At 37.5% G+C, this 144,179-nt stretch overlaps 1 protein-coding gene across 1 annotated transcript; it reads left to right on the plus strand.

The window, feature by feature from the left end:
• Nucleotides 1-23,077: 23,077 nt before the first annotated feature.
• LOC149828525 (uncharacterized) lies at nucleotides 23,078-97,973 on the plus strand. The gene is made up of 2 exons (XM_090017070.1): nucleotides 23,078-23,182; nucleotides 97,449-97,973. Exons 1-2 carry the CDS (start codon nucleotides 23,078-23,080, stop codon nucleotides 97,971-97,973), a joined length of 630 nt encoding a protein of 209 aa, XP_089873196.1.
• The last annotated feature ends 46,206 nt before the right edge of the window (nucleotides 97,974-144,179 follow it).

The following is a 144,179-nucleotide window of genomic DNA, read 5'->3' on the forward strand; positions in this document are numbered from 1 at the left end:
AATCTTTAAAAGGTAAAGATAAAAGATAAAAGAAAACAATTGGTTCAATCAAAACCAAAGGGAAGCCCGAGTCGGAACTCGAAACCTCAAAAAAAAAGATAAAAGGAAGACCCGAGTCGGAACCCGAATCTTTAAAAAGAAAAGATAAAAGATAAAAGAAAACAATTGGTTCAATCAAAACCAAAGGGAAGCCCGAGTCGGAACTCGAAACCTCAAACGAAAAGATAAGAGGAAGACTCGAATCGGAACCCAAATCTTTAAAAGGGAAAGATAAAAAGAAAATTAGGATTTGATGAGAATGGAAGATGATTCAGGTTTATCCCTCAACCTGAAAGGGAATGAAGGAATAAAATTGATAAATTTAACAAAATTTAATAAAGGGTTGATAAAGAATTAAAAGGATTGATAACAAATGAAAAAGAATTAATAAAATTGATAAAGAATCAGAAATAGAGAATTGACAAAGATTGACAAAGAATGGCGAAGCTTGGTACAAAAAAATTAAAGATATGGAAGATGATGAAAGACTTCAGGATTATCCCTGTTCCTGAAGGAAGAAGGACCTCGCGAGACGAGGTTCAGGTTTATCCCTTAACCTGAGAGGGAAATTCAGGTTTATCCCTTAACCAGAGTAGAAAAAAAAAAATTATGAAAACGGGGAAGAATTTAAAGGAATTTATTTTGAACATGAATTTTCACAGGTAGCATTGGTGCTCCTATGAGGGGTCTCAGGATTATCCCTTATCCTGAATGGGAAAAGAAGAAGGAAAAAAAGGAATATCTCATGGGAAAGAGGCATCAGGTTTATCCCTTAACCTGAAAGGGTAAGGTTTTGAAATAAGAATTTGACAAGAAGAATTAATAAAAAAAATGAATGAATAAAATAAAATTTGATAAAGATGAATAAAAATTGGTAAGACTGACAAACAAATAATAAAAAGAAAGAGTTGATTGAGAAGAAAAGAATTTTGTTTGATCCTGCCTGCATGTGGGATCTTTTAAGAAGTAGGAGAAGAATACAAGGAAATCATTTTTGAAAAGAGGATTAGCTGCGAGAGCTTGATTTTTGAAGGAGGATCGTTCACGAGGGATCATCATGAAGGTTAATTTTTGAAGCAATGATTTTAAAACCAATTTTTAGAAAATATGACCAACGCGGTGGTTGATCTTTGAATGTAATGATTCGAAACCAATTTTTAGAAAATATGATCAACACGAGGGTTGATCTCTGAATGCAATGTTTAGAAACCAATCTTTGAAGATAAAACCAACACAAGGGTTGACCTTTGAACACAAATGACTTGAAACCCATTTTGGAAGATAAGACCAACACAAGGGTTGATCTTTGGATATAAATGTTTCAGAATTAATCTTGGAAGATAAGACCAACACAAGGGTTAACCTTTTAATGCGATGGTTCAAAAACTTATTTTTGAAAACATGATCAACTCGAGGGTTGATTTTTCAATGCAATGGTTCAAAAACCTATTTTTGTTAATATGATCAACACGAGGGTTGATTTTTGACAAAGGTTTGACCAAAGAATATTTGAACTCTTTGGTCATCATAATGAAGACTTTCAAAATTTCATGATTTTTTGGGAAAAAACTTCGTAGGTAATATCATTTCTCTCATGAATGATGTCAGGATTTTGTCCCGCATTGTGGAAAAGGACAGGATCTTAATGGCAAAAGAATATTTTGAAGTGTAAATGCAATTTTTAACAAAAGCTGCCCCAATATGGCGAAAGAAGTAAGAATTGAACACAAGGTATGAAGGAAATTGATATTTCATTTATAAGTAACTACTGAAAACAAAAACTTGACTATTTACAAGCATGCGACCAAAAAGATCACAAAAGACTAGGGCTGACTTGCCCCTACAAGACGATGGGAAAAAGCAAAAGCAAGAAAGCGAGAAAACTTTGATATCATCAGTTCTTTGAGTGATCTGGGAAAGGCTTGGTCAGGACGGCGGGCTGCTCTTCTTCTTCGTCCTCTATCAGAAGATTTTTATCAATGCAGTTCTGGATGATGTTCTTTAGGACGAAGCAGTGCTCGGTGTCGTGCCCCACTGCCCGGTGGAACTTGCAGAACTTGTCCTTCCATTTTCCCAGGGAGACCGGAGGATCAGCGACTCTCGGGAGTTTAATCATATCTTTGCTCAACATATACTCCAGAATTTGCTCAAGGGACTGTTCAAGAGCAGAGAATTGGCGGTCATAACCCCAACCTTCACGTTTTATCTTTTCCTTCTGCTTGGTCTGAACTGGTTTGTCATTCTGCTTGAAGGGTTCCTTTTGCTGACCCATCTGCTTGGTCTTGTTATCTTTGCTGCCACTGCCCCCAGAATTAGCCGAGAATGTATAATTCACCTTCTTTTTGAGGTCTTGGCCGCCCTTGACGAGAGTGATGCCCTCATAATTTCCATTGTCCATTCCCATTTCGAGCCACTCAGCTCGTTCGATAAGCTCTATGAATGATTTTGATGGGTAAGTGGAGGTGAGGCTTCTAAGAGGCTGAGAAAAATTGTTCAGGATAACTTGGAGTGCGTGCTCCTCTGAAATGGGGGTTCTCATTTTGTTGCAGGTATCTCTCTACCTCCGAATGAAGTCTACGGCCTTTTCCTTATCCCCTTGTTTCAGGTTATACAGGTGATTGAGGGTCGGAAGTGCCTCAGTGTTGAACATGAATCTTTCCACGAACAGATTAACAACTTTATCAAAATTTTGCAGCTCGACGGGGTTGATATGCTCCGCATACCATTTAGCTGCTACGCCTTCTAGACTGCGAGGAAAGCACAAGAAAAGGGCCCGATTGTCTTCACTGAATTTGGCACATTCGGCAAAGAACATCGCAAGATGGGCCTTTGGGTTGCCGGACCCATCGAATTTAATAAATTTTCGGGGGAGGTCTTCCAAGCTGCTGTCCCCATCTAGACCAAGGTAGAAGTCCTGTCTGGTATATACCCTCTTTCCCTTATCTCGGATCTGTAGGTCTTTGACCATCTTCGTCAATACTTGAACTGAGTCTTCCGCCGGGACTCCATCTTTAGGCTTGTTGACTGATTCAGGTTCCTCTGCCCCCTTTTTGACTTGTCGCAGATGTTTCGGGACGAACACAAACTGTTCCTCCTCGAAATCCTCATCTTCTGACTCTGTACCTTTAGAGGTGCTGTCTTGCTGAACCTTCTTCTTGCCGATCTTGATATGCTTCTTCACTGGCTTCTTTTTGACCTTGTTTTTAGAGGATGTTTTCTTCGAACCTGCCCCAGCTTGTTCGGACATCATTTTTGCCATCATCTTTTTAAAGATTTTATACATCGCCGGGTCGACGTCATCCTCATCTGAATCATGTTTTCGGGACAATCTGGAAGAGTTCATCTCTTCCCCTTCGCTGTTATCGCACTGCTGAGCTGCCCTTCTTTCTGCTCTTGTTTGAACCATGATGTTTTCTGCCGAATAAATGAAAGGTTCAGATCAAAGAAATTTTGAAAGGAAAAAAAAGATAATGAAGGAGAATTTCTTGATAAAAAGGATTTTATATGAAGAAGATGGAATATACGAGGAAGAGTATTTCTGAAGATGGCAAGACTTTGAATATTTTTGAAAATTGCAGGCAGGATCAAAAGAATGTAAATAAATCAGAAGAAGAATACGCCTGGACTTTTGAAAGATAAGGGGAAGAATTTAAAAGAATGTCCAGGTTTTAAGAAATTTATGAAAGAATAAAGAAATAAGAAATATACCATCCTGGATTTTAAGAAAATAAAATAAAAAAAAATTTATGAAATAAATATCCAGGGCTTTGAAAGATAAGAATTTTCAAGATAATATCTATAAAAGAATCAATTTATACAAGCAATGATGCACAAAATAGCATTCCCTAGAAGCTGACTCTAAATATAAATTTTGAAAAGGCTCGTAGGACCTTAATCCTAACTCTAAAGTTTAGATCATCTGATTCCAATCAAGGTATGCTGATATACCCAAGCCGAAGCTCAAAGTACGTGGCATAAGAATTATTTCTCTGGTTCTAAGGTAAAGGCTTCCCAACATCCTTGAGCACCTACCGATATACCTCGGACTATGACCCTTAGGTACGTGGTAGGGGGCGCGAACCCAAATAAGTGGCCCAATTGTGAGGCTCTCTCCCGAACTATGGTTCAGTGAGACAGCCCAGCAACGTGAAGACCGGGACAATATAGGTAAGGAGGTTTTTCAAAATATGTTCAACATGCAAAAAAATCAGAAGACTCTAATGCAAGTCCTAAAGAGATAGATTAAAATGAAGAGAAGCATACACTTGCATACATTATTTTTCATTCATTCCCTAGAATTGAGGAGAGTTGTATTTTCAGACCTAAGTCTAATGTGAGCATGGAATAATCTCCTCGATATGGTCCTACCAAACCATACTTAGATCCTATATGCAATGATGTCAGCTTAGGACAAAATCGAGGCTCCTAAGGTTTGCATGGAAATGAAGCTGACATATATAGAATAAAAACTTAGATAATGTCAAAGCAAAAGAAAAGGCATTAAATTTGATCGGACGAAGACGAGTCCCATCTCGGTCGCCAAACCTGTGATCATCGCAAAATTTTTCCTCTCTCGTGGTTTCTCTCTCTTCATCCTCTTTTCCTTTTCTAACCTCTATTCTCCTCCTTTTGAAGGGAGAAGAATAAAAGAAAGAAAAGAAAGAGAGAAAAGAAGAGAGAAAGAAGAAGAGAAGAGGAACTATTTTGCGCGGTCTCACTTGACCTTGATTTGAAAAGATTTAAAAGATTACTCGCCTCCGTTTTTGAAATATTTGTGGGAAAACTGGGAGACGGGATCCGCTCGTCGGTACGAGGTTCGACCGTTCCTGGCACCTTTACCAGGGGTAATCAAACCAAGGATCGAATCTATGCCTTTTGCTTTGCTTAAATATAATCTAAGGATTTATTCTAACTCTAAATGCACAAAGAATCATGCTTGTGCAATGCAGGGGTGTATGCTCTTTTTGAAAATTGATTTAGAAATTTCCAAGTATTTCTGAGATAAACTTGATAAGGGAGTGAAGAAATGATTGAATCTAGCTTAGAACTTGAGATAGATTAGAGAAGTTCTAAGTCTTTGAAGTAATTTAGAGTTTGGAAGAATAAATGAGAGAGAATGACTTGAAGCTTTGAAAGGAAAAGGGAATTAAGTTTCAAAGTCAGAAATGGACTTTTGAATTTTGAACTTGGATTTAGGAAAGGAAATGAATACTTGAGATGGAATTGAATTTGGATTTTTAAGTTTGGAATGGATCTGAGATAATCAAATGGTATTTAAGAATAGAAATGGATTTATGGAGTTTTGGATGAGATCTGAAAATGGAATTGGATTTGAAATCTAGAATTGGGAATGGAATTGGATCTAAAGATGGATTTAAAATCTGAAATCTGAGATCCGATATAAAATTGATTCTGGATCCTAAGATAGATTTGGATCTGAAGTCTGAGATCCAAATGTAGAATTGGGTTCTGGATCCTAAGATGGATTTGGGTCTGAAGTCTGAGATCCAAGGTGAAATAGGATTCTGGATCCTATAAGGAAATTGGATCTGAAGTCTGAGATCCAAAAGTGGAATTGGATTCTAGATCCTAAAATGGAATTGGATCTGAAGTCTGAGATCCAAATATGAGTGTTGAATCCTGGATCCTAAAATGAATTTGGACTTTGTTAATTTCAGAAGATGAATCAAGGACTTCTAGATTAAAAAAACGAAATTTAGAATATAAATGGATTTCAAAGTCAAATTAGACCTTGAATTTTGGAGTTTGAATTTTGAAATTTAGAAAATAAAGGGGATCTCAAAGTTAAATTGAACTTTGGATTTGATTTGGTGTTTTGAATATAAATTGAATTTCAAAGTCAATTTGGACTTTGAATTTGAAGTTAGAATTTGAATTTTGGATATAGGTTGATTCTAAGGTTTTCAAAGTCAAATGGGACCTTGAAGTTGAATTGAATAGAGTTGAATTTGAATTTATGAATAGGATTTGATCTGAGAAATGAAGGAAAGAATCACTTGGATTTATGAAAAAGAATTTTAAAATATGATGCAATTCTATCTAAATGATGAATGCATTTAACTTTTTGAAATTGGAATTTGAAAAGCTATTCCATTCCTTAAATGAATTAAAATAAGATTGAAGATATAATACATCCTTGACTATGGTCATTGAATGTATTATATAGTAATCTATATTTAAATTCAGATGAAGAATGAAACACATTTGGTGCTTTTATAGAATTTAAAATGAAATTAACTCTCAATATACCCTGACTATGGTCATTGGTATATGTTTTGAGTCAATTTTAAGTTAAATTCTAATAAAAGAAGAAAATATTTAAGGAAGATATGATGAATTTTGAAAACGGATCCAGTGTGGATCCAGTGTTATTTCGTAAAAGATAAAAATCCTAAGTTTTGTCCACACCCTGACTATGGCCATTGATGTGGATCATCAACTTAGGATTGATTTACCTCTTACGAAATGGTGCACGTGTTATTCGTGTTTCACCATTTGTGAAATTTTAGAAAGACAAAGGAGAAAATATGAGAACAAGTAATTTATAATGTTCGTTCATTCTGATTTAATACAGAAAATGTAAAGAGTTTCATTATATCTAGCTTGTAAAATATCGAAATTAAATGTAATACTATGGAATCTCTATTTTAGAGTGAAAGAATAAAACCTTCCATGTATTTTCTACCAAACAGGGTTAGCACAAAATAACAGGCGAATATGGGAAGATATAGCAAAGATCATATTTGAATTTGGAATGCGAATGATGAAATGAGCCTATATATGCCTTATGCTAATGCATCATGCTTGATGAGACAATACATTGAAATGCATATTTAATATACTACACCAATGAGGAAATGGATATTGAAACGGTTATATGATATATTGAACTTAGTGAGAGAGAGTGTATGTATATGACAATGTTTAAAATGTATTAAGTAAATGCTGAAGGCTAAAACCCATGTTAAGAATCGATGTGAGGGTATGCTACAAAATATTGAAACCGCCACTACATATATTTGGCAGGAAACATTAAGAAAATACAGTAAAACACTTACCATGGAAAGCATCAATTAATGAGAATGGCAAGCGCTGAGCATCACTACTCAACAATAAGAAGAAACAAGGTAAAACTCATATACAAATAAACAATTTAACTTGATTGTAAGACTCGGATGTAAAACTCAAATATAAAGCATGCAACTACAACATGCTACCTAACATACTCAGTCACTGCTAATTATACCCATACTGATACAAACTATGCTAATCTGTAGCTAGTACTGATATGTGCATAAACAGTGCTAACTAACACACTCTATTAGCTCTCAATACCCAACATTTACACTGATTCATTCATTGCTTAAAGGCTAACCTACACTAACAATTGATGCATATACTAACTATCAACAACCTATACTAACTTACATAGAGATGTTATTACACTCAATACTAACACTAGTGTAAAGAATTACAGAGAACCAATGCTAAGCAGCTAATATACTAACTACAAACTAAGTCAAACAACTAACAATTATTAACAGTTAAGCTAAACAATTTAGAAATTAAAAGAATAACTAAGAATCATAAACTGAAATAATGAAATATAAAGAAAACAAGAATATGAAATCTCAATCAGGAAATGAGCGGATATGAGATCAGAAAATGAGTATGCCATTATGATATGAATATAACAAGATGGTGAAATGGTGTACTGATGTGCAAAATACACAAGAAATGTGCATGTCGAGATAACCATGAAGGTATGTGAGTGCTGGAGAGAAGGCGATAATGCTGAAGGGTACACAGTGTTGGGTTTATACATTGCTGGACCTACACAGGTTTAGCAAAATGTAACAGGCACAAGCGCTGTACATTTTGTGCAGGGGTAACGATGTGGAGTGGGAAGGGAAAAATAAAACATGGTTGTACTGGGGAGTTGAGTACATTAATGGGAAGCTATGAGGATGCTGGTGGCTGGGATGTACTGTTACAACAGGTAAGGAGGTGCTACTAAGTGTGGAAATGCATTGTAACAACACAAAACAAAAAGAAGAAGAAAAGCTGACCTGCACTCCCAGGCTTCACGCTATCAGATTTTTTTATGTGCAGCTATCCTCTGCACTCTTATGACAATTGCCCTGAGAATCCATACGATCCACTACTTCTTCTTCAATTACTTGTCAAAATTCTACCAAACTTTACTTATACAGATAACATCCAGAAGTCGCACCCCCTATCAATAGGAGACTGGTTACACCTTTTACACAATAAAGGAAAATATCAATTCAGTGTAAATCAGCAGATTTTAACAGTATCATGACACAAATTCTTGAATTCACCTACTCAAATCTATTGTTTTACCCAGATTTCATAACTCATATTTATTTGCCCCACTCGATCACCGAAAAATGGGGTTGCAAGAATTGATGCACCAAATTGATTTAACTCCAGCATTGAGTATCTGATGTTAGCATGAATACTTGATGCTAGGTTCTAAACGAAAAAGGGGAAGTTACAGATGTTAAGGAAATATGTAATAATACGAGAATGAACAAGCGAATCAGCAGATGCAATGATATATTACAAATAAACAAAATGTTATTGAGCCAAGGAAATCGGTGAATGGGATTTAATCAAAAGCATTCTTAACATTATCCACTTGAATAAAAAAAAAAGAATGATCTAGACAACTAGATTTAACGAAAGGAGACTAACGAATGAACTAAATAAAGGGATGGAGGTGTTAATATTAAGAACATGGAATATACAAGATAAGAAAGAAATATCATAGCAACATATACTGAATGAAACCCGAACATATCGTCACTATACAGACAATTCCAAAATATATAAGAGATAAAACAAATTCTGCCCAACTTCAGCTGAGATAAAATTAATTTGTAAGGCTGTGGGATGCGATCTTACTCTCTGGACTGGGCAGGGCCTTCATGTTCAGATCTTATTAAGAAAACGTAGTGAAGGATCACCTTCAATTTTATAATATACTCCATTGGGACAGTCGTTGGCAGTCACCGCGACAGAGAGCATGAATGTTATAGCCATGGTGGTTATGGTGGCATAGAACCACAGTAGGTATGTGAATTGTTCTGACCTGGATGTCAAGGCTAAAGGGAACAGGGGACTAAAATTTTAAAATAGGAAACTAAGAACATGACAGCAAGTATAAATAAAATACAGGTAAAGATGCAATTAACAAGAACATAACGAGAAGTTAATCCAACATCAGGAATGTAACAGAGCCTTAATCAAATAATCGAAATGTTAATACAGAGTGAAAGACGCTGACACCAACAATCACATTGAAATTATATACAGGCTATAAACCTAAGATAATGAAACGTTGAATCCATGGGATGGTTTTATGAAGCCAAAGTGGATAGGAGCACTGATTTTCAGTGGGACATCTTTTAGTGGAATGTACCAGGCTTTGCTGCAGATCACACGATGACCTCATAATAAGACCGATATCAACTTCAGTCCCACTATGAGTTTATTGGGGAACCTTCGTAGCAGACAAACAAGAACATAACACCTTGATATATCCTTCACAGGACATAGCGAAGCCCCAGAAGGGTCAGGTGTCATAAAAAAAAATGTGCATATAGAAAGAATGGAATCAATCATCAAGGAAAACATGTCTACCGCCGATCTATATCATGATACGATCGCCGGCGATGCTCAGACCCAAAGACACGTCTAGATCAAATTACCTCAACAGATTGATGTGTCAAATGAAACAAGGAATCCGATAGAAATCAGAATAAATATGTGAAATGGATAAAAAAAAAAGGGAGGAAAACAAAAATGTGTTGGAATGGGACATTCCATTGATTTTGCACGATACAGGTGGATCGGTGTTTGCTATATGCAAAACCGACACCACAATGGTGCTCTAATGGTGTGATTTAAACTGAAGATACTAAAAAAAAGAAAGAAAAAAAAAACAACGGAAGGAAAAGGGGAATATTTATCGTGCCTTATAGAAATTCTGAAAGAGAGGGGGATGGGGGAAGAGTTTTCTCTTCATAAGCTTTAGGAGGGTAGATCTTCCTGTAGCAACTCCGAAAAGAACATATTCGTTTGGTTGTGCTGGAAATCGTAGATTGACGAAAGTTGAGATGAGAAAGGATCCCTTGCTATCACAGGATCGGATTTCTGCGATGCTGCTGAAGCTCTGGAACTGGAAGGCACTTGGAGATGAGGGGCTTCAAATGTAGGATCGACCTTCCTTCATTGGTGGGGAAGAGAACCCAAAAGAAAGGAAATAGGCAGAATCGGGAGAAGAAAGAACCGAGATGCATGAAGAATAGAAGGGTGCTGGGGTGAAGACGGGTGCCTTGAGGAGAGACCTGCGTGGTCTTTTTAAAGGGAGGGAAGGAAGGATCGAGAGGTTCGTTTGTTGAAGATGAGCGGCTGGAGGAGGAGGGTGCCGTTAGGCATCGATGGCGAAGGATGGTCGCACATGGAGGTTTTTTTGCCATCGAGCGTTTGGGCGAGAGAGGGAGATGAAGGAATGGAGAGAGGGCGGCTGAGGGTTTCGGCCTTCTTTTCCTTACAAAAAACCCTAAAGAGCGATTTTGTAGAGGACCCCCCTCTGATTTTTGGGTATTTACAAAGAGGGGGCTGCCGAGGCTTTTAGCAAAAAAATTTGATTTTTTCAAGAGATTGAACCCATTCGTTTTCCTTGAAATTTTTCCATTTTTTTGGTTTTTGTTTTATTTTTCTATTTTTTTGTATAAAAATCCTAAGATTTACGAGAAATAAAGATTTTAAAACTGATTTTTTGTATTTTTTGCAAAAATATTTACAAAAGAGAGTTTTCTGAGAATTCGGGTTTTTATTTTTGAAATTTTTTCTCAAAGAGGTGATCGGATCCGATTTGGATCAAAGTTGGGTCAGAGATAAGACTTTGGGTCCGAATTCTAATGAATCCAAGGGATGAATGAAATTTTTTGGTTAAAAATTCACTCGATTATTCAGAGGACGGAGGTCAGGGGCAAAAAGGTCATTTTTGGATTTTGGAAAATTTGGGGTGTTCACAGATGCCCCTCTTTGCTGCTAAGCCGGTTGCGAGCCGAGCTTAGCGGCAAAGAAGACACGCCAAATTTTCTTTCAAAATGCCCCAGTCAAATGGTCTGAACTGGGTATGGAATGCTTTATTTATTTTTTTTTCCAGGTTTTGTACCTTATTCTAAAAGGGTTTTTGGGAAGAGAACGAAATCCTCGAAAATGAAAATAATTTGGACAGAAGAAAATGAGGAAATCGTGATGGGACTTTGGGATAAAGATCCCGAAATAAAATGAGAGATTTTTAAAGAAGTTTCAAGGTTGAGACAAAGATAAGGATTTTTTTTTTTTTGAAAAGACAGAGGCTTAGCCCTTAACCTGGATGGGACGCTTTTGAAAAATACTTCGTGGGACGAGGTTTTTAGGTATAATCTTTATTTGAATGGATATACAAAGCATGGATTCCTTGATGAGGAATATCATGATGGGACTGAGAGAAATACCTCACCTGAACGAGGCAACTCTTGTTTAAAGAATATACAAACAACGTTAGGTTGTATCAAAATGGATATTGAGCATTTATCTTATTTTTGGGATAACCAGAAAATTTTGCCAACAAGATGAAATTGCAATTGATTCAAAATCCTTGAAAATGTGCACGTATGTGCGAGAGATATTCCCTCTTTTCACCTAGAGTATTTCTTCCAAAATGAGGTTAACTCTTTGGAATCTAGAGTTAGATTCAAATTTTAAAGCTGTTGAGTTTCTTCAAGGAAGTTATCCATTTCCTTGATATGAGTAGAGAAGAAATATTCTTAATTTCATAAAAGCAAGCAGTGAGAAGACATTGATGAAATGATTTCGCATAAGAAAAGATGATTCCTGGCAACTTTGGCGGTTTGACATATCCTGAGGCTTTTCCCCTAATGATCTTTTAGCACTCTTTTGAGGACATTGAGCTTTCTTGGGTTTCAGGGGAAGTTTATTGCATCATCCTTCATTTTGGAGATGCCCTGGCTTTTCTCGCTTTTTCAGGGAAAGGTACGTCACAAGCTCCTTCATCTTGGAGATGCTTCGATCTTTCTTTCTTTCAGGGATTATATATGATATTGGCTCAAAAGGGTCTTTAGATGATAGCTGGAATCAAATATCCTTTAGGGTTTGTCGGTAGGTTCATCACGTATGCCTTCATCTCGACAGTGATCCGAACTTTCCCTGGAAGGATCTATCACAAACTCCGTCATCTTGGAGATGTTTCAAATCTTCTTTGGCCCCGGGGATCTACTCGCTTAATTTCGCCTTCATCTTGACGACAATTGAGAGGTCCCTTTTGCGGATATTTGATTGAAGCTTAAATGAATGAATGAGAAGGTATGGATTGAGTGGATTCTTTTTAATGCCCAGGATATCTCCACTGCCTGATCGCCAGAAAGTCATCTTAAAACATGTGTCATAGCTATGATCAACATCGATTCGCTTCTAGCTTTTCAACATCATTGAATATTTCTTTTGCTAATCATACCAAGGATCTTTCTCGCATCCTCTTGGTTGACCAACAGAGAGAAGATTTGAATTTTCACTCATTTTCGCAAAAAGCTTCACCCTTTTGAAAAGAATACTAGAGGTAATATGAGGTGATTCTTTTTGGTGCAGTAAAATATTGGAATCAAGACATATTTTAGCAGATTGGCAAAGTTTTCGAGAATCCTTTATGAAATAATCACTCAATATAGATTTTGATAGGACCTCGGGCTGAACATTTTTTATTTTTGGCAATCTTGATCAGTAGAACTGGTCTTTATGAGACTAACTAAAAAAATGAGGTTAGATAAAGAATTATGGTAAAGAATCTTGTGAAAGAATTGGTAAAGAAATTTTTGGTAAAAAGACTTTGGTAAGGACCAGTGCTAAACTTGGAATTTTGAAGGATTTTGATAAAGGAAGATTTTGGTAAAAAAAAACTTTGGTAAAGGATTTTGGTAGAAAGACTTTGGTAAGGTCCAGTGCTAAACTGGAGTAATATTGGAATTTTTGATGGACTGATGGAGATTTGAAGGACCAGCGTAAAAACTGGAATTTTGAAGGACCAATTTGTGAAATTTGGAATTTTGAAGGACCAATGTAAACATTGGAATTTTGGAAGGACCAATTCGTGAGAATTGGAATTTGGAAGGACCAATGAAAACATTGGAATTTTGGAAGGACCAATTCATGGATTTGGAATTTGGAAGGACCAATGAAAACATTGGAATTTGATTGAAGGACCAATTGGAATTCGAAGGACCAGCGTGAAACTGGAATTTTGAAGGACCAATTTGTGAAAATTGGTATTTTGGAAGGACCAAATGTAAACATTGAAATTTTGGAAGGACCAATTCATGGAATTGGAATTTGATTGAAGGACCAATTGGAATTTGAAGGACCAGCGTGAAACTGGAATTTTGAAGGACCAATTTGTGAAAATTGGTATTTTGGAAGGACCAATGTAAACATTGGAATTTTGGAAGGACCAATTCATGGAATTGGAATTTGATTGAAGGACCAATTGGAATTTGAAGGACCAGCGTGAAACTGGAATTTTGAAGGACCAATTTGTGAAAATTGGTATTTTGGAAGGATTTTGATGAAGGACCAGTGTTAGACTGGATTTGGAAGGACCAATGTGAGAATTGGGTTTTACGAAGGATTTTTGTGATGAAGGACCAGTGCTAGACTGGATTTGGAAGGACCATTATAGAAGGTTGCGCTGCTTCTATGAATGGTTTCAGGATTATCCCTTATCCTGAGCAGGAATGAAGGGATTTTAAAGAGAATAAAACTCAATTTGGATATTCAAGGAGAAGGAATATATAAAAGGGGAAAACCCGAGTCGGAACCCAGATTTTCAAGATAAAAGATGAAAGAGAAAATTGAGTTTCGAAAACTTAAATTTCTAAAGAAACAATTGTTTTCCAATGCGAGGATTGGATTCAAAAAGAAGTCCGAGTCGAAACTCGAAACTTCGAATGAAAAAATAATAGAAGAAAGGCCCGAATTGAATCTCAGTTTTCTAAAGAAATGATGGATTTCCAATGCGAGGATTGGATTCAAAAGGAAGTCCGAGTCGGAACTCGAAACTTCGAATGAAAGATAATAGAAGAAAAGCCCGAATTGAAATTCGGTTTTCTAAAGAAATGAGGGATTTCCAATGCGAGGATCGGATTCAAAAGGAAGTCCGAGTCGGAACTCGGAACTTCAAAAGGAAAGATGAAAGGGAAGACTCGAGTCGGAACCCGAATTTTTAAAAGGAAAGGATAAAAGATAAAAGGAAACGATTGGTTCAATCAGAACCAAAGGGAAGCCCGAGTTGAAACTCGAAACCTCAAAAGAAAAGATAAAGGGAAGACCCGAGTCGGAACCTGAATCTTTTAAAAAGACAAAAGATAAAAGAAAACAATCGGTTCAATCAGAACCAAAGGGGAGCCCGAGTCGGAACTCGAAACCTCAAAAGAAAAGATAAAAGGAAGACCCGAGTCGGAACCCGAATCTTTAAAAGGTAAAGATAAAAGATAAAAGATAAAAGAAAACAATTGGTTCAATCAAAACCAAAGGGAAGCCCGAGTCAGAACTCGAAACCTCAAAAGAAAAGATAAAAGGAAGACCCGAGTCGGAACCCGAATCTTCAAAAGGTAAAGATAAAAGATAAAAGAAAACAATTGGTTCAATCAAAACCAAAGGGAAGCCCGAGTCGGAACTCGAAACCTCAAAAGAAAAGATAAAAGGAAGACCTGAGTCGGAACCCGAATCTTCAAAAGGTAAAGATAAAAGATAAAAGAAAACAATTGGTTCAATCAAAACCAAAGGGAAGCCCGAGTCGGAACTCGAAACCTCAAAAGAAAAGATAAAAGGAAGACCCGAGTCGGAACCCGAATCTTCAAAAGGTAAAGATAAAAGATAAAAGAAAACAATTGGTTCAATCAAAACCAAAGGGAAGCCCAAGTCGGAACTCGAAACCTCAAAAGAAAAGATAAAAGAAAGACCCGAGTCGGAAGCCGAATCTTTAAAAGGTAAAGATAAAAGATAAAAGAAAACAATTGGTTCAATCAAAACCAAAGGGAAGCCCGAGTCGGAACTCGAAACCTCAAAAAAAAAGATAAAAGGAAGACCCGAGTCGGAACCCAAATCTTTAAAAAGAAAAGATAAAAGATAAAAGAAAACAATTGGTTCAATCAAAACCAAAGGGAAGCCCGAGTCGGAACTCGAAACCTCAAACGAAAAGATAAGAGGAAGACTCGAATCGGAACCCAAATCTTTAAAAGGGAAAGATAAAAAGAAAATTAGGATTTGATGAGAATGGAAGATGATTCAGGTTTATCCCTCAACCTGAAAGGGAATGAAGGAATAAAATTGATAAATTTAACAAAATTTAATAAAGGGTTGATAAAGAATTAAAAGGATTGATAACAAATGAAAAAGAATTAATAAAATTGATAAAGAATCAGAAATAGAGAATTGACAAAGATTGACAAAGAATGGCGAAGCTTGGTACAAAAAAATTAAAGATATGGAAGATGATGAAAGACTTCAGGATTATCCCTGTTCCTGAAGGAAGAAGGACCTCGCGAGACGAGGTTCAGGTTTATCCCTTAACCTGAGAGGGAAATTCAGGTTTATCCCTTAACCAGAGTAGAAAAAAAAAAATTATGAAAACGGGGAAGAATTTAAAGGAATTTATTTTGAACATGAATTTTCACAGGTAGCATTGGTGCTCCTATGAGGGGTCTCAGGATTATCCCTTATCCTGAATGGGAAAAGAAGAAGGAAAAAAAGGAATATCTCATGGGAAAGAGGCATCGGGTTTATCCCTTAACCTGAAAGGGTAAGGTTTTGAAATAAGAATTTGACAAGAAGAATTAATAAAAAAAATGAATGAATAAAATAAAATTTGATAAAGATGAATAAAAATTGGTAAGACTGACAAACAAATAATAAAAAGAAAGAGTTGATTGAGAAGAAAAGAATTTTGTTTGATCCTGCCTGCATGTGGGATCTTTTAAGAAGTAGGAGAAGAATACAAGGAAATCATTTTTGAAAAGAGGATTAGCTGCGAGAGCTTGATTTTTGAAGGAGGATCGTTCACGAGGGATCATCATGAAGGTTAATTTTTGAAGCAATGATTTTAAAACCAATTTTTAGAAAATATGACCAACGCGGTGGTTGATCTTTGAATGTAATGATTCGAAACCAATTTTTAGAAAATATGATCAACACGAGGGTTGATCTCTGAATGCAATGTTTAGAAACCAATCTTTGAAGATAAAACCAACACAAGGGTTGACCTTTGAACACAAATGACTTGAAACCCATTTTGGAAGATAAGACCAACACAAGGGTTGATCTTTGGATATAAATGTTTCAGAATTAATCTTGGAAGATAAGACCAACACAAGGGTTAACCTTTTAATGCGATGGTTCAAAAACTTATTTTTGAAAACATGATCAACTCGAGGGTTGATTTTTCAATGCAATGGTTCAAAAACCTATTTTTGTTAATATGATCAACACGAGGGTTGATTTTTGACAAAGGTTTGACCAAAGAATATTTGAACTCTTTGGTCATCATAATGAAGACTTTCAAAATTTCATGATTTTTTGGGAAAAAACTTCGTAGGTAATATCATTTCTCTCATGAATGATGTCAGGATTTTGTCCCGCATTGTGGAAAAGGACAGGATCTTAATGGCAAAAGAATATTTTGAAGTGTAAATGCAATTTTTAACAAAAGCTGCCCCAATATGGCGAAAGAAGTAAGAATTGAACACAAGGTATGAAGGAAATTGATATTTCATTTATAAGTAACTACTGAAAACAAAAACTTGACTATTTACAAGCATGCGACCAAAAAGATCACAAAAGACTAGGGCTGACTTGCCCCTACAAGACGATGGGAAAAAGCAAAAGCAAGAAAGCAAGAAAACTTTGATATCATTAGTTCTTTGAGTGATCTGGGAAAGGCTTGGTCAGGACGGCGGGCTGCTCTTCTTCTTCGTCCTCTATCAGAAGATTTTTATCAATGCAGTTCTGGATGATGTTCTTTAGGACGAAGCAGTGCTCGGTGTCGTGCCCCACTGCCCGGTGGAACTTGCAGAACTTGTCCTTCCATTTTCCCAGGGAGACCGGAGGATCAGCGACTCTCGGGAGTTTAATCATATCTTTGCTCAACATATACTCCAGAATTTGCTCAAGGGACTGTTCAAGAGCAGAGAATTGGCGGTCATAACCCCAACCTTCACGTTTTATCTTTTCCTTCTGCTTGGTCTGAACTGGTTTGTCATTCTGCTTGAAGGGTTCCTTTTGCTGACCCATCTGCTTGGTCTTGTTATCTTTGCTGCCACTGCCCCCAGAATTAGCCGAGAATGTATAATTCACCTTCTTTTTGAGGTCTTGGCCGCCCTTGACGAGAGTGATGCCCTCATAATTTCCATTGTCTATTCCCATTTCGAGCCACTCAGCTCGTTCGATAAGCTCTATGAATGATTTTGATGGGTAAGTGGAGATGAGGCTTCTAAGAGGCTGAGAAAAATTGTTCAGGATAACTTGGAGTGCGTGCTCCTCTGAAATGGGGGTTCTAATTTTGTTGCAGGTATCTCTCCACCTCCGAATGAAGTCTACGGCCTTTTCCTTATCCCCTTGTTTCAGGTTATACAGGTGATTGAGGGTCGGAAGTGCCTCAGTGTTGAACATGAATCTTTCCACGAACAGATTAACAACTTTATCAAAATTTTGCAGCTCGACGGGGTTGATATGCTCCGCATACCATTTAGCTGCTACGCCTTCTAGACTGCGAGGAAAGCACAACAAAAGGGCCCGATTGTCTTCACTGAATTTGGCACATTCGGCAAAGAACATCGCGAGATGGGCCTTTGGGTTGCCGGACCCATCGAATTTAATAAATTTTCGGGGGAGGTCTTCCAAGCTGCTGTCCCCATCTAGACCAAGGTAGAAGTCCTGTCTGGTATATACCCTCTTTCCCTTATCTCGGATCTGTAGGTCTTTGACCATCTTCGTCAATACTTGAACTGAGTCTTCCGCCGGGACTCCATCTTTAGGCTTGTTGACTGATTCAGGTTCCTCTGCCCCCTTTTTGACTTGTCGCAGATGTTTCGGGACAAACACAAACTGTTTCTCCTCGAAATCCTCATCTTCTGACTCTGTACCTTTAGAGGTGCTGTCTTGCTGAACCTTCTTCTTGCCGATCCTGATATGCTTCTTCACTGGCTTCTTTTTGACCTTGTTTTTAGAGGATGTTTTCTTCGAACCTGCCCCAGCTTGTTCGGACATCATTTTTGCCATCATCTTTTTAAAGATTTTATACATCGCCGGGTCGACGTCATCCTCATCTGAATCATGTTTTCGGGACAATCTGGAAGAGTTCATCTCTTCCCCTTCGCTGTTATCGCACTGCTGAGCTGCCCTTCTTTCTGCTCTTGTTTGAACCATGATGTTTTCTGCCGAATAAATGAAAGGTTCAGATCAAAGAAATTTTGAAAGGAAAAAAAAGATAATGAAGGAGAATTTCTTGATAAAAAGGATTTTATATGAAGAAGATGGAATATACGAGGAAGAGTATTTCTGAAGATGGCAAGACTTTGAATATTTTTGAAAATTGCAGGCAGGATCAAAAGAATGTAAATAAATCAGAAGAAGAATACGCCTGGACTTTTGAAAGATAAGGGGAAGAATTTAAAAGAATGTCCAGGTTTTAAGAAATTTATGAAAGAATAAAGAAATAAGAAATATACCATCCTGGATTTTAAGAAAATAAAATAAAAAAAAATTTATGAAATAAATATCCAGGGCTTTGAAAGATAAGAATTTTCAAGATAATATCTATAAAAGAATCAATTTATACAAGCAATGATGCACAAAATAGCATTCCCTAGAAGCTGACTCTAAATATAAATTTTGAAAAGGCTCGTAGGACCTTAATCCTAACTCTAAAGTTTAGATCATCTGATTCCAATCAAGGTATGCTGATATACCCAAGCCGAAGCTCAAAGTACGTGGCATAAGAATTATTTCTCTGGTTCTAAGGTAAAGGCTTCCCAACATCCTTGAGCACCTACCGATATACCTCGGACTATGACCCTTAGGTACGTGGTAGGGGGCGCGAACCCAAATAAGTGGCCCAATTGTGAGGCTCTCTCCCGAACTATGGTTCAGTGAGACAGCCCAGCAACGTGAAGACCGGGACAATATAGGTAAGGAGGTTTTTCAAAATATGTTCAACATGCAAAAAAATCAGAAGACTCTAATGCAAGTCCTAAAGAGATAGATTAAAATGAAGAGAAGCATACACTTGCATACATTATTTTTCATTCATTCCCTAGAATTGAGGAGAGTTGTATTTTCAGACCTAAGTCTAATGTGAGCATGGAATAATCTCCTCGATATGGTCCTACCAAACCATACTTAGATCCTATATGCAATGATGTCAGCTTAGGACAAAATCGAGGCTCCTAAGGTTTGCATGGAAATGAAGCTGACATATATAGAATAAAAACTTAGATAATGTCAAAGCAAAAGAAAAGGCATTAAATTTGATCGGACGAAGACGAGTCCCATCTCGGTCGCCAAACCTGTGATCATCGCAAAATTTTTCCTCTCTCGTGGTTTCTCTCTCTTCATCCTCTTTTCCTTTTCTAACCTCTATTCTCCTCCTTTTGAAGGGAGAAGAATAAAAGAAAGAAAAGAAAGAGAGAAAAGAAGAGAGAAAGAAGAAGAGAAGAGGAACTATTTTGCGCGGTCTCACTTGACCTTGATTTGAAAAGATTTAAAAGATTACTCGCCTCCGTTTTTGAAATATTTGTGGGAAAACTGGGAGACGGGATCCGCTCGTCGGTACGAGGTTCGACCGTTCCTGGCACCTTTACCAGGGGTAATCAAACCAAGGATCGAATCTATGCCTTTTGCTTTGCTTAAATATAATCTAAGGATTTATTCTAACTCTAAATGCACAAAGAATCATGCTTGTGCAATGCAGGGGTGTATGCTCTTTTTGAAAATTGATTTAGAAATTTCCAAGTATTTCTGAGATAAACTTGATAAGGGAGTGAAGAAATGATTGAATCTAGCTTAGAACTTGAGATAGATTAGAGAAGTTCTAAGTCTTTGAAGTAATTTAGAGTTTGGAAGAATAAATGAGAGAGAATGACTTGAAGCTTTGAAAGGAAAAGGGAATTAAGTTTCAAAGTCAGAAATGGACTTTTGAATTTTGAACTTGGATTTAGGAAAGGAAATGAATACTTGAGATGGAATTGAATTTGGATTTTTAAGTTTGGAATGGATCTGAGATAATCAAATGGTATTTAAGAATAGAAATGGATTTATGGAGTTTTGGATGAGATCTGAAAATGGAATTGGATTTGAAATCTAGAATTGGGAATGGAATTGGATCTAAAGATGGATTTAAAATCTGAAATCTGAGATCCGATATAAAATTGATTCTGGATCCTAAGATAGATTTGGATCTGAAGTCTGAGATCCAAATGTAGAATTGGGTTCTGGATCCTAAGATGGATTTGGGTCTGAAGTCTGAGATCCAAGGTGAAATAGGATTCTGGATCCTATAAGGAAATTGGATCTGAAGTCTGAGATCCAAAAGTGGAATTGGATTCTAGATCCTAAAATGGAATTGGATCTGAAGTCTGAGATCCAAATATGAGTGTTGAATCCTGGATCCTAAAATGAATTTGGACTTTGTTAATTTCAGAAGATGAATCAAGGACTTCTAGATTAAAAAAACGAAATTTAGAATATAAATGGATTTCAAAGTCAAATTAGACCTTGAATTTTGGAGTTTGAATTTTGAAATTTAGAAAATAAAGGGGATCTCAAAGTTAAATTGAACTTTGGATTTGATTTGGTGTTTTGAATATAAATTGAATTTCAAAGTCAATTTGGACTTTGAATTTGAAGTTAGAATTTGAATTTTGGATATAGGTTGATTCTAAGGTTTTCAAAGTCAAATGGGACCTTGAAGTTGAATTGAATAGAGTTGAATTTGAATTTATGAATAGGATTTGATCTGAGAAATGAAGGAAAGAATCACTTGGATTTATGAAAAAGAATTTTAAAATATGATGCAATTCTATCTAAATGATGAATGCATTTAACTTTTTGAAATTGGAATTTGAAAAGCTATTCCATTCCTTAAATGAATTAAAATAAGATTGAAGATATAATACATCCTTGACTATGGTCATTGAATGTATTATATAGTAATCTATATTTAAATTCAGATGAAGAATGAAACACATTTGGTGCTTTTATAGAATTTAAAATGAAATTAACTCTCAATATACCCTGACTATGGTCATTGGTATATGTTTTGAGTCAATTTTAAGTTAAATTCTAATAAAAGAAGAAAATATTTAAGGAAGATATGATGAATTTTGAAAATGGATCCAGTGTGGATCCAGTGTTATTTCGTAAAAGATAAAAATCCTAAGTTTTGTCCACACCCTGACTATGGCCATTGATGTGGATCATCAACTTAGGATTGATTTACCTCTTACGAAATGGTGCACGTGTTATTCGTGTTTCACCATTTGTGAAATTTTAGAAAGACAGGAGAAAATATGAGAACAAGTAATTTATAATGTTCATTCATTCTGATTTAATACAGAAAATGTAAAGAGTTTCATTATATCTAGCTTGTAAAATATCGGAATTAAATGTAATACTATGGAATCTCTATTTTAGAGTGAAAGAATAAAACCTTCCATGTATTTTCTACCAAACAGGGTTAGCACAAAATAACAGGCGAATATGGGAAGATATAGCAAAGATCATATTTGAATTTGGAATGCGAATGATGAAATGAGCCTATATATGCCTTATGCTAATGCATCATGCTTGATGAGACAATACATTGAAATGCATATTTAATATACTACACCAATGGGGAAATGGATATTGAAACGGTTATATGATATATTGAACTTAGTGAGAGAGAGTGTATGTATATGACAATGTTTAAAATGTATTAAGTAAATGCTGAAGGCTAAAACCCATGTTAAGAATCGATGTGAGGGTATGCTACAAAATATTGAAACCGCCACTACATATATTTGGCAGGAGACATTAAGAAAATACAGTAAAACACTTACCATGGAAAGCATCAATTAATGAGAATGGCAAGCGCTGAGCATCACTACTCAACAATAAGAAGAAACAAGGTAAAACTCATATACAAATAAACAATTTAACTTGATTGTAAGACTCGGATGTAAAACTCAAATATAAAGCATGCAACTACAACATGCTACCTAACATACTCAGTCACTGCTAATTATACCCATACTGATACAAACTATGCTAATCTGTAGCTAGTACTGATATGTGCATAAACAGTGCTAACTAACACACTCTATTAGCTCTCAATACCCAACATTTACACTGATTCATTCATTGCTTAAAGGCTAACCTACACTAACAATTGATGCATATACTAACTATCAACAACCTATACTAACTTATATAGAGATGTTATTACACTCAATACTAACACTAGTGTAAAGAATTACAGAGAACCAATGCTAAGCAGCTAATATACTAACTACAAACTAAGTCAAACAACTAACAATTATTAACAGTTAAGCTAAACAATTTAGAAATTAAAAGAATAACTAAGAATCATAAACTGAAATAATGAAATATAAAGAAAACAAGAATATGAAATCTCAATCAGGAAATGAGCGGATATGAGATCAGAAAATGAGTATGCCATTATGATATGAATATAACAAGATGGTGAAATGGTGTACTGATGTGCAAAATACACAAGAAATGTGCATGTCGAGATAACCATGAAGGTATGTGAGTGCTGGAGAGAAGGCGATAATGCTGAAGGGTACACAGTGTTGGGTTTATACATTGCTGGACCTACACAGGTTTAGCAAAATGTAACAGGCACAGGCGCTGTACATTTTGTGCAGGGGTAACGATGTGGAGTGGGAAGGGAAAAATAAAACATGGTTGTACTGGGGAGTTGAGTGCAGTAATGGGAAGCTATGAGGATGCTGGTGGCTGGGATGTACTGTTACAACAGGTAAGGAGGTGCTACTAAGTGTTGAAATGCATTGTAACAACACAAAAAAAAAGAAAAAGAAAAGCTGACCTGCACTCCCAGGCTTCACGCTATCAGATTTTTTTTATGTGCAGCTATCCTCTGCACTCTTATGACAATTGCCCTGAGAATCCATACGATCCACTACTTCTTCTTCAATTACTTGTCAAAATTCTACCAAACTTTAGTTATACAGATAACATCCAGAAGTCGCACCCCCTATCAATAGGAGACTGGTTACACCTTTTACACAATAAAGGAAAATATCAATTCAGTGTAAATCAGCAGATTTTAACAGTATCATGACACAAATTCTTGAATTCACCCACTCAAATCTACTGTTTTACCCAGATTTCATAACTCATATTTATTTGCCCCACTCGATCACCGAAAAATGGGGTTGCAAGAATTGATGCACCAAATTGATTTAACTCCAGCATTGAGTATCTGATGTTAGCATGAATACTTGATGCTAGGGTTATAAACGAAAAAGGGGAAGTTACAGATGTTAAGGAAATATGTAATAATACGAGAATGAACAAGCGAATCAATAGATGCAATGATATATTACAAATAAACAAAATGTTATTGAGCCAAGGAAATCGGTGAATGAGATTTAATCAAAAGCATTCTTAACATTATCCACTTGAATCAAAAAAAAAAAAGAATGATCTAGACAACTAGATTTAACGAAAGGAGACTAACGAATGAACTAAATAAAGGGATGGAGGTGTTAATATTAAGAACATGGAATATACAAGATAAGAAAGAAATATCATAGCAACATATACTGAATGAAACCCGAACATATCGTCACTATACAGACAATTCCAAAATATATAAGAGATAAAACAAATTCTGCCCAACTTCAGCTGAGATAAAATTAATTTGTAAGGCTGTGGGATGCTGTAAGACCCGCAATTTTTCAGAAAATATCTTAATAAAATTCATGAGGCATTTACCGGTAAAAATAACATTTTTTCTCAGAATGCGAAATAAATCAATTCCTGCGAGCCAGTTATACTTAGGATATTCGTCGAATCGCGAATATATGCCCAAACACTCTGGAAGCCATAACTTCCTACCTGAACGAAATCAAAGGATTCCTGCGAGCCAACTTTCTTAGTTACGTCAATACAAAGGGAATGGCGTACTCAGAATTTTTTAGAAAAAAATCGCCAAAAACCCGAAATTCTTGCGGGACCCACGAAAATATTGGTGGGACCCACAGGAATATTCCTTAGAAAATATCTGGTGGGACCCACAAAAATATCCCATGGAATATCCAAGTGGGCCCCACACCAAGGAACCTCTTGGCATTAAAAAGAAGCCAAGGGCAAATGGGTAAAGGGGAAACTTGGGGCCCAAGTTTCATTTCCTATAAATAAAGGCCCTCCCCTTTAGAAAAAATCGTCCCCCCCTTTCTAGCCTCCTCTTTCTCTCTCCTACTTCCTAAAACCTCCCCTACCTAGCCCAGTAGGTCTGAGCCTACCTGACTTGGCCTGAGCCTGGCTGATCTGGTCTTAGCCTGCCTGACCTGGTCCTAACCCACTTGACCTAGGTCTGAACCTACTTGACTAAGTCCAAACCCAGTTGACTTGACTTGAACCTAGTTGGGTTTAAAGTCAAAGTCAAAGTCCTTTTTGGTCCTGATTCCGGTTTGGGTTTCTGAACCCAGACTTAGCCTACTTGAGCTGAGTTCGAACCTGCTGAACCCAGTTGACTTGGATCGAACCCTGTTTGGTTCAAACCACTTAGGTTGAGTAGCTTGACCTACTCTACCTCTTTCTCAACTAAGTCAGCTTCATCTGACTTAGTCTGACCTCTCGAAGGAAGGCTCGAAGCCAAAGAAGCAACCCGGAGCCGTTTCTTCCGCGATTTAAAGTAAGTTCGCTTCGTTGATCCATCTCTCTCAAGTATTTGATTGTTTGTATATAGCATATACTTTCTGAAGTAGTATCTTGCTTTAGTTCTTGATTGAGCCCTCTAGGACGCTTCGGTGTTCACGCGCTCGCCTCGTAACTATCGTCGGATATATATGTTCGAATACGCAATATATGCGTTCTTCAAAATAGTATCTCACCCTAGTTCTTGGTTGAGCCCTCTAGGACACTTCGGTGTTCACTCGCTTGCCTCGTAACTATCGTTGGATACAGATCTAGGTGTATATCTGTTGATACTGTCGACGCGTCTTATATCGCACAGGCCATGTAATTTATCTTTGCCGTCGCATCGTATGATGCCAAGGCTCCCTGTTTTCTGCACTTCTGATTACTGCACTTCCGATTATGCATTTACTTACGCCGTCGCGTCGAACGATGCCAAGGCTCCTGCTTTCTGCAATGTATTTACTTACGCCGTCGCGTCGAACGATGCCAAGGCTTCTGCTTTGTTATATATGTAGAATATTTCATTCAGTTACACACCCTGAACAATAGTATATGCATTTCCTTTACGCCGCCGCTGTATAAAGCACAGGCTTCTGCTTATATTACATATATGGCGCGTAAGTGAGCGTTCAAATGGAGATCAACTCCAAAATCGCCCATGCGATTCCTTTACCGCTCCTCGTACAAGATTCTGCTTGACGAATGAAGCCCCTATTGGAAAGGCTTCGCCTTTTGGCAAAATGCTCTTTACGTAAAGACTAAATCAATTACGTATGGCCTGGCTATAGCCCAAGGTTCTTGCAACCTTGATGGATGCAAAGTACGCACAACGGTGCGCATCCATTTCCCGAGTTAAGCGTAGCGATTTCCCACCAAAGAGGGGAGATGCTGCTGAAATGGATAAAAGAAAACGCACGCTTTCTCCGTTAAAGAGAGGAAGTGCTGCTGAAATTCCTGAAGGAGTTAAAGAATGGCTCAGAAAGAACGTAGCAGAAGTGCTACCCAGTTATGGAACGCCTTCTACGATGTAGAAAGGTTCGTCGCACCGCTGCCGATAGAGCAGAGAAGGTGTTGACAGGATGGTTGGCAGAAGAGCTGCTAGAACCAGTTAAGTGGCACAATGATGTCCTTTGTTGGAACGATGTCAGAATGACTCGTCTCCCTGGCACCTGCAAGGGCACCATACTTGTAAGAGCCGTTGCGCCAAAGTAGTGGTAGCGCCTTGACAAGGTCCTGAACTCGTTGCGTAAAAATACGCCAAGTAGCCGATCCGTAGAGATCGAGTCATGTGCATGCTCATTGAGAATTATCAGACAACCAGACTCGTAAGGGCCGCTGAGCCGGAGTGTGTTGTTTCCACCAAAAGAGGTGAAGTGCTCGTCAAGGCCGAAGTGCCGAGAGCAGAGTTAAGCATGCATATGAATAAAACCTTTGTTCCACGGTGAAAACCGTGTGGTTGATTGGGGTCGGGTACATACTTCTCAAAGGCTGCCCTATAGGCATGCAATGTTCGTCAAGTAATTGTAAGACCGGCAGGCCCCTTTCAGAATTTCTCACCGAGGAAGACGGTGATGGCGCAGCCTTGAGTGACATATATTTCACCCGAACCTGATAGAGTTCATTGATGGCCTTCGTCACTCAGAGGTATGGAGGTCGTGGTTATCCTTAAATATCTAAGGATTGAACCCAACTACTGCAATAGCAGAATGCATTCAGATACCTAGTAAGGATCTCTTCCGGTATGCTGTACCGTCCTACTAGGGGGATGGGGTCAACAGGCCTCTGGGGTATCTAAAATACATAGAATAATCAACCCCCAGATCGTCGCGTTGTCTCCCAGATATGAGTCCGCTAAGCCCAGTGGGAGGTGCAATTATCGAAACAAAGCATTAGCTTAGGTGCAGCGCTACTTTGAATGTATGAGTGGATGACGTTGTTGAGTCAGTCCTGCATAACCTTTGTGAATGTGTCATGGTCGGTATACTACTGTACCGATTGGGAAAGAACCCCATTGATATCCGTACGACTAAGTGAAGCTCGGAGAGCTGTCCTTAGATTCGTAGGATACAGATGTGCCAAGCATAAAGGCTTTAGCTAGACATCCATTCATGACTCTGAGGAGGTCAAGGCTAAGTCGTAGAGACTTAAGAGGTTATTCTAACTCACAGCCCTGAAGAGGCTTATGCGAAGTCATGAAGACTTGCGTGGATGTTCAACTCATAGCCCTGATGAGGCTTTTGCGATATACGCTAAGTCATGAAGGCTTGAGCATCGTATTACGAACTGCGACCCTGAGTGGTCTATGCATTTACTTGAGTTGAATAGATAGGTGTTTGCCTACTTACCAGACCATCAGTGGTTCTGACCCCGTTTAATGGGGATTTCAGGTGTTGAACCTGCGTGGCGATATGCGGAGCAAGGCGGCATCGAGTTCCAGGGTTTCTCTAGACAGAGTTGTACTGCTTCCTTTTTATTGAACCTTTATTGCTTTTCTAAGCAGTAATGTTGTAATAAACATATGTTTTCGATAAAATGGAACACTTTGGTGGTCAATGAGTTGCTTGGCCACATACCTGCAACGTGCTCGGAGTTTTCTAAAACTGACGACTCATTATCGTCTGATTTCGCCGCTAAAAGCTTTTCTAAGTTCCGCTGCAAAGAAAAAAAAAGAAATTCATGAAAATTTTAACTTAGCTTTGTTTTGGAAATTAGGGGCGTTACAGATGCGATCTTACTCTCTGGACTGGGCAGGGCCTTCATGTTCAGATCTTATTAAGAAAACGTAGTGAAGGATCACCTTCAATTTTATAATATACTCCATTGGGACAGTCGTTGGCAGTCACCGCGACAGAGAGCATGAATGTTATAGCCATGGTGGTTATGGTGGCATAGAACCACAGCAGGTATGTGAATTGTTCTGACCTGGATGTCAAGGCTAAAGGGAACAGGGGACTAAAATTTTAAAACAGGAAACTAAGAACATGACAGCAAGTATAAATAAAATACAGGTAAAGATGCAATTAACAAGAACATAACGAGAAGTTAATCCAACATCAGGAATGTAACAGAGCCTTAATCAAATAATCGAAATGTTAATACAGAGTGAAAGACGTTGACACCAGCAATCACATTGAAATTATATACAGGCTATAAACCTAAGATAATGAAACGTTGAATCCATGGGATGGTTTTATGAAGCCAAAGTGGATAGGAGCACTGATTTTCAGTGGGACATCTTTTAGTGGAATGTACCAGGCTTTGCTGCAGATCACACGATGATCTCATAATAAGATCGATATCAACTTCAGTCCCACTATGAGTTTATTGGGGAACCTTCGTAGCAGACAAACAAGAACATAACACCTTGATATATCCTTCACAGGACATAGCGAAGCCCCAGAAGGGTCAGGTGTCATAAAAAAAATGTGCATATAGAAAGAATGGAATCAATCATCAAGGAAAACATGTCTACCGCCGATCTATATCATGATACGATCGCCGGCGATGCTCAGACCCAAAGACACGTCTAGATCAAATTACCTCAACAGATTGATGTGTCAAATGAAACAAGGAATCCGATAGAAATCAGAATAAATATGTGAAATGGATAAAAAAAAACGGAGGAAAACAAAAATGTGTTGGAATGGGACATTCCATTGATTTTGCACGATACAGGTGGATCGGTGTTTGCTATATGCAAAACCGACACCACAATGGTGCTCTAATGGTGTGATTTAAACTGAAGATACTAAAAAAAAGAAAGAAAGAAAAAAAAAAAACGGAAAGAAAAGGGGAATATTTACCGTGCCTTATAGAAATTCTGAAAGAGAGGGGGATGGGGGAAGAGTTTTCTCTTCATAAGCTTTAGGAGGGTAGATCTTCCTATAGCAACTCCGAAAAGAACATATTCGTTTGGTTGTGCTGGAAATCGTAGATTGACGAAAGTTGAGATGAGAAAGGATCCCTTGCTATCACAGGATCAGATTTCTGCGATGCTGCTGAAGCTCTGGAACTGGAAGGCACTTGGAGATGAGGGGCTTCAAATGTAGGATCGACCTTCCTTCATTGGTGGGGAAGAGAACCCAAAAGAAAGGAAATAGGCAGAATCGGGAGAAGAAAGAACCAAGATGCATGAAGAATAGAAGGGTGCTGGGGTGAAGACGGGTGCCTTGAGGAGAGACCTGCGTGGTCTTTTTAAAGGGAGGGAAGGAAGGATCGAGAGGGTCGTTTGTTGAAGATGAGTGGATGGAGGAGGAGGGTGCCGTTAGGCATCGATGGCGAAGGATGGTCGCACATGGAGGTTTTTTTGCCATCGAGCGTTTGGGCGAGAGAGGGAGATGAAGGAATGGAGAGAGGGCGACTGAGGGTTTCGGCCTTCTTTTCCTTACAAAAAACCCTAAAGAGCAATTTTGTAGAGGACCCCCCTCTGATTTTCGGGTATTTACAAAGAGGGGGCTGCCGAGGCTTTTAGCAAAAAAAATTGATTTTTTCAAGAGATTGAACCCATTCGTTTTCCTTGAAATTTTTCCATTTTTTGGTTTTTGTTTTATTTTTCTATTTTTTTGTATAAAAATCCTAAGATTTACGAGAAATAAAGATTTTAAAACTGATTTTTTGTATTTTTTGCAAAAATATTTACAAAAGAGAGTTTTCTGAGAATTCGGGTTTTTATTTTTGAAATTTTTTCTCAAAGAGGTGATCGGATCCGATTTGGATCAAAGTTGGGTCAGAGATAAGACTTTGGGTCCGAATTCTAATGAATCCAAGGGATGAATGAATTTTTTTGGTTAAAAATTCACCCGATTATTCAGAGGATGGATGTCAGTGGCAAAAAGGTCATTTTTGGATTTTGGAAAATTTGGGGTGTTCACACGCATGCCTGATTCTTTATGCATTTAGGAAATAGAACATCGATTTAGACAGTTGAGCAAAGCAAAGCACATGGTTGATCCTTCGTTCGATTACCCCTAGTTATGGTGCCAGAAACGGTTGAACCTCGTACCGACAAACGAGTCTCATTCTTCGAAATTATCCTGCATTTTAAAACAGAGGTGAGTTATTTTCAAAAACTTTTTCAAAGGTCAGTTTGACTTGCAAAAGTAAAATTTTGCAATGAGAATAGGTTTGGCGACCGTGATGGGACCTCTCTTCGCCTAATCAATATTGTACTTTGCTCTGTTCAATTTGTCAAAATCATGTTCTACAATGTTAGCTTCATTTCATGTGAACCTAGGAGCCTAGAATTAAACCCAGTTGGCATGGATTGCATGTAAACTTATGCATGGTTTGGTAGGACCGATTGAGGAGGCATTATTCATGCTCACATAGACTTAGGCCAAATACAATCCTCCTTAATCTAGGATCTGATTGAAAACAATATTTGCTTCTCATAAAATTTTCAAAAATCTACTTCTTTAGGTCATTAGAGCATTTTGTTTTCTTGCATGTTGATCATATTTCAAAAACAACCCCACCTACTTTTAACTGGACACCATGTTGCTGGGCTTTCTTCCAGAACCATAGTTTGGGATAAAGCCTCACAACTGGGCCACCTATTTGGGTTGGTCCCCCCCTGCCACGTACCGAGGGCCATAGTCCAAAGTATATCGGCATGCACTCAATGATGTTGAAAAACACAAGCCTAGAATCAGAGAATTTGATTTTATGCCACGTACATCAAGCCTCATCTCGAGTATATCGACATAGCATGATTGGATACATATGATCTGAGCTTTAGAGTTAGGAGTAGGGTCCTACAGCCATTTCAAAATTTGTGCATATAGAGTGAGCCTTTAGGGAATGCTGTATGTGCATACTTGATTGTGCATGATATAATTGAATGTTATTTCTCTTTAGTGCGTTTGTCTCCTTATATTTTTCCATAAGTTTTTTGAAAATACTGGATGATTTTCAAAACACCCTATTTTCCATTTATTATCATGTACCTTCTTCTCTTTCATTTTCTCAAACCCTGGATGATTTTTGCAAATCCTCTGTTTTTCCTCAAAACTCTAGGCGATTTTTCATCCTTTCGTTTATCTGGATCTCGAGTTTCAGCCTTGTTTTAATTCTGCCTGCATGTTTCAAAAAATTGTATATATCCCTCAAAGTCTCATCCTGATTTCCTCTTTGTTTTTCAGTCTGTCTCGATGGCATCCAGTCAGCTTGATTCAGTCTTTCATAAGAGCCATATCTCTTATCAGGTGCGGCAAAATCTTCCTGATCATCGAACTCTGAACACCGGACCCTTCCTTCCCCGGTGGTACTATTCTTGGCTCAAAAACTTCTCTTGTATGTTCTCAGACCATCTGAACAACTACAGATTGGAACTAACATCATCAGTGGGAGAGCAAATCATCAATAGCAACTTGATTCAAGCATTGGCAGAGCGGTGGAACCTGTGCACCTGCACCTTCTGGTTCTCGTGGGGAGAGATGACTCTACTACTGAACGAATTTTCGAAGATTATGGGTTTACCTGAGCCAGCTAGTCTGCCTGAAGATCCATTATAGCAATAGTTTTTTATCAACGTCAAGGGATTGGATCCCTGAGATGCTTTAGCCCAGATGACTGGATACAGATCCTGGTCACTGATAGAAGTCTATGAGACTCAGTGTGTCGACTTATTCGAGCTATACCGACAATATGGAGCTTTTGAGGAAGTCGACTCCTTATCTTGAGCAGCGCAAGAAAGCATTCAACATGCGATGATTCTGTACACAGTAGGACTAACCTTCTTTCAGGATGGACAGAACTACGTCGACATCAGAAAAATACAACTTTTACGACGATGGGAAAGCCGATAGACCAACCGTTTCTCGATCGCCATGGCCGCACTCGCTTTCTTGTACCGTGGATTGACCCACTTTACACTCAAAGATTCGATCTTAGTAGAAGGGTGCATCTACGCATTAGAGTCTTGGTTTCGCCAACATGTGCTGACTCGAGCCTACTCATTCAGATATAACAGCAAAAAGCCACTACCGACTTCTCGATACAAATTCTTGATCGAAAACCTCCATGAAGAAGAAATCGTGTGGGACTACTTTGATCGTCAGGAGTCACCCCCTCGATACACTTACGCATATGGCAAGCAATTCAAGTTACTCAGACCATTCTTCTCTATCTATTACCAGCCAGAGCGGTGTGTCAGACAGTTTTCACAGAGGCAAAAGCGCATTGAAGCTCGATTATTGTCAGGCATTGTGCCAGAGTTTGATCTGAAGTCGGCTCAGTGGTCCAGAACATACTATTCTGCCAAGCATAGCTGAGATTCTTTTGTTACTCTCACTATTTTTCCTGGTCATTGAGTGTCTTTTGATTATCATGAGTGGTGGCAGATTGTTTGTCCACCCCCTCTTTGTCAAGTTTATTATTAATAAAATTATTTTCCTTCAACAATTCTCATTTTATCATGGTTTGACGACCTCGCCTAGGTAACAAGGCATATTTTAGTTGTTTATTTCTTTTACAAGAATATCAACGCAATTGTCATGATTCTCGCGATGACTCAATCCTTGGTAATGGGATATCTTTCAAATTGTCGACCTGATTCTCACCAAATATTTTTCATCTGTTAATTCCAAAATCATTCTTCAAGTCTAATTATCCACCTTGTTCTGTAGAGAGCACTTGTGATTCTACATGGTTCAGACAAGGTCCGACAAGAAAACTGTACTCGTCCAGCATATCAGTTATTTGTCCACATCTGAACAAGAAATGACTTCTCCATGATCTGTCGGAAACCAAAGTCAATAGACCAATGATGACATTGATCCTCAGATTTACTCGTTGTTTCAGAAGATGATGAAAAAGACGTCGACCGAGCAGGTAGAGGCTAGTTCAGGCAAGATTTCTGCCAAGAAGAAGGTCAAGGGTCGTGTAATGAAAAAGCATCTGAAGATTTCGAAAAAACGGGCTTAGCACGAAGACACTTCTGATGAATCTGAATCAGTGAATGACACCGATGAAGAGTTTGAGGCTCAACAAGCATTTCAGAAGTCGACTCAAGGGCAAGGATCGGCCAATAATCCAGTTCAGACACAGCTAAAAGAAATGGCCAAAATGGTCAAAGATTTGCAGGCTCGTGACAAGGGCAAGAAGGTCTTCACAAGTGAGGACTTTTATGATGGTTTGGACGGGGATGACAATCTCGACAATCTCTCCAGGAAGTTTATCAAGTTCGATGGTTCTGGCGACCCTAAAGCACATCTTGACATGTTTTTTGCAGAGTGTGCTACATTTAAAAGGGATAACCGAGCTCTATTCCTTGGCTTCCCTCGCAGCCTGGAAAGAACAACCGCTAAGTGGCATTCAGAGCACATTAATCTCATTGAGTTGAAGGAGTTTGACAAGTTGGTTAATTTATTCATTAAACGGTTCCTATTCAACACTGAGGCACTTCCAACCTTGAACCACCTCTACAGCATGAAGCGGAAGGACAATGAAAAAGCCAGGGACTTCATCCGCAGGTGGAGGGGTACCTGCAATAAAATGAGGAATCTGATCTCAGAGGAGCATGCTCTCCAAATTATCCTGAACAACTTCTTACAGCCTCTGAGAAGTCTCATATTCACCTGTCCATCAAGGACCATCATTGAGATGACCGAGCGAGCTGAATGACTCAAACTGGGCATGGAAAATTGAGTCTATGAGAGCATCACCCTCGCCAAGAACAACAGTCAGCAGAAGTAAAAAAAAAAAGACTCATTTTACTTACTTCACAGACACTGGCCACATCAAAAATCATCGTAAGGGTGATGCGAAGTCATTCAGTTATGCAGGCTCAAATCCTAACAAGAATGAGTAGAAAGGCAAGCCGCTCTTGCAAAATAATAAACCACCTCTACAAGCTATCGAACAAGAGCCGAAACTATAACTGATGTGAGTTTTATGAAAATAACTTTCAAAACAATATTTTTAATAAAAACAAGTGTAAAAGCCGGATACCAAATAATAAAAACTGGCTCGCACGAGTGGTGGAGTCCGGGTCGATCTCAGGGAATAGAAAACACTTCGTATTCAACACACAATCTAACTATGCTTTATTGCCTAAAATAAAATCAATTAATTGAGTAAATAAGGGAGAGAGTGCAGCCCTCTGCGGAGGACTTTAAACAATAATTAACGGCCTTATTACAACCCAATGAATTGAATAAATGAAATAAAATCCTAATCTAAAAGAAAAGGGAAAAGTAGTCTTCAGTGCCGAGGTCTTCTTGAATTGATTTGCTTCCCTTTGTCATTCCCTCTTTATGTTTGGTTTGATAAATCAAAAGGAGAGTTTTGCCTTGAGGGCACTTCTGAGGGTTTGAGGGAACCTCAGAGGGTACTTCGAGGGCACGAAAAGGGTTTTACCGCACGTTCCAATGCTTCCCTACAAAAAACACAAAAACAAAACACACAACAGACAAAGAAATCTAAGAGAAAATTAAAGATAAAAATGAAGAAAACTCACAAAACCATGAACTAATTAACAAAAACTAACTATGAACATGAACTAACTAATAATAAACTTGTAACAACCTAACACTAAAAGACAAAATAGTAAAACTAGCTACAAGAACAAGAGAGACACTAATAAGTTGAAACACATGACTAAACTAATCTAAGCGATTTAAACAATTAACTATTCTATTGCTTGACAGTAATCTAATAACATGGAATATCAAATACACGTTAACCGCTACGACACGAATTAAGCTATTTACGATAAATGTTGGCTATATTAAATTAACTAATCTAAGAAAACTGATACTAACTAATGATGGTCATAAAGTATTTAAAGCAACCTAATGTCTACGGATTACTAACATAATCTAAATCAATAATACTTAATACTAAATTAGCTAAAGTAAAAAAAATGAAATGGTTAAATGACATTAACTTATAAAGAGAACTTGATCAGCAATGACGTAACTAAGAATTGTAATCCACTCTACACCCTACGACCTTTAATTCACTTCAGAACTTAGGCTATTGCAATTACACTAAGACTCCCAAACTCACTAAATTTATTGACTTATTAAATTAATTAATTTGCATGCTTATGTATACCACCAAACAGAAACTAAACTAATTACATAAACAGAGTAACCTGAAACAATTGCAACTACTTATTATATCCTCTATACGATGTATCCAAAAAAAACATATACCATTCTGCAGCTAATAACCTAATGCATAAAACCAACACTAACACTAGCTAATAGTTTACCGATAGAATATTTTGATAAAATATAAACTAACCAAGGAAATCTAACAAAGACCTATTAACTAATTTATTCAGCAGACGATGACTGTGCAGACCTCTTTGTGCATTGCGTGAACCACGCACGCACTAGATTGAATTAATCGGCTGTCAGCATAATCTGCCTAAACCGTAACCATCGTGAATCTCTCAATGGTGCATTGTCAAAGCTCTGCACCAGACTGTGATCTAAGGACTACTGCAACTTGCAATCTTGATCTGATCAGAGCGATATTGCAAGCTGCGGTCAATAAAGCACCGATCATGCACGATCTGTGTGACTGACAAATTCCATCGACCAGATCGAAGTATCAATGAAATGAGCACGCTGATCCACGCTATCTAATGACTCAATGATAAACTAAAATCATGATGTTTCTAATCTATATGCAAAAAAACTAAAACAAAGATCATACCACCCTAAATGCAACAATTATACTATGAATATGATGCATGCCTAACAAAAAATACGATTTACCATGCAAGAAAATAACGAGAAGGGGGAGAAGAAGCTCACCTCGCAGATTGCCTCCAAAGGACGGGTGGAGAAGAAGATGGTTGATCCCAGCTGCATACACGCTTCTTCGACGAAGAAGAAGTTGCCGATGACGAAAGGGTTTGAAGCTTGAAGAAAAAGAGAAAGAAAAAGAAGAAGAGGAGAACAATGAGAGAAAAAAACCGACAAAAGAGGGAGGAGAAGCAAGGGAGAGAGAGAAGAGAGAGGCAAGAAGGAGGGGAAGCAAGAGGGCTGCTAGAAAAAATGTTTTTCCCAACCCTCTAAACTACTATTTATATGCCTAATTAGGTTAAAACAAAGTTTTCAAAAGAGTTCGAATATTTTCGATAAATTTCAAAACAAGGTCTCTTATGAAAACATGTTTTTCTAAAAATCAAAACTTACTAAACTAATTAAGAATTAGCTAATACAAACCTAAGCTAACTAAAATACAATTAAGAAATTCTAAATCTAATAAAAACACTAAAAATGCAGGTAAAGCTTTGAAAAACTCGATTTTCTGATAAAATTCAATTAAATGTGGTTTCTCAAAATTAATGATAAAAAATGGGTTTTTAGAGCGATTTTAACATGGATCATGCATAAATAAAGATGAATAAAATGTCAAATGTATGCATGATCAAATACCCCCATGCTTATCGTTTGCTAGTCCTCGAGCAAACTGAAGCAAAAACAAAACTACTAAATTAACTAATCAAAGCAAAACCTAACTCACTTTCGTAGAAATCACGGTTGTATTTAGCATATGCAACAAGCGCTTTCAATCCCTGAGTTACCCCAGTGGACGAGTAAGGTCTCGTGAGGGTTTGCAACGATGCTACCAACAAACATCTCTGTCATGTATGCATAGAAATTCAAAATACAAAGCATTGGGCAGTTATGGAGTTTGTTTTCACAAATATTTCGTGTCATTACATTATCAAAACATGATTAGTGTCTTTTATGTGCCACCATAGAATAAAATATTTCTTTCACTTTTCTAAATATCATGATTACTTATGCTTTATTCTTGGAAAGTCAAATAAACACATGTTATTATTTATTTATCCTCACTCATGTGTTTTCTGCACAGGTTTTCTCAATATTAGCTTCTAAGCAGTGAACTTTTTTTTTTATGCTCTTTTCTTCTTCTTTTTCTTGATTTTCAATTTTTCACACACTTTCTTTTCTTTCTTTTGTTGAGCACTATTTCAAATTTTCAGCTTTCATGACCCATGTAACAAGCTTTAGATCAATGACTCCCAGGCCAGACGACTTTAGGACACCAGATACAAAGTATCCCTCGGACTTAATTGCTCGAGTCACTAGACCTTCAATTTTTATAGTTTACGTATAGTCTGCTTCTCTGTCATGTGCAATGTCAACATCTATTAGACTCTCTATAAAGTCCATGTAACGGGCTTTCGAGCCGGTGGCTCCCAAACTAGATGACTTTAGGGCACCAGGTGTAAACACCCCTCAGGCTCTACTTGCTCGAACAAAATAGGTCACAGATATCAACGTAGACAAAGAATTGACTTCCTTCATTAACCTTTTCGACATGCAACTCAAACACTTCAACTTGTGTCTGAGCCCAGCTAGTGGGGAATACGAAGATTTCAAACAACTAAATGTATTCTCTTTTCACTTTTTGAGCTCTTAAATGCAATATTGTTCATTTGCTTAGTTTTTCAAAAATAAAACTGTGCATATTCATACTTGTGATTCAAAATAAACTCTAACATGCATCTATTGCCATTTCTTTGAAATCCATATAAACAACCATGGTTTTCTAGATTCGTGTAAGAAAAAAAAAATCTTTTCTTCGTAGGACTTAAAAATTCTCTAAAAATATTATATTTTGCAAAGCAGTCATATAAGTTCAAACTCGTTCCTTATAAGCCCAATTTTTATGAGTTGTCATCAAAATTGCAAGTACTAAGATAAAAAAAATTGGGTGTGTAAACTACACCCTCCCCCATGCTTGAATGACACTTTCCTCAGTGGCACTCCCTCATGCTTGCATGAAACTAAGTGAATGCCTATGAGAACGAAATGAATGGGAGAAAATGGTAGAGGTCACCTGATCCATAGTATGGAACCTTATCTGATATGACATGTGAATGACCCTGTAGAGGTTCCACCTGTCTCACAGTAATGTAACTCATAAAGAAACAAAAATGCAATGCATACATGCTCTGACATTCAACTCATAAAGAAAAACTACCTAAAACTAGAAAAACTACTAAGACTACTAATGGTACATCATACATATGGGCTGCCTCCCATAAAGCGCTAAGTTTTACGTCTCCGGCCAGACGGATCTCTGAAAACCTTTTATCGTCCATGAGATCAATAGACGTGAAGTTACACTCAATCGGGCTCTCTGAAGAAAAGAGTGTCATCTGTGACACTGCGTACAGTGTTTTCACCCACTTGACCCCTAAAAGTAGTATCATGACTCTCACTACAGGAAGGAAAGAGATTAGTCTCCTCTGGGAGATTACTCTCAAAAGGAGAGTCTAGGACCGATCGATTATCGATATATGAAACATCAAACAAGGTATGACTATGATCTTGCTTGACTAGGTCAAGCACGTTTTGCATCTACACCTCTTGCTTGCTAAAAGCAATCGGCGGTCCGAATGCTTGAGAAATAGGGGCTCAGGGGATATATGATGATAATGAATGTTGCGGGCCTTGCCCCTTCTCCTGAGGCCTAATGGAAGATATCAACTCTTCAATAGTTATGACATTGGGCTCCTGAGTCAATTCCTGAATGGGGTGACACGCCTTCCCATTCCTAAGGGATGTAACAGATTTAACGTGCACAGGGTGTGAATCTGTGGGGTGCAAGCCAAATGACATGGGATCCTTTCCCTTTGGGTTGACAATAGACTGACTAGATAGGTTCCCCTCGCTTTGCCTACTGAAGGCCTGAGCCAACTGTCCCATTTGAGTCTCTAGCTTCGCTATTGACTGCGTGTAGGAACAAAGAGTGGCCTTAATATCAGAAAAGATCTCTAACATATTCTCCTGAAATGATGTGCTCGATGTGGGCTCTTGAGGAGAAGGCAGACTATACTGGGGGTGGACCTGTGAAACGATGGGACGCGAGTAACCTTGTGAAAAGTTACTCTATGTATGCTGTGTCTGGAAGGGCTGATGGATTGGTTTTGCCATCTCGAGTTATATGTGGGTGCAAATGACTTATACATGGGTCTAGCGAAACCTTGGGCAGCCTTCACTTGCTCCTGAACGAATTCAGGATATAGCGGTGTTGTCGAACACTCTGAAACACAATGTGCAGGGCCAGCGCATAGCTCACACACTCTTCTTACTGGACTTCACGAAGAATTGGCTAGGAATTTATCTAATTTCCTAGTCAACAGGTCCACCTTGGTTTGCAAATCTCGCTCGGACCCTACTTCAAAAATCCCTATTTTTCTAGGACCACTAGGCACAAATATGGTCCTATCGAGACGTGAAGACAAGGTATGATGCATCGCGTTCTCACTCAAGGTCTCAAATAAAGACCAAGTCTTGTCCTCACTCTTGAGCATGAAAGTGCCCCCACATGACAAATCAACCATTTGACGATTCTTCTCAGTAAGACCGTCATAGAAATATTGCACCAATTGTCAGCGATGCACCTGGTGGTGGAGACAGTTGCAGAGAAGATCCTTCATCCTCTCCCAAGTCTCGTAAAATAATTCCCCCACTATTTGCAAAAAGCTGGTGATGGCCTTTCAATACTGATTTGTCTTAACAATTGAGAAATATTTCTTTAAGAACTCCCTTTTCATATGTTCCCAAGTGGTAATTTGAACAGTATCTAACGCCTTCAGCCAATGCTTGGCTTTATCCTTCAGAGAGAAGGGGAATAAGGTCAACCTCATAGCATCGTCTCCAAAATTGTTGATTCGCACTGTCGAGCAAATCTCAAGAAATTCGTCGAGATGACGATATGGGTCTTCATTGCTAAGGCCATAAAATGAATGTAGCATCTGAATCACACTGACCTTAATCTCAAAGTAGTTCGCTCCTACAGCAGGAGGCGAGAGTATACGTATTGGGCATGAAGTACTCCCTAAGGAGATGAATCATCTGTTGATCCTCAGCCATGGTTACAGTTCTATGAGCTCTTATAATAAGGGACTCGGGGCCCTCGATTGGCTCAACAAGCCCGGGGTCAAGCGAGCGTTTCCCTTGCATACACCACGAGGTAGACTGGTGCAACAATCATCCTAATTTGGGTTTTTCTACATAACCAACGCGCTAGCGGCCAAACCACGCAAATCACAAAGCGAGTAAACAAAAACAAAGCTAAAAAGCGAGAAATAAACAAACACCACGCAATTGCACACAACAGGGATTATGCAAAAAATGAAATCTATGTGCACGGTACCAATCGTACACAGTCACCTCTAAGGGGATCCTAGTGGGTGGGTTGTGCAGAAAAGTAAGCTCATCTCTACGGTATGCACACACGTGGTTTTAAGCCTAAATGCGAAAAGCAAACTAAACAATTCTAATTAATCAACTAAACAATCCTAATTAAAGAACTGAATTAAACTAACAAACTAAAATACAAGAATAAACACAAGGCAATAAAGTGAATACTCGTATTTCGTCATTCCCTGGCAACAACGCCAAAAATTTGATGTGAGTTTTATGAAATTAATTTTTAAAATAATATTTTTAATAAAAACAAGTGTAAAAGTCAGACACCAAATAATAAAAAATGGCTCGCACGAGTGGTGGAGTTCGGGTCAATCTCAGGGAACGGGAAACACTTTGTATTCAACACACAAACTAACAATGCTTTATTGCCTAAAATAAAATCAATTAATTGAGTAAATAAGGGAGAGAGTGCAGCCCTCCGCGGAGGACTTTAAACATTAATTAACGGCCTTATTAAAACCCAATGAATTGAATAAATGAAATAAAATCCTAATCTAAAAGAAAAGGGAAAAGTAGTCTTTAGTGCCGAGGTTTCTTGTCCCTTCTTGAATTGATTTGCTTCCCTTTGTCCTTCCCTCTTTATGTTTGGTTTGATAAATTAGAGGGAGAGTTTTGCCCTGAGGGCACTTTTGAGGGCTTGAGGGGACCTCAGAGGGTACTTCAAGGGCACAAAAAGGGTTCTACCGCACGTTCCAATGCTTCCCTGCAAAAACACAAAAACAAAATACACAACAGACAAAGAAATGTATGAGAAAATCAAAGATCAAAATGAAGAAAACTCACAAAACCATGAACTAATTAACAAAAACTAGACTATGAACATGAACTAACTAATAATAAACTTGTAACAACCTAACACTAAAAGACAAAATAGTAAAACTAACTACAAGAACAAGAGAGACACTAATAACTAATCTAAGCGATTTAAACAATTAACTATTCTATTGATTGACAATAATCTAATAACATGGAATATCAAATACACGTTAACCGCTACAACACGAATTAAGCTATTTACGATAAATGTTAGCTATATTAAATTAACTAATCTAAGAAAACTGAAACTAACTAATGATGGTCATAAAGTATTTAAAGCAACCTAATGTCTACGGATTACTAACATAATCTAAATCAACAATACTTAATACTAAATTAGCTATAAGTAAAAAAAATGAAATGGTTAAATGATATTAACTTATAAAGAGAACTTGATCAGCAATGACGTAACTAAGAATTGTAATCCACTCTACACCCTACGGCCTTTAATTCACTTCAGAACTTAGGCTATTGCAATTACACTAAGACTCCCAAACTCACTAAATTTATTGACTTATTAAATTAATTAATTTGCATGCTTCCGTGTACCACCAAACAGAAACTAAACTAATTACATAAATAGAGTAACCTGAAACAATTGCAACTACTTATTATATCCTCTATACGATGTATAAAAAAAAACATATATTATGCTGCAGCTAATAACCTAATGCATAAAACCAACACTAACACTAGCTAATAGTTTACCGATAGAATATTTTGATAAAATATAAATTAACCAAGGAAATCTAACAAAGACCTATTAACTAATTTATTTGGCAGACGATGACTGTGCAGACCTCTCTGTGCATTGCGTGAACCACGCACGCACTAGATTGAATTAATCGGCTGTCAGCATAATCTGCCTAAACCGTAACCATCGTGAATCTCTCAATGGTGCATCGTCAAAGCTCTGCACCAGACCGTGTGATCTAAGAACTGCTGCAACTTGCAATCTCGATCTGATCAGAGCGATGTTGCAAGCTGCAGTCAATAAAGCACCGATCACGCATGATTTGTGTGACAGACAAATTCCATCGACCAGATCGAAGTATCAATGAAACGAGCAAGCTGATCCACGCTATCTAATGACTCAATGATAAACTAAAATCATGATTTTCCTAATCTATATGCAAAAAAAATAAAACAAAGATCATACCGCCCTAAATGCAACAGTTATACTATGAATATGATGCACGCCTAACAAAAAATATGATTTACTATGCAAGAAAATAATGAGAAGGGGGAGAAGAATCTCACCTCGCGGATTGCCTCCAAAGGACGGGTTGAGAAGAAGATGGTTGATCCCAGCTGCATACACGCCTCTCCGACAAAGAAGAAGTTGCCGATGACGAAAGGGTTTGAAGCTTGAAGAAAAAGAAGAAGAGAACAAGGAGAGAAAGAAATCGGCAAAAGAGAGAGGAGAAGCAAGGGAGAGAGAGAAGAGGGAGGCAAGAAGGAGGGGAAGCAAGAGGGCTGCTGAAAAAAATGTTTTTCCCAGCCCTCTAAACTACTATTTATAAGCCTAATTAGGTTAAAACAAAGTTTTCAAAAGAGTCCAAATATTTTTGATAATTTTCAAAACAAGGTTTCTTATGAAAACATGTTTTTCTAAAAATTGAAACTTACTAAACTAATTAAGAATTAGTTAATACAAACCTAAGCTAACTAAACTACAATTAAGAAATTCTAAATCTAATAAAAACATTAAACATGCAGGTAAAGCTTTGAAAAACTCAATTTTCTGATAAAATTCAATTAAATGCAGTTTCTCAAAACTAATGATAAAAATGAGTTTTTAGAGAAATTTTAACATGGATCATGCATAAATAAAGATGAATAAAATGCTAAATGTATGCATGATCAATAACAAAAGGTGAAACATGAAGGGTGAAGCTATAATCGCAAGTTCACCCCCTTGGATCAATCACTCGAGATTGTGCTCGAATAGATGCTCATGAGAGAGATGATCAAACTCTCAAAGGTAGCCAATCCACCTATTGTCATGAGAAAAATGAAGGATCGATTCTGCAAGTTTCATCGGACAGTGGGACATGACACTGAGAACTGCTTCGTTCTCAAAAACATTATTCAAGATTATATTGTTAAGAATCTCCTTGTAGAGGGTGGCGATGATGAAAAAATGACTATACTGAATCAGCCATTCCTTTAGCATTTAGTAGCGGTGATCTCTGATCGGCCATTCTAACCTCAGGATCATATTCAACCATGCTCCAGTGATGATATCCATGTTCAGCATCAGGTCTTGGTACTACATCGGGCTCAGCTCAGTGCCCAGAAGATCGACCTCATCTCAGCTTTTGGTAAACTGAATGTGTCAATTGAGCCCACGAAGACATCTATAGAAGTTGCCAGGAGAATTTTAGGGTTTCTAAAGCAATTTATCAAGACTGCTCAAGAAAAGAGCAAAACATCCAATGAAAACATCAACCTGGTCCAAGGGCCAATCACAACCCTTTTAAATGTCTTGATTCTCGAGTTGGCGCATGCCTCTTCCAAGCACCAACAAGTTCTGAACGACCTACTTCGGAAGATCAAAGTGAAGCCAGGCACAACCCCTGAAGACATGGCCCGGATCGTCAACCAGGCCATGACCAACGCTCACATTACTTTTTTAGATGAGGACCTGCCAAAGCCTCATGCATTCCATAACAATGCTTTGTATATTGTAGTGAGGACTAGGGGAATGATCGTACCACATATGCTCGTTGATGGAGGCATCAACCTCAATATTTGTCTTGAAATGACTGCTAAGGCTCTGGGATTGAAGGAAGAAGAATACCTCCCTGATCCCATCACCATCTACGTTTTCAACAACCATGGGCAGATAACAAAGGGGAAGATTTTTCTAGAGATTTTTATCAACTATTCTGTCCATACGGTCCTTTTCCATGTCGTCAATGTGCCACCAACATATAATCTTTTATTGGGAGGAACATGGATTCACAGTACAAATGTGGTGCCATCCACACTTCATCAGTGTATAAAGTGGTCCAAGGGCGGTATGATCACAACAATCTTGGGGGAAGATCCAGAAGAGAGGCTGCCACAGCCAATGATTCCTCGACCAACCTACACAACAAACATCCCTAGCATAAGGGAAAGTGACGAGGTAATCCTCAGCGAAAGCCTCAAAATGTTGAAGCTAGAAGAAGCACGACCAACCGAGCATACCACAACAATGGTCTGATGGCAATGACCATATTTCTTTAAGATCAGAGGTCGTCTTGATTACAGCACTTTCAGAGATCATCCTTTGTTTTCACAATTTGTAAAATCCAAGAGAGGATTCAATCTCCTACTGAAGCATGGCTATCAGCCTTTCAAAAGCTTAGGCAAGAACGGAGACAGCCGACTAGAGCCAATAATCTCTGACCATCATCCGCGCAGAACAGGGTTGGGATTCACAGGCAGAAAATCTCATAAGAATACCATCTTCATCAAGGGGACCCATTAAGAGCATCTGCTGCCATTCTTTTTCATTTTTATTTCTTTTGATTTCCGCGTTCTGTAGGGACAATGTTCCATTTCATCTCATTTCCTTTATTGTCATCATTTCATTCAAGTCTTCAATAAAGTTATCAATTTTTCTCATTTGTCTGGATGCCATCCTTCTCTTCTCTCTCTACAAATTGTCTTTTAAATTCGTTGTTATTTATTTTCTCTATTTTGTGCAATCTTTTTTATAATGGGCAAAATTCCCTGAACACTATTCTTTTCCCAGATTTTCAGAATGTCTTCCAAATCAATAAGGAAGCTCATCATCAATTCGAATATTTCTTCAATTGTTCTGAAGCCTACAAGGATCCATCAGGTCAAAGAAAGAGCAGAAAATAGTAAAATTGTGAAGCAGTCAGAAGAGTCTGCAGAGTTCGATTCATCTCTTCAAGAATTGCCAGAATTTGCATCGATTCAGAAGCAAGACGAGCCATCGCCCCTAGTTCAAGATCCGACCGAAGATGTTAATATTGGTTTAGAGGATAGTCCGAAGATTCTCAAGATCGACGCACGTTTGAGCGCAGATAAGAAGGAAAGGCTCATTGATTTTCTCAAACAACATCAAGAAGTGTTTGCATGGACTTATGAAGATATGCCGGGTTTGGATCCCAAATTGGTTGAATATCGCCTCGTTTTGAAGCCAGATGTTAAACCAGTCAAGCAGAAGTTGAGGAAAATGGACCCTCGAATTGAGCAACAAGTCAAAGAAGAACTTGAGGACTTACTCAAAGTCGAATTCATTCAAGCCATAGACTATCTGGACTGGCTAGCCAATATCATGACAGTTCCTAAGAAGAATGACAAAGTTCGAATTTGCATAGACTTTCGAGATCTTAATAAAGCTACTCCAAAGGATGATTATCCACTTCCCAACATTGATCTCCTGATCAACAACATGACATGTCATGGCATGTTCTCTTTTATGGATGGATATTCCGAATATAATCAGATCAAGCTGGCCGCTCGTGACCAGTCCAAGACATCTTTTACCATGCCTTGGGGCATCTTCTGTTACACAGTTATGCCATTTGGGCTTAAGAACACTGGGGCAACCTATCAGCGTGCGATGGCTGTCATTTTCTATGACCAGATGCACAAAATAATGGATGCATAGATCGATGATATCCTGGTCAAATCCAAAGAAGAAGAAGATCATATTGAAGCTCTTGGTCAAGTCTTCAAGCGACTCATTCTATTCAAGTTGAGACTCAATCCTCAGAAATGTATTTTCGGAGTAGAGTCAGGCAAGTTGCTTGGCTTCATGGTCAGCAAAAAGGGAATAGAAGTGGATCCCGCCAAGGCAAAGGCTATCATTGATATGCCACCTCCGACCAATCTCAAAGAATTACGTAGTCTTCAGGGATGCATGCAGTCAATTCGATGGTTCGTATCCAATCTGGCCATAAGGTGTGAATCTTTCAATCATCTACTCAAAAAAGGAGTGAAGTTTGAATGGGGACCAGAGTATCAGCAGTCGTTCGAGCGCATCAAGAAATATCTTCTCAATCCACTTGTTCTGAAGCCGCCAGATATGGAAAAGACTCTTTTGTTATATGTCTCAGTCAATCAAATCGCTTATGACGGTTTTTTAGCTCAGTATGAAGAAGACAATCGAGTGGAGCATGACATCTACTACGTGAGTAAGACCTTCATCGACTATGAGAAGAAATATTCTCAAATAGAGAAGACATGCCTAGCTCTGGTCTTGTTGTGTCAGAAGTTGAGACATTACTTGTTAGCATCAAAAGTCAAGATTCTATCAAAGCTTAATCCTCTCAAGTATATTCTCGAACAACCATTTCTCAGTGGACGGATCGCCAAGTGGCAAGTTTTGTTGATGCAGTATGACTTAGAGTATGTTTCTTAGAAGTCAATCAAAGGTCAGACCATCGCCGATCAATTAGCAGATTTTCCTTTGGCAGAGGATGTGAAAGCCGAGAATGATTTCCCCGATGAGCGCATTTATAATATTCAGCAGTCTTCAGTTTGGAGTTTATTTTTCGATGGTTCCAAGAATATGGTCGGTATAGGAATCAGGATCTTATTGATCACACCTGAGAAGGAGATGATCTTTTTTTCTCTCAAACTTGATTTTCAGTGCACTCATAACATGGCTGAGTATGAAGCTTTAATACAATGTCCGAGAATTCTACAAGATTTCAATGTCAAGAGAGTGCACGCCTTTGGCGACTCATTACTCATTATCAGCTAGGTCAAAGCCAAATGACAGGTGAAAGATCAGAAGTTACTTCCTTATCAGAAGATTGTTTTAGCTCTCATCGACAGCTTCTAAGAATTTTAGCTTTTTTATATTAAAAGAGAGTTCAACCAAATAGCTGACGGCTTAGTCAGCCTAGGCTCTATCATGTCTTTTAAAGATGACGAATCCTGTCAAGAGAGTATGAAGCTTTAATACAAGGTCTGAGAATTCTACAAGATTTCAATGTCAAGAGAGTGCACGCTTTTGGCGACTCATTATCAGCTAGGTCAAAGCCGAATGACAGGTGAAAGATCAGAAGTTACTTCCTTATCAGAAGATTGTTTTAGCTCTCATCGATAGCTTCTAAGAATTTTAGCTTTTTTATATCAAAAGAGAGTTCAACCAAATAGCTGACGGCTTAGCCAGCCTAGGCTCTATCATGTCTTTTAAAGATGACGAATCCTGTCATTCTTTTGAAATTGACAGACTTGATCAACCTGCCTTCATTCCAGTTATGCAAATCAATCAGGCGGAGCAAAAGAAGAAGCCTTGGTACCAAGACATCACAAATTCTATTAAAACTGGTGAGTTTCCACCAGAATTGTCAAAGAGGGAGCAACAAGCGATTCAGCGCATGTCTGCCCGATATTTTATTCTTGCCAATATTCTTTATCACCATGGGTTCAACGCCGAGTATTTTCGATGCTTGAACAGAGATAAAGCCAAGGAAGTCATTCGAGAAACGTATGAAGGCATTTATGGTGGCCACGTCAGTTATCAGACTCTTGTTAAGCAGATCATTCGAGCAGGGTACTATTAAAAAACCATGCAACAAGACTGCTATCGTTTCATGAAAAAGTGTGTCCAATGTCAGATGCACGCACTTTCCATTCACGCACAAGCCACATATTTACAATCGGTCGTATCTCTATGGACATTCTCCATGTGGGCTTTTGATGTTGTAGGTCTAATTACTCCCTCTGCTTCCAATGGCCATAAGTATTTTCTTGCTGCAACAGAATATTTTACCAAATGGGTTGAAGCTATTACTTTGCGTACAGTAGAAGGCCGACATGTGGTTTCTTTCATCCACAAGAATATTTTTTGTCATTTTGGTGTACTACACGATATCATTTTAGATAATGATACTCATTTTAAGAATAAGAGGATGAAGATCTTTTGTTCAAAATTCAGGATTCATCATCATTTTTCAGCTCCGTATTATCCTCAAGGGAACGGTCAGGCGAAAGCCACCAATAAAATCCTGATTTGCATCCTAGAAAGAACCGTTGAGACGGGTCATGATTGGAACGAGAAAATCCATGATGCACTTTGGGCGTATCGAACCACCATTCGAACCCCAATCAATGCTACTCCATCAGAGCTTATTTATGGAACTGAGGTGGTACTACCTCTTCATGTTCAGAAGCCCGGTCTCAAGTTTGCATCGCTTCTAGAGCTACCACTCGATCAATATCAACAACAAAGGTTGATACAACTTGATCTACTCGACGAGACAAGACTTAAATCCGCAGAGCATGCTCAATTCTATCATCAGAGGATAGTCAGACAATATGCCAAGTCAGTCATTGAATTTTTTTTTGAGTTAACGATCTGGTCCTCATATCAACAACTCATCTCAAGCACTGTCCGTGTGACAAATGGTCACCGAACTGGGAAGGTCTCTATGTGGTCAAGGAAGCGTTACCACGAAATTCATATCGTCTCATCAATGCAGATGAAGTAGAATTGCTCGATCCCATCAATGCTCTACATCTGAAGAAATTCTATACTTAGAACATCGGTTCTATCTTTTGTATTCTTCAAAGAACTTTCTTCAATAATAATCAATTATTCTTTCATCTAATATCTTCCTCCTAGGCTATAATGGGGCATCTTTTGTTATTAAAACTTGTCTTTTATCTCAAAACGTCCTGTATGCAGACAGGATCAAGCAAATCTTTTTATTATCAAGCAAATTCTTTCATCAAGCATCATTATCAAACATTATCAAGCATTGTCTTTTTATTTGCCCTGATCTCCATTCATGTTGATTGGCATCCATTTGCATCAATATGCATCATTTTGCATCGATTCGCTACCCATTCAGGATAAGGAAGAAATCCTGAGCTCCCGATAGTCACTTATGACAATTTCTCGTAAAGATGAGATTGGAAAAATGTCCCATTGCAATCTATAAATATCTTCAGAGTGTCGACCTTTATCCCAATTTAGTGCTCGTACTGGTCTCTCATCGAAGTCCAGTGTTTATGCTGGTGCTCTTTCGAAATCCGATGCTCGTGCGGGTGCTTTTCAAAATCCGGTGCTCGTGTTGGTGCTTTTGTCAAATCTAGTGCTCATACTGGTATCCTATTGAAGTCCAGTGCTCGTACTGGTCATTCCTTCAAATCCAGTGCTTGTACTGGTCGCGCTTTCGGATCTAGTCCTTGTAATGGTTCCACATCAAGATTCAGGCTCAATGCCAACTTTCAGACCTTCGGGTCACCAATTTCATCAGTCAGACCTCTGGGTTGCCCATTTTATCAGTCAGACCTCTGGGTTGCCAACTCCTATCAATCAAACCTTTGGGTTACCAAATCAATCATTTTCAAATCTCCAGGTCAATCAATTTTTATCACTCAAGTTTTATCAAATCGACCTAAGGGTCACCCATTTTTACCAAGCAAACCTTCAGGTTATCAATTCTATCAAAATCATTATTTTCCAACCTTCGGGTTGCATCCACCAATCACGGTCGTCCAAGTTTCAACCCTTGTGTCAAACTCGCTCTCAATTGGCTCAAAATCAATTATCAATCATTTTTCTTGCGAGAGATCCTTTCTTACAGGGAGAGTTTGAGGGAGCTCGTTCTTTTTGCATGCAATTTTTGTTGGTTCACTAAACCCCTTTTTAGGGAGAGTTTGAAGGGACTCGTGCTTCACAAACAGTTTGCAAGATAATTTTTTATTATCACACAAGGAACCCTATTTTTAGGGAGAGATTCGATGGATGCTCGTTCTCCTTGTGGCCCCTCAATATTTTTTGTTTTGCCACCCCGTCATCGAGGACCCTTTTCCAGGGAGAGTATGATGGACTCGCTTCACTATGACAATTTATCAATCTTACCCAATCAACCACCTTTCCATAAGACAAGCCTAGAGTTAGGGAGTTTTGACGAAAACTTTATTTCTCTTCGAAAGTTCATTTTGCAAATACCTTCTTTTCAGGGAAGAGAGGAGTATATTTTTTTAGTCTCTCCTTTGGGGAAATGAGAGGAGAATTTAGTCACGGATGTGTCAATCAGATGTCAAGCAATTTCTTTTACCATGGATTTCAGAAACATTTTCCAATCTGTCATAAAAAATAGTTGTTGATCTCAAACTTTTATTACAAAAAGATTATCTCAAATTATCTTCAGTATTCCTTCCAAAAAGATAAAGCTTTTGAGAAGAAAGAAGAAAACTCAAACCTTTTTTGTTGGTCAACCAAAAGGATGAAGAAAAATCCTCGATATGGCCGGCAAAGAAAAATTCAATGATGTTAAAAAGCCATAAGTGAACTGATATTGATCATAGCTATGACACATTTTTAAAGATCATTCTTTTGATAAAAAGGCAGTGGAAATATCCTGATGTTATCGTCGCGAAATTTTTCCCCCGTCTTCCCTTCCTTGCAGAAGAGAAAAAGAGAGAAACGCTTTCGCGATTCAAACTTTGACCGGATTTTGGAAATTGTTTTGAAATACTCGCCTCCGTTTTGAAAATTGCGGGAAAATCCATGGGATGGGGCTCGACCTGTCGGTACGAGGTTCGACCGTTCCTGCCGCCTTTAACAGGGGTAATCGAACCAAGGACCAAAACTATGCTTGACTTAGCGAAATTATCAAAGTTATGTTCTATCCTAAATGCATAGAGAATTCAGGCATGTGCTATGAGATTTTGGAAAATGCCAGTTGGAAAACATGATGTATGCTTAGAAAAACATTTGGAGTTGGAAAGAATCTCTCAGGAAAAAGGTCAATTTCTCAGGAAACTCAGATAAAAAAGGGGTTTTTGAAAACATGAGAAAGCTTATAAAGATGTGGAAAATTCAGAAATAGTTGAAAATCTTGGGAAAATGGAAGTGATTCTTGAGAAAAGATGGACTTTTTGAAAAGGGAAGCACTTCTTAGGAAAACTTGGACTTTGAGAGTTTTCTTAGAAAAATGATGGAAATTCATAGGAAAGCTCATTGGAGAAGGAAATTCAAAACTTGGGGAATCGAAATCCTGGGAATTTTACCTTTTTGAAATACTCGGAAATCGATTTTGGATCTTGAAGAAAGATTGGAAAACTCTTTTGAATATCTTAAGAAAATATCATTTTCCTGGGAAAACTGTGGAAAAGCTTGTCTTTGGAAAACCGATTTTGAAAAATCCTTAGAATTTCTTGAGAAATCGATTTCTTGAGAATGAAGTTTTCTTGAGAAAATCTTGAGAAAATCAATGATTCTATGATGCAAATGACATAAGTGAATGAATGCACTTTGAAAAGATTTTCTAAGAGATTTGTTGGAAAAATATGCATTAAGTCAAGATAAATCCTTCACATATTCTGACTGTGGCCATGAATATGTTCAGAATTTAGTTGATTTGATGCACATGATTTTGAAAACTTTGGAAATATGATGTGCATTTTAAGATAGCCTAAGAGTGTAGGCTCAATGTGACTAGTAGAAAGATGACGGATCTGGGTCTCGTCCATATTCCGACTAGGGCCGTAAATATGGATCCCACCGAGTCCATCAACTCTCTAAGAGTTGGTGCACGTGCCATTCGTGAACATCCATAGTGCTTTTGAAATAAAATGCATGAATCATATAATCAGGATATTGCATAAATTCAAACTATATGACATGCATCCTAGTCTAAGCAGGAAATTAACTCTCTTATTCCAAAATTATTACATCACTAAATAAAGGAAATAAAAGAAATTTGCAGACTTCAGCTCCTTCTTTTGATTGTTCCTGCCAAACTTGAAATTGGGTTAGCTCAAATATGTGGGTTTTTCCAAGATTTTCCAATAATATTATGAAATTATTGGATTTAATTGGATATAAACCCTATTCTCGTGCTTCCTTGATATTTTGAAATGATGAAAATGCTAGAAATTCAGTGAAAAATAATTTGAAATTCGGAATTGAGGTTAAAATGACCAAAATACCCCTAATTATAAAGTTATACCTTTAAAATCAGGGTTTTTTGAAAGAAAACTTGGTAAAATTGAGATTTTGAAATTCAAAGTGAATCAAATGATGATGAAATGTAGTAAGAGACATGATGACATGCTGCTAAACACATTAGGACTGTAAAATCAGAATTTGGTATTTCGCAATTTATCAAAAATAACGATTTTCGCTTGTTTTTCGCTTGGATCTGGGTCCTGCGGGACCCTGTTTTGGTATTATGGATGATCCGAACCTCAAATGGATTCCAAATTGCACCAAATTCGGTATTAAGCATTTAAACACTCTGATAAACAACCTAGAATGCTAAAAATCACGAAATGATATGATTTAAATGCTAAAATTCAAGGAAAGTCCTAAAATGATGGATTTTGCCTATGGATCCGAACCAAATGCAATGTTTAATATGATAACGCAAGATTTACACCATGGAAATTTCTGATATTTTGCAGACTGCTAAAAGACCCGAAATGGAACATTTTTGGTTTTTATAGCCTCGGGATTTGAGCCATGGTGAGTTCAATAACAGAGATTTAGTTCGGACAGAGGTAAAAATCACACTAATCTGATGAAAAATGCTAAAGAAATACAAAACGGCCATGGAAATTTATGAAATTAATCAGAGTTATGCATGACATCTACATGAACAACTTTCATGTTTATGACTTCGGCATTTGATCAACGAAAACACAGATAAAAATATAACTATTCCTGCCTAAACTAACAGAACAGACAAATGTAGCAAAACAGGGGCTGACAAGAAAAATCCGAAGCAAAGGTCAACACTGTTCTAAAAATTACAGGCTTTTATATTCAAACAGAGGATATCTCGAGCACCACTTTCACTTTTTACAATTTCGGATTTGGAGCAACACACAAAGAGAAACCATAGCCCTAAGTCGATCCAAGATCTCAGAGGCCCAAATTAGGCTCTGACACGTGTACCGACATCTCGGATTTTTGTCAGACATTAAAAAAAATCAGAAAAATCTAAAAACATCATATTAAAAACTATACATGCTCCCGAGTTCATAAAAGCTTTCTGATTGAAAATCGGATCTCCCATGAGGGATATCTCGATTTTACAAGTCGGAAAATGATTTTCAAAACGTATCCCGGGTAACAAAACCCGACTTGCCATTTTGAATGTTTACCGCAGTAAACAAATCCAAATGGCTCCGAAATTTTGGCAAAATTTTAGGGACACCTAAGGGCGCATTCCGTGATTTTTTTGGGATTTTTAATAAAAAACAAAATGCATGAAATGACATGTGTACTGACTGACAAAAACAGAGACCTACTGAAAATAAGCAGAATTGAAATAAAGGCTAAATTAATCCTAATTAATTCATGAAATATGCTAAATGAATGAAATAAAATGCAAATTAAACCTAGCTAACTATATGAATGTTAAAAATCATCAAGGAAGCATAACAAAACATTTTTATATATGTCGTTTTATGAGAATAGCTCAATCCATCCCTCGGATGAGCTCTTTCTTCAAACGACTCCCGATTCGAATTATAGAATCGCATCAAGGGGAAAAGAAGTGCACCTTGCTTCGTTACGCAGCGTAGGAGCTCTTGAAAGGGGCAGCTATCACGAGCTTCCTTCGTTCTTTGCTCCGGGCTTCGGATGGTCCACCAAAATCGAGCTCTGTTGGAATCGGATTGACCACAGCACGAGCTCTACTCCACCTTCTTCAATGCGCCAAAGGGGGCACGATTTCCACAGTTCAAAATCTGATTCTAGGAAGGCTAGGTCGGATTTTCCAAGTTCACCAGAGCTAAAAAAAATGATCTCCCTTAGGCTGGGCGTGAACCCTTGTTTTTATAAATTTTCTGAAAATTTTTGAAATTCAAACAGGCTCAATCTGAGCCCTCCATGTGGCGCCATCTCAGGGGGTGCCATCTGAGGGGTTTGAAATTCGAATTTGTCTTCTGCAGGGAGCCCTCAGGTGGCGCCACCTCAAAAGGTGTTTTAATTTTTGAGAAAAATAAAAAAATGGAAATTTTGTGGGTGAGACACCTCAGTAGGGGGAATTTGGAATTTTTCAAAAGTTTGTTTGATTCTCTCTGCAGGGAACTCCCAGAAGGCGCCACCTCAGAGGGTGCTCTCTTGGAGTTTGAATTTCAAATTCACTCTTTGTAGGGAGTCCTCAGGTGGCGCCACCTCATGGTGGGCTACCTTTATTAAAAAAAAAAAAAAATGAAAATGGAGCCAAGTGGAGTCCTGGTATGGTGCCACCTCAAAAGGTGTTTGACACATGTCAGAAGGTCAGAGCAGTGGGCTCAGAAGGCGCCACCTCAGAGGAATTTGAATTCTACCTTTTCTGGAGAAAGGAGATCTGGACATGTGGCGGACAAGTGTCAGCTGTCTGGAGAAGCTTTCTCAAATGGCGCCACCTAAAGGGGAAGTTTGAAATTCAAATGGAGGTTGGCCCTGAAGGAATGGAGGATGGACATGTGGCGCCACCTCAGGGTGGCTCCTACAATGCCATGTGGCAAGAGGGAGGAAAAAGAGGGCAGTGACATGTGTCTCCTACTTTTCTGAAAAAAGTAGGGAGAGGACATGTGTCCTCTACTTTTTCTGAAGGAATGAGAAGGAGACATGTGTCACCTTCTTTTCCTGAAAGAAGTAGAAGATGACACGTGGCAGAGGGATGAGAAGGAGGGAAGGGACATGTGGAGCTCTCATAGGCCATCTGGGAAATCAGAGCTCTGGATTTTCGCCACCTAGTGCCCTGTTTGAATTTTAAATGGTTTGCTTTTTCTGAAGAAGGCCAGGAGTGACATGTGTCTCCTACTTTTCTGAAAGAGGTAGGGAGAAGACATGTGTCCTCTACTTTTTCTGAAAGAAGCAGAGAATGACACGTGGCAGAGGGGAGAGAAGGTGGGCCAAGCCATGTGGCGCCATCTCAGATAAGATGAAAAAGGTAGAAGTTCAGAATTTTCGCCACCTATGAGGAGTTTTGAACTTTTGAATTCTAGTTTTTCTGAAGAAAGCAGGAAATGACACATGGCACTTGCTTTTTCTGAGGAAATGAGAGCTTGCCACGTGTCCTCTGCAGGAGACACTCCAGATGGCGCCACCTCAGAGGAGACAAGCCTACCTTTTCTGTAGGAATTTAGGAGTGACACATGTTTCCTACTTTTCTGAAAAAAATAGGGAGAGGACATGTGTCAGGCTACTTTTCTAGAAGGAAGGAGGGGTTGACACGTGTCCCCTGCAGGAGACACACTTCAAGTGGCGCCTCCTCAGAGGAGACAAACTCCACTTTTTCTAGACAGGACAACCTATGACACTTGGCATCTTCTGGTAGTCTTTGAAATGACACATGGCGCAGGATGGATACTGACACATGGCAGACATGTGGCGGCTTCTTAAGGTAGCCCCACACTGACACTTGGCAGAAGAGGGAGGGTGACATGTGGCACCGACTCTAGGTCAACCCTATGCTGACACATGGCATGTAAATGGGAGGAGAGAGAAAAGACAAGTGGCACCAATCCAGGGGACAAGGCTCCTATATTTTTGGGTTTTTCAAAATTCAAATTTTCAAAAGGAAAGCTTGTGTGACACCACCTCAGTGTGGGTCATACATTGCTTCTTTATTGAAATAAGGATAAAACCACAACTTCTTTTTGGAATTTTCATAAAATCTGGACTAATGGGCAAAACAGGAATTTTGGAAAGAGTTGGCCCTTGTAGGGCGATTTTGTAAAAGAAAGATATTTGAAATTGTCAAAAAGGGCAAAATCTGAGGTGAAGTGACTCAAATCCATATTGAAAACTATCCAGATGGTTTTCCTGAGGAAATATTTTGAAATTCAGAGTCCTGGGGGTAAAATGGAAAAAATTGATAATTTTGAAGACCCAGGGTTTTGAAATCAATTTTGAAAAGAGTTGAAATTCTAATCTGGATTGAAAATTTTGAAATCAAGAGTTCTGGACCTCGAAATGACATGCTATGCAGTGCAGTGATTTGAAATGCTCATGCAATGATATGCAATGTCATGTCTTATGAAATGCAATCTTGAATCAAGACTTGGAGATGTCTGTCTCCTGTCAGGAATAAAATTTTGAACATCTGAGTTAAAATTAGAGAAATTTTGAGAGTTGCAGATGAAATTTGGACTTTTGCAAGGTCCGGCTCAGAAAATGACCATTTTGCCCTCCAGCGATTTCAGAGGCTGGATGTTGATGCTTGGTGGAAATGTTGGGGAGGTGAGTGAAAATTTGGGGTGTTTACAGATGCCCCTCTTTGCTACTAAGCCGGCTCATGGCCGAGCTTAGTGGCAAAGAAAACACACCAAATTTGGGCTATACGAAAAAAATGCCCCAGTTAGAAGGATCTGACTGGGTGTGAAGAAATTAGCCCGAGGAAGATGGTAGATATGAAGCGAAGAATGGAGCGAAAAGATTCACTCTATGAGAGTGAAGTTCAGGTTTATGCCCTTAACCTGGATGGGACAGAAATACCTCGCATGGAACGAAGCTCAGGTTTGACCCTTAACCTGATGGGACAGAAATACCTCGCATGGAACGAAGCTCAGGTTTTGACCCTTGACCTGATTGGGGAATGGAATATCTCATCGAAATGAGACTCAGGTTTGTACCCTTAACCTGATCGGGCGGAAGATGAAATACCTCTTTGATTGAGGCTCAGGTTTGTACCCTTATCCTGATCGGGCGGAAAATGGAATACCTCTTTGATCGAGGCTCAGGTTTGTACCCTTATCCTGATCGGGCGGAAAATGAAATACCTCTTTGATTGAGGCTCAGGTTTGTACCCTTATCCTGATCGGGCGGAAAATGAAATACCTCTTTGAGTGAGGCTCAGGTTTGTACCCTTATCCTGATCGGGCGGAAAATGGAATACCTCTTTGATTGAGGCTCAAGTTTGTACCCTTATCCTGATCGGGCGGAAAATGAAATACCTCTTTGAGTGAGGCTCAGGTTTGTACCCTTATCCTGATCGGGTGGAAAATGAAATACCTCTTTGATTGAGGCTCAGGTTTGTACCCTTATCCTGATCGGGCGGAAGATGAAATACCTCTTTGATTGAGGCTCAGGTTTGTACCCTTATCCTGATCGGGCGGAAAATGGAATACCTCTTTGATCGAGGCTCAGGTTTGTACCCTTATCCTGATCGGGCGAAAAATGAAATACCTCTTTGAGTGTGGCTCAGGTTTGTACCCTTATCATGATCGGGCGGAAAATGGAATACCTCTTTGATCGAGGCTCAGGTTTGTACCCTTATCCTGATCGGGCGGAAAATGAAATACCTCTTTGATTGAGGCTCAGGTTTGCACCCTTATCCTGATCGGGTGGAAAATGAAATACCTCTTTGATTGAGGCTCAGGTTTGTACCCTTATCCTGATCGGGCGGAAAATGGAATACCTCTTTGATCGAGGCTCAGGTTTGTACCCTTATCCTGATCGGGCGGAAAATGAAATACCTCTTTGATTGAGGCTCAGGTTTGTACCCTTATCCTGATCGGGTGGAAAATGGAATACCTCTTTGATTGAGGCTCAGGTTTGTACCCTTATCCTGATCGGGCGGAAAATGAAATACCTCTTTGATTGAGGCTCAGGTTTGTACCCTTATCCTGATCGGGCGGAAAATGAAATACCTCTTTGAGTGAGGCTCAGGTTTGTACCCTTATCCTGATCGGGCGGAAAATGAAATACCTCTTTGAGTGAGGCTTAGGTTTGTACCCTTATCCTGATCGGGCGAAAAATGGAATACCTCTTTGATCGAGGCTCAGGTTTGTACCCTTATCCTGATCGTGCGGAAAATGAAATACCTCTTTGATTAAGGCTCAGGTTTGTACCCTTATCCTGATCGGGTGGAAAATGAAATACCTCTTTGATTGAGGCTTAGGTTTGTACCCTTATCCAGATCGGGCGGAAAATGGAATACCTCTTTGATCGAGGCTCAGGTTTGTACCCTTATCCTGATCGGGCGGAAAATGGAATACCTCTTTGATCGAGGCTCAGGTTTGTACCCTTATCCTGATCGGGCGGAAAATGAAATACCTCTTTGAGTGTGGCTCAGGTTTGTACCCTTATCATGATCGGGCGGAAAATGGAATACCTCTTTGATCGAGGCTCAGGTTTGTACCCTTATCCTGATCGGGCGGAAAATGAAATACCTCTTTGATTGAGGCTCAGGTTTGCACCCTTATCCTGATCGGGTGGAAAATGAAATACCTCTTTGATTGAGGCTCAGGTTTGTACCCTTATCCTGATCGGGCGGAAAATGGAATACCTCTTTGATCGAGGCTCAGGTTTGTACCCTTATCCTGATCGGGCGGAAAATGAAATACCTCTTTGATTGAGGCTCAGGTTTGTACCCTTATCCTGATCGGGTGGAAAATGGAATACCTCTTTGATTGAGGCTCAGGTTTGTACCCTTATCCTGATCGGGCGGAAAATGAAATACCTCTTTGATTGAGGCTCAGGTTTGTACCCTTATCCTGATCGGGCGGAAAATGAAATACCTCTTTGAGTGAGGCTCAGGTTTATACCCTTATCCTGATCGGGCGGAAAATGAAATACCTCTTTGAGTGAGGCTTAGGTTTGTACCCTTATCCTGATCGGGCGAAAAATGGAATACCTCTTTGATCGAGGCTCAGGTTTGTACCCTTATCCTGATCGTGCGGAAAATGAAATACCTCTTTGATTAAGGCTCAGGTTTGTACCCTTATCCTGATCGGGTGGAAAATGAAATACCTCTTTGATTGAGGCTTAGGTTTGTACCCTTATCCTGATCGGGCGGAAAATGGAATACCTCTTTGATCGAGGCTCAGGTTTGTACCCTTATCCTGATCGGGCGGAAAATGGAATACCTCTTTGATCGAGGCTCAGGTTTGTACCCTTATCCTGATCGGGCGGAAAATGAAATGGAATCCTCGAAGGAAGAGACCATGATGGAACCTTTGGATTTTGCACAATAAATCCAATAGGATTTTTGCAAAAGGAAGGAAAATGGGGTCCCTAAAGCTTGAAAAGGGATTGGTTTTGGGCGTCTCATTGCTGAGACTAAAATCAGCTTTTGAAATTGCCTTTTGCGGGAAATGATTGGTGGTTCGACCTCGAACCGAAATGAGACTGTCTATGGTGGGACAGTGGGGACACAGGGAAGTGTGCAAATTTGAGAGTTCATGCTCTCAAAGAAGGGAAGGAATCAAGTCCTTAGGAGGGATTTAAAATTGGTGTCAGGATGCATCGAAGACGGATATCGAGCTCTCACTTCATGTCAGGATAGCTAGAAAATATTGTCAAAATGTTGAAAATTTTGCTGTTGATTCAAAATATTTGAAAATGTTGCACATTGTTGCAAAGATATTCCTTCTTTTCTACCTAAAGCATTACCTCCAAACAAGGTTCACTTTGTAGAATCGAGACTTAAAATCCAAATTGCTTGCAATTGACCTTCTTCAAGGAAGTTATCAATTTCCTTGATATGAGCAGGAAAGAGAATTTGATATTATGAAAGCAATTCATAAAAGAATATTGATAATAGAATTTCACAAAGTTAAAGAGGATTCTTGATAAATTTGGCAGTTTGATATCCTGGGAGCTTCTCTCTTGACAATCTTTCTGCACTCTTTTGGCTCTCTGGGTTTTTGCTACATTCTCCTTCATTTTGGAGATGTTCTGACTTTTTCTCTCTTTCTTTTTCCTCTCTTTCTCTCTTTTGGGAAGGATACGTCACAAACTCCTTCAACTTGGAGATGTTTCGATCCTTCTTGGATGATGGGTTTGGAGATCTTTGGGCGATAGCTGAAATTAAATATCTTTTAGGGATTGTCGAGAGGTTCATCGCATCTGCCTTCATCTCGACAGTGCTTTGGACTTTCCCTGGAAGGATCCGTCACAAACTCCGTCATCTTGGAGATGTTTCGAATCTTCTTTGGCCCCGGGGGTCTACTCGCCTAATTCGCCTTCATCTTGACGACAGGTGAGAGATCCCTTTTGCGGATATTTAATTGCAGCTTAGGTGATTCTGAGGAGACAGGGTTTGGGTGAATTCTCTCTTTTCTAGTACTCAGGATATTTCCACTGTCTCGTCCTTACAAGAATAGCCTTTAACGATGCGCCATTGACTGCGATCAATATCGATCATCTACGGCTTTTCAATAACCTTGAATCTTCTTTTCTGGCCATATCGAGGATTTATCCTTCATCCTTTTGGTTGGCCAATAGAAAGAATTTGAATTTTGAATCCCTTTTCGCAAAAGCTTCGCTCTTTTGGAAGTGATGCTGAGGGTAAACTGACTAGTGCAATAAAGATTCTGAAATCAGCAAATAATTTGACAAATTGACAAAATTTTCTTGAAATCCTTAGTGAAAGTGAGTATTTGAAATCCGGCTCAACGCATCTGTGACGAAAATTCTCCTCTCTTTTTCCCCAAAAAGAGAGACTCAGGCTTAGCCCTTACCTGAATGGGAAATGGGAAATACTCCTCTCTTCCCGAAAGAGGAGGTGTTTGCAAAACGAACTTTCGAAGAGAAATTGAGCTTTCGTCAAAGCTCCCTAATATTAGGCTTCTCTTATGGAAAGGGGGCCGATAATAGTGAGGTCTGAAAATTGGGTCATGAAAGGAACGAGTCCATCACACTCTCCCTGCAAAGAGGGTCTTTTCATGACGAAAAATGGCCTAGTATGAAATTGGGGGGGGGTCACAAGGAAACGAGTCTCCGTCGAGTCTCTCCCTTAAAAAGGGTTTCTTGTGTGAAATTGGAAATTGTTTTGCAAACGGTTCACAAAGACGCGAGTCCCTTCAAACTCTCCCTGAAAAGGGGCTAAGTGAACGAATTGGATAGCATGCGAAAAGAACGAGCTCCCTCGAACTCTCCCTAAAAGGGTCTCTCGCAAGAGAAAATAATTGAAATTGGATATTGAGATTGATTGACCCAAAGGTCGAAATGGAAAATTGGTTGCTGGAAATTGAATGACCCGAAGGTCGAAATTGGATGACCTGATGGTCGGAATTGAGAATTGATTTGACCACAAAGGTCGAAATTGAGAATTGGTTGACCGAAAGGTCGAAATTGTGTGACCTGAAGGTCGAAATTGAGAATTGAGTGACCTAAAGGTCGAAATTGTGTGACCCGAAGGTCAAAATTGAGAATCAATTTGACCAGAGGTCGAAATTTGGAAATTGATTGACCCGAAGGTCGAAAATTGGAAATTGGTTGACCCGCAGGTCGAGAATTGGAAATTGGTAATTGAAATTGGAAATCAGAGGTCTAAATTGGAGAATTGCCTGATTTGAGGATTTAAATTGAAATTTAGAGAGCAAAATATCAAATTTGAGCAATTGACAGACCCTGATGATTGAAATGACTTGGATCAATAAAAGAGAATGATGAGTTCGAGTCAGAGCTCGAATAAAATATAGAGATCACGAGTCGGAACCCGAATCAACAGAGGAAAATGGAAGGCTCGAATCAGAGCTCAAATAAGATAATGAGATTACGAGTCGGAACCCGGATCAACAAAGGAAAATGAAGGACTCGAATTAGAGCTTGGATAAGATAAAGAGATCTCGAGTCGGAACCCGGATCAACAAAAGAAAATGAAGAACTCGATTCAGGGTTCGAGTAAGGTAATGAGATCACGAGTCGGAACCCGGATCAACAAAAGAGAATGACAAGCTCGAAAAGATCTCGAGTCGGAACCCGGATCAACAAAGGAAAATGATTTGTTCGAGTCAAGTCTCGAGTAAAGTAGAGAGATCACGAGTTGGAACCCGGATCAACAAAGGAAAATGAAGAGTTCGAGTAAAGTAGAGAGATCACGAGTCGGAACCTGGATCAACAAAGGAAAATGAAGAAATCGAGTCAAGGCTCGAGTAAAGTAGAGAGATCACGAGTCGGAACCCGGATCAACAAAGGAAAATGAAGAAATCGAGTCAAGGCTCGAATAAAGTAGAGAGATCACGAGTCGGAACCCGGATCAACAAAGGAAAATGAAGAGTTCGAGTCAAGGCTCGAGTAAAGTAGAGAGATCACGAGTCGGAACCCGGATCAACAAAGGAAAATGGAGAGTTCGAGTCAAGGCTCGAATAAGGTAGAGAGATCACGAGTCGGAACCCGGATCAACAAAGGAAGATGAAGAGTTCGAGTCAAGGCTCGAATAAAGTAGAGAGATCACGAGTCGGAACCCGGATCAACAAAGGAAAATGAAGAAATCGAGTCAAGGCTCGAATAAAGTAGAGAGATCACGAGTCGGAACCCGGATCAACAAAGGAAGATGAAGAGTTCGAGTCAAGGCTCGAGTAAAGTAGAGAGATCACGAGTCGGAACCCGGATCAACAAAGGAAAATTAAGAAATCGAGTCAAGGCTCGAATAAAGTAGAGAGATCACGAGTCGGAACCCGGATCAACAAAGGAAGATGGAGAAATCGAGTCAAGGCTCGAGTAAAGTAGAGAGATCGCGAGTCAGAACCCGGATCAACAAAGGAAGATGAAGAGTTCGAGTCAAGGCTCGAATAAAGTAGAGAGATCACGGGTCGAAACCCGGATCAACAAAGGAAAATGAAGAAATCGAGTCAAGGCTCGAATAAAGTAGAGAGATCACTAGTTGGAACCCGGATCAACAAAGGAAGATGGAGAAATCGAGTCAAGGCTCGAGTAAAGTAGAGAGATCGCGAGTCGGAACCCGGATCAACAAAGGAAGATGAAGAGTTCGAGTCAAGGCTCGAATAAAGTAGAGAGATCACGGGTCGAAACCCGGATCAACAAAGGAAAATGATTTGAATAAAAACCCGAGTCGGAACTCGGTTTTCCTAAAAGTTGAAAATGTGCCAGCTTGAATACTGGATTTTGAAATAATACCAGTTCGAGTGCTGGGTTTTGGTTCAGTATTGGCGATGATCTTTGGATCATTTAGGAATTGTGATGGGACTGTTTGTCGAAATCCCAATACCGACCGGATTGTTATTAATGCAATTGAATGCAAATGAATATGAGTTGATGCATATGAATGCACAAGTGCATGAAATGAGGAATTTGTTTATCCTGCCTGCATATAGAATGCTTGAAAACAAATTTTCAAAAGGATGTCCCAGTGTAATGGGGGAGAGATAATAACAAAAACAGAACAACCACAAGAAGAATGTCAAAATTAAATGAGAAAAGTTGATGATTTTATTGATGCCTTAAAAAGGATGACGACTTGAAAAAGGAAAACCACTAGGACTATATCGTCCTGACAAAATGAGAAGGCATTGGCATTGGCATTGTCATTCTTCAGGGTGATCTGGGAGAGGCTTGGTCAGGACTGCAACTCGTCCCTCCCTTTCTTCCGGCACCAAAAGCTCTTTATCGATGTAGTCCTGTACAATATTTTTTAGAACAAAGCAACGTTCAGTATCGTGCCCCATTGCCCGATGGAACTCGTAGAAACAATCTTTCCATTTCCCCATGGTGACGGGAGGATCCACAATCCTTGGAAGTTTGATCATATCCTTCGCGAGCAGATATCCAAGAATTTCTTTGATGGGCTCACCTAAAGGAGTAAACTCGCGATCATAACTCCAACCATCACGCTTTATCTTCTTCGGATTGTTGGATTTCTGTTGAATGCTGACTTCTTTGACTTCTTTCTTGGTTAGGGCTACTGGATGTCCTTCTTCTCTGCCTTCAACAAAGAGGTTCTTATCAATACAGTCTTGTACAATATTTTTGAGGACAAAACAATGATCAGTGTCATGCCCTACTGCCCGATGGAACTTGCAAAACTGATTCTTGAACCTTCCCATGATGGTGGGAGGAGTTGTGGCCTTTGGGAGCTTCACTAATCCCTTAATCAACATGTATTCAAGGACTTCGTCGAGTGGCTTGTCTATAGGAGTGAAATCTCGATCGCCGCTCCAGTTTCCGCGCTTTGGTTTTCCTTGATTTTTTTCCTTTTGCTGAGGGCTGGATTGAAAAGGTCTATTCTGGATTCTAGAATACTTTCCTTTCAAATCTTTAGACTCTTCTAACTTGCTGCTTTGACTACCTCTGTTTTTGTTGTTGCTGGGTTTAGAACTGGTTGCCCTGTTGTGGTCTCCAATGATGCTCATAGGGATGGTGATCGATGCCCCTTCTTTAACAGGAACTTTTCCGAAATTGGCTGCAGCTTGCTCGGATAATATCTCAATCATCATTCTTTTGAACAACCGATATATGGCGGGATCAATCTCCTCCTTGATGGTCTGAGCTCCCTCTTTGACAGACTTTATGGAATCCATTTCTCACTCACTGTCTGTAACTAATGTGCTGAAGTAGCGCGGTCTTTGATCTCGTCAGGATCACACAACTATGCCAATGCCCTCTGCAGAACCACATGGGATGTTTAGCATGTTGGAAATAAAGAATTTTGAAACCAACACTCTTGAGGGAAACACAAATGATGGAATTGGAAGGACATGTCAAAAATTTGGATAAAATTTGGAAGATATACTGGGAGATATGGAAAGTTTTTGAAGCAAAATTTGAAATTTCAAAAATTTGCAGGCAGGATTGGAATAAGGCTGGAAATCCGAGATCCAGTAGAACGAGAGAATGGAAAATCACCTGGAGTTTTGAAAGAAATGGGATATTTGAGAAAATCATCCAGGGTTTGAGAAAAAGACCTTGTGGAAAATAAGGATATTTGGAAAAAGACCTAATGAGTTGAAAAACATTGGGAAACATAAAGAATTGAGAAAATCATACATACAATCACATCCTGCACAAACATTTATGCACATTCAGCACTCCCTAAAAGGCTGACTCTAGATGCATCAATTTGAAAACAGTTGTAGGACCTTAATCGTAACTCTAGGTTCAGATCATCTTTGTCCAATCCAGTTATGCCGATATACCCGAATCGAAATCCAAGGTACGTGGCATAGAGTTTCAACTCCGGTTCTAAGGTAAGGTTTTCCAACATCCTTGAGCGCCTACCGATATACTTCGGACTGTGGCCCGCGGTACGTGGTAGGGGGGTGTTAACCGAAATAGTTGGTCCAGTTGTGGGGCTCTGTCCCGAACTATGGTTCTGGAAGAGAGCCCAGCAACGTGAAGACCGGGTAATGATAGGTAATTGAGGTTTTGAAAAAATGATCACATGCAAGAAATAGAGGGCTCTAAGTCCTAGAGAGATAGATTTTGAAAACTTTGAAGAAGCATACATTGTTTGCATTCAGATCCTAAATTGAGGAGGATTGTATTTAGACCTAAGTCTATGTGAGCATGAAAATATCTCCTCAATATGGTCCTACCAAACCATGCCTAAGCTATATGCATTCAATGTCAGCTGGGTCAGAATCTAGGCTCCTAGGCTCACATGATATTGAAAGTAAAAGAGCTGACATTTTATGAACATAATTTTGATAGTTGAACTAAATCAAGCATAATTTAGGTCAGACAAGGACAGGTCCCATCACGGTCGCCAAACCTGTTATCGTCGCGAAATTTTTCCCCCGTCTTCCCTTCCTTGCGGAAGAGAAAAAGAGAGAAACGCTTTCGCGATTCAAACTTTGACCGGATTTTGGAAATTGTTTTGAAATACTCGCCTCCGTTTTGAAAATTGCGGGAAAATCCATGGGATGGGGCTCGACCTGTCGGTACGAGGTTCGACCGTTCCTGCCGCCTTTAACAGGGGTAATCGAACCAAGGACCAAAACTATGCTTGACTTAGCGAAATTATCAAAGTTATGTTCTATCCTAAATGCATAGAGAATTCAGGCATGTGCTATGAGATTTTGGAAAATGCCAGTTGGAAAACATGATGTATGCTTAGAAAAACATTTGGAGTTGGAAAGAATCTCTCAGGAAAAAGGTCAATTTCTCAGGAAACTCAGATAAAAAAGGGGTTTTTGAAAACATGAGAAAGCTTATAAAGATGTGGAAAATTCAGAAATAGTTGAAAATCTTGGGAAAATGGAAGTGATTCTTGAGAAAAGATGGACTTTTTGAAAAGGGAAGCACTTCTTAGGAAAACTTGGACTTTGAGAGTTTTCTTAGAAAAATGATGGAAATTCATAGGAAAGCTCATTGGAGAAGGAAATTCAAAACTTGGGGAATCGAAATCCTGGGAATTTTACCTTTTTGAAATACTCGGAAATCGATTTTGGATCTTGAAGAAAGATTGGAAAACTCTTTTGAATATCTTAAGAAAATATCATTTTCCTGGGAAAACTGTGGAAAAGCTTGTCTTTGGAAAACCGATTTTGAAAAATCCTTAGAATTTCTTGAGAAATCGATTTCTTGAGAATGAAGTTTTCTTGAGAAAATCTTGAGAAAATCAATGATTCTATGATGCAAATGACATAAGTGAATGAATGCACTTTGAAAAGATTTTCTAAGAGATTTGTTGGAAAAATATGCATTAAGTCAAGATAAATCCTTCACATATTCTGACTGTGGCCATGAATATGTTCAGAATTTAGTTGATTTGATGCACATGATTTTGAAAACTTTGGAAATATGATGTGCATTTTAAGATAGCCTAAGAGTGTAGGCTCAATGTGACTAGTAGAAAGATGACGGATCTGGGTCTCGTCCATATTCCGACTAGGGCCGTAAATATGGATCCCACCGAGTCCATCAACTCCCTAAGAGTTGGTGCACGTGCCATTCGTGAACATCCATAGTGCTTTTGAAATAAAATGCATGAATCATATAATCAGGATATTGCATAAATTCAAACTATATGACATGCATCCTAGTCTAAGCAGGAAATTAACTCTCTTATTCCAAAATTATTACATCACTAAATAAAGAAAATAAAAGAAATTTGCAGACTTCAGCTCCTTCTTTTGATTGTTCCTGCCAAACTTGAAATTGGGTTAGCTCAAATATGTGGGTTTTTCCAAGATTTTCCAATAATATTATGAAATTATTGGATTTAATTGGATATAAACCCTATTCTCGTGCTTCCTTGATATTTTGAAATGATGAAAATGCTAGAAATTCAGTGAAAAACAATTTGAAATTCGGAATTGAGGTTAAAATGTCCAAAATACCCCTAATTATAAAGTTATACCTTTAAAATCAAGGTTTTTTGAAAGAAAACTTGGTAAAATTGAGATTTTGAAATTCAAAGTGAATCAAATGATGATGAAATGTAGTAAGAGACATGATGACATGCTGCTAAACACATTAGGACTGTAAAATCAGAATTTGGTATTTCGCAATTTATCAAAAATAACGATTTTCGCTTGTTTTTCGCTTCGATCTGGGTCCTGCGGGACCCTGTTTTGGTATTATGGATGATCCGAACCTCAAATGGATTCCAAATTGCACAAAATTCGGTATTAAGCATCTAAACACTCTGATAAACAACCTAGAATGCTAAAAATCACGAAATGATATGATTTAAATGCTAAAATTCAAGGAAAGTCCTAAAATGATGGATTTTGCCTATGGATCCGAACCAAATGCAATGTTTAATATGATAACGCAAGATTTACACCATGGAAATTTCTGATATTTTGCAGACTGCTAAAAGACCCGAAATGGAACATTTTTGGTTTTTATAGCCTCGGGATTTGAGCTATGGTGAGTTCAATAACAGAGATTTAGTTCGGACAGAGGTAAAAATCACACTAATCTGATGAAAAATGCTAAAGAAATACAAAACTGCCATGGAAATTTATGAAATTAATCAGAGTTATGCACGACATCTACATGAACAACTTTCATGTTTATGACTTCGGCATTTGATCAACGAAAACACAGATAAAAATATAACTATTCCTGCCTAAACTAACAGAACAGACAAATGTAGCAAAACAGAGGCTGACAAGAAAAATCCGAAGCAAAGGTCAACACTGTTCTAAAAATTACAGGCTTTTATATTCAAACAGAGGACATCTCGGACACCACTTTCACTTTTTACAGTTTCGGATTTGGAGCAACACACAAAGAGAAACCATAGCCCTAAGTCGATCCAAGATCTCAGAGGCCCAAATTAGGCTCTGACACGTGTACCGACATCTCGGATTTTTGTCAGACATTAAAAAAAATCAGATAAATCTAACAAAATCATATTAAAAACTAGACATGCTGCCGAGTTCATAACAGCTTTCGGATTGAAAATCGGATCTCCCATGAGGGATATCTCGATTTTACAAGTCGGCAAATGATTTTCAAAACGTATCCCGGGTAACAAAACCCGACTTGCCATTTTGAATGTTTACCGTAGTAAACAAATCCAAATGGCTCCGAAATTTTGGCAAAATTTTAGGCACACCTAAGGGCGCATTCCGTGATTTTTTTGGGATTTTTAATAAAAAACAAATGCATGAAATGACGTGTGGACTGACTGATAAAAACAGAGACCTACTGAAAATAAGCAGAATTGAAATAAAGGCTAAATTAATCCTAATTAATTCATGAAATATGCTAAATGAATGAAATAAAATGAAAATTAAACCTAGCTAACTATATGAATGTTAAAAATCATCAAGGAAGCATAACAAAACATTTTTATATATGTCGTTTTATGAGAATAGCTCAATCCATCCCTCGGATGAGCTCTTTCTTCGAACGACTCCCGATTCGAATTATAGAATCGCATCAAGGGGAAAAGAAGTGCACCTTGCTTCGTTACGCAGCGTAGAAGCTCTTGAAAGGGGCAGCTATCATGAGCTTCCTTCGTTCTTTGCTCCGGGATTCGGATGGTCCACCAAAATCGAGCTCTGTTGGAATCGGATTGACCACGGCACGAGCTCTACTCCACCTTCTTCAATGCGCCAAAGGGGGCACGATTTCCACAGTTCAAAATCTGATTCTAGGAAGGCTAGGTCGGATTTTCCAAGTTCACCAGAGCTAAAAAAAATGATCTCCCTTAGGCTGGGCGTGAACCCTTGTTTTTATAAATTTTTTGAAAATTTTTGAAATTCAAACAGGCTCAATCTGAGCCCTCCATGTGGCGCCATCTCAGGGGGTGCCATCTGAGGGGTTTGAAATTCGAATTTGTCTTCTGCAGGGAGCCCTCAGGTGGCGCCACCTCAAAAGGTGTTTTAATTTTTGAGAAAAATAAAAAAATAGAAATTTTGTGGGTGAGACACCTCAGCAGGGGGAATTTGGAATTTTTCAAAAGTTTGCTTGATTCTCTCTGCAGGGAACTCCCAGAAGGCGCCACTTCAGAGGGTGCTCTCTTGGAGTTTGAATTTCAAATTCACTTTTTGTAGGGAGTCCTCAGGTGGCGCCACCTCATGGTGGGCTACCTTTATTAAAAAAAAAAAAAAAAAATGAAAATGGAGCCAAGTGGAGTCCTGGAATGGTGCCACCTCAAAAGGTGTTTGACACATGTCAGAAGGTCAGAGCAGTGGGCTCAGAAGGCGCCACCTCAGAGGAATTTGAATTCTACCTTTTTTGGAGAAAGGAGATCTGGACATGTGGCGGACAAGTGTCAGCTGTCTGGAGAGGCTTTCTCAAATGGCGCCACCTAAAGGGGAAGTTTGAAATTCAAATGGAGGTTGGCCCTGAAGGAATGGAGGATGGACATGTGGCGCCACCTCAGGGTGGCTCCTACAATGCCATGTGGCAAGAGGGAGGAAAAAGAGGGCAGTGACATGTGTCTCCTACTTTTCTGAAAAAAGTAGGGAGAGGACATGTGTCCTCTACTTTTTCTGAAGGAATGAGAAGGAGGCATGTGTCACCTTCTTTTCCTGAAAGAAGTAGAAGATGACACGTGGCAGAGGGATGAGAAGGAAAGAAGGGACATGTGGCGCTCTCATAGGCCATCTGGGAAATCAGAGCTCTGGATTTTCGCCACCAAGTGCCCTGTTTGAATTTTAAATGGTTTGCTTTTTCTGAAGAAGGCCCGGAGTGACATGTGTCTCCTACTTTTCTGAAAGAGGTAGGGAGAAGACATGTGTCCTCTACTTTTTCTGAAAGAAGCAGAGAATGACACGTGGCAGAGGGGAGAGAAGGTGGGCCAAGCCATGTGGCGCCATCTCAGATAAGATGAAAAAGGTAGAAGTTCAGGATTTTCGCCACCTATGAGGAGTTTTGAACTTTTGAATTCTAGTTTTTCTGAAGAAAGCAGGAAATGACACATGGCACTTGCTTTTTCTGAGGAAATGAGAGCTTGCCACGTGTCCTCTACAGGAGACTCTAGATGGCGCCACCTCAGAGGAGACAAGCCTACCTTTTCTGTAGGAATTTAGGAGTGACACATGTTTCCTACTTTTCTGAAAAAAATAGGGAGAGGACATGTGTCAGGCTACTTTTCTAGAAGGAAGGAGGGGTTGACACGTGTCCCCTGCAGGAGACACACTTCAAGTGGCGCCTCCTCAGAGGAGACAAACTCCACTTTTTCTAGACAGGACAACCTATGACACTTGGCATCTTCTGGTAGTCTTTGAAATGACACATGGCGCAGGATGGATACTGACACATGGCAGACATGTGGCGGCTTCTTAAGGTAGCCCCACACTGACACTTGGCAGAAGAGGGAGGGTGACATGTGGCACCGACTCTAGGTCAACCCTATGCTGACACATGGCATGTAAATGGGAGGAGAGAGAAAAGACAAGTGGCACCAATCCAGGGGACAAGGCTCCTATATTTTTGGGTTTTTCAAAATTCAAATTTTCAAAAGGAAAGCTTGTGTGACACCACCTCAGTGTGGGTCATACATTGCTTCTTTATTGAAATAAGGATAAAACCACAACTTCTTTTTGGAATTTTCATAAAATCTGGACTAATGGGCAAAACAGGAATTTTGGAAAGAGTTGGCCCTTGTAGGGCGATTTTGTAAAAGAAAGATATTTGAAATTGTCAAAAAGGGCAAAATCTGAGGTGAAGTGACTCAAATCCATATTGAAAACTATCCAGATGGTTTTCCTGAGGAAATATTTTGAAATTCAGAGTCCTGGGGGTAAAATGGGAAAAATTGATAATTTTGAAGACCCAGGGTTTTGAAATCAATTTTGAAAAGAGTTGAAATTCTAATCTGGATTGAAAATTTTGAAATCAAGAGTTCTGGACCTCGAAATGACATGCTGTGCAGTGCAGTGATTTGAAATGCTCATGCAATGATATGCAATGTCATGTCTTATGAAATGCAATCTTGAATCAAGACTTGGAGATGTCTGTCTCCTGTCAGGAATAAAATTTTGAACATCTGAGTTAAAATTAGAGAAATTTTGAGAGTTGCAGATGAAATTTGGACTTTTGCAAGGTCCGGCTCAGAAAATGACCATTTTGCCCTCCAGCGATTTCAGAGGCTGGATGTTGATGCTTGGTGGAAATGTTGGGGAGGTGAGTGAAAATTTGGGGTGTTTACACCTGAGCATAAAAAGAATTTATTCAATCTCAATATCTCTCTAATCATTCAAGTTGCAATTAACTATCTGTAAAAGAGATCTCTAAACTATCGTCAAGTTGAAGACTGATGAATGAATTAGACCCCTGGGGCCAAAGAAGACCCGAATCATCTCTAAGTTGAAGGAGTATGTGACATGTCCTTCAAGGGAAAGTTTAAATCATCACCAAGTTGAAGGCTGATGCGATGAACCTCCCGACAATCCCTAAAAGATATTTGATTACCGTTATCGTCAAGAGATTTCAACCAATGAGACAATTTTTATTAATCTAATTCTTGGGACTAAAGAAAACTCAGATCATCTCTAAGTTGAAGGAGTATGTGACATATCCTTCTAGAGAAAATCAGAACATTACCAAGTTGAAGGTTGATGCGATGAAATTCTTGCTAAATCCTAAGAAAGCTTACTTTTCATGTCTCAAAAGAGTGTAAAAGATCACTAAGAGATTTTCAATCAAAGAGACAACATCATAATTTCCGAGATCAAAGAAGACTCAGAACATCTCTAAGTCGAAGGAGTTTGTGACATGTCCTTACAGGGAAAATCAGAACATCATCGAGTTGAAAGCTGATGTGATGAAATTCTTGCCAAATCCCAAGAAAGTTCATTTCTTATGTCTCAAAAGAATGCAAAAAGATTGTCATGGGTAAACCTCAGATATCAAACTGCCAAATCTGCCAAGAATTATCTTTATTTATGTTAAATTCTTTTATCAATATCCTTTCATAAGTCGTTTTTATGACACTGAGAGCATATTTCCTTTCTTTTCATATCAAGGAAATGAATAACTTCCTTCAAGAAACTCAACAACAATCATTTGATTTTGATTCTTGTTTGTACGAAGTTAACCCAGTTGGAGGTAATACTCTAGGTAGGAGGGAGAATATTTTTTGCATAAATGTGTTTGCTTTCAATTATTTTTTAATCAACTACAATTTTTATCATTTTGACAATCTTTTCAAGCTATCCCGACATGAAGCGAAGAGCTTGATGTTCATTTTGATATATCCTAGCGTTGTTTTTATCCCTCTTTAGGATTTGATAGCAGGAGTTTTCAAGATCCTTCCCTTCTGTTTTTAATCTGAGCGCCCAGGCTCTCAGATTTGCACACTTTCCTGTGTTCCCCACTGTCCCACCATAGACAGTTTTCCGTTCAGGATAAGGGTTAAACCTGAATTGTTTTTGCGAAAGGTTATTGTTTTAAAAGTCATTTAGTCTCAGCAATGAGATGCCCAAGATCCACCCCTTTTCAAGCTTTAGGGAACCCCATTTTCATCCTTTTGCAAACCCCTCTCGAATCTATTGTGCAAAATCCAAGGTTCCATCATGATTTTTTCTCTCGAGGATTTCGTTCACCCTCTTTCAGGATAAGGGTCAAACTTGAACCATTTTCGCAAAAAGACCATTTTTCAAAAGCTATTTAGTCTCAGCAATGAGACTTCCAAGATCACTCCCTTTTACAAAGCTTTTAGGGAACCCCATCTTCGTTGCCATCTTTGCAGCCCCTCATCTTTCTATGAGGTATTTTTTATGGTTTTCCTCAATTGTTTCTCTCGAGGACGTCACTCTAGCCCTCCGTTCAGGTAAAGGTTAAACCTTGTTCTTCCACGAGGTATTTTTTGTCCCATCCAGGTTAAGGGCTAAGCCAGAGCCTCATTCCGATGAGGTGGATTTTCTTCTCCACTCTTCATTCCATATCTATCATTATCACTAGTTGATTCTTTCATACCCAGTCATATTTTTTTAACTGAGATATTTTTATAGCCCAAAATTTGGTGTGTTTGTCTTTGCCACTAAGCTTGACCTTCAACCGACTTAGTAGCAAAGAGGGGCATCTGTAAACACCCTAAATTTTTACCTTCATTCACGAACACCCTTTTCTCTTTCCACTCGGGCCCGCTCTCTGAATCCTTCAAGAAACCAATTGGTTGACACCTGAGGCAGGACCATTCAGATCCCGAATTTTGCCCCAAACCCAAATATTTCAAAATTCAATCTCCATTTCAGTTAACAATTTTCATCCTCGAACGAAAACGTTCAATTCTTTGTTTCTCCAAGGGGCCCGGGACTTCAAATCCCTCATCCAGGGTTTGCCTTTTGCATCTCATTTTGTAATTACTTCACATCATTTCCCATCATTTCAAGTCATTTCATTGCATTGCATGCCATTCTTGAGATCCATCACTATTGTTTTTAAAATATCCAATCCAGATTCGATTTTAAACCTTTCTTTTGAAATCAATTTCAAAAACCTGGGTTTTAAATCGACATTTGCCATTGGGCCAACCCCTAGGGCCCTTCATAACCTTTATTTTAAAAATATTTTCTTCAGAAAAATAATCTGGATTTGTTTTAAACTCAATTTTTAATTTGATTTCAAATCTCAGACGGGATCCATCTAGGTGGTGTCGCTTTTGGATCACTTCTTTTATTCAGATTTCTCTAATTTTAGTTATTTCAGAGTTTTAGTTGATTTAGGACTCTGTTTTTTTACCCTTTTAAACCTTTTCAAAATTTCATTTTGGTTTTAAACCAGAAGTAGCCTTACCCCTTACCCATTTCTGACATTTTGGCCAAAATTGTAGAGTTCCAGTCGGACTAGGGCTCTGTCCCAGAGTTTTAGTCGGATTAGGACACTATCTCGATTTTGTCCTTTACTCCTGTTTTTTACTTGTTTTCAAAAACCTTCTTCTTTGACTTTCAAAAGACGAAAATCTTAAAGTTTCAGTCAGACTAGGACTCTATTCCAGAGTTTCAATCGGATTAGGACTCTACCTTTCATCTCTGTTTTTACCTATTTTCAAGAAAATCTTTCAAAACCTTTCTGGAGAAGTCAAAGTCTAGAGTTTCAGTGGGATCAGGACTCTGTTCTAGAGTTTCAGTTGGATTAGAACTCTAACCCTGACTTCATTTTTTAGAAAATCTTTCAAAAACTTCTTCATTATCATTCAAAAAAATCAAATTTTAAAATTTCAAGACTTTATAACAGAGTTTCAAAATTTCAGGACTCTGTCCCAGAGTTTCAGTTGGTTCAGAACTCTACTCTCATTTCATTCTTTACTTCTATTTTGCTTGTTTTTCGAAAACAGATCAAATTCTCAGAGTTTTGAAATTTTAAGACTCTATTTTAGAGTTTTGAAATTTCAGGACTCTAACCTTGATCTCGTCTTTTGCTCATTTTCGCTACTCTCTGAGAAGATCTTTCAAAATCTCTTCGTTTGTCTTTCAAAAACCAAATTTTAAGAGTTTTAGAATTTTAGAACTCTTGTCAGAATTTCAGTTAGTTTAGGACTTTGTTTTCAAAACATCTGATTTTCATCTAGTGATTTTAACTCTATTTTAAAACCCTTTTCAGTCGTTATTTTAACTTTTTCAAAACCATAATGTGGGGCCCACACAGTTGGCACCATATCTGGAGGAGTTTCGATTCAGTCATAACTCTGGTTGATTCAAAAATTTTAATTTCAAAGTTCATTTTCATTTCTGACCCCTTTTGAAACCTTATTTTTAACCCTTTATTTTCAGGTTTTAAAATCATTTTCTCAAAAATCAAATGGGACCCACTTAGGTGGCACCACATTTGAAAGTATTTTGGTTAGATTAGGATTAGTCAGTGTTTTAATTAGGTTAGAAGTTTAAAAGAGTTAAAATCGATTTTAAAAAAATCCATTTTCGCTTTAGTGTTTTAAACCTCGTTTTTAATTTTTAATTAAAAGTTTTAAAAACCAAATGTGGGCCCACACTAGGTGGGGTCACATTTGATCTTTTTAGGGTTTAATTAAGACTCAATTAGGCTAGTTACAGTTGGATTAGGGTAGAACACTCCACCAAAAACTGCCCCCCCCTAATTAATTCAACTAAGAGGAGTTTTAGAAAAAGAAAACTCTTTAATTAAGAGTTCTAAATTTTTATAAAAGAGGCATAGGGGGGTCGACCCCCTCATCTTTTTCTCTTCTTCCTCTTGCTCCCTCTCTCTCCTCTAGTAGCCTCTCCTTCCTCCATTGTTGCAACTCACTCAAGGTAAGTCATCTCCCTTTTTTTTATTTATTTTAGTTTTTTTTTTGTGTCTTCACCATAGCCGCCCACATATACATGTTTTATTTTTATTTTTTTCGTTCAAACTCTATGCTCCATGACCCAAGGACATGATCCACCGAATATCCATGGTTACTTGCATGCTTTTGATCCATTGAAATCATTGTTGATTTGTTCATTGTGTTAAATGCTAAAAAAAGATTGAGATTTGACCTTTCAATGGGTTGAATCCCTCTTTTAATGGCTAAATCAAATTTCAACCATGATTTTCTTGATTTTTTTATCTTATTCATCATATTAATATCTAGTTTAATTTCTCAATCATCAAAACTTGATTCGTTACATTATTTGCATTTTTTTATTGTTTTTGCATGCTTAAATTAGATTTATTTATGTGTTTTTTAGATAATATGCATTTTTTATTCTGAGTACGCGAGAACAATGTCATTTTATGTGTGTTTTATGTCAATAAATTCTGATTTTTTAAGGTTAAACCATGTATGTGTCAGTGACTTTTTATAAAAAAATTGGATTATTTTGAGTTCTGCAACTCTGCTAAAAAAATCAGAAACCAAACTCTGATTCTTGTACCGTGAAAATGCTAAGTAAAATCGGAGATGGCTTGTCGATGTGATATCTTCCTCATCAAAGATCCGATCGATGATCCGTAAAAATAAGTGTGTTCATTAGGATGTCCAATATATTGGGTAAAAGTTTTATATTTTTCTATGGACATTTGCTATTTTTACTCTGTCAGAAATCAGAGTCTGTTTCTGTCAGGCCGTTATGCATTATTCGAACCCTAGGCCAACTTGCATGAATCGTATTTCCCTAATCGGTGATTTGATTGACGATCCGTAAAACTTCATGGATTTAACAGCATGTCTAGTTTTATGAGTGTGATTTCTGTAATTTTTAAACTCTAGTTGCTATATTTAATTGAACTGAAATCAGAACTTTTTGTTTTGGAACCGTTACGTGTTCACCAGAATTAAGCGTATATTGCTGGAATGATATCTCCTTAACCGGAGATGATTTTTTTGATCTGTAAATAGAATTATTTTTTTTAAGATGTCTAGTTTTTTCATGTGAAATTTTACTATTTTTCATTACTGTTTGATGCTTGAATCAGGTCTGACACTATGATAGGTACATGCTTGCGGGCAAAATCACTTATTTTTCATGTTTTTATTTAATTTTCATATCAAAATAATACCAAAAATCATATTTTTTGATTGCATCTTAATTTTAGAGTTATTAAAAGTGTCCATGTTGATTTTTTCAGATTTTAGAATTCATTTGGTACATTGTTTAGTTAAATCACAAAAATAGGATGCTCGCAGAGTCTTGATTCAACCGAAACACGGGCAAAAATTGATATTTTCTTGATATTTTGATTTTTTAAAAAAAAAGAATTATATTTTTAGGATTTGATCATGTTAATAATCATGCTAGGGTGCTCTATGTCCGATTTAGCATTGATTTGAATCCGTTTGATCCCCGAATCAAAAGTTTTACAAAAATCTTTTCTTAAAACCCTCATTTCAAGGCTATAGTCTTGTTTTCAGAGACATTTTGGTTATTTTTTCCAAAATTCTAAATTTTAAAGTTGTTTATTCTTATTATTTATTCAATTTTGCATCATCTTTGATTATGTTTATCTCAGGAAGAATGAAAAAAGGCTGATATCTAGATAAATCAAGTAATTTTCAGATATTGCTGGATAAATCCCGAAAAGCTGACATATCTCCACTAACAAGTTTGCTAATTTTGCAAAGACATTCAAGAGTGTATTTTTTTTATCTCCTTTTTTTTTGATAAATTGTAATTGTAAATTTGGAATAAGAATTTAATTTCTTGCTTAGATTAGGGTTGCATTGCATATAGTTTATTTTTAATAATATGATTTGTGTGATGGATGATGATTCATGCATATTCAAATTCATCATGGTCTACACGAATGGCACGTGCAGTCACTTCTAAGGAGTTAATAAACTCGATTGAGTTCGTATTTATGGCTATAGTCAGAATACGATTCTTTTAAGCCACAAACAACCTACACTCTTAGGCATTTTCAGAAATCATTGCATATTTCTAAATTTTTCTAAGTATTTTCCCCTTTTAGAATCAAATGAATATATTCAATACGTATTCATGGCCATAGTTAGGAATATGTAAAGAATTTATTTCATCTAAGTTCTATAAGGCATAAAAATCCTTGTTTTGACACCCTTTCATACTCTCAACGTATGGAATCTTTCAAATATAAATATGAGTGCATTTTACACTCAAAACAACTGAAATTCAATCGATTTGAATCATTTAAATGATCAAAACGCTTGAAAAATGAAAAGTCACGCCTTTTTTGAAGTTTCAGGAAAACGGCAAAATTAGTCAACTGAAACATCAGTTAGTGGACTAATAGTTAGTTATTAGTAGACTGATAGTTATCGTCGGTCGACTGATCTGTTAATCGAGCCGTTTGAAAATCTGAACTTTTGAAACTTAGTCGACTAGAGAAAAATTAGTTGACTGATAATATCATCAGTAGACTGAAAAACCTTTCAGTCGACTGCTGCTAAAATCTTCTGAAAAACAAACATTATGTTCGGTCGAATGATAAAAGCATTAGTCGACTGCTGCTAAATTTCCAGAAAACACATGTTCTGTTCAGTCGACTGATAAAACCATTAGTCGATTGCTGCTAATTTTCCAGAAAACAGACATTTTGTCCAGTCGACTGATAAAACCTTCGGTCGACTAATTTGACAAATATGACTTTTTAGAAAATATGGCGCGAAAGGATTAGTCAACTGGTAAGTCTATTGGTCGACTAATAAATATGAAAATTTAAGAAAAGTGTTTTCGAAAAAGATTTTCATGAGGGGTTCTTTTAGAAAAGATTTTCTAAAGACTTTTAAGGTGAAATGCAACCTAAATATGCACTCTAAGTAAGGCTCTTACAAGAATCTAAGACTTTTAATGAATTAAACATTTGCACACTAGTCTTCAAAGATTCTTCATCGAATTCTTCAATTTCTTCATAGCCTTAGCTGAAATGCAGTTGATTCCACTTGCTCATCATCAAAACCTTGTACTTGAAGTATCATGTATGACTTCATTGTCGTAACACCGTTGACTGTCAACTTTCCCACTGCGGATGCCAGTTCCAACCCACAGTGGCTTAAGTGGTCCAAAAACATACAGGAGAAGTTCTTAAACCAAGTATGGTACCACTGGGGAAAGAAGGGTCCGGTGCTGAGAGCTCGATGCTCGGGAAGACTTTGTTGCACCTCGTAGGAGATGTGAGCCTCAGGAAAGACAGAGTCGAGCTGACTGGATGTCATTGGACTGAAAGATAGGAAGATTGGAATTAGACTTGAGAAAAATACAAGAATTTTGAAAATTGCAGGCAGGATAAAGTGAAATGTTGGAAATTCGAAGTCCAAAGGAACGGAAGAATTGAAAATCACCTGGATCTTTGAAGAAAAAGTGAATAATTTGAAAAAATCATCCAGGGTTTTTGAGAAAAAGGAGATATTTCACAAAAGATGAAAAATGAGGTATTTTAGAAAATTATCCAGTATTTTGGAAAAATTGGAAAAAATATGGGAAAATAAAAAGGAAAATGAATTCAACATATTCAATCATATTATGCATAAACAATTCTGCACATACGGCATTCCCTAAGAAGATGACTCTAAATGTATCAATTTTGAAAGAGCTTTAGGACCCTAATCTTGACTGTAGACTCATATCAGTTGTGTTCAATCATGCTATGCCGATTACTCGAGCCGAGGCTCGATGTACGTGGCATAAAAATTCATCTCCGGTTCTAGGCTTGTGTTTTCCCAACATCCTTGAGCACCTGCCGATATACGTTGGACTATGGCCCTTGGTATGTGACAAGGGGGCGTTAGCCCAAATAAGTGGCCCAGTTGTGAGGCTTTGTCCTGAACTATGGTTCTGGAAGAGAGCCGAGCAACGTGAAGACCGGGTAGACATAGGTGGGGTGGTTTTTGAAATATGAGCACATGCAGACAAACAGATGGCTCTCAAATCCTAAAGAGATAGATTTTTGAAATTTTTGAAGAAGCAAACATTGTTCTCAAGCAAATCCTAGATTGAGGAGTGTTGTATTTCAGACCTAAGTCTATGTGAGCATGAATAATTCTCCTCAATATGGTCCTACCAAACCATGCCTAGTCTATATGCAATCCATGTCAGTTGGGTTCGAGTCTAGGCTCCTAGGTTCACATGATATCATAAAATAAAACTGGCATTCCATAGAACACAATTTTGATAATTAAGCTAAGTCAAAGCACATAATTGATCAGGCGAAGACAGGTCTCATCACGGTCGCCAAACCTGTTATCATCGCAAAAATTTTCCCCCTCCCTTTGCGAGAGAAAGAAACGATTAAGCAAGTCAAACTCGACCAAAGTTTTGAAAATTGGTTTTGAAAATTACTCGCCTCCGTTTTGAAAATTTGTAGGAAAATTTCGTGGAATGTGATCCGCCTGTCGATACGAGGTTCAACCGTTCCTGGCGCCTTTACTAGGGGTAATCGAACCAAGGATCAAATGTGTGATTTGACTAAGTTAAATTATCTAAATTATGCTCTATTTTCCTAAAATGCACAGAGAATCAGGCATATGCTATGGAATTTTGAAAAGATGCAAGTTTGAGAACTATGATGTTTGCCTTGGAAAATTGAGATGTGCTTGGAAAGTGACGGAAAAAGTGCTTGAAAATGGAATTCCTGTGAAAATCATTGAATTTGTATTAGAAAATGGATTCTCAGGAAAATGGAAACTCTGAGAAAATCGATTTTTGAGATTGGAATTGCTTTTTCTAAGAAAATCAATTTCTGAATAGGATTTGAGAATTCTGGGAAAATCAATTTCAGAAGTAATTCAAAGTTTTTGAGAAAATCGATTTTGGGATTTTAAAATGAAATTGAGAATGTGGGAACCTTGGAAAATCATTATTTGAACTTGGGAAATACTTTGAATGCCATTTGAAAACTCAGAGTTCTGAGAAAGACTTAGAAATTTTTGGGAAAAATCAATTTTTCTCTGAAATGGAATTGGGAAATGAGTTTGAAAATGATGCAAATTGAATGAATGAATATGAATATGAATTTGAAAGATATTTCATTAAGGAATTGAGAAAATCCTTTTGAGTTTTGAGAAATACAGTGCATTTTTGAAATTAGCCTAAGAGTGTAGGCTAAATGTGGCTAATACGAAGATCACAAATCTTGGTTTTCTTTGTATTCTGACTATGGCCATAAATACGAATCCCACCAAGTTTGTGAACTCCCTAAGAGCTTGTGCATGTGCCATTCGTGTCAACCATAGTGGATTTGGAAAAATATGCATGAATGATACATCAGATATTGAAATTTTCAGAAATTAAACTATATGCAATGCAGTCCTATTCTAAGCTAAAAAGTAACTCTTATTTCAAATTATTACATCTGATATTACATTGAATTAAAATAAAAGAAAATAAAAGTCTTCTTCCTGGATATTCCTGCAAAACAAGAAAACATGTTAGCACAAAAATGTAGGTTTATCTGGTTTTATCCGAAAATATTGAAAATTATCAGATATTATCCAAATTTAAACCCAAATTCATGCCCCCTTTGATATAAACATGAGAAATAAGTTATCAAATTTAAAAATAAACTTGGAAATTTGAAATTGGTGTAAAAATGACTAAAATACCCCTGATGACCTTGAAATCAAGGTTTTTTGAGAGAATTTTTATAAAATTTGGAAATTTGAAAATTGAATGAAATTGGATTAAACATAAAATGATGCAATATTAGGATATGCATGAAAACTTAGAGAATTAAAGATTGAAATTTCGAAATTGAGGTCAAAATAACCAAAATGCCCCTGATAACAAGATTATGGCCTTGAAACCAGGTTTTTCTGAAATAAATTTTGCAAAAATGGGAAATTAAAATGAAAATGATATTGAAATTTATCCTAATGTGATATGATATGCTTATTCACATGATAAAAACCCTAAAATGGCAAAAATATCACAAATTATCGAATTTAACTTGATTTTTGCTTCTGAATTTAAAAGTAAACTAACACATAAGGTAAATGAACTTGGAATTGAGCCAAATTTGGCATGAACACCTAGACTAACCCTAAAAACAGAATGAAGCTCGAAAATCTATATTTTTGATATTTTTTTAATATGGAAATTAACTAAAAATCCTAAAAATCAAGATTTTGCCTAAAATTCTAAATCTAAAATGAGTTTCAGGTATTAAACTAGCATAAAAATTCCCCAAATTTTATGGGGTGACAGAGGACAGTTAGGAAAAGATTTTTTACTTTTACAGGTTTTGGTTTTGACCTATGGTCGGAGCTTGACAGCTCCGGCAAGTCAGATCTGAATCCGGCGACTCTAGGACTTAAGGCAGACTGATAGGTTTCAGAAAACATTATGGGAAAAATAGCAAAAGGTGAAGAAAATGACTGAAATTTTGGGAGAATATCCCTGATAGACATAGAAAAAATTCCTCTTTTTACAATTTTGAGATTAGATGAATGGTTTGGAAAAGAGCAGAGGATTATCAAAGATCTAGATCTCTATAATTCTCAGACACTGGAATTTGACAGACAGAAAGTTTAATTTCGGGAAAAATACCTAGGATGCTCCTAAAATTCTCATATTTTGGGGAATGACAAAGGAAATAGTGAGGAATAACTTCACTGTTGAGAGTTTTGACATCAAACTTAAATATTGAAGCATCACAGCGGATTAGGGTCGGTCTAGACCCTGGCAAGGAAAAATCAAGGTTTTCACAGGGACCTCGCAAACTTGATTTTTGACAGAAATTAAACCTCATTGGAAAAATCTTAAAAAATACTAAAAAACAATAGGTTTTAACAGGAATCCACTGTATTTTTTATAGGAGGATTTAAATCGTCCATTTTGGAGATCTCAGATGTTCTTGTCTGCTAAAACAAAACCTGGAATTTTCAGAAGGGTAAAATCCCAGTTTGGAATTCAGTTTATTAGAGAAAGTTGGAAAACCCAAATCATTCTAGGTTTTTGGCAGGACATCACAGATGAATAGGGGTATCCATAACCAAATTTTTAAGATTTATTTAACAAAAAAAAATAAGCAGGAAATAATAACTAGAGTGCGCATAGATTAAAAAGTTACAAACTAACAATCTGATTTTAATGAAGCTAACTAGATAAATGAAATGCATGCAAAATGATAAAGCAAAACTAAAAACAATGCCTAAAACCTGAAATCTATGTGTCAATGATAATAAAACATGAAAACCCTCAGGGAGGTATGATCCACTTTTACTTTTTGCTCTTTAAAAGAGAGATTTCAATCCATTGCGTGGATGAATCTCCTCTTGTGTGTAGCATACACACATAGGATAAAAGAAAAGAACCTTACCTTGGGGTTTTGATATAACTTGGTCTTGGTCTTCGCTGTTGTGATTACTACTCAAGCTGGAGCTGCCGTGGTGGAGGAGGATGCTGAAGATGGCAGCAATGAAAGCTGAAGGATGGCTGGACCGATTTGTAGTTGGAGGCTGGACTTGGAGGAGATGATGGCAGCAACAGTAGAGGCTGCGCCGGTGGCTGGACCTTGATGGGGTGTGGAGGAGGTTGTGTAAGGAGGTGAAGAGGTAGGGTGCTGAACAAGAGAGAGGGAAAGAGAGGTAGGGAGATAGAGTTAGAGTGGGAAAGAGAAGTAGGGCTGAGAAGAGAGAGAAGATGGGTAGCCGTATGATGCTCTTTTTTTTTTTCAAAACAAAAAAAAACTTAGGTTTTAATTGGCCAGACTTAGGGTTGAGAGGGGCTAATGAAAAGGGAGTGAATAGGTGTACGTGAATGGGCTGGAATAAGTAGGGAAAGAAGGAAAGAAAGGGAAGAAAGGAAAAAGGAAAGAAGAAAGAAAGAAGGAAGAGAGAGAGAAGAAGGAAAGAAGAGAAGAAAAGGGCTCACGTGAATGAGAAGGAGAGGGAGGAAAGAGAAGGAAGAAAGAAAGAGAAGAAAGAAAGAAAGGAAGAAGAGAAAAAGGAAAAGAAGAAAGAAGAAAGGAAAGAAAAGAAAGAAGGAGAAGGAAAGAAAAGGAAGAGAGAAAAGGAAAGAAGGAGAAAGGGGGCTGGTCGACCACCTTGGTGGGTCCCACCTCCTCTCATAAAAATAAGAAATAAAAAAAACATAAAATAAAAGAAAATATAGAAAAGAAAAAGATATATACATGTTTTATTTTGAAATGAAAAAGTAAATGAAGGAGCCATCTCAGAGTGGGCTCACTTTCCCAATTTGAAATTCATTTTGAGAATCAGAGGGGTAGAAGAGTCTTTTCCGAAAAGATTTCTGACAAAATGAGCTATTTTTGACAGTTTTTGAAATGAGCTCAGAATTTGAAGTTTCATACCCCGTTGCGAAGCAAATCAAGTTTAGAATTTAAAAATTTGAGTTTGAAAGAAATTCAGCTTATTTTTCTCGAGAAAATATTTTTAAATTCAGAATCCTGAGGGTAAAAATGTCAATTTTGGAAACCCAGGGTTTGAAATTGATTTCTGAAAACTTTTAAAACTCAATCTGGATTGGAATTTATAAAATTGGAGTTCTGGACTTCGAAAATGCAATGAAATGTGATGAAATGTTATGAAATGATGAGAAATGACATGAAATGCTATGCGAAATGCAGACTTTGAATGAAGCATTTTGGACATTAGACCCCGATTGACACTTGTACTAGTTCAGAAAGTGACAAAATTGATAAAAATCGCAAAATGGTTCAAGAAAATGGTTTTCGGGCTCTACCAGGCCAGGTTGACACTGAAAATTGGGGTTTGAGCTAGATTGAGCTGGGTTCTAGGGTTTCAGAACTCAAATGAACTAACAAGACACTGACTCAACTGAACTCCCAGACTGAATTGTCAAGAAAAGCTGCCATTTTTAGAGAAATGGTCACCGGAGTGAAGTGAATTACAGACCAGAGCTGAGTTTGAGCTGGGACAAATATTAGTAACACTGAGATAAACTAAAATTGAAGCTCGAACACTAGCTCAATTGACTGGACTTAGCTCAATTTTAGCTAAATGAGCTGAAATGGGTTAAAATGGACTACTGGACAATTAGAAGTGATTTTGAACTGAAACTGGAGCACTTGAACTCCTGGTGAGCTCAAGCTAGACTCAGAGGAATATGACTGACTGGGAATGACTGACTTAAAGATAATTGGCTTGGATTTGAGTGAGAAATGAGCTCATTTATGAAGAAATAATCCCATTTTGGCCGGAATGGTCAGAAATGAAAATGGCCTTCTCATTGTGAGCTCAGGTGAGATGGAAATGACTGACATTCTAACTGTTCTGAACTGACTAATGAACTTGGTTGACTCTGACTCACTGGGGGTCTGGGATGACCTAGGGGTAAAATGATAATTTTATTAATGAAAGTAGGTAAAATGATAGTTTTCTGACACAAACTTGGGGTTGGACTCCTACACTGACCTAACAGGGTTGGCATTCACACGAGGGGTGTGTTTGAAAATGAATGAGGAAAATTTGGGGTGTTTACAATGCCCATTTTACGATACTTGTCATTATGACAGTTTAAGCGTATTAACACGTGCCTCTTTGTACGAACTTGAACTTCACATAGATGTTTAGATACAAATGCCTCGTGGTCCCCGCGGGTACGCAATGAGGTCTTAGCCATTTCATTCACGTGCTCGGCCTCACACGATCCAAGAAAGAGCACGTTGCCGGTAAAGGCAATCACAACACCATTTTTATTCTCATTTCTAGGATATCACAATACGCGAGCTTTCTCTCACGAGCATGGGGCCATTACCCAAAGACTCCAGCCGAATCGCAAACCTCAATAGGTATTTTGTGTTATACCCTTATGGTGTTCCAGTTTTCAAGTGTATGTCACATCAAGTGTGTAGCACACCTTTGGTGCATAACACAATCATCAATATACGAACATAAGCCAACAACAGGTAACACTCGACAAACCAAAACCAGTGACATACGTGTCAAGATGTGCCAACGTGCACGCGCGAAACAAGTAAAGCTACAAAGTCTCAGACATTCACACAAGTATCGAGCAAGAGCAACGATACAAACATATATTTATAATGTGGCACAATTCACTAATTTTGAGTGATACGAGGCTCAAAATGCATATTCAATCACAATTGAGTGTCCAAGGCCTTTGAATATGAATTTCCCAAGTACGCGTATTCCAAACATCGTACTGTGGCAAGTTTCGCATAGCAAAACCACTTGCGAAGAAACTTTGCAAAATCAACACTCATGAGTCTCGATAATGAATCTTAACTTATTCCCATTCGTATGGGAATTACATTCGCATTTCCAAAACGTGTCGCCGCACTTTGTCAACACTATCGGGGCACGAACGATGTCATCCACCGGAGTGTCTGACGAAGGTGGGAAAGTACACATAAGTGTATAGCATAACGCTTGTCATGAGCCTAACCCATTGTTGTCACGATGGGACAGCGAAGCATGGGGCATCTGATGCCCAAATTCGCAACTTCTCATGATTTCCTCGCTTTATAGCTAGTTGCATTGCCTTGTCGGTTGGTGGCAACAAGGGGGAGGTGTTGCAGCCACCGTTTGAGCTCCCAAGGGATGCTCAGCGAGGCCAAGGACAACATAGGTCTGAGCCCAAAAATGACTCAGACCACGGGCTGCGGACTGAGGGTAGTCCAGCCCAAACTTGGACTAGGGCAACAAGCTTGCTGGGCACCTTCGTATCTGGTGCCCATCATGGCGCCAAGAAGAAGGTTGTGGCCTAAACAGGGCCTGCTGCATGACTGTGCCATAGGGCTTGAATCCACTTTAGTCTGCACCCTAAGTGCAGACCAGGTGCTGCCATGCTGCAGCACTGGCCATTTGGCTGAATCCAAGCTCACCCGGGTGCACTAGCACCCGGCTATGCATAGGCGAGCCCCAAGGTGGGGGCTCGGCTGGAGCATACGCCCAAGTGGGCAGGGACCAACCACACCAGCAGGGTCTGGTCCAGGAGTGACCAGACCCAGCTAGGTCACGGGAGGAGCCCCTGGTCTGAACCCAATGGGTTCGGACAAGGGTAGCAGGCCTAGATTGCTCACAAAGGAGGTGCGGCTAGCCAAAAATACCACTATGGTGGGTCAAGCCTTATCAACATAGTCTGGACCCTATGGGTCCAGACCCTGCTGGGTAAAATTGAAAGGGAGCACACAGTGGTGTGTGTTGTCTATACCCCTAGTCTGACCCAGGAAAGGGTCCAGACCAGGGCTATAGGCTGTGGCCTGCACCCTCAAATGGGTTCGCCCAAGGGGTGCAGCTAATACCCCACAAGGTGCGCCAGACCCCATCAGCATGGTCTGGACCCTGTCGGTCTAGACCCTACTGGGTCCAAGGCCAAGGGGCTAGGCAAGCCCTCTGGTTCGAACCTGGTAGTGGTTTGGACCAGGGCTGCAGCCATAGCCCAAGCCCCCATGGGGTGGGTGTGCCCAAGACCAAACCCGGGTGTTGTGTGCACCCGGTTCACTGTTGCTTCACAACAACTAAGGGGAGGTGGTCCCTGGTTGTGACCCCACTCAGTGAGTGGGTCACCCAGGTGGGTCTGGGTCCCGAAGTGGCCCAGGCCACCTTGCTACAATGAGGAGACTGCAGCAGCCCAACTGGGTCTGCTGCGGTGGCTTGTCAAGCCGCACAAGGGGAAAAACATGGGTGGCCAGATTGGCCACCCTTGGTCAGTCCGGGATCCTGCTGCAACAGTTGCAACCACCACCAAAGAAGGCCATGGGGCCCAAAATAAAGTGGTTGAGTTGGCTACAAGAGAGCCCAGCCTGATTGTGCAGCAAATCAATCGACACAAACACAAGTGCTAAGGAATTTTTGAAAAATACCACCAAAAGGAAATAACAAAAAGAGGCAAATGGAGATTTCAAGGAACATATATATTTTTTTTATTGAACGTAAAGCATGCACATGGTTTCCAAATCATCACAGACCATTTGCATACTATGTATGCAAAAATTCGGTTTTGTGTGCTCATGTAAAGACCAAATGGCCTTTCCTTAAAACGAAGTGCAAGGGAGGAAACTCACCTTGGGGGATGATGGTGTCCTTCAGCTAGGGAAGGGTGTTGATGCCACACACACACCCACACAACAAAATGAAAAAAGAGAAGAGAAGATGGGGGAGAAGAGAGAAGAAGGAGAGAGGGGAGGAGAAAGAACCAATTCTTTCTCTCTCCTCTCCTTCTAGTCTTATAGAGGGGGACAAAAGGAGGAGAAGATGGAGGGCTGGGAGCAGGGAGGTAGAGATGGAGGGTTCTCCATCTCCACACCCCCTGCCCCCCCCCCCCCCTCTCTCCTTGGGTCAAAGGCTAGCCCTCTAGGCTAGGCCTTGAGGGCCAACTACTCCCACCAACCCTCCCCTAATCTTGATTTTTTTTTTTTTTGGGGGGGGGGGGGGGGGGTTGTCTCTTGACTTTTCAAAGTAGCCTTCCTTTTCCAAATACGTTTTTTTTTAACTTTATATTATTATTATTTTTTTTTAATCTTCATTAAATGCAGCTTGGGCTACCCGCTAAGGGGCGCCCAAGCTCCCTTAGAAGTCGTTGGCCTATGCAACCACTTCTTATAATGCCAAAAACCACCCTTAAGTTTGTTTGTTTTTTTATACTTTTCAAAAATCCTTTATCAAATGCATTTTTTTGAATTTTGTTTTTAATTTATCTCAAGGTAGCATGGGCTGATGTGGGACCCATGCTAACCACTTTCTAAATATTCCAAAACAAGCTTCCTTTTGAAATATTTTTGAAAACCTCATTTAGATTTTGTAAAAATGGCAATTTACTTATTTTAAAACCCTAATTGCTTTTTATTTAAAAACTAGGTTTTAAATGATTTAAATGCTTTATTTTAAACTTATATTTCATGGAATACAACCTAAGTTTTTGAATCATTTACTTAAATTTCCAATTCCGATGAAATTCATTCCCGTTACGACTCGTATCTTGTCAATATACCCCTTTTTTGCCAATTCACATGCAATAACAAGGTTTTTTCCTTGTTTAGGTTCTAAATTCGGGGAGTGACTAATTAGATGTATTATAAATCTAATTTAGAACTATCAAAATTTAATTTATCATGGTTTTTCCTTAATCGCTTCGTACATCAAAATTACGCGATTTAGGACCTCGTATAATTATATATGCATAATTGCAAAAAATTCTTGCAAGAAATTACCATCACATATAATATTATCTCAGAAATATCATGGGCCTTACAACAGATACGCGGATTTCACTGCTCTACCAGTGCTTGAATTAAATTACCGTTGATGATCTTCTCTCCCACTGATGATGTCAGTTCCAACCCGCAGTCGCTTAGATGGTCCGGGAACATATGAAAGAAGTTGGTGAGCCAAGAATAGTACCACCAGGGAATAAAATATCAGGTGTTCAGAGTTCGATGATCAGAAAGACCTTGCCGCACCTCATAAGAGATATGGTTCTCAGGAAAGATCGAATCAAGCTAACTGGATGCCATCAAGATAAACTGAAAGACATGATAAGACTTGAGGAATATACACGATTTTTAAAAAAAAATGCAGGCAGGATCAAAATAAGGCTAAAAATTCAAGATCTAGAGGAAAAGAATGATGAAAAATTGCTGGAGTTTTGAAACAAAACAGAGGATTTCTGAAAAATCATCCAGAGTTTGATAAAATCCATGTAAAAATAAAAGAGAATGCCAAAAGATAAATGGAAAATAAGGTATTTTGAAAAATCATCCAATATATTCAAAAAATCATGGAAGAATAAAATAAATGAAGGGAAAATAACTAAAATGCATTCAATCACATCCTGCACATACAACATTCCCTAAAAGGCTGACTTTAGATGCACAAAATTTTGAAATAGCTGTAGGACCCTAATCCTGACTCTAAAGCTCAGATCATCTGTGTCTAATCATGATATGCCGATATATTCAAGCCAAAGCCCGATGTACGTGGCATAAAAGAATTTCTCTGGTTCTAGGCTCATGTTTTCCAACATCCTTGAGTGCCTGCCGATATACTTTGGACTATGGCCTTCGGTACGTGGCAGGAGGGATCAACCCAAATAGGTAGCCCAGTTGTGAGGATTTGTCCTAAACTTTGGTTCTAGAAGAAAGCCCGATAATGTGGTGGCCAGGTAAAAATAGGTGGGATTGTTTTTGAAATATGATCAACATGCAAGAAAACAGAAGGCTATAATGACCTAAAGAAGTAGATTTTTGAAAATTTATAAGAAGCAAACATTGTTTTCAATCAAACCCTAAATTGAGGAGGATTGTATTTGACCTAAGTCTAAGTGAGCATGAATAATGCCTCCTCAATCGGTCCTACCAAACTATGCCTAAGTATACATGAAATCCATGTTAACTGAGTTTGATTCTAGGCTTCTAAGTTCACAAGATATAAAGTTGACATTGTAGAACACGATTTTGATAAATTGAATAGAGAAAAGCACTAGGTTGATCAGGCGAAGACGGGCCCCATCACAGTCGCCAAACCTGTTATCATTGTAAATTTTTTACTTTTGCAAGTCAAACTGACCTTTGAAAAAGATTTTAAAAATAACTCGCCTCTGTTTTAAAATACAGAATAATTTCAAAGAATGGGATGCGCCTGTCGGTACGAGGTTCAACCATTCCTGGTGCCATAACCAGGGGTAATTTAACCAAGGATCAATCATGTGCTTTTGCTATGCTCAACTTGTCTAAATCAATGTTCTTATTTCCTAAATGCATAAAGAATCAGGCATGTGCTATGAATTTTTAAAAATGCAGATTTGAAAACATGATGTTTGATTAAAATAATTGGAAAATACTTGGAAAAAGGAAGACTTTGAAAATCGTGAATCACATTGAAAAACATTTCTGAAGAAAAGGGGAATCGATTTTTGAGAAATTTTGATGTTTTGAGAAAATTGATTTCTAAAGGAAACTTGAATGATTTTTTAGAAAATTGATTTTTCTAAGTTTTAAACTCTTGAATTGATCAAAAGGATGGGCGTGTAGCCCTGTGAAAAACTATTCATGATGCAATCTAACCTAGATGATGCATGGATGCAATTTGAGAAAATATTTTTTGAAGAATTTTGATAAAACCATTAACAAAAGGATTTTTTGTGCCTTATAGAATTTAGATGAAATAAATTCTTTACATATCCCTGATTATGGACACGAATACATACTGAATATATCTTGTTTGATTCTAAAAGGAGAAAATACTTAGAAAAGTTTTGAAAATATGCTATGATTTCTGAAAATGCCTAAGAGTGTAGGCCATTTGTGGCTTAGAAAAAGATGATAAATTTGGGTTTTGTTCGTATTTTGACTATGGCCACAAATACGAAACCCACCGAGTTTATCAACTCCTTAGAAGCTTGTGCACATGTCATTCTTGTAGACCATTGTGAGTTTGAATATGCATGAATCATCATCCATCACACATTGGCATTTATATAAAAAAGTAAACTATATGCAATGCAACCCTATTCTAAGCAGAAAAAGTAAATTATTATTTCAAATTTATAATTAATTTACATCACTAATGAAATTGAAATAAAGGAAAATAATAGGAAATACAATCTTGAATATCCCTACAAAATTAGCAAACTTGTTAATGAAGATATGTCGGGTTCTCTGGATTTATCCAACAATATCTGAAATTGAGGAATTTATCTAGATATAAGCCTTTTTCCATATTTTTCTGAGATAAACATAATAAAATATGGTATAAAATTGAAGAAATAATGAAAATAAACAACTTTGAAATCCAGAATTTTGGGAAAATGATAAAAATGCCCCTGAAAAGAAGACTATTGCCTTGAAATCAGGGTTTTTAGAAAAGATTTTTGTAAAACTTTGGATTTAGGGCCCAATAGATTCAAATAAATACCAAATCGGGTGTGAAGCACCCTATCATGATTATAAACATGATCAAATCCTAAAAATATAAAACTTTTTTATAAAAAAATCAAAATTTCATAAAAATAGTGATTTTTGCCAGTGTTTTAATCAGACCGAGACTCTGCGGGCACCCTATTTTCATGATTTAATCAAATAATATATCAAATGAATTAAAAAATTAACAAAAATAGACATGGACACTTATAATAACTCTAAAATTAAACTATATTCAAAAAATATATTTTTGGTATTATTTTAATATAAAAATTGAATAAAACTCTAAAATACACGATTTTGCCCGCGAGCACTACCTATTACAATGTCAAACCCAAATTGGGTATCAAACAACCATAGAAATTTATAAAAATTTATAGAGAGATACTAGACAGATAAACAAAGATTTCCTTTTTTACATATTAGAAAAATCATCTTTGGTTAGGGAGATATCGCTTCGACAATATACGCATAATTTCAGTGAATATATTACACATTGAAATAAACACATCCGGTTTTGAGTACAGGGAAATATATCAAACTGTGTTCAAAATTATAAAATTTTATCAGATGATAGTAGATACATAGATAAAGATTCTTCTTTTTATGAATCATCGATCAGATCTTCGGTGAGGGAGATACGATCTACACAAGTCGATCTAGGGTTTAGACAATGCATAACATGAGGGAGATACGATCTTTTTCAGGCATTTAACATAATAAATGAAAAATAAATATTATAAATGGACCAAAAATGTGTAAGAGACCATCAAACATCATCTGATCATCATTTTGAGGTCTTCACATGATTTTTTTAAAATAAAAGAAAAGGAAAAGCATGCTAAAAGGGGGGGCAATGGCAAAAATATATAAAAAATAAAAAGGGGAAAAGAAAGAAGAAGGAAGGCTTACCTTGGCTGCACCAATTGGGGAAGGAGGAAGGCTGAGGGAGAGGAGAGAACCACAAAATTTTAAAGAGATAGAGTGAAAAAAAAAACATTGGTTGACCCCCTCTAGAGTCCCCTATTTATAGTTTTTCAAAACCTCCTTAATTAGGGTTAATTAAGAAGTTTTTTTATTTTTTAAAACTCTTTCTAACTAAATCAATTAAGGTGGATGACTTTTTTGAAGAATCCTAACCTAATCCAACTCTAGCTAACCTAGTTGAGTCTTAATTAAACCCTAAAACCAATCCAAATGTGGCGCTAACCCCTCTGGGCCCACATTTGGTTTTTTAAAAGCTTAAATTTAAAAGTTAAAAATGAGGTTTGAAAACACTAAAGTAAAATGAAGTTTTAAAATTAATTTGGACTTTTTCAAACTCCTAACCTAATTAGGACACTAACTAACCTGAACACTCTCAAATGTGTTGCCACCCAGAGTGGGGCCCATTTGGTTTTTCAGAAAACGATTTTAAAAAACTTGAAAATAAAGGTTTTCAAAAGAAGATAAAGATGAATTTGAAATCGAAAGTTTTGAATCAACTAGAGTCCTAAATGGATTAAAACTCCTCCAGATGTGGCACCAACTGTGTGGGTCCCACACTAGGGTTTTGAAAAAGTTAAAATAAAGACTGAAAGAGGTTTTAAAACAAAGTTAAAATCATCAAGTGAAAAACAGAAGTTTTGAAAACAGAGTCCTAAACTAATTGAAATTCTAGACTAGAGTCCTAAACCAACTGAAACTCTGAAATTTAGGTGTTTGAAAGACAAAATGAAAAGATTTTTGAAAGATTTTCTCAAAACTGATGATAATAAAATAGAAAATGCAGTCAGGGTTAGAGTCCTGATTCAACCGAAACTCTGAAATAGAGTCCTAAATCAACTGAGACTCTGCAAATGGACTATTTTTTGAAATACAAATCAAAAGGGTTTTCAAAACAAGTGAATTTAAAAGTAGAAATAAGATTCAGAATAGAGTCCTAACCTGATTAGGACTCTAGGACAGAGTCTTGAAATTTTGAAACTCTTAATTTTTTGTTTTTGAAGGCCAAACAAAGAGATTTTAGAAGATTTTTTCAGAGATTAAAATGAAATGATATGAAATGAGATGCAAAATGCAAACCCTCAATGAAGGATTTAAACTCCCAGACCCCTGGCAAAGACAAAGAATTGAACATTTTTGTTCGAGGATGAAAATTGATATTGAAAATGAGCCAAAATAGAGATTAAATCTTGAAATATTTGAATTTGGGCCAAAATTCGGGCTCTGACTAGCTCTGGCTCAAGTATCGACCAACTGATTTCCTGAAGGATTTAGAGAGCGGGACCTAGTTGCGAGATAAAAGAGTTTGTAAGTGAAGGTGGAAAATTTGGGGAGTTTACACTATGCGATGTTTGGATCCAAAATAGTGGTCAGGATCCAGGTATGTGAAGAAAATTTCAAATCCATAGATTCATATTTCCTAAAGGGTTTTATGAGCACGACGGATCTTGGGCCATAATCAGATAGTTGAGATCCATGATAATGTACTTGGGTCCAAAGAAATCTAGTTTGGGTTTATATTCAAAGATTCAAATATTAATACTTTAAAACTTTTAAAAGAAGATCTGGATAAGCCCAAAATTTTGGAACCCAAAAAGATAAATGGGTTGCGAGTCACAATCGATCCAAATTCACACGTACATATGCGTTAAATGAAAGATAAAAAAATTGTTTAAATTAAAAAATGATACTGTTAAGGTTAAGAGGTGAAATATGTTTAAAAAAAATCCTGAAAAAGGGGGAGGGTTCAATAGGGAACCCTAATCAACACTTTTAAGGGGGAGGGGCGTTAAACCCTTGTCACGCAGAACATGGAGAGGAGGGGGAAACTGACCTCCAACTTCACATCCACGACCCCTCAACCTCCCCCATTCTCACTCTCTAACCGACCCTCACGCTCACCTTAAGACCCCCATCCCCTTCCTCTTGTTAATACACTCTCTCCCTCTCGTTATCTCTTCCTTTCACGCTCAATTTGGAGGAGGCATATGACTACACCAAATCCTCGGTAGCAAGGAGTGCAATCAAGGAAAAAGCTTCAAAAGAGGTAGGTTTTTACGATGGTTCTGCGGTGTACTTGTTTCAAGAATGCTAGTCAGGGCTGCTTAGGCCATTTACGTGGGCTTAATGTGTATAAATGTGGTTCTGCACGCATATACATAGATTATTATTTCGGCCTGTATTGAAAATTAGAAAATCAGCCTGGAATCCCCTAATTAACCTAATTTTGGGGCCTTCCGATGTGTTGTATCTGATGTTTCAAGGATATATTGAAATTCACCTTCGTTGCATACCAATAACCATAAGTTATGAACTACAAAAAAAAAATTGTTTGTCCAGCCACCAGAATGGCGTCTTGCGGGTTGGTACCTCTGAAGTATTATTTAGTTAGTTTTATGATTGCACGTTAGCATTGGGTGAAGATATGGACTTAAGTTGTTGTGTGAGTCATTTGTCATCAGCACCTACAAAATGCATTAAGGCTCGGGTTCCTTACTCATATTTTACAATATTGGATTTCTTTTTCTGCTGGAACTTTATTTCAGTTTAAAACATGTGAATCTTACTATTCGTAAGTATGATTTTGCAAGTGAAGAGTCTGTATCTAAGTGTTTGGTAACAGATGGTAGATTAGTTGGAGACATAACTAATCTCCCGTATATGATATATCATTCAAAAAGGATTTTGTTCATATGAATTCTTGCTATTTGTCTTTGGAAATCTCTGAAACTACATAATCTGAGTTATGCCCTGATGATTTTCTGAAATATTCAACTACCGATATGTCTTGAAAATAATGATGTTCAAATGCATATCAAGCTGCACATTCTCTGATGATAAATGCATATTAAGCTGCATATTTGCTAAGGTTCAAGTGCATATTAAACTGCATAATTTCTAATATTCAAATGTCTATTAAGATGCATACTTTATGAAATGATCAAATGCTTATTAAGCTGCATATTCTCTTATGTTCAAATGCCTATTAAGTTGCATATTGTCTGATATTCAAATGCCTAATAAGCTGCATATTTTCTGAAATGTTCAAATGCCTATTAAGCTGCATATTCTCTCATGTTCAATGCCTAACAAGCTGCAGATTTTCTGAAATGTTCAAATGTGTATTAAGTTGTATATCTTCGGGGACGTTCAAATGTAAATGTGTTTGGAAAAAGGTATATAGTTGTATTACCAAATCTCTGAGATTATATTGTGTACTCTCTAAAGGAAACAAATGGGTCTCGGCTTGTTTGGCAAGAGCTGTCAGCGCACGTCACCATGTGTTGGGACATTACAAGTTTAAAATCTAATGGAGGCAGATTGCCATTGAAAAAAAAAATGATCTCTTAACCGAGCCTGCGGGTCGGTTTGCTGTGGACACGTGAGTGTCAAGTCAGGGTGTTGAGGGTCACACATTGGCCATCGAAATTATAAGGTGAATTCAGATGTAAATTGAAATATATAAATATATTTTTTGCCTGATTGGTTTAAAGGTACGAGGGCATTCGTGCTTAACAATTTAAAGGTACCAGAGTACTCTGGGTGGGACTGCTCAAGCAAATGAATAATATGGATAACCTACTTATTTAAGGTATGAAGGGTTGGGGATCTACTACTACTCTGGCATGATTCAAATTTTTGGGGAACTCCAGTGTCTTTAAGATACTGGACTTATATCAAGGGGAAACCCTGATAAATCGGGTAATATAGATAAATAAGATAGCAACACACTCAGATTCAGGCTTACCTTGGAGAGGGTAGGTGGTACACAACTCCGAGGACATGTGCTTTTTGCTTTGAGTGGCAATGGCTCGTTGGTCCCCAGTCCTCAGAGTTAGGGGACCTGAACTATCAATTTTGTCCTAGGTGGTAGCTCCATATTCTTTTGTAGAAGTTAGAGATGCATCTTGTTGTTTGGGCCTTTAAGAGGTTCTCTCGATTATTCAACCGCTTCTTTAGGATTTCAGTTTCAGTTAAACGTTCGGGTTAATAAAACATCAAGCATAATAAACCCCCGAATGTTCTCTTTTGTGACGGTTGCCTTGGCCTACGAGTACCCACAGGATAATTCAAGAAAAACTTAATTTAAACATTTTGTGTGTATCACTTAGACAAAATATTGTGAAATTCTTTTAACCATGTTATTAGTTACTTGAGCATATTATTAGTATTTGAGCATGTGATTAGTGATTTAAACTTGTGATTATTTATTTGATTAGGTGATGATTCTTGATATGCTTTTTCGTAAGTTAGAATTGTGATAGGCAATAAATTAGTTTCTTGTTACTTATTCCTCCATGCTTAGTATCATGCCTTACTGTCCATAGTTATTCAATCACATTGCATACTTGTTACACAGTACATCTGCAAAATCACAGTATTCTCCTATGCAGACTGGTTGTAGTCTGACATAAATTATTTTACTATTTTTTTCAGGAGAACTGCAAAAGATCAAGAGTGATTGTGGGATAGTGTGCAGATCAGGATATATGATTTTTATTGTGTTCCCAGGATGTTTAAATTTAATTTGATTATTGTTAATTATGTCTTCCAGTAATTTCGAACTCTAATCTTATGTTTTAAACTTTTATTAGAAATGAAATAAAGGTAGTTGCTTAGATGATTCCTGTGATGTGCCTGAAAAGTTTAACTCAGTTAATTTGAATATTTATGTTGTTATAAAAAAAATCCTAAAAATTTGAGTTAAATTTTGACGTGTTAAAGTTATGGTATCAGAGCTTGGGAACAATAAATCATAAATCATGGTCATACAGCAACCCGACAAGCGCTCTGTGAGTATAATTCATTTTTAATTGTTTATGTTATTTGCATATTTCCTTAAAGTATATATATATATTTATATACTTGTAATAATTATAAGAATACTACAATTAGGAGATTGATAAAAATATGTGCCTTGCTGTAAATTTTATTAGATGTATCATCGAGCGAACGCCAGTACAAGCATAGCCAACGACTGGCAGGAGCAGAGGGGTTTTGTGATGGAAGCCCTCAATAGTTTGGCCCAAACAATGAACTCCCAAATGCGCAACTAGACTGATCTAGCAGCAGCCACCAGCACGAGTCATAATGCTGACGCGATCACCTATGAGAAGTTTCTCAAGTTGGATCTGCCAACTTTTTCTGGAAAAGCTGATCTGGAGATGGCCAAGAGTTGGATTGAAGAAACGGAGCGAGCTTTCTGTGTTCTGCCAGTACCAAAGGATAGGCAGACAAATTTCAGCACCTATCGCTTGAAGGGCGATGCAAGGAAATGGTGGGATACAGTCCGGGCAGTAAATTTTGCCAGGATGGATCCTATTCTGTGGGGAGTCTTTCGGGAGGCATTCCTAGAGACTTACTTTTCCCAGCATGCTCGTGATGGGAAGCAACAGGAGTTTCTGGAGCTGACCCAGGGAAGCATGAGTCTGGTCGATTATACCACCAAGTTCTCAAACTTGGAGAGATATTGCCCCAACTTGTTTGCCAATGGCAAAGCCAGAGCGACTAAGTACGTACGTGGACTCAAGGATGGACTGCGATACTGGGTAATGACCAGTCTACCTTCCACCTTCCCATAGGCCATTGAAGCGGCTACCACTTTAAGCGAAGAATGGGAGAGATCCAAGAAGGATCAAACCAAAACTGCTAGTAAAAGTGGAGCCAACATGCAGCAGTACCAGGGTGGCAAGAAGCATCAATCAACCACCTTGATCGGATTTTTGTAAGTGTTATTTTAAAACATTATTTTATCGTTGAAAGCGTTTTGGAAAATCACCAATCAAGTAATAAGACCGACTTTCCACGAATGTGGTGAGTACGGGTCGAATCCTCAGGGAATGGGATACATTCAATTTAAATCTAAAACTTCAATTTATTAATATCACAACTGTTTACAACTACGTTAACCTTACAATTCTAATTGAATTGCAATCTAAAAATGAAAATAAATTGAAATAGATTGCTAAGTCTTCTCCAGATCGCCAAGGGTAATTTGTCTTTTCGCCACACGTACATCTGCACTCGCATTTTAAATATAGTTGTTGATATGTTTCTAACTTATCAACCTAAACAAAAGAAAATCAAAACTTAGTAACAATTCCAGAAGTAATTCTAAAAATTAAACTAACACTAATTCTGAACTAATTACTAAACTAAATTACAACTAATCTAGAAATAAAAGAAAATGAAAAATCAACTAGACTAACTAATCGTATTAATTCTAACTAGTCTAGCTACTGTTAGTTCATTAACTATATGTTAGGAAACACTAAAAACTACCGAAAATCAAGTAAGGAAGGAAATGATTGTTTTACCCTGGTAGTGCAAAATGGATTATGATAGGTTTTCACAAACAGGGAGTTTGAAGGGGCAGACGAAATCCAATTTAGCATATTTTTCTTTTATTCTCTTTCTGACAGATTCAAGAATCTGTTAAACTTTATGGATTTGAAAAAATCATCCGAAAACTTCGGATATAAGCGTTTCAAGTTCGTAGAAAAGTTGGAAATCGTTCGTCCCGAAATTTTTAAATCGCGAAAAACCTAATTTTGGAAAACACTTAAAAGACAAACCAAATCAACTCAAATGAGTTGAATTTTGGTTTGCAAACATTTAACACATTAATGAATAGAGTAGAACAGTAATTTTGGTAAAACTCAGAAAATCTTCATAGAATATAACGAGCGAAAGTCAGTACAAAATTCTGGTTCTTATGTTAGTGTACTATTTATTGGTTAAGAATCCAATGTTGCACTAATGAATTAAAACCCATGTAATACTATCTATACACAGTCCTAAGACTACTGACCAACATAAAATAAATTTAATTATACTAAGAAAATAAAAGTTTAATTAACTACCTACATTACCTATGAGAAATACAAATTAACATGGCATTCCAATACTAAAATGCATGCAAATTGTTAATCTAATTGAAACTAACATACAAATATGAATTAATTACTAAATCACTAACATCAACTAACCTAATTAGCTCACTAACAAACCTATGATTAACTGATTCTATTGCTAACAGCTACTCACAACATAACTAAGGAGATCCAATTTAATCAAAACACCAAAAACACCTAAATGAGATCTACACCTAAACCTTCCAAAAACAGTTTGACACCTTATTGAATTATATCACTACCACCTAACCAGCTTTACTGATTAACACTGAAACACCTACACACACATGCTGTTAAAACAGAAAACACATAGAAACTTAAACACATTAGCTGCTAATTAAAAGGTTTAGATTTCCTAAAATCGGGTAACAGGGGACTGTAGCTACTAGATTTTAAACATGTCAAACTAATTACATGAATAAAAACTAACGAATTAATCCTAATATTATCTATATGACTTCACTATAGCAAGGAACTACATATCAAAATTATTCTAAAACAGAGAAATCACCGAATAAATCCTATATGCACACAATGGCTAAACCGGTTAACAAGAAACAACCCTACTCAAGGTGAAAGTTAGAACTAATCACATCATTAAGACTAGATTGATACAACCTACTTAAACTCCCTAATTAACTAATGAACACCTAACAGATTACTGGTAACACAGAAAATTACTAACTACACAAAACATAATGCTTAATCAATCTACTAATTAATAGTTAAAACAACTAAACCTAAGACTAATACATCATATTACAACAACTACTCACGTTCACCCACCCAAATCAAAATACATCTAAGACATTAAAACATGATTTAAACAATCAACAACTATTCTAGAGAGTTTAACATATCTACATCTGCTGTTAAAATAAAATGCTTCAGCCAACTAGATTAAATCTAGCTGGTTTCAACGCTAGAGGGAAATCCAATGCAAGTGACAACAAAAATGATCAAAAACTCAAAAACTCAAAAACTGAAGCAAAGCCTAAAATCTAGACTCGATCTACATGTTGTTCTGAGCATCAACAAACTTAACTATGGCTATAACACAAAAAGAATGCAGGCAACAAAAACAGAAAAAATAAACCACACGCCAATAAAGGTTTTACACTAAAAGAGAGGAGATGAGAGGACTTACCATGCTAATCTGGAAGTCTGACGATTGAAGGGGTAGGAAGGAGTTGGAATCTACCCAGGAGACGCTTAATCAGCCCTCAATGGTGCTAGCTAACCTTGCTTTGCTGCAAGTTGCTGGAAATCGCAGGTGGTGATGCTTCGAAGGTGGCGTGAAGAACCAGTGATGCAGATGCTACAGAGAGCCGGTGGGGGAAGGGCTGACTAGCCATGGAGGGGCAGACAACACCCCGTCCATGGTTGGCGCACTCCATAGCTGCAACTACCTGCAAACAATAACATGAAGGATTAGTTTCAGCAAGGGGTAAAGAAAGGGAGGTATGGAAGAAGAAATGGAAGAACAAGAGGTGGCGTAAATGGAGGTGCTTGGCAAAGCCAAGCAAACCCAAGGGAAGAAGGTGGGGTAATTTGGCTGTTGAGGAAGAAGGGGATAACCCGAAGATCCGGGGATCCATCCTTTATCTGACAGAAGATATGATCTCTAAGAAAGACATCATCAAGGGAATTGGACGCCATTGGAATGATATTGAGGCAAAGAAGAACGAGGAGAATTAGATAGGATGCAAGACTTACGGATAGACTTTTGGTGAAAGAAGAGGGTAGACATAAATCCTGAAAGATCAAAGGAATTTTTAGAAAAGGGATTTCCAAGGTTTTTAAAGAAAATTTGACATAAAAGAGAAAAAAAAAAGAAAAAAGAAAAAATATACACCTGGGGTTTTTGAAAATAAGGGAAAATTTTGAAGAATATACCCAGGGTTTTGAAAAAGATTTGATATATATAGGAGAATACAGGAAAATATTGCATAATCACAACTGCACAAACAAGGATGCACACACAGCACTCCCTAAAGGCTGACTCTAAATGCAATATTTGAAATGGTGTTATCGCCGCAAAATTTTTCCCCGTCTTCCCTTCCTTGCGGAAAAGAGAGGGAAACGCTTTCGCGATTCAAACTTGACCGGATTTTGGAAATTTATTTTGAAATACTCGCCTCCGTTTTTGAAAATAGCGGAAAAATCCGTGGGATGGGGCTCGACCTGTCGGTACGAGGTTTGACCGTTCCTGCCGCCTTTAACAGGGGTAATCGAACCAAGGACCAAAATTGTGTTTGACTTAGTTAAATCATCAAAATTGTGTTCTATCATAAATGCACAGAGAATTCAGGCATGTGCTTATGAGATTTTGGAAAATGGAAGTAGGAAAACATGATGTATGCTTGGAAAATATTTGGAGTTGAAAGATATTTCTCAGGGAAAGTCAATTTCTCAGGAAACTCTGATGAAAGGGGTTTTGAAATCACGAGAAAGTTCATAAAGGTGTGAGAAAATCATGAATGGATGAAAATCCTGGGAAAATAGAAGGAATTCTTGAGAAAAAGGGTGAACATTCCAAAAGGGAAACACTTCTCAGGAAAACTTGGACTTTGAGAATTTTCTTAGGAAAATGATGAAAAATTTATAGGAAGACTCTTTGGAGAAGAAAAACTGAACTTGGGAAATTGAAATCCTGGGAATTTTACCTTTGAAATATTTGGAAATCGATTTTGATCTTGGAGAAAGATGAGAGACTTCTTTTGAAAATCTTGAGAAAATAACCTTTTCCATGGAAACTGTGTAAAAACTTGACTTGGGAAAAGCCGATTTTGAAAAATCCTTAGAGTTTCTTGAGAAATCAATTTCTTGAGAATGAAGTTTTCTTGAGAAAATCATGAGAAAACCAATGATCTCATGATGCAAATGAGTGAATGAATGCACTTTGAAAGATTTTCTAAGAAATTTGTTGGGAAAATGTGTATTAAATCAAAATAAATCCTTCGCATATCCTGACTGTGGCCATGAATATATTCAGAGTTTAATTCATTTAATGCACAATACTTTGAAAATATTAGAAATATGATGTGCATTTTAAGATAGCCTAAGAGTGTAGGCTCAATGTGAATGGTAGAAAGATGATGGATCTGGGTCTCGTCCATATTCTGACTAGGGCCGTAAATATGGATTCCATCGAGTTCATCAACTCCCTAAGAGTTGGTGCACGTGCCATTCGTGAACATCCATAGTGCTTTTGAAATAAAATGCATGAATCATAGAAGCAGGATATTGCATAAATTCAAACTATATGATATGCATCCTAGTCTAAGCAGAAATTTAAATCTCTTATTCCAAAATTTACATTATTACATCACTAAATAAATGAAATAAATGGAAATTGCAGACTTCAGCTCCTTCATTTGAATGTCCCTGCCAAACTTGAAATAGGGTTAACTCAAATATGTGGGTTTTTCCAAGATTTTCCAATAATATTATGAAATTATTGGACTTAATTGGATATAAACCCTATTATCATGCTTCCTTGATATTTGAAATGATGAAAATGCAATGAATTTAGTAGAAAATAGTTTGAAATTCGGAATTGGGGTCAAAATGACCAAAATACCCCTAATATTAAAGTTATACCTTTAAAATCAGGGTTTTTTGAAGGAAAACTTGGTAAAATTGAGATTTTGAAATTCAAATTGACTCAAATGATGATGAAATGCATTATGACATGCTGCTAAACACATTAGGACTGTAAAATCAGAATTTGACATTTTGCAATTTATCCAAAATAACGAATTTCGCTTGTTTTTCACTTGGATCCGGGTCCTGCGGGACCCTGTTTTGGTATTATGGCTAATCCGAATCTCAAATGGATTCCAAATTGCACCAAATTCGGTATGAAGCATTTACCTACTCTGATAAACAACCTAGAATGCTAAAAATCACGAAATGATATGATTTAAATGCTAAAATTTAAAGAAAGTCCTAAAATAGTGGATTTTGCCTATGGATCCGAACCAAATGCACTGCTTAACATGATAATGCAATATTTACACCATAAAAACTTTTGATATTTTTCAGACTGCTAAAGGACCCAAAATGAAACATTTTTTATTTTTACAACCTCGTGATTTGAGCCATGATGAGTTCAGAAACAGGGATTTAGTTCTGACAGAGATAAAAATCACCCTAATCTAATGTAAAATGCTAAACAAATAGAAAACAGCCATGGAAATTTTTGATAATTAACAGAGCTACTCAAGACACCTATATAAACAACTTTGATTCTCATGACTTTGGCATTTGATCAACAGAAACACGGATAAAAATATAACTTTGCATTCATAAATTAACAGAACAGACAAATGTGACCAAACAGAGAACTAACAAGAAAAATCCGAAACAGGTATCACAACTGTTCTAAAAATCACAAGATTTCAGATACAAACCGAGGACATCTCGGACATAACTTTCACTTTTTACAGTTTTGGATTTGGAGCAATACCCAAAGAGAACCCATCGACCTAAATCGATCCAAAGTCTCAGAGGCCCAAATCAGGCTCTGACATGTGTCCCGAACTCTCGGATTTTTATCAGACATAAAAAAAATCATAAAAATCGGATAAAATCAGGTTAAAAATAAGACATGCTCTCGAGTTCCGAACATCTTTTGGATCGAAAATCGGATCCTCCATGAGGGAGATCTTGATTTTACAAGTCGGAGAATAAATTTTAAAACGCATCCCGGGTAATAAAACCCGACTTGTCATTTTGAATGTTTACCGCAGTAAACAAATTCAAATGATTCCTAATTTTTGGCACTATTCTAGGGACACCTAAGGGCGCATTCAGTGATTTTTTGGGGATTTTTAATAAAAAAAAATGAATGAAATGACGTGTGGACTGACTGATAAAAACAGAGAACTACTGAAAATGAGCAGAATTGAAATAAATGCTAAATTAATCCTAATTAATTCTTGAAACATGCTAAATTGATGAAATAAAATATAAATTAAATCTAGCTAAATGCATGAATGTTAAAAATCATCAAGTAAGCATAATCATGTATTTTTATATGTGTCGTTTTATGAGAATAGCTCAATCCATCTCTGGGATGAGCTCTTTCTTCAAACGACTCTCGAATCGAATTATGCAATCAAATCAAGAGAAAAAGAGGTGCACCTTGCTTTGTTAGGCAGCGTTGAAGCTCTTGAAAGGGGCGTCTATCACCGGCTTTGTTCGTCCTTTGATTCGAGCTTCAGATGATTCACCAAAATCGACCCACCGTGCCTTCTTCACTGAGCCAAAGGGGGCGTGAATTCCAAAGTGCAAAAATCGGATTCTCAAGAAGGCTAGGTCGAATTTTCAAGTCCAACAAGAGTTCTCAAAAAATGGTCCCCCTAGGCTGTGCGTGGAGCCTTGTTTTTATAGATTTTTCTGAAAAATTTGAATTTCAAACAGGCTCAATCTGAGCCTTCCATGTGGCGCCATCTCAGGGGGTGCTATCTGGGGGTTTGAAATTCGAATTTGGCTTTTGCAGGGAGCCCTCAGGTGGCGCCACCTCATGGTGTGCTACTTTTATTAAAATTAAAATAAAAATAAAATTTGAAGCCAAGTGGGACTCTGGATTGGCGCCCCCTCAAAAAGTGATTTGAGGTGTAAAGCTGGAAACAATAGGAGCATGCCATGTGGCGCCACCTCTGGAGGCTCTTGACATGTGTCAGAAGGACACAAGTGGAGGAAGCAGGCTGTGCCACCTCAGAGGAATTCAAATTCTACTTTTCTGCAGGAAAAGAGAGGCTGACATGTGGCATTTCCTCAGAGTGGCTCTTACGATGCCATGTGGCAGAAGAACATGAATGGAGGAAGCAAAATGCGCCACCTCAGAGGGGGTCTTTTCTACTTTTTCTGATGCAAGGAGGTCTGGACATGTGGCAGACAGGTGTCAGCTGTCTGGTGAGGCCTTCTCAAATGGCGCCACCTCAGAAGGTGAATTTGAATTTCAAATGGAGGTTGGCTCTGGAAGAATGAAGGATGGACATGTGGCAGTTCCTCAGAGTGGCTTCTACGATGCCATGTGGCAAGAGGGAGGAAAAGGAGGGAAAGGGACACGTGGCACCATCTAAGACAAAATAGAAAAGGTGAAGTTCAGGATTTGCGCCACCTCAGCCTGGAGTTTGAATATTTGAATTGCTGCTTTTTCTGAAGGAGGCAGAAAATGACATGTGTCCTCTACTTTTTCTAAGAAGAGCAGAGAATGACATGTGTCAGTCTACTTTTTCTGAGAAGAGCAGAGAATGACATGTGTCATTTGCTTTTTCTGAGAAGAGCAGAGAATGACATGTGTCATTTGCTTTTTCTAAGAAGAGCAGAGGATGACATGTGTCATTTGCTTTTCCTGAGGAAAGGAGAGAGTGACATGTGTCACTTGCAGGAGACATAATTCAAATGGTGCCACCTCAGGGGAGACAAGCTCTACTTTTTGTGAACAGGACAACACATGACACGTGGCATCTCATGGTGACCTTGGAATGACACATGGCACAGGGTGAAGATGGTGGACACTGACACATGGCATAAAATAAAGAGGATGTCTAATGACATGTGGCGGCATCTTAAGATGGCCCTACACTGACACGTGTCGGAGGATGGAAGGAGAGAGAAAATGACATGTGGCGCCACCTCTAGGTGAACCCCACACTGACACTTGGCAGGTAAATGGGAGGAGAGAGAAAAGACAAGTGGCGCCAATCCAGGGGACAAGGCTCCTATTTTTTGGGGTTTTTCAAAATTCAAATTTTTCAAAAGAAAAGCCTGTGTGACACCACCTCAGTGTGGGTCCCACATTGCTTCTTTATTGAAATAGGGATAAAACAACTTTTTTTTTTTGGAATTTTTATAAAATCTGGACTAATTAGTAAAACAGAAATTTTTGGAAAGAGTTGGCCCCTGTAGGGCAATTTTGTAAAAGGAAGATAGTTGAAATAACTGACAAAAGGCAAAATCTGAGTTGAAATTTATTGAAAATTATCCAGATTGTTTTCCTGAGGAAATATTTTGAAATTCAGAGCCCTGGGGGTAAAATAGAAAGAGTTGATAATTTTGAAGACCCAGGGCTTTGAAATCAATTTTGAAAAGAGTTGAAATTCTAATCTGGATTGAAAATTTTGAAATCGAGAGTTCTGGACCTCGAAATGACATGCTGTGCAGTGCACTGATATGAAATGCTCATGCAATGATATGCAATGTCATGTCTTATGCAATATAATCTTGAACCAGGGCTTGAAGATTCTTATCTTCTGTCAGGAATAAAATTTTGAACATCTGAGACAAAATAGAGAAATTTTGAGAGTTGCAGATGCAATTTAGACTTCTGTAAGGTCCGGGCTCAGAAAATGACCTTTTGCCCTCCGGCGATTTCAAAGGCTGGATACTGATGCTTGGTGGAAATGTTGGGGAGGTGAGTAAAAATTTGGGGTGTTTACAAATGGCTTGTAGGACCTTAATCCTAACTCTATGGTTCAGATCATCTGATTCCAATCAAGGTATACCGATATACTCAAGCCGAAGCTCGAAGTACGTGGCATAGAAATAATTCTCCGGTTCTAGGGTAGTGGCTTCCCAACATCCTTGAGCGCCTACCGATATACCTCGGACTATGGCCCTTAGGTACGTGGTAGGAGGGCGCGAACCCAAATAAGTGATCTAGTTGTGAGGCTCTCTCCCGAACTATGGTTCAGTGAGACAACCCAACAACGTGAAGACCGAGACAATATAGGTAAGGATGTTTTCAAAAACATGTTCAACATGCAGATAAAACCAGAAAAGCTCTAATCCAAGTCCCGAAGAGATAGATTAAAATGAAGATAAGCATACACTTGCATACATTGTTTGCATTCAATCCCTAAAATTGAGAAGAGTTGTATTTCAGGCCTAAGTCTAATGTGAACATGGAATAATCTCCTCAATATGGTCCTACCAAATCATACTTAGATCCTATATGTAATGATGCCAGCTTAGGATAGAGTCTAGGCTCCTAAGGCTTGCATGGAAATGAAGCTGACATTTATAAAATAAAGAGTTAGATAAGATTAAAGTAAAGCAAAAGGCAAAAATTCAACCGGACGGAGACGTGTCCCATCACGGTCGCCAACTTCTGTGTTCATGCAAAGTTTTTTCTCTTATTCCTCTTTTCCTTCTCTTTGCCTTTCTAGCCTCTATTCCCTTTTGAAGGGGAATCAAAGATAGAAAAGAAGAGAGAATGAGAAAAAGAGAGAAGAGAGAGAAATTCCTTTGCAAGGTCTCATCTGACCAAAATTTTGAAAAGATGTTTTAAAATCACGCGCCTCCATTTTGAAAATCTGTGAGAAAAACGGAGAGACGGGATTCGCTCATCGGTACGAGGTTCGACCGTTCCTGGTGCCTTTACCAGAGGTAATCGAACCAAGAATCGAATTTATGCCTTTTGCTTTGCTAAAATATTATCTAAGAATTTATCCTAACTCTAAATGCACAAAGAATCATGCTTGTGCGAATGTAAAAGATGTATGCTCTTTTGAAAAAATGATTTGAAAATTTTCACGTGTTTCTGAGATGGACTTGATAATGGAGTGAAGAAATGGTTGAATCTAACTTAGAACTTGAGATAGATCAGGGAAAGATATTTGAAGTTCTAAGTCTTTAAAATAATCAGAGTTTGGGAAAATAAATCTTTGAAAAAGAATGATTTTGAAACTGAGAAAAAGGAAATGAGGTTTCAGAGTTAGAAGTGAATTTCGAATTTGAATTCTAGATCTGGATTTCAAAGTAGAGATGAAATTTGAAGTGGAACTAGATTCCACATTTAAAATAAATCAGGATGGAGTTTGGTTTTGAGAAATCCAAATGAAATTTAAAAATAGAAATGGATTTAAGAAGTTCAGATGGGATCTGAAAATGGAATTGGATTTGAAATATGGAAATCAAGATAGATTTGAATTTAAAATCTAGAATTGGGAATGAAATTTGATTTGAAATCTGAGATCCAAGATGGAATTTGAATCCAAAGTCTGAATCCTGAATGAAATTTGGATCTGAAGTCTGAGATCCAAGATGAAGTCGAATTCTGGAATCCTAAATGGAATTGGATCCGAAATCTGAGATCCAAAAATGAAGTTGAATTCTGGATCTAAAATCCTAAATGGAATTGGATCTGAAGTCTGGGATCCAAGATGAGACTGAATTCTGGAATCCTAAATGGAATTGGATCCGAAATCTAGGATCTTAAATGGAATTGGATCCGAAGTCTGGAATCCAAAATTGAAGTTGAAATCTATAATCTTAGATGGAATTGGATCCGAAGTCTGGGATCCAAAATGGAGATTGGATTTGGAAATCTGGATCCCTAAATGGAGTTGGATTCTAATTTTAGAATTGGGTTTTTGAAGTTTTAAATTTAGAAGATGAATCAGAGATTTCAAAGTTAAATTGAACTTTGAAATTGAATTTGAGATATTGAATTGAATTTGAATTTTGAATCTTGAAAATGAGATAGAATTTGAATCTGAATCTGTAAGAATTGTTTTGAAAAATAAATAAAATATTAGAAATCATTTGGAGTTTTTGAAAGGGAATTTCGAAAATATGATGCAATTCTATCCTAAATGATGAATGAATCTGAAGAATTTTGAAATTAGATTTAAAAATCATATTTCATTCTTTAAATGAATGTAAATAAGATTAAAGATATAATACATCCCTTACTATGGTCATTGAATGCATTACATAATAATCATATTTAGATTCAGATGAGAAATAAAATATATTTTGGTGCTTTTATAAAGTTTAGAATAAAATTAACTCTCAATATATCCTGACTATGACCATTGATATATATTTTGAGTTAATTTTAATCTAAACCTTGATAAAAGAAAAATATTTAAAAATATGATGATTTTTAAAGAGGGATCCAGTGTGGATCCAATGTTATTCCATAAAAGATGAAAATCCTAAGTTTTGTTCACATCCTGACTATGGCCATTGATGCAAATCATCAACTTAGGATTTAATCACCTCCTATTAGAACAATGCTCGTGCCATTCGTGTTCCCATCTATGCGTTTTGATAAAATGAAAGAAAATAGCATGAAGCAAGCAATTATGAGATGCATATGCACATTCATTCTATTCTAATACAGGGAATATAAAATTCTCATTATAATCTAACTATTACAACCTTGGATTGGAAATGGAATTTACAGTTTTTTGGCTAAGGAAAGAAAATAACACTTCTTACATATATCTTGCAAAAAGACAGAATTAGCAACACATATAAAATGAGGAAAGAAGTTGAGATGTTATATTAAGATTAGGAATATTGATAACGATGAGGAAATCTAAAAATGTAGGTACATGTGTTCCTAGATATAATGTTAAATTTGAGAAAGAAACATCCATATACCTATAGCCTTTGGGAAACCATATTTAGACCAATGTTGATGTTATGAAAATGTGTCATTTTGCAGAATATATATGGTACCTAAGTATATAATGGCTGGAATGAAGTGGTGGGTGCTAAGGATAAATGCTTTACAACCTATTGACCCAAATACATACAATGGAGAAGATGTATACATGCTGGGTTTATAGGAAAATGTGTATTCTAAAGCATATATGATGTTTAAATAATATCATGATGTATATATATAGAGAATGGATATACACGGATGCTAATGAGGATATCTTTACATGACTGAGTGATATGGTTGTTTGACAACTAAGGGAATCCGTATCCCTAAACACAATCCTGTGATCCTTGATCAATCTTGCAGGGAATAATGCTGAATCTCAAGGAATGCAGCACACAAAGTGAAGTTAATGGGCCAACACCCTAACTGGTACCACATAAATTGCAACAGACAACTTAATGCTAATAGGAGCATAAGACTGGTATAGGCTCTGCAGGTGATGTCCAACTTACTCCAAATGGGACAGTCAGACTAAAGAAGGAACCACTGAAACTATGCGCATGTAGTCAGTGGCAAAACAGACAGAATATAAAAAAAAAAGAATGGCCAGTCTGGGGATCACACCAGCAGCTGCCACTGAAGTTGTCAACACATGCCTCCAAAGGGGGTAGTGCTGATAAAAATGGCATGGGTGCAAAGCAACCTGTAACCATGAATGCATTGTTGGTGTTTAGGGCAGATATGTAAGATGTGACTGTGTAACCTGGATATATATATATATATATTGATATGTTGTGAATCAAGTATAGCCGAATTTATCAAATGCTAGGGGAAACATAATGGGATGAAACAAAATTTTGATTTTAATTCAGCAAAGACAGTAAATCTCACAAAGAAAAACAATCTGGTCCTAGAACCTTGAAGACTTCAAAATTGCCCTGTTGCAAAACAACCTTGCATCGATCTCAATAACAAGAGTTGCATATATTGTATACAGGTAACCACAGCCTACAAAAGATCCATATAATGTAAAAAAAAAATATACCCTGCAACCAATAATGGTCTTACAAGATGATGCTTTTGTAGCCCAGTCTATGCTCAGTAACCAGGGCTTTATGTCATACCTATTAGGTGAAAATCACACCATCTCAGTGGCAGCTGATGAAAAAACAGGATTCAATACAGACTATGACTTGTCTGAGGGCACAACTCAGGGGATGGTGGTGGAAAAACTGGATTCAATACAGACTATGACTTGTCTGAGGGCATAACTCAGGGGATGGTGGTGGAGAGCACGTGTTGATAACCATGTAATGAAATTTACTGGGGTAACAGAGAGATGTAGCTCACCGCTATGCATAATGTATAGCATTGATCATCTAGTGAGTGCATGTGACATATGTGCAGAAATGTTGAAAACTGGGTAGGGAAGCTTGACTGTGATAGTGCAATGGATATAAGGTAGCAGCAGCTAGTGACAGTGGGTGTGGTGGAATGAATGCAGCAATCATAGTGGAATAATAATGAATATTATGCTAGAAACTGGAAGCTGCAACAAGCAAATATGTAACAGTTTGTGAAGGCGCCACACAACTGTGTGTGAGGCTGGAAATGGTGGACAGTGGTTTAGGTATTGTGCTACTAATAGGTGATAGCATGAAGGTAGTAGCATTGCATTGTGAGTGAATTTTACAGGAAGTAAGAGCAGTGGTTGTGTAAGTGAGAGCGGTGTAACTAGTGAATGAGCGCAAGATATGATTGATGAAGTGCACTAGTATAACGATGAATTGATGCCATTACCCTATGGATCCATTTACAAATGGGTAACCTGCGGCATCCAAAAATTAGTCAGCAAATGAGCCTTCTGCTAGAGATGTCATTCCATAATTTGGTACTGCATCACAGTTTTAAGTTATATGACTCCAAATTGAATCGAGTTTCATCATTACCTTCAGAACCTTACTAGTTTTTAGGTGACATGAATGTATGAATACTTGTTGGGGGGGGGGGGGGGGTATTACGTTCCAGACAGGGCCTCCAAGGCCCCCAAGATGATCATATCGGAAATCTGAAAATACAGAGAATGATAAGATCGTCCATAGTGAAAGCTTCTCCAAGCCAATCAATTCTGCTATCCAAGCTGATTCTCTCAGCATGTCAATTTTTTTTTATCCAAGCTTGTCTTCATAATAGATTAAATCCGCTATTGTAGAAGATCAAATAGGCTTTTTTGCTATTACAACGGATCAGGGATTCATTTCACTATCAACCAAAGTGAAGGAGGAAAAAAAATGAAATTCCAGGGCTATAGCTAATATGATGCCAATGAAATGTGAGCCAAAATCCTATAACGAGGTGTATCATGACAGAAAAAGAAAATACACAAGGAACTATAATTAACAAAATGATGTGCTTCTCAACATGGTAGAGAGATATTGCTCAGCAAATACATAGTGCATTAGTAATTCCTGGCTGACTTTAATTTGACGCAGAAATCCAACTTATGAATTCAATCCAGATTTAACGCCCAAAGGAATATAGTATCACGCTGATTCTTTAACAAGATTTTTGAAGTCGACCAGCCATGCGAGGCTGATTTACAAGCTCAAAGGTCTTGGATACCTACTTGACATAACTCCTTTGCGATCATGCCTAGGGGGTAACAGGGCCCAACATTTAATCTGACGAAGGCAACTATGGATGGTATAAATAATTTTAACAAAACCAGGTTGATATGGTGGAATTGGCATGGATAATGAAGCCCAGGGGGGGTGGACAATGCAGGCAGATACTACAACGTGAGGTATAAAAGAAAATCAAACGAAATTAATGAAAAAACATAGAAATTAAAACAACTAACGAAATGGTAAACGATCAAGGCAAAGCATAAGATAGAAAGAAACAACAGAATGGTCATGTAAGACTAAGATGCATGGTGATGAAAATATGAACTTAAAAACAAAAATGATCGGTTAGTTAAGCATGATGAATAAGAAAAAAATGAGAAATCTCATAAGACAAGAACTCAAATGCCAAAAACAGAATACCGATCAGAACTGCCATATGTAGACTGATGGAAATCGCAATCTGAGCCGATTCAAACAACGAAATAAAAAAAAAATGAAAATATGTCGGAATATGAAATTCCATTGCTGTAGCACAAGTAGGTATCGGGATTTGCTATAGGCAACCGAATACCATCCGCGGTGTGTTTAAAGGGGCTAAGAAAGGAGAAAAAAAATAGGAAAAAAACCCAAAAGAAAATCTGAAGGTGAAGGACAAGAAAGGTGCCTACCGTGTTTCTGTGAGGCTGAAGTGAGAGAAGACAATAATCTTGCTATAAGTATTAGCTTTCTTCGATTGATTCTGCAAGGGATCCTCTCAGTCGCAGGAAGTGGCCTACCTTCTCCTGATAGCTTGAGGCTTCCGGTTTGCAGAGATTCTGAAAGAAGGAGAAGCTTCTTCCATGGCCTTGAGGGAAGGGGGAGGTCCGATTGAGCTCGGTGATAAAGGAAAGATGAGAGGCGATGCAGTCGATGAATGGATGATGAAGCTCATCGATGATCCGACCCCTTCCTCTGCGCCCGTTTTTATAGAGGAGGAAGAATCATCGAGAAGGTGGAGGTTAGAGATCAACAGATGATCTGTGAAGGATGAAGCAGATGGAGGAAGTTGGAGATGAAGGGTGGATGAGAAGAGGAGGGGCGATCTTATGGTCGGCGATTGTGAGCAGGAGGGGAAGAAGGTTCTGGAGGGGAGCGAGCGTGAGAGGGAGAAGCTGCTTGCGAACGAGAGAAGGTCGTTGCGACCTTTCCCAATTTTCAAAAAGGGGGCTCCTAAAAAAAAAGTTTTTCGTAAAATGGTTTTCAAAAAAAAGTTTTTAGCAAAACAAGCTTTAAATTATCTACTCTTCGCATATTTTCCGATTTTTCAAAACAAGGTTCTAAAACTTTCTCTAAAAGAGGTTTTTGTAATTTCTTTTGTATTTTGAATTTTTGTTCGTTTTCTTGGTATTTTCTGATTTTTTATTGTTTTAGGAATAAGACTCTAAAATTTATGAGAAAACAAAGGATTCTTTTTTTGACATAATTTTGTGAAATTTGAAAATATTTACAAAAGAAAGGTTTTTTGAGAATTCAAGGCTATTTTCTGAAAAATTCTTTAGAAAACGGGTTTTGATTCAGAATTTGAGAAAATCTTCGAGTTTTAAACCTCGAATTGAGAAATATAGAGCAGTGAACCCAAGCGGATGCCGGATGGACTGTCTAAGCTATTCAAAAAACTATTTTTGATATTTTTGTAATTTTAATTTGAAAATTTGGACAACGAGGCTGAGATTTGGATTTTGGCAATGGATTCAGATCCGAAACCGAGTCAGATGTATAAAAATGAGTTTAATTTCAATAAAATCTGAGAAATAAACTGAAATTTAGATTCAAAACTGACTCAATTACTCAGAAAATGAGATCAGGGGCAAAAAGGGAATATTTACAACATTTTAAAAAATTTGGGGTGTTCACATCTGTAAATAGGTTTTTTTTTGTTAAGATGTTTTGTTTTTCCATGTAAACATTTACTATTTTTCATTCATGTTTGATGCCTGAATCAGGTCTAACACTGTGACAGGTACATGCTCGCGGGCAAAATCGCTTATTTTTCGTATTTTTATTTAATTTTCTTATCAAAATAATATAAAAAATCATATTTTTTGTTTGCATCTTAATTTTAGGGTTATTAGAAGTGTCCATGTCGATTTTTGCAGATCTTGGAATTCATTTGGTGCATTGTTTAGTTAAATCACAAAAATAGGATGCCAACGGAGTCTTGATTCAATTGAAACACGAACAAAATTTAATATTTTCATAAAAAGATTTATGTTTTTAGGGTATGATCATGTTAATAATCATGCTATGGTGCTCTACGTTCGATTTGGCATTGATTTGAATCTGTTTGATCCCCGAATCAAAAGTTTTACTAATTTTTTTCTGAAAACCCTGATTTCAAGGCCATAGTCTTGTTTTCAGGGACATTTTGGTTATTTTCCCCAAAATTCTGAATTTCAAAGTTGTTTATTCTTATTATTTATTCAATTTTGCATAATCTTTTATTATGTTTATCTCAGGAAAGCTTGGAAAAAGGCTTATATTCGAATAAATCAAGTAATTTCCAGATATTGCTGGATAAATTTCGAAAAGCCGACATATCTCAACTAACAAGTTTGCTAATTTTGCAGGGACATTCAAGAGTGTATTTTTTTTATCTCTATTTTTTTTGATAAATTGTAATTATAAATTTAGAATAAGAATTTAATTTCTTGCTTAGATTAGGGTTGCATTGCATATAGTTTATTTTTAATAAAATGATTCATGCATATTCAAATTCATCATGGTCTACACGAATGGCATGTGCACTTGCTTCTAAGGAGTTAATAAACTCGATTGAGTTCATATTTGTGGCCATAGTTAAAATACGAACAATATACAAATTTATCATCTTCTTTTAAACCACAAACAACCTACACTCTTAGGCATTTTCAGAAGTCATTGCATATTTCTAAATTTTTTTAAGTATTTTTCCATTTTAGAATCAAATGAGATATATTCAATGCGTATTCGTATCCATAGTCAGGAATATGTAAAGAATTTATTTCATCTAAGTTTTATAAGGCACAAAAATCTTTTTTATCAAAGATTTTTCATAAATTCTTCAAAAAATATTTTTGCAAAGTGCATTCATTTATTCATCTAGGTTAGACTGCATTATGAAAAGATTTTCTACGGCCACACGCCCATCCTTTTGATCAAATCAAGAGTTCAAAACTCAAAAAAATTGTTTTTCATTAAAATCTCAAAAATTTTCTTTAAAAATCAATTTTCTCAAAAACATCAGGATTTCTTCAGAAATCGATTTTCCTTTTTCTTCAAAATGCTTTCTCAATGTGATTCACGATTTTCAAAGTATATTTTCTCCAAGTATTTTCAAATCTTCAAAGCATACATCATATTTTCAATCTGCATTATTTTAAAAATCATAACGCATTGTGATCATCGCAAAATTTGTCCTCTCTTGTGGTTTCTCTCTCTTCATCCTCTTTTCCTTTTCTAACATCTATTCTCCTCCTTTTGAAGGGAGAAGAATAAAAGAAAGAAAAGAAAGAGAGAAAAGAAGAGAGAAAGAAGAAGAGAAGAGGAACTATTTTGCGCGGTCTCACTTGACCTTGATTTGAAAAGATTTAAAAGATTACTCGCCTCCGTTTTTGAAATATTTGCGGGAAAACTGGGAGACGGGATCCGCTCGTCGGTACGAGGTTCGACCGTTCCTGGCGCCTTTACCAGGGGTAATCAAACCAAGGATCGAATCTATGCCTTTTGCTTTGCTTAAATATAATCTAAGGATTTATTCTAACTCTAAATGCACAAAGAATCATGCTTGTGCAATGCAGGGGTGTATGCTCTTTTTGAAAATTGATTTAGAAATTTCCAAGTATTTCTGAGATAAACTTGATAAGGGAGTGAAGAAATGATTGAATCTAGCTTAGAACTTGAGATAGATTAGAGAAGTTCTAAGTCTTTGAAGTAATTTAGAGTTTGGAAGAATAAATGATAGAGAATGACTTGAAGCTTTGAAAGGAAAAGGGAATTAAGTTTCAAAGTCAGAAATGGACTTTTGAATTTTGAACTTGGATTTAGGAAAGGAAATGAATACTTGAGATGGAATTGAATTTGGATTTTTAAGTTTGGAATGGATCTGAGATAATCAAATGGTATTTAAGAATAGAAATGGATTTATGGAGTTTTGGATGAGATCTGAAAATGGAATTGGATTTGAAATCTAGAATTGGGAATGGAATTGGATCCAAAGATGGATTTAAAATCTGAAATCTGAGATCCGATATAAAATTGATTCTGGATCCTAAGATAGATTTGGATCTGAAGTCTGAGATCCAAATGTAGAATTGGGTTCTGGATCCTAAGATGGATTTGGGTCTGAAGTCTGAGATCCAAGGTGAAATAGGATTCTGGATCCTATAAGGAAATTGGATCTGAAGTCTGAGATCCAAAAGTGGAATTGGATTCTAGATCCTAAAATGGAATTGGATCTGAAGTCTGAGATCCAAATATGAGTGTTGAATCCTGGATCCTAAAATGAATTTGGACTTTGTTAATTTCAGAAGATGAATCAAGGACTTCTAGATTAAAAAAATGAAATTTAGAATATAAATGGATTTCAAAGTCAAATTAGACCTTGAATTTTGGAGTTTGAATTTTGAAATTTAGAAAATAAAGGGGATCTCAAAGTTAAATTGAACTTTGGATTTGATTTGGTGTTTTGAATATAAATTGAATTTCAAAGTCAATTTGGACTTTGAATTTGAAGTTAGAATTTGAATTTTGGATATAGGTTGATTCTAAGGTTTTCAAAGTCAAATGGGACCTTGAAGTTGAATTGAATAGAGTTGAATTTGAATTTATGAATAGGATTTGATTTGAGAAATGAAGGAAAGAATCACTTGAATTTATGAAAAAGAATTTTAAAATATGATGCAATTCTATCTAAATGATGAATGAATTTAACTTTTTGAAATTGGATTTTGAAAAGCTATTCCATTCCTTAAATGAATTAAAATAAGATTGAAGATATAATACATCCTTGACTATGGTCATTGAATGTATTATATAGTAATCTATATTTAAATTCAGATGAAGAATGAAACACATTTGGTGCTTTTATAGAATTTAAAATGAAATTAACTCTCAATATACCCTGACTATGGTCATTGGTATATGTTTTGAGTCAATTTTAAGTTAAATTCTAATAAAAGAAGAAAATATTTAAGGAAGATATGATGAATTTTGAAAACGGATCCAGTGTGGATCCAGTGTTATTTCGTAAAAGATAAAAATCCTAAGTTTTGTCCACACCCTGACTATGGCCATTGATGTGGATCATCAACTTAGGATTGATTTACCTCTTACGAAATGGTGCACGTGTTATTCGTGTTTCACCATTTGTGAAATTTTAGAAAGACAAAGGAGAAAATATGAGAACAAGTAATTTATAATGTTCGTTCATTCTGATTTAATACAGAAAATGTAAAGAGTTTCATTATATCTAGCTTGTAAAATATCGGAATTAAATGTAATACTATGGAATCTCTATTTTAGAGTGAAAGAATAAAACCTTCCATGTATTTTCTACCAAACAGGGTTAGCACAAAATAACAGGCGAATATGGGAAGATATAGCAAAGATCATATTTGAATTTGGAATGCGAATGATGAAATGAGCCTATATATGCCTTATGCTAATGCATCATGCTTGATGAGACAATACATTGAAATGCATATTTAATATACTACACCAATGGGGAAATGGATATTGAAACGGTTATATGATATATTGAACTTAGTGAGAGAGAGTGTATGTATATGACAATGTTTAAAATGTATTAAGTAAATGCTGAAGGCTAAAACCCATGTTAAGAATCGATGTGAGGGTATGCTACAAAATATTGAAACCGCCACTACATATATTTGGCAGGAAACATTAAGAAAATACAGTAAAACACTTACCATGGAAAGCATCAATTAATGAGAATGGCAAGCGCTGAGCATCACTACTCAACAATAAGAAGAAACAAGGTAAAACTCATATACAAATAAACAATTTAACTTGATTGTAAGACTCGGATGTAAAACTCAAATATAAAGCATGCAACTACAACATGCTACCTAACATACTCAGTCACTGCTAATTATACCCATACTGATACAAACTATGCTAATCTGTAGCTAGTACTGATATGTGCATAAACAGTGCTAACTAACACACTCTATTAGCTCTCAATACCCAACATTTACACTGATTCATTCATTGCTTAAAGGCTAACCTACACTAACAATTGATGCATATACTAACTATCAACAACCTATACTAACTTACATAGAGATGTTATTACACTCAATACTAACACTAGTGTAAAGAATTATAGAGAACCAATGCTAAGCAGCTTATATACTAACTACAAACTAAGTCAAACAACTAACAATTATTAACAGTTAAGCTAAACAATTTAGAAATTAAAAGAATAACTAAGAATCATAAACTGAAATAATGAAATATAAAGAAAACAAGAATATGAAATCTCAATCAGGAAATGAGCGGATATGAGATCAGAAAATGAGTATGCCATTATGATATGAATATAACAAGATGGTGAAATGGTGTACTGATGTGCAAAATACACAAGAAATGTGCATGTCGAGATAACCATGAAGGTATGTGAGTGCTGGAGAGAAGGCGATAATGCTGAAGGGTACACAGTGTTGGGTTTATACATTGCTGGACCTACACAGGTTTAGCAAAATGTAACAGGCACAAGCGCTGTACATTTTGTGCAGGGGTAACGATGTGGAGTGGGAAGGGAAAAATAAAAAATGGTTGTACTGGAGAGTTGAGTGCAGTAATGGGAAGCTATGAGGATGCTGGTGGCTGGGATGTACTGTTACAACAGGTAAGGAGGTGCTACTAAGTGTGGAAATGCATTGTAACAACACAAAAAAAAGAAGAAGAAGAAAAGCTGACCTGCACTCCCAGGCTTCACGCTATCAGATTTTTTTATGTGCAGCTATCCTCTGCACTCTTATGACACTTGCCCTGAGAATCCATACGATCCACTACTTCTTCTTCAATTACTTGTCAAAATTCTACCAAACTTTAGTTATACAGATAACATCCAGAAGTCGCACCCCCTATCAATAGGAGACTGGTTACACCTTTTACACAATAAAGGAAAATATCAATTCAGTGTAAATCAGCAGATTTTAACAGTATCATGACACAAATTCTTGAATTCACCCACTCAAATCTACTGTTTTACCCAGATTTCATAACTCATGTTTATTTGCCCACTCGATCACCGAAAAATGGGGTTGCAAGAATTGATGCACCAAATTGATTTAACTTCAGCATTGAGTATCTGATGTTAGCATGAATACTTGATGCTAGGGTTCTAAACGAAAAAGGGGAAGTTACAGACGTTAAGGAAATATGTAATAATACGAGAATGAACAAACGAATCAGCAGATGCAATGATATATTACAAATAAACAAAATGTTATTGAGCCAAGGAAATCGGTGAATGAGATTTAATCAAAAGCATTCTTAACATTATCCACTTGAATAAAAAAAAAAAAGAATGATCTAGACAACTAGATTTAACGAAAGGAGACTAACGAATGAACTAAATGAAGGGATGTAGGTGTTAATATTAAGAACATGGAATATACAAGATAAGAAAGAAATATCATAGCAACATATACTGAATGAAACCCGAACATATCGTCACTATACAGACAATTCCAAAATATATAAGAGATAAAACAAATTCTGCCCAACTTCAGCTGAGATAAAATTAATTTGTAAGGCTGTGGGATGCGATCTTACTCTCTGGACTGGGCAGGGCCTTCATGTTCAGATCTTATTAAGAAAACGTAGTGAAGGATCACCTTCAATTTTATAATATACTCCATTGGGACAGTCGTTGGCAGTCACCGCGACAGAGAGCATGAATGTTATAGCCATGGTGGTTATGGTGGCATAGAACCACAGCATGTATGTGAATTGTTCTGACCTGGATGTCAAGGCTAAAGGGAACAGGGGACTAAAATTTTAAAACAGGAAACTAAGAACATGACAACAAGTATAAATAAAATACAGGTAAAGATGCAATTAACAAGAACATAACGAGAAGTTAATCCAACATCAGGAATGTAACAGAGCCTTAATCAAATAATCGAAATGTTAATACAGAGTGAAGGACGCTGACACCAGCAATCACATTGAAATTATATACAGGCTATAAACCTAAGATAATGAAATGTTGAATCCATGGGATGGTTTTATGAAGCCAAAGTGGATAGGAGCACTGATTTTCAGTGGGACATCTTTTAGTGGAATGTACCAGGCTTTGCTGCAGATCACACGATGATCTCATAATAAGACCGATATCAACTTCAGTCCCACTATGAGTTTATTGGGGAACCTTCGTAGCAGAAAAACAAGAACATAACACCTTGATATATCCTTCACAGGACATAGCGAAGCCCCAGAAGGGTCAGGTGTCATAAAAAAAAATGTGCATATAGAAAGAATGAATCAATCATCAAGGAAAACATGTCTACCGCCGATCTATATCATGATACGATCACCGGCGATGCTCAGACCCAAAGACACGTCTAGATCAAATTACCTCAACAGATTGATGTGTCAAATGAAACAAGGAATCTGATAGAAATCAGAATAAATATGTGAAATGGATAAAAAAAAAGGGAGGAAAACAAAAATGTGTTGGAATGGGACATTCCATTGATTTTGCACGATACAGGTGGATCGGTGTTTGCTATATGCAAAACCGACACCACAATGGTGCTCTAATGGTGTGATTTAAACTGAAGATACTAAAAAAAAGAAAGAAAGAAAAAAAAAACAACGGAAGGAAAAGGGGAATATTTACCGTGCCTTATAGAAATTCTGAAAGAGAGGGGGATGGGGGAAGAGTTTTCTCTTCATAAGCTTTAGGAGGGTAGATCTTCCTGTAGCAACTCCGAAAAGAACATATTCGTTTGGTTGTGCTGGAAATCGTAGATTGACGAAAGTTGAGATGAGAAAGGATCCCTTGCTATCACAGGATCGGATTTCTGCGATGCTGCTGAAGCTCTGGAACTGGAAGGCACTTGGAGATGAGGGGCTTCAAATGTAGGATCGACCTTCCTTCATTGGTGGGGAAGAGAACCCAAAAGAAAGGAAATAGGCAGAATCGGGAGAAGAAAGAACCGAGATGCATGAAGAATAGAAGGGTGCTGGGGTGAAGACGGGTGCCTTGAGGAGAGACCTGCGTGGTCTTTTTAAAGGGAGGGAAGGAAGGATCAAGAGGTTCGTTTGTTGAAGATGAGCGACTGGAGGAGGAGGGTGCCGTTAGGCATCGATGGCGAAGGATGGTCGCACATGGAGGTTTTTTTGCCATCGAGCGTTTGGGCGAGAGAGGGAGATGAAGGAATGGAGAGAGGGCGGCTGAGGGTTTCGGCCTTCTTTTCCTTACAAAAAACCCTAAACAGCGATTTTGTAGAGGACCCCCCTCTGATTTTCGGGTATTTACAAAGAGGGGGCTGCCGAGGCTTTTAGCAAAAAAATTTGATTTTTTCAAGAGATTGAACCCATTCGTTTTCCTTGAAATTTTTCCATTTTTTTGGTTTTTGTTTTATTTTTCTTTTTTTTTGTATAAAAATCCTAAGATTTACGATAAATAAAGATTTTAAAACTGATTTTTTGTATTTTTTGCAAAAATATTTACAAAAGAGAGTTTTCTGAGAATTCGGGTTTTTATTTTTGAAATTTTTTCTCAAAGAGGTGATCGGATCCGATTTGGATCAAAGTTGGGTCAGAGATAAGACTTTGGGTCCGAATTCTAATGAATCCAAGGGATGAATGAAATTTTTTGTTTAAAAATTCACCCGATTATTCAGAGGACGGAGGTCAGGGGCAAAAAGGTCATTTTTGGATTTTGGAAAATTTGGGGTGTTCACAGATGCCCCTCTTTGCTGCTAAGCCGGTTGCGAGCCGAGCTTAGTGACAAAGAAGACACGCCAAATTTTCTTTAAAAATGCCCCAGTCAAATGGTCTGAACTGGGTATGGAAAGCTTTATTTATTTATTTTTCCAGGTTTTGTACCTTATTTTGAAAGGGTTTTTGGGAAGAGAACGAAATCCTCGAGAATGAAAATAATTTGGACAGAAGAAAATAAGGAAATCGTGATGGGACTTTGGGATAAAGATCCCGAAATAAAATGAGAGATTTTTAAAGAAGTTTCAAGGTTGAGACAAAGATAAGGATTTTTTTTTTTTTTGAAAAGACAGAGGCTTAGCCCTTAACCTGGATGGGACGCTTTTGAAAAATACTTCGTGGGACGAGGTTTTTAGGTATAATCTTTATTTGAATGGATATACAAAGCATGAATTCCTTGATGAGGAATATCATGATGGGACTGAGAGAAATACCTCACCTGAACGAGGCAACTCTTGTTTAAAGAATATACAAACAACGTTAGGTTGTATCAAAATGGATATTGAGCATTTATCTTATTTTTGGGATAACCAGAAAATTTTGCCAACAAGATGAAATTGCAATTGATTCAAAATCCTTGAAAGTGTGCACGTATGTGCGAGAGATATTCCCTCTTTTCACCTAGAGTATTTCTTCCAAAATGAGGTTAACTCCTTGGAATCTAGAGTTAGATTCAAATTTTAAAGCTGTTGAGTTTCTTCAAGGAAGTTATCCATTTCCTTGATATGAGTAGAGAAGAAATATTCTTAATTTCATAAAAGCAAGCAGTGAGAAGACATTGATGAAAGGATTTCGCATAAGAAAAGATGATTCCTGGCAACTTTGGCGGTTTGACATATCCTGAGGCTTTTCCCCTAATGATCTTTTAGCACTCTTTCGAGGACATTGAGCTTTCTTGGGTTTCAGGGGAAGTTTATTGCATCATCCTTCATTTTGGAGATGCCCTGGCTTTTCTCTCTTTTTCAGGGAAAGGTACGTCACAAGCTCCTTCATCTTGGAGATGCTCCGATCTTTCTTTCTTTCAGGGATTATATATGATATTGGCTCAAAAGGGTCTTTAGATGATAGCTGGAATCAAATATCCTTTAGGGTTTGTCGGTAGGTTCATCACGTCTGCCTTCATCTCGATAGTGATCCGAACTTTCCCTGGAAGGATCCGTCACAAACTCCGTCATCTTGGAGATGTTTCAAATCTTCTTTGGCCCCGGGGATCTACTCGCTTAATTTCGCCTTCATCTTGACGACAATTGAGAGGTCCCTTTTGCGGATATTTGATTGAAGCTTAAATGAATGAATGAGAAGGTATGGATTGAGTGGATTCTTTTTAACGCTCAGGATATCTCCACTGCCTGATCGCCAGAAAGTCATCTTAAAACATGTGTCATAGCTATGATCAACATCGATTCGCTTCTAGCTTTTCAACATCATTGAATATTTCTTTTGCTAATCATACCAAGGATCTTTCTCGCATCCTCTTGGTTGACCAACAGAGAGAAGATTTGAATTTTCACTCATTTTCGCAAAAAGCTTCACCCTTTTGAAAAGAATACTAGAGGTAATATGAGGTGATTCTTTTTGGTGCAGTAAAATATTGGAATCAAGACATATTTTAGCAGATTGGCAAAGTTTTCGAGAATCCTTTGTGAAATAATCACTCAATATAGATTTTGATAGGACCTCGGGCTGAACATTTTTTATTTTTGGCAATCTTGATCAGTAGAATTGGTCTTTACGAGACTAACTAAAAAAATGAGGTTAGATAAAGAATTATGGTAAAGAATCTTGTGAAAGAATTGGTAAAGAAATTTTTGGTAAAAAGACTTTGGTAAGGACCAGTGCTAAACTTGGAATTTTGAAGGATTTTGATAAAGGAAGATTTTGGTAAAAAAAACTTTGGTAAAGGATTTTGGTAGAAAGACTTTGGTAAGGTCCAGTGCTAAACTGGAGTAATATTGGAATTTTTGATGGACTGATCGAGATTTGAAGGACCAGCGTAAAAACTGGAATTTTGAAGGACCAATTTGTGAAATTTAGAATTTTGAAGGACCAAAGTAAACATTGGAATTTTGGAAGGACCAATTCGTGAGAATTGGAATTTGGAAGGACCAATGAAAACATTGGAATTTTGGAAGGACCAATTCATGGAATTGGAATTTGGAAGGACCAATGAAAACATTGGAATTTGATTGAAGGACCAATTGGAATTCGAAGGACCAGCGTGAAAATGGAATTTTGAAGGACCAATTTGTGAAAATTGGTATTTTGGAAGGACCAAATGTAAACATTGAAATTTTGGAAGGACCAATTCATGGAATTGGAATTTGATTGAAGGACCAATTGGAATTCGAAGGACCAACGTGAAACTGGAATTTTGAAGGACCAATTTGTGAAAATTGGTATTTTGGAAGGACCAATGTAAACATTGGAATTTTGGAAGGACCAATTCATGGAATTGGAATTTGATTGAAGGACCAATTGGAATTTGAAGGACCAGCGTGAAACTGGAATTTTGAAGGACCAATTTGTGAAAATTGGTATTTTGGAAGGATTTTGATGAAGGACCAGTGTTAGACTGGATTTGGAAGGACCAATGTGAGAATTGGGTTTTACGAAGGATTTTTGTGATGAAGGACCAGTGCTAGACTGGATTTGGAAGGACCATTATAGAAGGTTGCGCTGCTTCTATGAATGGTTTCAGGATTATCCCTTATCCTGAGCGGGAATGAAGGGATTTTAAAGAGAATAAAACTCAATTTGGATATTCAAGGAGAAGGAATATATAAAAGGGGAAAACCCGAGTCGGAACCCGGATTTTCAAGATAAAAGATGAAAGAGAAAATTGAGTTTCGAAAACTTAAATTTCTAAAGAAACAATTGTTTTCCAATGCGAGGATTGGATTCAAAAGGAAGTCCGAGTCGAAACTCGAAACTTCGAATGAAAAAATAATAGAAGAAAAGCCCGAATTGAATCTCAGTTTTCTAAAGAAATGATGGATTTCCAATGCGAGGATTGGATTCAAAAGGAAGTCCGAGTAGGAACTCGAAACTTCGAATGAAAGATAATAGAAGAAAAGCCCGAATTGAAATTCGGTTTTCTAAAGAAATGAGGGATTTCCAATGCGAGGATCGGATTCAAAAAGAAGTCCGAGTCGGAACTCGGAACTTCAAAAGGAAAGATGAAAGGGAAGACTCGAGTCGGAACCCGAATTTTTAAAAGGAAAGGATAAAAGATAAAAGGAAACGATTGGTCCAATCAGAACCAAAGGGAAGCCCGAGTTGAAACTCGAAACCTCAAAAGAAAAGATAAAGGGAAGACCCGAGTCGGAACCTGAATCTTTTAAAAAGACAAAAGATAAAAGAAAACAATCGGTTCAATCAGAACCAAAGGGGAGCCCGAGTCGGAACTCGAAACCTCAAAAGAAAAGATAAAAGGAAGACTCGAGTCGGAACCCGAATCTTTAAAAGGTAAAGATAAAAGATAAAAGAAAACAATTGGTTCAATCAAAACCAAAGGGAAGCCCGAGTCGGAACTCGAAACCTCAAAAGAAAAGATAAAAGGAAGACCCGAGTCGGAACCCGAATCTTCAAAAGGTAAAGATAAAAGATAAAAGAAAATAATTGGTTCAATCAAAACCAAAGGGAAGCCCGAGTCGGAACTCGAAACCTCAAAAGAAAAGATAAAAGAAAGACCCGAGTCGGAACCCGAATCTTCAAAAGGTAAAGATAAAAGATAAAAGAAAACAATTGGTTCAATCAAAACCAAAGGAAAGCCCGAGTCGGAACTCGAAACATCAAAAGAAAATATAAAAGGAAGACCCGAGTCGGAACCCGAATCTTCAAAAGGTAAAGATAAAAGACAAAAGAAAACAATTGGTTCAATCAAAACCAAAGGGAAGCCCGAGTCGGAACTCGAAACCTCAAAAGAAAAGATAAAAGGAAGACCCGAGTCGAAACCCGAATCTTTAAAAGGTAAAGATAAAAGATAAAAGATAAAAGAAAACAATTGGTTCAATTAAAACCAAAGGGAAGCCCGAGTCGGAACTCGAAACCTCAAAAGAAAAGATAAAAGGAAGACCCGAGTCGGAACCCGAATCTTTAAAAGGAAAAGATAAAAGATAAAAGAAAACAATTGGTTCAATCAAAACCAAAGGGAAGCCCGAGTCGGAACTCGAAACCTCAAACGAAAAGATAAGAGGAAGACTCGAATCGGAACCCAAATCTTTAAAAGGGAAAGATAAAAAGAAAATTAGGATTTGATGAGAATGGAAGATGATTCAGGTTTATCCCTCAACCTGAAAGGGAATAAAGGAATAAAATTGATAAATTTAACAAAATTTAATAAAGGGTTGATAAAGAATTAAAAGGATTGATAACAAATGAAAAAGAATTAATAAAATTGATAAAGAATCAGAAATAGAGAATTGACAAAGATTGACAAAGAATGGCGAAGCTTGGTACAAAAAAATTAAAGATATGGAAGATGATGAAAGACTTCAGGATTATCCCTGTTCCTGAAGGAAGAAGGACCTCGCGGGACGAGGTTCAGGTTTATCCCTTAACCTGAGAGGGAAATTCAGGTTTATCCCTTAACCTGAGTGGAAAAAAAAAATTTATGAAAACGGGGAAGAATTTAAAGGAATTTATTTTGAACATGAATTTTCACAGGTAGCATTGGTGCTCCTATGAGGGGTCTCAGGATTATCCCTTATCCTGAATGGGAAAAGAAGAAGGAAAAAAAGGAATATCTCATGGGAAAGAGGCATCAGGTTTATCCCTTAACCTGAAAGGGTAAGGTTTTGAAATAAGAATTTGACAAGAAGAATTAATAAAAAAAATGAATGAATAAAATAAAATTTGATAAAGATGAATAAAAATTGGTAAGACTGACAAACAAATAATAAAAAGAAAGAGTTGATTGAGAAGAAAAGAATTTTGTTTGATCCTGCCTGCATATGGGATCTTTTAAGAAGTAGGAGAAGAATACAAGGAAATCATTTTTGAAAAGAGGATTAGTTGCGAGAGCTTGATTTTTGAAGGGGGATCGTTCACGAGGGATCATCATGAAGGTTAATTTTTGAAGCAATGATTTTAAAACCAATTTTTAGAAAATATGACCAACGCGGTGGTTGATCTTTGAATGTAATGATTCGAAACCAATTTTTAGAAAATATGATCAACACGAGGGTTGATCTCTGAATGCAATGTTTAGAAACCAATCTTTGAAGATAAAACCAACACAAGGGTTGACCTTTGAACACAAATGACTTGAAACCCATTTTGGAAGATAAGACCAACACAAGGGTTGATCTTTGGATATAAATGTTTCAGAATTAATCTTGGAAGATAAGACCAACACAAGGGTTAACCTTTTAATGCGATGGTTCGAAAACTTATTTTTGAAAACATGATCAACTCGAGGGTTGATTTTTCAATGCAATGGTTCGAAAACCTATTTTTGTTAATATGATCAACACGAGGGTTGATTTTTAACAAAGGTTTGACCAAAGAATATTTGAACTCTTTGGTCATCATAATGAAGACTTTCAAAATTTCATGATTTTTTGGGAAAAACCTTCGTAGGTAATATCATTTCTCTCATGAATGATGTCAGGATTTTGTCCCGCATTGTGGAAAAGGACAGGATCTTAATGGCAAAAGAATATTTTGAAGTGTAAATGCAATTTTTAACAAAAGCTGCCCCAATATGGCGAAAGAAGTAAGAATTGAACACAAGGTATGAAGGAAATTGATATTTCATTTATAAGTAACTACTGAAAACAAAAACTTGACTATTTACAAGCATGCGACCAAAAAGATCACAAAAGACTAGGGCTGACTTGCCCCTACAAGACGATGGGAAAAGCAAAAGCAAGAAAGCGAGAAAACTTTGATATCATCAGTTCTTTGAGTGATCTGGGAAAGGCTTGGTCAGGACGGCGGGCTGCTCTTCTTCTTCGTCCTCTATCAGAAGATTTTTATCAATGCAGTCCTGGATGATGTTCTTTAGGACGAAGCAGTGCTCGGTGTCGTGCCCCACTGCCCGGTGGAACTTGCAGAACTTGTCCTTCCATTTTCCCAGGGAGACCGGAGGATCAGCGACTCTCGGGAGTTTAATCATATCTTTGCTCAACATATACTCCAGAATTTGCTCAAGGGACTGTTCAAGAGCAGAGAATTGGCGGTCATAACCCCAACCTTCACGTTTTATCTTTTCCTTCTGCTTGGCCTGAACTGGTTTGTCATTCTGCTTGAAGGGTTCCTTTTGCTGACCCATCTGCTTGGTCTTGTTATCTTTGCTGCCACTGCCCCCAGAATTAGCCGAGAATGTATAATTCACCTTCTTTTTGAGGTCTTGGCCGCCCTTGACGAGAGTGATGCCCTCATAATTTCCATTGTCCATTCCCATTTCGAGCCACTCAGCTCGTTCGATAAGCTCTATGAATGATTTTGATGGGTAAGTGGAGATGAGGCTTCTAAGAGGCTGAGAAAAATTGTTCAGGATAACTTAGAGTGCGTGCTCCTCTGAAATGGGGGTTCTCATTTTGTTGCAGGTATCTCTCCACCTTCGAATGAAGTCTACGGCCTTTTCCTTATCCCCTTGTTTCAGGTTATACAGGTGATTGAGGGTCGGAAGTGCCTCAGTGTTGAACATGAATCTTTCCACGAACAGATTAACAACTTTATCAAAATTTTGCAGCTCGACGGGGTTGATATGCTCCGCATACCATTTAGCTGCTACGCCTTCTAGACTGCGAGGAAAGCACAAGAAAAGGGCCCGATTGTCTTCACTGAATTTGGCACATTCGGCAAAGAACATCGCGAGATGGGCCTTTGGGTTGCCGAACCCATCGAATTTAATAAATTTTTGGGGGAGGTCTTCCAAGCTGCTGTCCCCATCTAGACCAAGGTAGAAGTCCTGTCTGGTATATACCCTCTTTCCCTTATCTCGGATCTGTAGGTCTTTGACCATCTTCGTCAATACTTGAACTGAGTCTTCCGCCGGGACTCCATCTTTAGGCTTGTTGACTGATTCAGGTTCCTCTGCCCCCTTTTTGACTTGTCGCAGATGTTTCAGGACGAACACAAATTGTTCCTCCTCGGAATCCTCATCTTCTGACTCTGTACCTTCAGAGGTGCTGTCTTGCTGAACCTTCTTCTTGCCGATCCTGATATGCTTCTTCACTGGCTTCTTTTTGACCTTGTTTTTAGAGGATGTTTTCTTCGAACCTGCCTCAGCTTGTTCGGACATCATTTTTGCCATCATCTTTTTAAAGATTTTATACATCGCCGGGTCGACGTCATCCTCATTTGAATCATGTTTTCGGGACAATCTGGAAGAGTTCATCTCTTCCCCTTCGCTGTTATCGCGCTGCTGAGCTGCCCTTCTTTCTGCTCTTGTTTGAACCATGATGTTTTCTGCCGAATAAATGAAAGGTTCAGATCAAAGAAATTTTGAAAGGAAAAAAAAGATAATGAAGGAGAATTTCTTGATAAAAAGGATTTTATATGAAGAAGATGGAATATACGAGGAAGAGTATTTCTGAAGATGGCAAGACTTTAAATATTTTTGAAAATTGCAGGCAGGATCAAAAGAATGTAAATAAATCAGAAGAAGAATACACCTGGACTTTTGAAAGATAGGGGGAAGAATTTAAAAGAATGTCCAGGTTTTAAGAAATTTATGAAAGAATAAAGAAATAAGAAATATACCATCATGGATTTTAAGAAAAAAAAAAAAAAATTTATGAAATAAATATCCAGGGCTTTGAAAGATAAGAATTTTCAAGATAATATCTATAAAAGAATCAACTTATACAAGCAATGATGCACAGAATAGCATTCCCTAGAAGCTGACTCTAAATGTAAATTTTGAAAAGGCTCGTAGGACCTTAATCCTAACTCTAAAGTTTAGATCATCTGATTCCAATCAAGGTATGCTGATATACCCAAGCCTAAGCTCAAAGTACGTGGCATAAGAATTAATTCTCTGGTTCTAAGGTAAAGGCTTCCCAACATCCTTGAGCACCTACCGATATACCTCGGACTATGGCCCTTAGGTACGTGGTAGGGGGGCGCGAACCCAAATAAGTAGCCCAGTTGTGAGGCTCTCTCCCGAACTATGGTTCAGTGAGACAGCCCAGCAACGTGAAGACCGGGACAATATAGGTAAGGAGGTTTTTCAAAATATGCTCAACATGCAAAAAAATCAGAAGACTCTAATGCAAGTCCTAAAGAGATAGATTAAAATGAAGAGAAGCATACACTTGCATACATTATTTTTCATTCAATCCCTAGAATTGAGGAGAGTTGTATTTTCAGACCTAAGTCTAATGTGAGCATAGAATAATCTCCTCGATATGGTCCTACCAAACCATACTTAGATCCTATATGCAATGATGTCAGCTTAGGACAAAATCTAGGCTCCTAAGGTTTGCATGGAAATGAAGCTGACATATATAGAATAAAAACTTAGATAATGTCAAAGCAAAAGAAAAGGCATTAAATTTGATCGGACGAAGACGAGTCCCATCTCGGTCGCCAAACCTGTGATCATCGCAAAATTTTTCCTCTCTTGTGGTTTCTCTCTATTCATCCTCTTTTCCTTTTCTAACATCTATTCTCCTCCTTTTGAAGGGAGAAGAATAAAAGAAAGAAAAGAAAGAGAGAAAAGAAGAGAGAAAGAAGAAAAGAAGAGGAACTATTTTGCGCGGTCTCACTTGACCTTGATTTGAAAAGATTTAAAAGATTACTCGCCTCCGTTTTTGAAATATTTGCGGGAAAACTGGGAGACGGGATCCGCTCGTCGGTACGAGGTTCGACCGTTCCTGGCGCCTTTACCAGGGGTAATCAAACCAAGGATCGAATCTATGCCTTTTGCTTTGCTTAAATATAATCTAAGGATTTATTCTAACTCTAAATGCACAAAGAATCATGCTTGTGCAATGCAGGGGTGTATGCTCTTTTTGAAAATTGATTTAGAAATTTCCAAGTATTTCTGAGATAAACTTGATAAGGGAGTGAAGAAATGATTGAATCTAGCTTAGAACTTGAGATAGATTAGAGAAGTTCTAAGTCTTTGAAGTAATTTAGAGTTTGGAAGAATAAATGAGAGAGAATGACTTGAAGCTTTGAAAGGAAAAGGGAATTAAGTTTCAAAGTCAGAAATGGACTTTTGAATTTTGAACTTGGATTTAGGAAAGGAAATGAATACTTGAGATGGAATTGAATTTGGATTTTTAAGTTTGGAATGGATCTGAGATAATCAAATGGTATTTAAGAATAGAAATGGATTTATGGAGTTTTGGATGAGATCTGAAAATGGAATTGGATTTGAAATCTAGAATTGGGAATGGAATTGGATCCAAAGATGGATTTAAAATCTGAAATCTGAGATCCGATATAAAATTGATTCTGGATCCTAAGATAGATTTGGATCTGAAGTCTGAGATCCAAATGTAGAATTGGGTTCTGGATCCTAAGATGGATTTGGGTCTGAAGTCTGAGATCCAAGGTGAAATAGGATTCTGGATCCTATAAGGAAATTGGATCTGAAGTCTGAGATCCAAAAGTGGAATTGGATTCTAGATCCTAAAATGGAATTGGATCTGAAGTCTGAGATCCAAATATGAGTGTTGAATCCTGGATCCTAAAATGAATTTGGACTTTGTTAATTTCAGAAGATGAATCAAGGACTTCTAGATTAAAAAAACGAAATTTAGAATATAAATGGATTTCAAAGTCAAATTAGACCTTGAATTTTGGAGTTTGAATTTTGAAATTTAGAAAATAAAGGGGATCTCAAAGTTAAATTGAACTTTGGATTTGATTTGGTGTTTTGAATATAAATTGAATTTCAAAGTCAATTTGGACTTTGAATTTGAAGTTAGAATTTGAATTTTGGATATAGGTTGATTCTAAGGTTTTCAAAGTCAAATGGGACCTTGAAGTTGAATTGAATAGAGTTGAATTTGAATTGATGAATAGGATTTGATCTGAGAAATGAAGGAAAGAATCACTTGGATTTATGAAAAAGAATTTTAAAATATGATGCAATTCTATCTAAATGATGAATGAATTTAACTTTTTGAAATTGGATTTTGAAAAGCTATTCCATTCCTTAAATGAATTAAAATAAGATTGAAGATATAATACATCCTTGACTATGGTCATTGAATGTATTATATAGTAATCTATATTTAAATTCAGATGAAGAATGAAACACATTTGGTGCTTTTATAGAATTTAAAATGAAATTAACTCTCAATATACCCTGACTATGGTCATTGGTATATGTTTTGAGTCAATTTTAAGTTAAATTCTAATAAAAGAAGAAAATATTTAAGGAAGATATGATGAATTTTGAAAACGGATCCAGTGTGGATCCAGTGTTATTTCGTAAAAGATAAAAATCCTAAGTTTTGTCCACACCCTGACTATGGCCATTGATGTGGATCATCAACTTAGGATTGATTTACCTCTTACGAAATGGTGCACGTGTTATTCGTGTTTCACCATTTGTGAAATTTTAGAAAGACAAAGGAGAAAATATGAGAACAAGTAATTTATAATGTTCGTTCATTCTGATTTAATACAGAAAATGTAAAGACTTTCATTATATCTAGCTTGTAAAATATCAGAATTAAATGTAATACTATGGAATCTCTATTTTAGAGTGAAAGAATAAAACCTTCCATGTATTTTCTACCAAACAGGGTTAGCACAAAATAACAGGCGAATATGGGAAGATATAGCAAAGATCATATTTGAATTTGGAATGCGAATGATGAAATGAGCCTATATATGCCTTATGCTAATGCATCATGCTTGATGAGACAATACATTGAAATGCATATTAAATATACTACACCAATGGGGAAATGGATATTGAAACGGTTATATGATATATTGAACTTAGTGAGAGAGAGTGTATGTATATGACAATGTTTAAAATGTATTAAGTAAATGCTGAAGGCTAAAACCCATGTTAAGAATCGATGTGAGGGTATGCTACAAAATATTGAAACCGCCACTACATATATTTGGCAGGAGACATTAAGAAAATACAGTAAAACACTTACCATGGAAAGCATCAATTAATGAGAATGGCAAGCGCTGAGCATCACTACTCAACAATAAGAAGAAACAAGGTAAAACTCATATACAAATAAACAATTTAACTTGATTGTAAGACTCGGATGTAAAACTCAAATATAAAGCATGCAACTACAACATGCTACCTAACATACTCAGTCACTGCTAATTATACCCATACTGATACAAACTATGCTAATCTGTAGCTAGTACTGATATGTGCATAAACAGTGCTAACTAACACACTCTATTAGCTCTCAATACCCAACATTTACACTGATTCATTCATTGCTTAAAGGCTAACCTACACTAACAATTGATGCATATACTAACTATCAACAACCTATACTAACTTATATAGAGATGTTATTACACTCAATACTAACACTAGTGTAAAGAATTACAGAGAACCAATGCTAAGCAGCTAATATACTAACTACAAACTAAGTCAAACAACTAACAATTATTAACAGTTAAGCTAAACAATTTAGAAATTAAAAGAATAACTAAGAATCATAAATTGAAATAATGAAATATAAAGAAAACAAGAATATGAAATCTCAATCAGGAAATGAGCGGATATGAGATCAGAAAATGAGTATGCCATTATGATATGAATATAACAAGATGGTGAAATGGTGTACTGATGTGCAAAATACACAAGAAATGTGCATGTCGAGATAACCATGAAGGTATGTGAGTGCTGGAGAGAAGGCGATAATGCTGAAGGGTACACAGTGTTGGGTTTATACATTGCTGGACCTACACAGGTTTAGCAAAATGTAACAGGCACAGGCGCTGTACATTTTGTGCAGGGGTAATGATGTGGAGTGGGAAGGGAAAAATAAAACATGGTTGTACTGGGGAGTTGAGTGCAGTAATGGGAAGCTATGAGGATGCTGGTGGCTGGGATGTACTGTTACAACAGGTAAGGAGGTGCTACTAAGTGTTGAAATGCATTGTAACAACACAAAAAAAAAAAGAAGAAAAGCTGACCTGCACTCCCAGGCTTCACGCTATCAGATTTTTTTATGTGCAGCTATCCTCTGCACTCTTATGACAATTGCTCTGAGAATCCATACGATCCACTACTTCTTCTTCAATTACTTGTCAAAATTCTACCAAACTTTAGTTATACAGATAACATCCAGAAGTCGCACCCCCTATCAATAGGAGTCTGGCTACACCTTTTACACAATAAAGGAAAATATCAATTCAGTGTAAATCAGCAGATTTTAACAGTATCATGACACAAATTCTTGAATTCACCCACTCAAATCTACTGTTTTACCCAGATTTCATAACTCATATTTATTTGCCCCACTCGATCACCGAAAAATGGGGTTGCAAGAATTGATGCACCAAATTGATTTAACTCCAGCATTGAGTATCTGATGTTAGCATGAATACTTGATGCTAGGGTTCTAAACGAAAAAGGGGAAGTTACAGATGTTAAGGAAATATGTAATAATACGAGAATGAACAAGCGAATCAACAGATGCAATGATATATTACAAATAAACAAAATGTTATTGAGCCAAGGAAATCGGTGAATGAGATTTAATCAAAAGCATTCTTAACATTATCTACTTGAATAAAAAAAAAAAAGAATGATCTAGACAACTAGATTTAACGAAAGGAGACTAACGAATGAACTAAATAAAGGGATGGAGGTGTTAATATTAAGAACATGGAATATACAAGATAAGAAAGAAATATCATAGCAACATATACTGAATGAAACCCGAACATATCGTCACTATACAGACAATTCCAAAATATATAAGAGATAAAACAAATTCTGCCCAACTTCAGCTGAGATAAAATTAATTTGTAAGGCTGTGGGATGCGATCTTACTCTCTGGACTGGGCAGGGCCTTCATGTTCAGGTCTTATTAAGAAAACGTAGTGAAGGACCACCTTCAATTTTATAATATACTCCATTGGGACAGTCGTTGGCAGTCACCGCGACAGAGAGCATGAATGTTATAGCTATGGTGGTTATGGTGGCATAGAACCACAGCAGGTATGTGAATTGTTCTGACCTGGATGTCAAGGCTAAAGGGAACAGGGGACTAAAATTTTAAAACAGGAAACTAAGAACATGACAGCAAGTATAAATAAAATACAGGTAAAGATGCAATTAACAAGAACATAACGAGAAGTTAATCCAACATCAGGAATGTAACAGAGCCTTAATCAAATAATCGAAATGTTAATACAGAGTGAAAGACGCTGACACCAGCAATCACATTGAAATTATATACAGGCTATAAACCTAAGATAATGAAACGTTGAATCCATGGGATGGTTTTATGAAGCCAAAGTGGATAGGAGCACTGATTTTCAGTGGGACATCTTTTAGTGGAATGTACTAGGCTTTGCTGCAGATCACACGATGATCTCATAATAAGACCGATATCAACTTCAGTCCCACTATGAGTTTATTGGGGAACCTTCGTAGCAGACAAACAAGAACATAACACCTTGATATATCCTTCACAGGACATAGCGAAGCCCCAGAAGGGTCAGGTGTCATAAAAAAAATGTGCATATAGAAAGAATGGAATTAATCATCAAGGAAAACATGTCTACCGCCGATCTATATCATGATACGATCGCCGGCGATGCTCAGACCCAAAGACACGTCTAGATCAAATTACCTCAACAGATTGATGTGTCAAATGAAACACGGAATCCGATAGAAATCAGAATAAATATGTGAAATGGATAAAAAAAAAGGAGGAAAACAAAAATGTGTTGGAATGGGACATTCCATTGATTTTGCACAATACAGGTGGATCGGTGTTTGCTATATGCAAAACCGACACCACAATGGTGCTCTAATGGTGTGATTTAAACTGAAGATACTAAAAAAAAGAAAGAAAAAAAAAAAACAACGGAAGGAAAAGGGGAATATTTACCGTGCCTTATAGAAATTCTGAAAGAGAGGGGGATGGGGGAAGAGTTTTCTCTTCATAAGCTTTAGGAGGGTAGATCTTCCTGTAGCAACTCCGAAAAGAACATATTCGTTTGGTTGTGCTGGAAATCGTAGATTGACGAAAGTTGAGATGAGAAAGGATCCCTTGCTATCACAGGATCGGATTTCTGCGATGCTGCTGAAGCTCTGGAACTGGAAGGCACTTGGAGATGAGGGGCTTCAAATGTAGGATCGACCTTCCTTCATTGGTGGGGAAGAGAACCCAAAAGAAAGGAAATAGGCAGAATCGGGAGAAGAAAGAACCAAGATGCATGAAGAATAGAAGGGTGCTGGGGTGAAGACGGGTGCCTTGAGGAGAGACCTGCGTGGTCTTTTTAAAGGGAGGGAAGGAAGGATCGAGAGGATCGTTTGTTGAAGATGAGCGGCTGGAGGAGGAGGGTGCCGTTAGGCATCGATGGCGAAGGATGGTCGCACATGGAGGTTTTTTTGCCATCGAGCGTTTGGGCGAGAGAGGGAGATGAAGGAATGGAGAGAGGGTGGCTGAGGGTTTCGGCCTTCTTTTCCTTACAAAAAACCCTAAACAACGATTTTGTAGAGGACCCCCTTCTGATTTTCAGGTATTTACAAAGAGGGGGCTGTCGAGGCTTTTAGCAAAAAAATTTGATTTTTTCAAGAGATTGAACCCATTCGTTTTCCTTGAAATTTTTCAATTTTTTTGGTTTTTGTTTTATTTTTCTATTTTTTTGTATAAAAATCCTAAGATTTACGAGAAATAAAGATTTTAAAACTGATTTTTTGTATTTTTTGCAAAAATATTTACAAAAGAGAGTTTTCTGAGAATTCGGGTTTTTATTTTTGAAATTTTTTCTCAAAGAGGTGATCGGATCCGATTTGGATCAAAGTTGGGTCAGAGATAAGACTTTGGGTCCGAATTCTAATGAATCCAAGGGATGAATGAAATTTTTTGGTTAAAAATTCACCCGATTTTTCAGAGGATGGAGGTCAGGGGCAAAAAGGTCATTTTTGGATTTTGGAAAATTTGGGGTGTTCACACGCATGCCTGATTCTTTATGCATTTAGAAAATAGAACATCGATTTAGACAGTTGAGCAAAGCAAAGCACATGGTTGATCCTTCGTTCGATTACCCCTAGTTATGGTGCCAGAAACGCTTGAACCTCGTACCGACAAACGAGTCCCATTCTTCGAAATTATCCTGCATTTTAAAACAGAGGTGAGTTATTTTCAAAAACTTTTTCAAAGGTCAGTTTGACTTGCAAAAGTAAAATTTTGCAATGAGAATAGGTTTGGCGACCGTGATGGGACCTGTCTTCGCCTAATCAATATTGTGCTTTGCTCTGTTCAATTTGTCAAAATCATGTTCTACAATGTTAGCTTCATTTCATGTGAACCTAGGAGCCTAGAATTAAACCCAGTTGGCATGGATTGCATGTAAACTTATGCATGGTTTGGTAGGACCGATTGAGGAGGCATTATTCATGCTCACATAGACTTAGGCCAAATACAATCCTCCTTAATCTATGATCTGATTGAAAACAATATTTGCTTCTCATAAAATTTTCAAAAATCTACTTCTTTAGGTCATTAGAGCATTTTGTTTTCTTGCATGTTGATCATATTTCAAAAACAACCCCACCTACTTTTACCTGGACACCATGTTGCTGGGCTTTCTTCCAGAACCATAGTTTGGGATAAAGCCTCACAACTGGGCCACCTATTTGGGTTGGTCCCCCCCTGCCACGTACCGAGGGCCATAGTCCAAAGTATATCGGCATGCACTCAATGATGTTGAAAAACACAAGCCTAGAATCGGAGAATTTGATTTTATGCCACGTACATCAAGCCTCATCTCGAGTATATCGGCATAGCATGATTGGATACATATGATCTGAGCTTTAGAGTTAGGAGTAGGGTCCTACAGCCATTTCAAAATTTGTGCATATAGAGTCAGCCTTTAGGGAATGTTGTATGTGCATACTTGATTGTGCAGGATATAATTGAATGTTATTTCTCTTTAGTGCGTTTGTCTCCTTATATTTTTCCATAAGTTTTTTGAAAATACTGGATGATTTTCAAAACACCCTATTTTCCATTTATTTTCATGTACCTTCTTCTCTTTCATTTTCTCAAACCCTGGATGATTTTTGCAAATCCTCTGTTTTTCCTCAAAACTCCAGGCGATTTTCCATCCTTTCGTTTATCTGGATCTCGAGTTTCAGCCTTGTTTTAATTCTGCCTGCATGTTTCAAAAAATTGTATATATCCCTCAAAGTCTCATCCTGATTTCCTCTTTGTTTTTCAGTCTGTCTCGATGGCATCCAGTCAGCTTGATTCAGTCTTTCATAAGAGCCATATCTCTTATCAGGTGCGGCAAAATCTTCCTGATCATCGAACTCTGAACACCGGACCCTTCCTTCCCCGGTGGTACTATTCTTGGCTCAAAAACTTCTCTTGTATGTTCTCAGACCATCTGAACAACTACAGATTGGAACTAACATCATCAATGGCAACTTGATTCAAGCATTGGCAGAGCGGTGGAACCTGTGCACCTGCATCTTCTGGTTCTCGTGGGGAGAGATGACTCTACTACTGAATGAATTTTCGAAGATTATGGGTTTACCTGAGCCAGCTAGTCTGCCTGAAGATCCATTATAGCAATAGCTTTTTATCAACGTCAAGGGATTGGATCCCTGGGATGCTTTAGCCCAGATGACTGGATACAGATCCTGGTCACTGATAGAAGTCTATGAGACTCAGTGTGTCGACTTATTCGAGCTATACCGACAATATGGAGCTTTTGAGCATTCAACATGCGATGATTCTGTACACAGTAGGACTAACCTTCTTTCAGGATGGACAGAACTACGTCGACATCAGAACAATACAACTTTTATGAAGATGGAAAAGCCGATAGACCAACCGTTTCTCGATCGCCATGGCTGCACTCGCTTTCTTGTACCGTGGATTGACCCACTTTACACTCAAAGATTCGATCTTAGTAGAAGGGTGCATCTACGTATTAGAGTCTTGGTTTCGCCAACATGTGCTGACTCGAGCCTACTCATTCAGATATAACAGCAAAAAGCCACTACCGACTTCTCGATACAAATTCTTGATCGAAAACCTCCATGAAGAAGAAATCGTGTGGGACTACTTTGATCGTCAGGAGTCACCCCCTCGATACACTTACGTATATGGCAAGCAATTCAAGTTACTCAGACCATTCTTCTCTATCTATTACCAGCCAGAGCGGTGTGTCAGACAGTTTTCACAGAGGCAAAAGCGCATTGAAGCTCGATTATTGTCAGGCATTGTGCCAGAGTTTGATCTGAAGTCGGCTCAGTGGTCCAGAACATACTATTCTGCCAAGCATAGCTGAGATTCTTTTGTTACTCTCACTATTTTTCCTGGTCATTGAGTGTCTTCTGATTATCATGAGTGGTGGCAGATTGTTTGTCCACCCCCTCTTTGTCAAGTTTATTATTAATAAAATTATTTTCCTTCAACAATTCTCATTTTATCATGGTTTGACGACCTCGCCTAGGTAACAAGGCATATTTTAGTTGTTTATTTCTTTTACAAGAATACCAACGCAATTGTCATGATTCTCGCGATGACTCAATCCTTGGTAATGGGATATCTTTCAAATTGTCGACCTGATTCTCACCAAATATTTTTCATCTGTTAATTCCAAAATCATTCTTCAAGTCTAATTATCCACCTTGTTCTGTAGAGAGCACTTGTGATTCTACATGGTTCAGACAAGGTCCGACAAGAAAACTGTACCCGTCCAGCATATCAGTTATTTGTCCACATCTGAACAAGAAATGACTTCTCCATGATCTGTCGGAAACCAAAGTCAATAGACCAATGATGACATTGATCCTCAGATTTACTCGTTGTTTCAGAAGATGATGAAAAAGACGTCGACCGAGCAGGTAGAGGCTAGTTCAGGCAAGATTTCTGCCAAGAAGAAGGTCAAGGGTCGTGTAATGAAAAAGCATCTGAAGATTTCGAAAAAACGGGCTTAGCACGAAGACACTTCTGATGAATCTGAATCAGTGAATGACACCGATGAAGAGTTTGAGGCTCAACAAGCATTTCAGAAGTCGACTCAAGGGCAAGGATCGGCCAATAATCCAGTTCAGACACAGCTAAAAGAAATGGCCAAAATGGTCAAAGATTTGCAGGCTCGTGACAAGGGCAAGAAGGTCTTCACGAGTGAGGACTTTTATGATGGTTTGGACGGGGATGACAATCTCGACAATCTCTCCAGGAAGTTTATCAAGTTCGATGGTTCTGGCGACCCTAAAGCACATCTTGACATGTTTTTTGCAGAGTGTGCTACATTTAAAAGGGATAACCGAGCTCTATTCCTTGGCTTCCCTCGCAGCCTGGAAAGAACAACCGCTAAGTGGCATTCAGAGCACATTAATCTCATCGAGTTGAAGGAGTTTGACAAGTTGGTTAATTTATTCATTAAACGGTTCCTATTCAACACTGAGGCACTTCCAACCTTGAACCACCTCTACAGCATGAAGCGGAAGGACAATGAAAAAGCCAGGGACTTCATCCGCAGGTGGAGGGGTACCTGCAATAAAATGAGGAATCTGATCTCAGAGGAGCATGCTCTCCAAATTATCCTGAACAACTTCTTACAGCCTCTGAGAAGTCTCATATTCACCTGTTCATCAAGGACCATCATTGAGATGACCGAGCGAGCTGAATGACTCAAACTGGGCATGGAAAATTGAGTCTATGAGAGCATCACCCTCGCCAAGAACAACAGTCAGCAGAAGTAAAAAAAAAAAGACTCATTTTACTTACTTCACAGACACGGGCCACATCAAAAATCACCATAAGGGTGATGGGAAGTCATTCAGTTATGCAGGCTCAAATCCTAACAAGAATGAGTAGAAAGGCAAGCCGCTCTCGCAAAATAATAAACCACCTCTACAAGCTATCGAACAAGAGCCGAAACTATAACTGATGTGAGTTTTATGAAAATAACTTTCAAAACAATATTTTTAATAAAAACAAGTGTAAAAGCCGGATACCAAATAATAAAAACTGGCTCGCACGAGTGGTGGAGTCCGGGTCGATCTCAGGGAATAGAAAACACTTTGTATTCAACACACAATCTAACTATGCTTTATTGCCTAAAATAAATTCAATTAATTGAGTAAATAAGGGAGAGAGTGCAGCCCTCTGCGGAGGACTTTAAACAATAATTAACGGCCTTATTACAACCCAATGAATTGAATAAATGAAATAAAATCCTAATCTAAAAGAAAAGGGAAAAGTAGTCTTTAGTGCCGAGGTCTTCTTGAATTGATTTGCTTCCCTTTGTCCTTCCCTCTTTATGTTTGGTTTGATAAATCAAAGGGAGAGTTTTGCCCTGAGGGCACTTCTGAGGGTTTGAGGGAACCTCAGAGGGTACTTCGAGGGCACGAAAAGGGTTTTACCGCACGTTCCAATGCTTCCCTACAAAAAACACAAAAACAAAACACACAACAGACAAAGAAATCTACGAGAAAATCAAAGATAAAAATGAAGAAAACTCACAAAACCATGAACTAATTAACAAAAACTAGACTATGAACATGAACTAACTAATAATAAACTTGTAACAACCTAACACTAAAAGACAAAATAGTAAAACTAGCTACAAGAACAAGAGAGACACTAATAAGTTGAAACACATGACTAAACTAATCTAAGCGATTTAAACAATTAACTATTCTATTGCTTGACAGTAATCTAATAACATGGAATATCAAATACACGTTAACCGCTACGACACGAATTAAGCTATTTACGATAAATGTTGGCTATATTAAATTAACTAATCTAAGAAAACTGAAACTAACTAATGATGGTCATAAAGTATTTAAAGCAACCTAATGTCTACGGATTACTAACATAATCTAAATCAATAATACTTAATACTAAATTAGCTAAAGTAAAAAAAATGAAATGGTTAAATGACATTAACTTATAAAGAGAACTTGATCAGCAATGACGTAACTAAGAATTGTAATCCACTCTACACCCTACGACCTTTAATTCACTTCAGAACTTAGGCTATTGCAATTACACTAAGACTCCCAAACTCACTAAATTTATTGACTTATTAAATTAATTAATTTGCATGCTTATGTATACCACCAAACAGAAACTAAACTAATTACATAAACAGAGTAACCTGAAACAATTGCAACTACTTATTATATCCTCTATACGATGTATCCAAAAAAAACATATACCATTCTGCAGCTAATAACCTAATGCATAAAACCAACACTAACACTAGCTAATAGTTTACCGATAGAATATTTTGATAAAATATAAACTAACCAAGGAAATCTAACAAAGACCTATTAACTAATTTATTCAGCAGACGATGACTGTGCAGACCTCTTTGTGCATTGCGTGAACCACGCACGCACTAGATTGAATTAATCGGCTGTCAGCATAATCTGCCTAAACCGTAACCATCGTGAATCTCTCAATGGTGCATTGTCAAAGACTGTGATCTAAGGACTACTGCAACTTGCAATCTTGATCTGATCAGAGCGATATTGCAAGCTGCAGTCAATAAAGCACCGATCATGCACGATCTGTGTGACTGACAAATTCCATCGACCAGATCGAAGTATCAATGAAATGAGCACGCTGATCCACGCTATCTAATGACTCAATGATAAACTAAAATCATGATGTTTCTAATCTATATGCAAAAAAAATAAAACAAAGATCATACCGCCCTAAATGCAACAATTATACTATGAATATGATGCATGCCTAACAAAAAATACGATTTACCATGCAAGAAAATAACGAGAAGGGGGAGAAGAAGCTCACCTCGCAGATTGCCTCCAAAGGACGGGTGGAGAAGAAGATTGTTGATCCTAGCTGCATACACGCTTCTTCGACGAAGAAGAAGTTGCCGATGACGAAAGGGTTTGAAGCTTGAAGAAAAAGAGAAAGAAAAAGAAGAAGAGGAGAACAATGAGAGAAAAAAATCGACAAAAGAGAGAGGAGAAGCAAGGGAGAGAGAGAAGAGAGAGGCAAGAAGGAGGGGAAGCAAGAGGGCTGCTAGAAAAAATGTTTTTCCCAACCCTCTAAACTACTATTTATACGCCTAATTAGGTTAAAACAAAGTTTTCAAAAGAGTCCGAATATTTTTGATAAATTTCAAAACAAGGTCTCTTATGAAAACATGTTTTTCTAAAAATCGAAACTTACTAAACTAATTAAGAATTAGCTAATACAAACCTAAGCTAACTAAAATACAATTAAGAAATTCTAAATCTAATAAAAACACTAAAAATGCAGGTAAAGCTTTGAAAAACTCGATTTTCTGATAAAATTCAATTAAATGTGGTTTCTCAAAATTAATGATAAAAAATGGGTTTTTAGAGCGATTTTAACATGGATCATGCATAAATAAAGATGAATAAAATGTCAAATGTATGCATGATCAAATACCCCCATGCTTATCGTTTGCTAGTCCTCGAGCAAACTGAAGCAAAAACAAAACTACTAAATTAACTAATCAAAGCAAAACCTAACTCACTTTCGTAGAAATCACGGTTGTATTTAGCATATGCAACAAGCGCTTTCAATCCCTGAGTTACCTCAGTGGACGAGTAAGGTCTCGTGAGGGTTTGCAACGATGCTACCAACAAACATCTCTGTCATGTATGCATAGAAATTCAAAATACAAAGCATTGGGCAGTTAAGGAGTTTGTTTTCACAAATATTTCGTGTCATTACATTATCAAAACAT

The sequence above is a fragment of the Nuphar pumila genome, chromosome 9, assembly GCF_984573655.1.
Source record: "Nuphar pumila chromosome 9, dmNupPumi1.hap1.1, whole genome shotgun sequence".
Classification (NCBI taxonomy): Eukaryota; Viridiplantae; Streptophyta; class Magnoliopsida; order Nymphaeales; family Nymphaeaceae; genus Nuphar; species Nuphar pumila.

Coding starts and splice junctions, on each gene's coding strand:
- LOC149828525 (XM_090017070.1), top strand. CDS start 23,078: ATGTGGAGTGGGAAGGGAAAAATAAAACATGGTTGTACTGGGGAGTTG. Junction 23,183..97,448: donor GGGATGTACTGTTACAACAG/GTAAGGAGGTGC, acceptor ATGCGCAACTAG/ACTGATCTAGCAGCAGCCAC.